This window comes from Lepisma saccharinum, chromosome 1 (genome assembly GCF_977018435.1).
Source record: "Lepisma saccharinum chromosome 1, izLepSacc3.1, whole genome shotgun sequence".
Lineage (NCBI taxonomy): Eukaryota > Metazoa > Arthropoda > Insecta > Zygentoma > Lepismatidae > Lepisma > Lepisma saccharinum.
Genome location: NC_139229.1, coordinates 204,062,326 through 204,206,504, shown reverse-complemented (window position 1 = coordinate 204,206,504; position 144,179 = coordinate 204,062,326). Strand labels below are relative to the sequence as shown.

Here is a 144,179-nt window from a genome sequence, read left to right as displayed (position 1 = left end):
CATAATTGAACTACTGGAGACAGTTGGGAATCTGTATACAGTCGTGAAGTTAACCCTAGATTACTCGTGGGGAACTGTCAGGCCAACCACCTCTACTTTTTCGATTTTCAACTGCGCATATTTTTATAATAAATTGAAAATAAATTACATTGTTCCCTAGAGTGTTCCCAATATTTCTGTATTAATTTTGTTCATAAGAACACAAATGTAACGTACTGTACACAGGAGGCAAAATTCACTTGGTGGGCTAATAAGGCTTTCCCTTTGGATGCGTGTTATTCGAGACACTCATTCCAGTGAAAGTGTACAATTTGTTGGTAATGATGGTAGTTGTTAAAATTTAACATATAACTCCACCTATGTAAACACAACATTATTGATGGAAAATTATTATAATTCTTTGCAAGGTTTAGTGATTGATGAGATATGTGTGTGACACTCATACAACAATTAGTTACTATTTTTTATTAATGATTGTAATTTTTGTAATTACTATAATTAATAAATAACTGCACCTACATAAACAACAAAGGAAGCAGTGATTCAATAACAAGATGTTTTCTTGAATTTTAGTGATAAATGAAGGCGTGAGCCTGTGAGCCCCCCCCCCCCCGCTTTCCCTCATAAAGTAAGTTTCTCGTACGGCACGAGTAAGCTAGTATTAGAGCAATGATCTGTTCACTGAGCGACCAGCATAATCAACAGTGTGATGTTAGACGTAAAATGTTAGGTTATGTACAGAAGTTAATCGTTTGTGTTACTAAAAGGTAAGAGTATCCTCAATGAGAAATTACAAAGCTGAAAAGCCTTTGAACTTCACTAAAGCGTTGTTTACATTTTCTCTGAAGCGGGAAATGAATATATCGTATTTCACGTCTGTAGGTTGTTTGATATAAGTTAGACAACATGTACACCCGTATATGTAGACAACAGTTAATTAATTTACTCACCCGTAGGCTCTTCTCTCTTCTTCAAATTAATATTACTACGAGGTTTCACGTAATAAAGATTTGATATACTGTATAATTTACCTATTTCAATATGTCTCAACTTACATTTTCATATATAAACAACTTTACAAACAATTGAAGTTGATAATAATTATGACATAACACAATTCAAACATTTCGTCACAGTTAACATAAACCAATGTTTAAAATTTCATATTTGTAATTTTTAATGCCTGTGGCATTTAAAATGTTGAGTTCAAATTAATATTCCTTACCTACATCCTCTCATTCATTGTTGATCAGTGATCAATAGTTCCAATAGCATGCTTCTTTACGATTTTACCAAGCGTTATCTTTTCCTTAAAAATGTTAAAAATTATACAAGGAAAAGAGTCAAATGTTGCAATGATTACTTGGTGTATTTGCGTTGCAAATACAGTATTTGCCTGCGTGATTAACCAGCGCCACTGGCGGGTTTTACCGCGAAATATAGATCGAATCAAAAGTCTGACTTTCCCATGAAAGAAAGAATACAATCACAACGTGGCTGCCATATTGAAATCCACCATCTTGGATTCAGATCAAGCTTTTCAAATTGGAAGTGCATCGTAGGATATATCCACCTTTTCACAATATAAAAATAATATCTCTTTTCAGTACCAACGTGAAATTCGCGGACAGACAGGCGGTATTAAAGTGAACTGTACTGTACATTTGAGACAGTAACAGTATCTCCTGCTCTGGACATTGGATCGTAAAATAATGAAGTAAATGTGTTAGTGTGGGTGATTTGCTCGTGGTTGTACAAGCCCTCAAGAAGCGGAAGGGGTGCGTTTAGAGTACAATCAAACTCCAATGAGAACCTACCCCTTTCTGAGGAAAGCACGATATGCTAAATAAATGATAAACCCAACATATCACGCAACTTAGAAAACAGGAACTTCTTAATAAGTAAGTAGGGAGTAAGAATCCAAATTGGATGATGGTTTCTCTAATTCTTTTCCTATTTTATGTCCACATGCCATCGGAAGCTGTATTAGTTATTTAATAGTAGATCATGCAAGAAGATGACTATACTCCAGTTGGAAAATGGTTAGTTTTTGTCTTGTAGAGCAACGTCTGCGAGGATACTATTATGGTACGGATTCAGTCGCGATTAGCTAATCCAGGCCTATTCAACCTGCTGTGTTTGAGGAAGAACGCTTTGGTATGACGGAAAGTGCAGAGCGAGCAGCGATACTGTAGCGTTGTAAGAAGGGCGAAAATGAGCGCGTGAGCGAAGCAGGAGGCTTCGACGGTCACGTTCGTTCACTTCACGTCATCTGATTCGTGTGCAGCAGTGCAGTGTGGCATTGTAATCATGACAGATGAGACAGGAGGTGGTTCCATGAAAAGGACGGCGCCTCCCCCCCCCACAGTATATTTTCCTCTCAACTTTCCTAAGAAAGAATCCAAGCTAAAAGATCAACTTCGACCACTGATTAGTGTCTGAGGTTCATGCCTTGATGCAGTGGTAAATTCCTGATTGTTCTTCGTGCTGTTGTCCCTGCGTCTGTAACGTAAGGAGACCCTCAAACAAGGTGTGCGGTGAATCAGCCCATGTAAATACGCAGGTAGGTCTTCAATCACCCCCTTCTCTTCGAGTTCTGCAGAGCTCTGCAACCTATCAGAGGATGAGACAACACCTTCCACAAATAAAATAATTACGTCTGTAACCACAAAGTCTTCTTCAAGTTCGACGAAAAAAGAAGCCCAAGTCAAGGAGGATCTTTCTTTTCCACCGTAACTCATTTTCCTTTTGTCGGCTTTTACAAGAGCTTGTTTACGTTTTACAAATGCATAACACTCCGAGAAATACCTGCATGGCACATCAAGACCAATGTTTGGAGTCGCGGAGGCGATTACAGATGGCTCTGCATTACTCTATGTTCCTCATTCAGTATGTACTGATGCATTGTGCCTGCCGCCTACCTAGCGGGGTATTTGCTGTTTTCGGTTTTGGAAGCGGAATTTCTCCACCGCCCTGACAACGCGACATAGACAAGACGGATTGCGTTGGCTACGAAGTGGTAAACACACGGGGACCTGCATATGTTCTCCGGTGACGTGGTTCCTCTGTAGGGGAAGGAGGCGTGGCGCAGAATCTCAACAATTGACAGTGATGGATGATGGGGGTAACGGGAGACGAACTTGTTTGCTTTTGGCCCAACTAAAAAGTACTGATTGTCTTGAGGAGAACGCAAGGTCCCAGACTCATTTGCCACGGAGGAACATCCGCTTATTTGCTTCCTTTGTTCTCCCTGGTTCCTCGGGACATGGCAAGAACGTGTGCCAGATTCGAACCAGAGATTCTGAAGCCAAGTACCTGCTTTAAACACCCACAAAAGACAGTGAAGAAACGTCTTCAACGAATGTAAAGATTGTTGCTAGATGGTGGACATTCCTAGCCCACAAATATTGGCAAAATCTCAAAAATATGCTCAGGAGATATTAAAGTACTATGCCTCATATATACCTGTATGTAGAAATCCCAACGAGAAAATGCAGGTTCGTAAGCTGAAAATAAACGAATGAAATTAATTCCCCTACCCCCTTTTTTCAACTCTGAGTCCAATTTTACTGTTTTCTTTTTATGGCATAATATAGGCAATTATTGATGTAGTGAACTCGATTGCAATGAACATCCGGTTGTAGTGAACCTAAATCACCATTCTCGACCAAAAAGTTGTACAAATTTTGTTTATAGTGAACCCTCGACTTCGGTTTTAGTGAACAAAAATTGAAATGTCATGAAAAAATATTGTTTCTAGTATAAGTACCATATAGTACTTCAAAATTTACCTTCTTGTTACATATGAACTTGAAGACTTGAAGAATCGGATTTGCTGTAAGGTGACTGAAATAGAGACCCAGAGTGTGGGCGTGTAGGTGTGGTCGAGACATATTTTTCTTTTATTAATAGAGTCGGTGTCCATCAAGAAAAAACTGACTTACGTCTTTTATTTCCTTCGTCACTACTAACCTCAATTCTAGTTAAGGGAAGCCATTTCGGTTTTAGTGAACTTCGGATAAATTGAACCAATTTTCTGGATCCCTAGGGTTTCTTTAAGTATGCACCAGGGTTGTTAAAGTTCCAGCAACCCATAAATTCTAATGGGTTCTATTTGGTTCCGCTGTAGGACCGGAACCTTTTTCCTCGTACAATTTAAATTCGGTTCAAGTTGCGTATTGTTTCATTGAAAAAGGTTCCTGGACCGTATTTAAATTGACCCGGAAAAGGTTCCTGGACCGATTTTAAATTTTTCCTGGAAAAAAATGTCCCTGGACCGTATATAACCTGATTTGAAAAAAGTTTCCTGGACCGAATTGAAATACTTTACAGATAAAACGGTACTTTACGGTCCAGAACACATTTACACTTGCCGGTTTTCTCTCCTGGACCGGAAATGAATATATTTGAAATCTCTAAATCTTTAACAACGATGGTTGACTATTGTCCAGCATATGTTGTTTTCCAACCTGCCCCAAGATTCCTCTGCATTCCAGCATAGTTCTGCCATGTTTGAATCAGCACAGAAACTATTTCAATAAGCAGATATTATGTCTTTAATAACAATAATAATAAAAATGATAAAATTTGCTGTGATGCAGTAATATGTCAATTTTCAGATTCAGCAAGCTAAAGGAAAACCGTGTGTGCCTTCAGCCCATCCCTCTGTCCAGAGACAGTAAGCTTTCCTTGCCATCGAAGATTATGCATTCGACACAATAGCGCCATTACTTCAAGACCAAAGATTCAGAAATGTTGGTGGATTAGTAAAGAAGTCGGAGAGACTCTGGTGAAATATTTGAAACAAGAGAGAAATGAAAATGTATCTGCTTTTTAATTACTAAAAGTAATTAATTCGTGTAAAGAACACCCAACACAGGAATAAAATATGAGAAATGGGAAATAGGAAATTAATAATAGAAGACGCGATCGTGACGAGATATCTGGGATGTGTCCAAGGGCGTCACGTGGAATGGAAAAGCAAAGAAACAAACAAAATCAATCAATCAATCAAATTAGAAAAGATAAAAGCTTATTATTACTTTCATGGGTGGTAACAGACATGTTCAGTTAAATACTGATAAAATGCAGGAAGGCTAATCATTTTACAAAGTACTTTTCTTGTGCAAAAAACTTCGTTGTTTTATGAGAATTTGTGGTGAATTGTTGAGTAGGAAAATAGGATGCATGTTTATTCCCGTAATGTTTGTAATTTTTATAGAGATAGAAAGCGCATCTATTTAAACCGTCTGGCAACGTCTATTCGCACTAACACTTTGAAAGCGAGATTTTCATCTCTAATGTCTCTTGGAGACTCTCAGGGGCTTTTGGGATTTTGCACTTCTGGTAGTGTTCTAACAGCTGACCAAAATTCGGTTTGGTTTGATTTGATTTTGTGTTTTAAGTCCACTTTATGCACAGTAAGGCTAATCGGGACTAGACCTACAGTTTAAAGTGGGATCCGAACCACTATGTGCCTCCACCGGGTATCGAACCCGGGACCCCTTGATTACAAGGCAACGACGCTACCACTGCGCCATCGGGGAGGCCCTACCAAAAATCGTATTTTATGAAATTATTTTCTGACATTCGACGTTTTTTCCCCTTCATTGACTGAGCTATAATTGAATGTGGCATACATACATGTACTGTCATGTTTTCTTTTATTCCTGTTCCTAAAGTCATCCCAATATGGAACTTACACCAAACAATTTAACTCTATAACATACCTTACTCCACCAAAACTGAATATACTTTTTTTAGATATCAAATCTAAAAGGTCATATTATGTGATCTTGAAATGAAAATTTAAATATTTTCATATAACACTATTTTTTAATGAAAACTATGCTCCCTTAGATTAAAAACAAGGCTAAGATGAAAGTTATGCCTTAATTAGAAGCAAAGGTATGAATTGTTTTACTTGACTTGATAATGTTGGCAGCCCTATTGTATGAATACCATGTATCACAGGCTAAAATTTTTACTTGTGTTCTACCATTCTACCAAATTTCGTAAAAATCTGATATGGTCGGGTTGAAAGTTTCGATTTTTTTGTGATGATTTCACATGCAATGACCCTTTAAAAAAAAGATGAGAAAATAAATGGGAGATGGGTATCTTGACAGCCACGTTAAACTGTCTTGTCCATGCACTTCACGTCATGCGTGCACCAAAAGGACATTTAAACGCTCTTGTACACAGTAAAACGTTCTGGTGGTAAGATCGTTCAATGATATATGAATGAAGTTCAATTACTTTAAGTTCCAATTAATCACTCGAAGGGGGAAAACACTGGAAATATCTGTCGTGACAGAGGCCGCAACACGAGCAATCTTGTCGGGAATCTGCGAGTGCGGTGATAACTTCTATTTTTAGAAATGACGTTTGGTTTCGCGCAAAAGCCAGTTTTACTTGCTTCCACCTCGCTGCACTGCGGGAAATTGACAGAAGTGATTCTCTTACTGCACCAAACAGATTCTAGGTTCATTCTTCAATTTTTTTTTCACACAAGGAAAAATTTCCCTTTTCAAAAAATTCCCTCCGGATTCAGAACCTTTTAAACTCGTGTGTTTGCTTGTGTGTGTATATACACATACATACACACACACACACACATATACAGGGTGTCACCGACAAACTTTCACAATGTGCATAGAGCAGTGGTTAAATAACAATTTTGTTTTTTTAAAAGTCGATGCTCCGATCCCAACAATTTTATTCCTATATAGCTTTCTATTTCTTTTAACTTTATACTTTAATTCATACGAGACACTTGGAATTTAATATTAATAAATAAGTTATGCCATAATCATAGAGAGTATTAGTGGCCGAGCGGTTAGCACATCGCGCTGCGACGCCAAGGGTCCCGGGTTCGAATCCCGGTCGGGCTTGGTTGTTTGTGAATGTCCATTCATCAATTTCATCCTTTCATCACTCATCCTCATCTTCGCAAATTAGCCAAGGGGCACAAAACGCGAAGTAAAATAAACTAAATCAATCAATCAATAGAGAGTATTAGGAGTTCGATTAATATCTAGGCTTGTTTACAAAAATAAAATTTGGTTTAAATTAGTTGACAACGACTGAATCTAACAGAATATTTTAGATTCCTTTGGCCAATATCAAAATATTAATTTGGTAACAAGGACATATTTAGGGGGTCCAAGGGGTCCGGTCCCCATCGAAAGACTTACTAATTACAAAAATTACAAAACTTAAATAATGAAAATAATGAAATAATAAAATAACAAAAATCAAATAATGATAATATAATTGTTGTTTAATCAATGTTTATTTATTTCCGCAAAACTTATTGGAAGGTAAGGATTATATTGTAATCATACTACTTTGAATGATAGTGGCAAAGTAGATTTATGCAAGATTTATTACTACTTATAACTACCATTCATAAAATATCACCAGGAACTTTACTTTTCGTAAACGGATCTAACAACCTTTTTTATATTTAATAAATATTCAATTCTTTATCTAATTGACATTAATTTCCTTGCCAGACCAGTTTTCTTTGTACAAATTTTGCCGACCTTAACTACGCGTAAATATGATTTTACTAAATTTGAATATTTTAATTAATACTATTTAAATTAATGTAATATAATAATTATTTTTGTTTAAAATAATAATAATAATTATTATTATTATTTTGAGACACTTGGTTCGGACACCCCCCCTCTCCCGTAACACATTTCTAGATACGTGCCTGTTTGGTAAGTGCTTGGCATGTTCCATTTCGGACACCGAAAAATTCTAATTAATCACAATATTTCCACTTCAGTATATTTGTTAATGAAAATGGCTGCGCAAAATAAATTGACCGTTGTGGCCGTCCGTCAACCTCCAAATTTGAAGGCGGGAAGCTAGGCACCCCCCCCCCCCCGGGATAGATCGTTTGATCGCTCACCGCCACTGTTGCGAGACCATTTTCTGTTATCGCAGTAGAACTCAAACTCGACAAAGACTAAACCGTTAACATTTGAATTTGAAGCCTACAGGGGTGACAGTCCCTTCTCAACGGCCTTGATTTCTCACCATCACTGGTGAGAAACGATTTAATCTTATCGCCGGATAGCAAGGAAAGGTCATCTTTCAAGGGGTTGCCAGCTTGGGCTGCAAGTTGCGAAGTTCAGGAGAACCTCTCGCGGGTTCAAGAACACTGGTACAGAAGACCTCAACTTTTCTTTATACCCTTTGTTCGTTGAGACCTCGTTTCGACGCTACGAGATCAAGAAAAACCTTATTTTCTATCCTGTATGAACGCAATGTTGCGGTACAGATTCATTGTTGCCACTGGCATAGGTTTCTTTCTCCCACACTGAAATTTCAGGATAAATTATTTTTAGAAGAAAGTCTTGAAGCTTTCTTGGCGACATGTGATGAATAGGGCTATCAACCAGGTGCATTTCTGAATGGTTTCCAAGCTTTCGAGACCTAACGTCACTCGACACTCATATGGTCATTTTTTACCCTGCAGATTAGAGTGACGTTAGCTCTCGAAAGTTGGAAACCCTTTCAGAACTCATCTGGTTGTTAGCTCGACAAGATGTATTCATGAAACCATTGTTAATTTTCTCCAAGTCATGTTTGACAAAAGTTAAAAGTGACCTTATTCATCATTCCTTTCCAGCAAAGGCGATTGGGTACCAAAACTTGGGGGGCAAGGACAGTTTACTCTCTTGGTAGACAATCCGTTGCTATAGTTCAACGTTCAAGTGCAAAACATTTCAAATATTGGGGTGAGGGGCAACTTCCCCCCTTGTCCCCCCCTAATCGCCGTCACTGTTTCTTTTTTGAACTGTTTCTTAAAAGTAAATTATGGGTAAACCTGAGCATTTTAAATTTCTCCTTCAGAAAAATTCCCTGTATTGAGGGATATTTCTTACCGGCACACTTACAGCGTATTAAATCGAGGCGTTACCCTTTCCACATGCTTTCCTAGCGGGGAAAACCTCCTCATCCTGGAGAAAACAAACATAAAATCTTCCAGGCTATTAAAGATGCCCACTGGGTACCATCAACCAATTAATAACGAATATAGTGCGGGAAAAAAATATTCAATTCGCGTTTGCTGCTTGGGAGAAGTGACGTCACCGTAAATCCTTTCCCACGGCATTACGTATGCAGGGACCATTGAAGAGAAATCGCCTCATTACGATGATGGATGAATGGAGTGAAGCAGTCACACTGGAGTTTCATGCGCCGCAAGACATCTGCAAGCCAAAATGAATCAATTTGGAAGCGCCGTGCGCCACGGGTAGTCGGGAAGGGTAATTATAAGCGTCGTAAAATAAAGACTTTTTTCCAGAGGTTTTTCCGAAGGCAATAAAATTCTAACAGCGTTTACAAATAGTTTTCGGCTGTTCGGTATTAAATAATGTCCGTAAATCAACCTCCTCTCCTTGGTAAGCATCTCACGGAGTCATTAATTGAGATGGCTTCATGGTTGCACGTTTACTTAGTCGCAAAACTGCACTGCACGATGCTTGGGTCATCCGCGAAGAAAGTTTTTTGCCTCTCTAAATCGGCGAGCCGCATAAAAGGTAATGCAGAATGCCGCTGGGAGCCACAATATAGGCCTAGTTGCGATGAAGTTCAAGCAGTGTGTGGGTAAGAAACTTTTATCTTCGGGTGGGAATATAATAAATTTTATTAACTGATACTGTCACGGTTAAAAAATGATTTAAAACTTTAATATTCAATCATCATTTCATCATATGTTTCTCACATATTCTTTAGTCCAATGATCATTCGCTATATTCATCACCAGGAATTTTTGTGAGAGAGAAAACACAGGTCTTAATATAATATGTATTATTGTATGTATGTATGCATGTATTATTATTACTATTATTATTATGTCTTCGTTGCAAACTCGCAAATATGTGGTACAACTGTTATTTATTTTTGTAACGTTTTAAACTATTAATACAGTGAAGTATAATCAATCACATACAACGTATTTCGTTATAACTTTTAACCGATCCTAATCGAGGAAATCCTTGAAAGTCAGGGAGGGGTCATTTTGTATTGTCGCATCTTGTCACACGTGAAAGAAAAATAAGAACGTTGTGCAAGAGATAAGAAAAATAATACATATATACTAATCAGCTTCCGGACACAATACACTAACTGACTTGGCAAGTACAAAAGTTTTACAACTCATACACATAAAAAAACAACCATGATCATATCAATAACACAGTGATAATTACACTCTTGCTCGGAAATCTGTGGAGCAAGGCCGCGCATAACGGCAGAGAAGGGGAGATAGTCAGTGGGCGGAGAGAGAGAGAGTGGACGGAGAAAGACAGTGCGCGTTGCTGCAAACTGCTCATAGCTTTTCCCTCCATGCACTTACTTCCCCTCTCACGCGTTTATTGGTCTTGTCGTCCTCTCGAGTCATTACTTGCGCAGAGACTCGTTTTCGTTCACCTGCCTCATAATCTCTGGAGAGAGTGAAGATGTTTGACGCCTGGCGCAAAATGTTTGTCTGTATATGACATAAGACACTTCGTGCTGGCTAATTTTGTCCCTTCTCTCATTCTATCACTTGGATTTCAATATACAGGGTGTATCATAAGTAATAGCGCAAACTGACACAGTTGAAAGTACACGATAATAGAAGGAAAAAAAGTCTCAGTAAACATGGGTCCGCAAAGGAGCCGTTTTTGAGATAATTGCGAAAGTGTGGTTACAAGCCGCCACTGACTTCATTGTTTGTAAACGTCGTCCCAGTTGGTAAAATGATAATAATGTGTGCGAAGGTGTGGTTAGAAGCCGTCACTGATTGCATTTTGTAAACACCGATTGCTTTACTCCTTGTGAATTCCGAGGTTTGCTCTTTTTATCCATCCTGTTTGATTCCAACGCCACCTCTCGGAAATGTTCTGTTTTGTAAACAAATAGCAAAACTCTGAACGCGTGAGGAGTAAAGCACTCGGTGTTAACAAAATGCAATCAGTGACGGCTTCTAACCACACATTCGCACACATTATTAGCATTTTACGAACTAGGACGACGTTTACAAACAATGAAGTCAGTGGCGGCTTGTAACCACACTTTCGCAATTATCTCGAAAACGGCTCCTTTGCGGACCCATGTTACTGATACTTTTTTGCTTCTATTATCGCGTACTTTCAACTGTGTCAGTTTGCGCTATTACTTATAATACACCCTGTATATGTTAAAAAAAAAACATGAAATTTATTTTGTATCGAAATGAAAGCGTTAGTGATCGTAACAAACAATCCGCACCATCAAGTGCAACCCGTTAATTTGCTTGAATTGCTTAACTGAAATGTATTTCTTTTATCCACAATCATGAATATAAGTTTTTTACCTCCAACTAAATGCTGAATACCAAATTCGAAGGGGAGGGAAGGAGTTGTTTGTTCCCTTTCACGATGCTACTAATACTCCATATTCAATATTTTATATTTATCCTGTAATTGCATTTTGCTTCACTTCTGTTGGTGTGGATACTACATCAAAGTAATATGCTTTCATTCAACTTGTCTGTCAACACATAATTGCATTCCATATATTTGTCTTGATGTGTGTTACTTACTATATTTAATTAATATGTTGAAAGTTATTTACTTGAATCTCGGAGAACAGTTCCTCGACTTAACTACAATAATTAAAAATATATAGGTGTATGATACTGTAAGTTGACATGAGATTCGTACATGCATTGTTAGTAATGCAAATCAAAAGGTAAAACTACCTCCTGCATATTAGTTCGAGTTTTTGTTTTAAGTTTACTTTTTGCGGGGTTAGCCTAATTGAGACTGGACCTACAGTTTAAAGTGGAATCCGAACCATTACGTGCCTCCACCATGTATCGAGCCTGGAGCTTGATCCTGCATATTGCAACATGCCTTGAAGCATATGAGCGCATATGAAGGTAAGGGTCTCATACATTCACAATCTTGGCCATTTGAAAAGACGATGTGATCATCACAATGCTCCGGTGGCCTTTACTCCCTTCTCCCAGGGTTTCCCTCAGATATGTACAAATTCATTAGGGCTGGGTGAACCTGAGAACCGTTACTTGCAAGGACAATGCAGGACAATGTCTCATCTGAAGTTGCCCAACTCAAGAATCGAACCCAGGTCTCCCGCGTGGCAGTAATCCAAATAATCTTCTTAACATTACATAACATTGAATCTAACATGCAATTACTTTAAAGGGGCCGCAAGTCACACAAGAATGAGTCGCTGAAGAATTTAAGTGCATTAGTTTAATGAATAATTTTTAATCAGATGCGTGCATATTTTAAAGTTTACAAAAATTATTAATAATGAGCATGCAAGTAGTGGAAGTAAAGTACTACCATGATAACAAAACTGTTAATAATAATAATGGTGAAGATGATGATGTTGTCGGCAAGCCCCAAAACAAAGGATAACCTAAGGGCCCAAATTTTAAAACCCACCTTCCTGTGTAATATTCATGTAGCTTTGTAGTTATTCAGAGGAAAGATTTCCGAAAGTGGAATAATGCTTAAAAATCTCAGCTTGTTAAAACGTTGCGATGGAAACGTCGAAGCGAACGCAGAGGGCGAGAAAATGAAAGAGAGAGCATTCCGCCAGAAATAAATAATACATGGTAATGACTTCTCGTCGTACGACAGCCTCAATTAAAGTGTCGCCAAAGGTTTCCGACAGGTTCCAGCCATTTGTCTTTGACGATTGACTCGGTTGCTTTGCTAACGCGTGTCACTTGAATTATTTCTCGAGTTCCTGCGTGGATTGTAAAGGTTACCCCGTCCCTTTCAAGGCATTTTCTTTTCTCCATGGAATGCAGAGAATATGCAGAAGGAGACGGACGCCGGGAAGAAATATTCAAGTAGATTATACGGTTCAGTTCAAGGAATGGCATTGAGTGAATCGTTGCGAGTTTACCATGCTATTATGGAAAGTGTGCGTTTTTTGAATCAGCATTATTCATAAGGTAACAAGCTAATGACGATTCTCTGTCATTGTAAATGGATCATTCGTTACCATCTTTTATTTTTAGACGACAGTGCCCCATCAGAATCCAAAATGTGTAAATCGTCAAAATAGACTCCAGTATAGGATTGCTATATTTCAGAAGTGAAAACCCAGGACACGTCAGGAGGCCTTTTTTTTGGGGGGGGGGGGGTTGGACCCTAAGAAGTAGTATGTATTTGGGACATTCCACGAAAAGCGGTCCTACCTCCATGTAAATAATAAAATGAATCAATCCGAAAACTGTTAGGGTTTTTAATTGCTTTAATGTTTAAGTGTTTGTGAATGCACATAATATGCATATTTCACCAACAAAAATTATTCGTATTGGTAGACTACACGCTTCACAGACAGTGCCACACACGTAACACGTTTTCTTTAATGCTTTTCATGCATTCAGGCTATGTCACCATACTCATGTTTTTTTTATTTTGTTTTTATTTTGTTAGCAGACACCACAAAGTAATTCATATTTATATGAAATCAGTTCATTATGAATATTTTAATCCAATCTCGTATCTAGAACCTTACATTTTGTGTTCGAAATGTCACACACACGTAAAGTTGAAATGCCCTATATACACAAAATTTATTATGGACGGTACACTGAAACTGCTGTAATGTTCCAAAGATGGTAAGGGTTTTCAGAAACAATTTTCAAGGACGCAGAGGAAAATGAAAATATCACCTTCTAGCGTAATTTTTGAAGACACCCTTTTGTAACATAATTCATTCAAGACTTAAAAAGAATTTAGAAAACTATTTTGTACCTTACGTAATAGATTCATGTACAGGAATGTGATTAATAAATACTTACGGACTTCTTCGGATCTTTCATCCTGTTTTCCTGCATAACTATATTTCTCGTTTGTGTGAATTTTTCAAGTTAATTTCTGTTCTTGGAAATCCATTTATGAAACTGGACATAATCAACAATATGACGAGTTCTATGACATGTGGTTACATGAAAAGTGGGTTAATATTAAAATTACATTCACGTATTTAAACAGAAATAATGTTAATGAAATAATTATTTCTGCAGGACATTAGTGTGTCCCGAAGAATCTTTTCGGGACACCGGGACAAATGATACCATTCCAGTATTCAGGTGAAATAGAAAAAAATGCGTGTATTTACATACATTCATTTCATGACATTATTAGTCTTACCTAAAATGAGAGAGTTCCTGCATTTCTTATAGCTACGTATATCTGGCATCCGCAGAATCTCCTCTTGAAACTCCAACAGCAATTAGAAATAATTCTTGCAGCTCACTTTCCTTGATTCCTCATTTTCCGTTGCTTTACGTGCCTTGGTGGGAACGCTCTTCATGTTCGTCACTGACGTCACACGGTTATCAAATAATAAATATATCCAGGTGGGAGTTCTGATTGACACATTCCACCCCGTAAAATTGAATGGTTGTAATAGTTCGCATACAATCTCACTGTAGTTCTAGGATTTATGATTTCCCAATAAATTTTGAGTAACACGTCTGAAAGACCTCCAGTCTGATTATTCAGCTTGGTTTAAACGATTTTCACATTTTCAATTCCGAGCAAAGCTGCTATTTGAGGAGACCTAAAATTCATTTTCCTTCAAACATTAAACCCAGCAACATTGAAAGGCCCTAACTTTATAAAAGTGGACATAGAAGAATCACAGGGTTGTCTAGCGAAGAGTGATTCACAGGCCCGTAGCTAGAATTGATTTCTAGGGGGGTCACGGGTTATCAGGGGTAGGTCTTTGTAAACCAAGTCCATTTTTTTAAAAATTGCACAGTATTAACTTACTTGCTTAATCCGTCCTCTTCTACCTTGCGGTGTAGAGGTTTTCCAAAATACCGTGTCTACAAAAGCACTCCTCGATTTTATTTGGTTATAAAATGAAAACTTTTTGCAATATGTTTGTAAGTATGGTGTCAGAAGGTGTAGTAACTGAAAATATTTTTGTTTATTCCCTACAGGTTGTGAAATTGACCCATTTTTCTGCTAGAGGGCAGTAAATTCAAGATGGCGCTTTCAAAACAGCAACGAAGTTGGTGTGTGTTAGAATTACACACAACAAGGAGTGTCGTGTCTGTTCAACGTTCGTTCAGGCGTAAATTTGGTGTGGAACCACCTTCGAACAAGTCCATTTTGAAGTGGTACAAGTATTTCGTCGAAGAAGGGTGCATCTGTGACAAGCGGAAAGGGCACTCTGGCCGACCGACAGTCCCACAGCAAGTTGTTGAGAGTGTGAGGGAAACCTTTGTTCGGAGCCCCAAAAAGTCAGTGCGCAGAGCGAGTATTGAACTACAAATCCCAAAAAGTACGATTAGCAAGGTGTTACGAAAACGCTTGCACTTTCAGCCATATAAACTGCAACTGGTGCAGAAGTTAGAAACCTGAAGACCGTCCAAAGCGACAGCAGTTCTGTTCGGATCTCCAGCAGTTAATGGAAAATGATGACAATCTTCTGTCGAAGATCATTTTCAGTGATGTAGCAACCTTCCACCTGCATGGTAAGGTAAACAGACACAATGTGCGGATATGGGGATTGGAGAATCCCCACGCCACGCTGGAGATACAACGTGATTCTTCTAAGTGTAATGTGTTTTGTGCCATATCTGAACAGAGAGTTTATGGTCCTTTTTTCTTTGAAGGCGAAACTGTGTCCGGCGACAGTTACTTGGATGTGTTTCAAAACTGGTTGATGCCTCAACTTACTGATGTACTAGGTGACTACCTTTTCCAACAAGATGGCGCACCACCGCACTGGCATCGTAACGTCCGTAACTTTCTCAATGAGGTCCTGCCAAACACATGGATAGGTCGTGCTGGACGCCATGATCAGGTGTTTCTTCCCTGGCCTCCTAGGTCACCGGACCTTAGTGTTTGCGATTTTTTCTTGTGGGGGGTATATCAAAGACATAGTGTTCGTACCTCCCCTATCTGCATCCATTGAAATTCTGCAGGACAGAATCACAGAAGCTGTAAACACAATCACGCCCGATATGCTTTCCAGAGTCTGGAATGAGCTCGATTATCGCCTAGATGTTTGCCGTGTGACAGGTGGGGCACACATTGAGTGTCTGTAATGAAATTCAATCACATGAAACTTTATGAGTTTTTACACGTTTACTCAAAAAATGAACACAATATTCCTCAAAGTTTTCATTTTATAACCAAATAAAATCGAGGAGTGTTTTTGTGAACACGCTGTATTATAAATATCATACAAATACTACGTTCTTCTACATCTGAAATCACCCCATACACACTCCATACTATGTTAGATGACACAGATATTTATATCACACAAAAAATGCCCAATATTCAATCTCAGTACCTACAGTACATTCCACCCCTGGCAGAAGCAATGAAACTCTACTTCGTTCCCAAACTTGAGAGCTGTGAGTTGATCTTTGATGCAGATGTGAAGGTAACTTGCATGATGACATCAAAGTCACAGATTTCTGTCTAAACGGGAGTTCGCAACAGGGACAGTGAAGGTACAGATATAGAAGCTCCCCTATGAAAGAACAAAGTCTAGATAATCTTCTAAATACTTGCAGCTATTTAGACTTCTGCTCATAAAGAAGATGAGCGAATATAATAGCTGCTGTTCATGTTCTGTCGATTTATCATTAAAGTTGTGAGTGGTTCACCTTTTCACTCTTCACTGTAAACAAATTACACAAAATGGTTTTACCTGATTTCAAGGGGGCTGATGGCAGTGCTAGGGGAGGCTGATGACAGTCAAGGTCGGACTAAGGTGAGTGCTATTGATGCTGCAGCATTAGGCCCATTCCTGAAATAGGCCCAGATGAAAAAATGCGAGAATTTTCCGAAAGCTGAACAGTCTTCTTTTGCTATATTAACCTGAAAATAAATCTTGGAATGGAATTTGGATCCCCAATTTCGGACGCCTAGACACAGCGTTACTTATTATACAGTTACTATTATTCTTTGCGCTGTGACGTAATTATAACGTAGTTGTGTTTATTGTTCACCGAAGATTTCAAGCATCAGGCCCAATTTCGTCTTAATCCGGCCCTGATGGCACTGCCTGGCTACGGGCCTGGTGATTCATGCTTTGCCTTCCTAATTGATGTGATGATTTTTCTTGGACCTGATGTCGCATTCACACAAGAAACAACAAAATTGAGTATATCCGAGTTTCTAATCCGTTAACAACGCAACTAAGTTTAAGTTGTAATGTGCTTGTCTGACTGTTTGTTTTCCGACAGAATTTTCTTAGTTGCATAAGCTAACGACATGGAACAAATGCTATTGAAACCCATTTTAGAAGAGTCAACGAACAGTCTCCACTCTATTGTTTTATATTCGTGACCAAGATTGTCCATCACAGTGCAAATATTGTTAATAGAGTAAATCATCTGCAGAATGCAAATCTTGAGACTCTTCCTGCCGGTTATGAATTACATACTTTAATAGTGCAGTATCTTTTGAGTCTAGAAACCAGATGTTACGTTTAATTTTTTAACACTTTCAAATCACGAACAATATCCTCTAAATCCCTTGACATACAATGTTCACCGAAATTCCTATCTCGCCTGAAATCAAGTCACATGATTTTGAGTTAAAAAGGAACTAATAGAATAAACGGACTTGGGCGAAACCCGATCAACAGACAGCAACTATGGACGATGAGACAAATTCCAATTGCATATTTGAAGGCTAAGATTTCTATTCTGTGTGAAAAAATCTAGTTGATAGAGTGAATTACTTAGTATTCCACAATCGTGGGTGTGTTTATTTAATATGTCAGTGCATTTCAATATTAATTACACAACTATAACACACACACCCCTCATGCGAAACTGTACCTCTTCAGCTCCTCATATAAGAACTTCAAAGACTTTTTGACCAGACTAGTGTCGAGGTGCTCATAGTCCGGTGCAGCCGGTATGCCTGCTCGGCTCGAATCGTGGATGTAAAGCAGTCTGCGTTTGATCGTTAGTTCATTTAAACAGTTCACCATTATCTCGTCAACGTAAATGAACCAAAATGCTTTAACCGACCTTAATTGCGTAGTGATTAGCACAACACGCTACGGCGCCAGGGTCCCGGGTTCGAATCCTGGCGTGGGCATCAATTTCATCATGTCACCACTCACCCTCGTCTTCGCGATTAGCCAAAAGTGACAGAAAAGCGAAAATAAACCTAGTCAATCAATCATCCCAAATGCTTATTAATTTTCTGTCCTTCTACTGTATATATATAAAAATGGATATATGTGTGTATGTGTTTATGTGTGTATATGTGTATATGTGTGTGTTTGTTTGTTCCGGCATAACTCTCGAACGCCTGGAGCGATTTCAACCAAACTTGGTACACGTATGAATTACCCCCCTGGGGGGGGGGGTAGGAGGGTGTGACATGTAAAAATAATCGAAAATGACCGATATTAGTGTGGAATGAATAGTTTTCGGGGTCGCTAAGATGAATAGCGACACTCCCAATACCGTTCAACTCCAAGTTCATCACCTATCGGAATGGGGGGTGAGAGGCGGCGAAAATTAAAATGTCAAAATTGACCTACATTAGTGTCGAATCCATAGTTTTCGGAGTCTCTAAGGTAATTGGTGACATTCAGGATGACCAAACTTGATACACATATGACTTACAATCTGGAAAGAAATACTGTGCGGGTAGAAACCCTTGCACCCCCAGGGGTTGGGGTGGGAAGAGGGTGTCACCACATGTAAAAATAATCGAAAACGACTGATATTAATGTGGAATCCATAGTTGACCGGGTCGCTAAGATGAATCAGCTAGTAGCCTATTTTATAAATCATATTTCAGTCATAAAGCCAATACAAAACTGTAGTATACTTTTATTTGGTTTTTTTGTTATTTTGCTTCGTTTTTCTTTTCTTTAGCTTTATTGTCATGATGGTCATGCACGATGATTGGATGAGATTGACGAAAATCCATAGACATAGAAACTCCCATGACTAGACCGGGACTTAAATCGGGAACTTTAGATAGATTGTGAATCGACCGACCACTCAACGCACTTTAACACTGGGGCTGCTACAATTGCGGTATACTGCAGCCAATTACCTATGGAAATCGATAGAATTACGGGCAGTTTCATCGATACATCGACTTGAAAGTTCTTATTTATCGACCAATCGACAAGTATCGATCGATAAATTTGTCCCATCCCTGAGCCAGCAATGGTTTACTTGTAAGCTGAAATTGTGTAGTTTGAAAAAGCAAAATTGTTGTAAAGTGCAGTTGTTCATCAGCATCTTATATCCGCAGAATAGACCCTCAGACCACCGCAGTCATGAACACATCATTATTCCAGCGCTGGGGACCAGACAGCAACGGCAATAAACCCTCTGAAAACACGGTTCCAGCATTTACGGACGCTTGCCTTTCCTCCACCTCCTGGAAATGGAACGTTTGCCTTTTTGTCTAATCTGTTGAAAGTTTTAAAACAAGCTTTTCAAATTCCTACCGCACGGCGGTCCGTTCCTCGACCTGCATCTGCGTCTCTGTCGGGGGATCGGAGGGGGCGGTCAGCTCCTGTCCCGGGCGGGGTCGGGCTGTCGGCGGATGCAAGAGGCGCCGCGATAGCTATCACAGGAGGTCAGCACGTCTTTTAGCAGTCCAAGGGGGAGAAAAAAAAGAAGGGGAAAAAGCTGCTGGGTCGAGGAACAAACCACCTGTGTGACAAGTAGGGAGGTTCCACTAGACGTTGCCAAATTTTCTTCAGTTCAGAGCCTTTTCCTTTTTTTAAAGCATTAACAAAAATACTGAAATTTTGATGCTACTGTAACAGAAATTACTCCATAAAACCTCGAACATGAAATTTAGACATTTTGAAACTTAGAATACAGTTTTATGAACATTTTGTATGTAATTACGTAATTATCAATCATTCTAGCCAATGGTGCACCCAAAAATGACACTTGGGAGAAGTACAGAACCCAAAACGTGTCAATTGACACATATATTTTAATTTCAATACCACGTTAACGTGCATAAACTGCAAATGACGCACCGTTTAGTGTGTCAAAATACACATAGGAATGTATTAAAGGGTACTTTTATGAGATGAAGTCCCGTGTGATGCACTAAAATGCATCAATTTGGAAGATCAAACAAGATCATTTCGAAGATAACAAACTTTCACTTTTAATGCATCAATTGACACAGCTAAATGTGTAATTTTATTATCTTCGAAACGATCTTGTCTCATCTTCCAAATTGATGCATTTTAGTGCATCACACGGGACTTCATCTCACAAATATACCCTTTAATACATTCCTATGTGTATTTTGACACACTAAAAGGTGCATCATTTGCAGTTTATGCACGTTAATGTGTTATTGAAATCAAAATATATGTGTCAATTGACACGTTTTGGGTTCTGTGTGATAGATTAATTCTTTGAGTCGAGAATCTATTCCAAAATGCCTTTGCATTATTTCCTATAAAAATATATAGACGCATACAGAAAGCAGGCTAGTTTCCACAGTGAAAATAGAACCCTAGGCCTGAATCCTGTGTAAGGTATATTTGGGCTAAAACAGCATTTGGCTATTATTTTTACTTGTTTGTTAGTTGGGGGCGGATTATTTAACGAATTAACTTCCGTCGCTCACCGCCTCTTACGCCGTCACTGTACTCAGGCCAGGATTCAAAGCTGAAATCTTAAACAAAGAGAGGATGGGTTGAAACTCTGCTATATCGGTACTCATCCAATGGAATTAACTTTCAAACTCTAATAGAAGTGGAAGTTTTCATCTATTTCTGAAGTATTTCAATTAAATTAACAAAATGGAATATGGAGTTCAAATCATATCCCTCGATGGTGTTGTAGTAATGTCGTTTTTTTTGTATTCAAGGGGTCCCGGGTTCGATACCCGGTGGAGGCACATTGCACAGCGTTTCGGATTCCACTTTAAACTGTAGGTCCCGTCCCGATTAGCTTATCTGTGTATAAAGCAGACTTAAAACAACAGATCAATCAATTAATCAATCACAACAAACTACAAATATAGTCTACCCCCCCCCCAACACACACGTTGGAAGCAATTAAAATGGTAAGTAATTTAATTATATTGGGTTACTCATGGATTATTAAAACAAAAAGAGAGCATACGTGAATATATGCAGACGCCTCCCCGATGGCAAAGTAGTATCGTCATCACCTTATAATCAAGGGGTCCCGTTTTCGATACCCGGATTTTACTTTAAAGTAAAGTTCCGATTAGCCTTTTAGTGCATAAAGTGAGTGTGTGTGCAGAAAAGTCGGGGTATTACCACGTCCTGGCTGAAGCCAGAAAATTGTCGGGACAGGGATTAAAAAGATAGAACTGTCGCGACTAAATGATGACGTCTTGTAGCAATAACCAGGACTCCATTTGGCTGCAAAAATGCAATATCTAGCATGTACAGTGGGATCCATGAGTATTACTGTGCAAATTGTCCATCACCATGTTCGTGCACTTTATTTGACCCAATAAGAGCTTCAAGAATTAAAAGATAACCCAAGACAATGTGTTGACAACTTCTGCACCAGCATACTTAAAAATCCATCGCTTAAAAACACACAGGATGTAAGAAAAAAGTTAATGAAAATAGTCATGGACAATTTGAACGGTAATACTCATGGATACCACTGTACCATGGAAGATAGGTCAGCATTTGAGTACCTTTCGAAAATGTCTTGTCTCACAACCCCACATTTCCAGTAAAGTCGAAGTTTCACAGTGTACATATTTACAAAATCCAACGTTAACATTTTCAGTTCAGTAATTGGCGTCCTGTCTTAATTTAAAAAGAAGAAGAAGAAGATAGTTGGAGGGGGAATGGAAATGAGTATGGAATGAAGGAAGGAAAGTGTTTGGAATACCCCCTCCTCGACTCCAGCCGTAAGAATCATTCACTCGTGATCCTACACCTCTGCTTAATTGCGAGAGCGACCGCAGTTCCACCTGTTCCTTCGGGATGCTCTCTACTCCGATGTAACGATCCTCCTGGGCGCTGTGGCAAGATGTTTCTCGGAACCAATTACAGCTTTTATCTCTGGCCGGGAATGAACGCAGCGAGTGACGTGAATTGCAGATCCGGCCGTTATGCACCTGCTGCCTTCCTGCGATTTCTGCTCACCCTCTCCGGGATGACGATGGAAAGCTGCTCCTAAAGGCAGAGCAGATCCAAGCGAAAGCAAAACATGTTTCAAACAAGTCAATCTGTGGTAGTGGCGCAGTGCGCATGCGCCAGCTGGACGAATCCAATGGCAAAATATGGGTGACAGTTGGAACTGGAACGCAGATGGGATCGCCTTTGTTTCGGTTCGAAATGGCTTGTTACGACTTGTAAGACTTTGCAATCAAATAATTCTGGTGGAGGTGCGGTCGTCGGCACTAATAATGGGACACCTAGATCCTAAAATACTGGCTTCCCAGGAAGACGTTATGTGTGTTGCCCAAGTCTACGGCGATAAGTGGATTTTAATAGCAAATTTTCAATGGCAACTTCTATCAACGCTGTATTGATTGATTGATTGAGTTGGTAGAAGCGAAATGCTGGCCGGAAATTATCAACGAAGTTCAATTTTGTTACTACCTACTGTACTTTCCTATGTGCATTTGCTTATATCCACTCAAACTTGGGTCATCTTCTTCAGTCAAAAAGTAATTTAACTCTTTATCTTAATATCCCTTTGGATGTTGACTTGTAGGAGCATATAGATTTTGACAATTTCTCTCATTTCGAAAAACCATTACATTATTCAAGAATTTAACAACTTCTAGAGTATTTGTCCTAGATTCGCTCTTTTCTAGATATCTGAGAATCATAATAAGTTTACGGCACCAAGAGACTACTTCAAATAGCTTGATTAATTGATCTTACTTGGTTAATTTTACTTCGCTTTTCTGGCACTTGTGGCCAATCGCAAAGATGAGAATGAGTGATGATGATATGATGAAATATATGAAAGGAGACTCACAAAGAACACCCATGACCAGGTCGGGATTCGAACACGGCGCACCTGGTATCGTAACGCTCTGTGCTAACCACTCCACTACGGAGGCTGGCTCAAATATCTAACCAACAGAGAAAGAAAGCTAATTACATTATTATCCTCTTGAATAGTCTAGCAGGAATTCTAAACCAATGTTTTTTCTTCTTCAGAACTTAGAATATGTCTCATTGCTATTTTTTTTTAAAAAATGAGGAGTTTTGAAATGGATGATGATGAAATGGATGCCTGAGACTCGAACCAAAAAAGTAGACTCTGCTTTGTATTTCTGCCTTTACCGCTTATTTGATCATCATTCTCTATAATCGTCGGGATTTACCCAAGACTCCGGAAATTAGGAAAGATACAAACAGGAACATTTTCAACGCGTCCCGACGTGGCTAGTGTCGAGCCATACGAAGACTGAAGTCCTAGGTTCGAACACCGAGAAAAGAATGGACGTTTCATCTATTTGATCAAATGATCACTAACTCTCACTGTCACGATTAACCTAGTAATGCAGAAATGCGACTTAAAATAATCGAAGATGCAAATAAATTTAACCTTGGCATCTAAGTCAATTATGCTAACCAGTACATCAAGAAGCCTGGCAACAGTAAACAAAATAGTACATACAATTGTATAAAACTGATTTAGCTCATTAGATGAACAAGATCACCCTTAAACTACACCTAATTCCAGTTACACTGAAAATATAACATATTAGACGCAGACTAATGAATGACACAAGAAAAGCAAATAATTGAAGGAAAGCTCTTCTTGACATTACGATAATCGTCTCAACAACAGAGTGGGATTCGAACCTCCCTCCACTGGGTACCGAACCTGGAACCCCCTGGATTTATACTATATACGAATGTTTTCTGATACTAGATCATGAAAAGCTGTTCTGTTAATGCCGGATGTAATAGGATAACGACAATGACTGAAATAAAAGTATTCTACACAATTTCGAATATAAGCATGCATCTAAATATTATATAAGAATGATACAGAAGAATTACCGAGAGAGAAGGCGAAGTAACTAGTCGTGATAAGTTGTATCTCATATTTTCTCCACCTCAAATAGCATCTTTCCATGAACTGTAAGTTTTGTAAGGGGTGAACATTTCTCTCCACTCTCTACAAAGTTCACCCTGCTTGTAATGTAATGAACAGGTTTCATGAACCATTACCAGTGGGAGTACCATTTCAGTGGTTCTTACCTAGTATTAAACTATATGTATGGTCCCTAGGGTTCTATCTCTGTATGCAGTGAATTTGAACCTTACAATCGACTTCGGGGTTTATGCAATACGTTGTAATCTACCTTTTACAGAGCCCATCGGAGGTTTTAATGTATTGGAATAGGAGGTTTTGATACTCATGAATCAACTAAATATTTTCACTAAAATTGCATATTTATTTAAGAGAAATTCAGTGATAATTTTACGATCATCATAAAATAAAAGTTAAATGACAATACATACAGTGAACATAGGCAGTTTACTTAAAATTTGTCATGTATGAATGAAAGGCATATGAGAGAAAGGATTGGATTGAGTTGGTGTTTTAAGTTCACTTTATGCACAGTAAGGCTAATTGGGACTGAACCTACAGTTTAAAGTGGGATCCGAAACACCATGTGCCTCCACCGAGTATCGAACCCGGGACCCCTTGTTTACAAGGCGATGACGCTACCACTGCACCATCGGAGAGAAAGGGGATCCCCTTGTATTATTTTAACTCAGAGAATGAAAACAAATTGAATAACCCTTGTTTTAGTCAAAGAATAAAATAATAGATAACCAAATTATTGCTTCATTTACACATTAGAGTTTACCTATAATTCCTGCAAAAAATAACTATTCACAAAACTAACCTAACTCGTTCAAAGTAATTCAAGATCAGGAATTTATAATTACACTAAATAGGTAAATCTAATGCCATCCACAACAATAAAGTTACCTAAAATAGAATATTGTGATTAATTAAACTTAACTTTCTTTCTGTTCTCATGACTGCCAATAGACAAAGCCAAATTCTCAGCTGCACATGCACGGCGTTTTGTCAACCAATCAGGAGCCCTGGTGACGTCGTACACCAGCAAATTCTTTTCTTTTAAAAAAAATCAGAAACGTAACAAATATTTTAAGAATATGATCAGAAGGTTATAATGCCTGTTATCGCGTACAATCCTTTAATTTGCATGACCCTGTGGTTACTAAATTTCAGACTTATTTTATCTTTATTATATCAGCGACACCACAACACAGATTTCATAAGCGGTTTCCTGAAAGGAGGAGAAATAATCTTAGAAGAATCTAAAGAAACCGAAATGTTCTCAGGTGGCGAAAATTAATGTCGTCCCAATTTCATCCTTCCGAACATCTTCGAGGCAGTTACACCCAGAAGATCCTACTTGTGGGCGAATCCTCAATTGAAAGTTCCCTGCAAATCGGCTCGTTCCGACGGAGTTACGAGGCAATAAATAAGGCTTAGATCCAAAACCAGAAACGAAACGGATCGCATGAAAGGCTTCTCTCATCGATATCTTCCTGCAGGATGTTTCTTCCTATCCCGCGATCCGTGCGTTATTTGCAAATCCCTTGTATATTACATAAATTGCACAATTTGTATTGCTAATTGTATCGGGTAAAAGAGGTGTACCATCGAAAAAGTGTATTTCATACATGAGTTTAGTTGCCTCAACAATACGTTTTTCTTTCGAGTCCCACTTCTTCCCCTCTTTCTTTCTTTAGCAGTATCACTCGTGTGTAACTCCTTCGCCTTGTAATCAAGGGGTCCGGGGTTCGATATCTGGTGGAGTCGCATAGTGGTTCAGATCCCACTTTAAATTGTAGGCCCAGTCAGGGTGCGAAATCATTTAAGACTGGTGGGGGGAGAAAGATCTTAAACTACAAACCTCCCTCCCCCAACAAACATACACATAAATTATAAGATATACATATTTATAACGTTATTAAAAGTAAAAATTAATTAGTAAATTAAAATATATATTATTATTATTATTATTACTATTAATTACAAAAGAAAATATATAAATTTGTTACTTTTATATAGATCGAATATTATAAAGGAGCAAACTATTTCCTTTACTAACTGGTTAAAGATGTTAATAAATTATGAAATAGTTGAAGTGGTTTTATTGTGTGTAAGTTTTTATTTAGATTTTGCTTTATGTTAATAGCCTAGAAATCAATTAGATTTCATAGTTATTATTGTTTTGCATTCTTGTTTAACTTATATTGTGCGTATTGATGTAGATTTGTTAATGATATTTTGAGAGAAAAAGCATTGAACACTCACAACTACACTAATTTATGTATGTTTTCGATATTATTCTTAGCACAGTATATCGTAACAGCTTCCCCTGATTAGAGAAAAGTAGCAAGCCTAAAGCAATAACCTCCTTCGTCGGCCGTTACTCTCTGAAGCATTCAAAGAATGCTAGGTGAGTATTAAATCAATCCTCCTGGTTGATTGGAATTAAGTTGCTGATCAACTGGTATTAGGGAGCAATAACCAGGTGGTGGAAGAAATGATAAGTTAGAGTTTAACGGGTGACGTGGGGTATTTTGCTTTGGATCGAGGAACGAGAAACATCGGGGAGTTTGAGCGAGCCTGCATAGCGCAATTCTAAGAGTCTTCGCCGAGGAACTCTTCATCATCGAATAGACAGGTAACATCCTTCTCTAACCATGTTGATCTAAACTAGAAGATATAAACCCAAATTCTTGTGTTGTGCCATTTCATGTGTAAAAGTAACCTCTCGCCCATTACCATGAAGTTATCTGCCAAGGGCGAGTGCTCACCAGTGAGGATGAATGAATGACAAAGCTACATCACCCAAGCATAATGGTTAAGATTCTTGGTAAGATCCCACGAACCTTGCAGTTCGTTACGTGGTGGAGTGCTTCGGGCCTTTTCATTTTTTTTCGGAAATGAAAAGAGTTGCAGTTAATTGTTAGCTTTGAAATTTCCCTCTATCTCCGTTTTGATACGTGATGGAGATGCTTAGGGCTTTCATCCATTTTTTCGGAAATGAGATGGAAAATTGTTAACCAGTTTTAAATTTAACCCCACCCCAAAAAATGTTGCTAACTTGTTTAGTTTTCTTTAGTATGTTATTGCCAAGCGTTAACTCGTCATGCCAATGACGAGTGCTCTCATCCGAGGATGAATGATGAATAGCTTACATCACCCAGCAATTAATTGCAAAGTGACTGGTTCTGATCCCATCATTCTTTAGAATGATTAAAAGTAATTGCTTATCTTTTGTTTGTTGTAACAAAAACTCTCCACCCCGGAATTTTGGCAAGATTGTTGGTGGGGTGGAAATCCTCCTCCCCCCAGGATTTCGCACCCTGGGCCTAGTCCTGATTAGCACATCTGTGCATAAGATGGACTTGAAACAAAAACTCACATATCCTACCACAACTGCATTGCACTAATCTGATAACTGAATTGGGTTCGCCTTGGCAACCGTTTGCCAAAGTTTTAATAAACTTGATGCCCAGTAGGGATTTATGAATAATCCAAGCTATGAATATGTAAAATATTTTTTTTAATAAATTTTGTTTCATTTGAAAGGTCATTTTTTGTCATTTAGACCGGACTCTAGTCACATTCTTACTTAAAATTCAGGAACAAATATTCAAATATGATTAAAAAAAATCGATGACTTTTATCGAATTGTGGTAGGCTTGTCACATTACTTTCAGCTAATCTTGTTTTACGCCATGCAAGTCACACACCAGAAATCAAATTACGTGTGTAATTTCTTCTTCAGTTGCGCTATATTTCGCATCAACTGTTCAGGTAGTGTCCCTGATGGAATTTCTGATAAATACCTAAAATATAGCACAGAAATGAAGAAAGTGACCAATTGTTACACGTTTTCTGCATATTTCAGTGATTTTTCTACATATTTATGCATGTATTTCACGTGTTTTGACTACATAAAAATTCGGACCTCAGTAATCATTTACCAGGTTTCGAGAGCAGCTCCATTCCCCTTTCCGGACAACTATTTTGAAGCCAGTGATCGACAAGGGATTAAAATATGCAGCGCTGAACATTACAAACAGATTAAAAGAAACCAGAAAGGGTTGACTTTCAAACTTCATTTTATATCCACCCCCAAAGTGGTAAAAACCGTTCAGAAATCGCTTGCTGGCAAAGCACCCCCCACTGTCCTTCCTCGCTACCATAATTTTCAATCGTTGTCCCGGTGCTGATGTCCACTGCACAGCCTCCCTCGATTCCCTGCTGGCTGAAAAAGATAAAAAGAAAAAAAAAGACAAACGCACGCCCGATAATTGGTAATTTATGCGGGGCTACTTGTCACAGGGTCCCTCTGCTACGGCCCAACCTTTCCATTATGATCTCATACGTTCTGCTTATGACTAACGAGGTCTGACGTACGATTACTGCTCATTTGCTGGGCACGCTGGAGCAAGTGCATACACTCTTCTGGATCGTACGTGTGTACTGCATGGAATAAATGCATCCCAGGGTGCATACAGATGTTGTAAACACAATGTTTTCTCCCCATGCAGGAACTCTACACACTCAAACAGGCGAATAGATTTTTTCTTCTCTAATCTGCCAGTTTATCGACATTGAAGAGAACCAGTGTGACGTACCCGTGGTATTAGGTCTGTGCGGGTTATAATTCCCTTTTGGTCTAACCTCTTTAAAAAAAATGAAAGTCAGATGCAGGAAATTTGGTTAAAAATAACACCGCCTGTTAAAACAACAAATAAACTGTAAACACTGTTTGCAGTCATAACTCTCCTACGAAATTTCAAGCATCGACTATGTTCTCCTGGTTATGTCGCCATCATGAGTTGTGTGTATATGGTGGTCACGTGAAATTCGATATAACAAGGAGAACATAATTGATTGTGATTATTTCGGAGGTGCTGGGTACCTTGTGTGGGCTGGCATTATGATGGGCTCTCGTACACCTATCCACGTCTTTGCGAGGGGTTCCGTCACTGGCCAGATATATCAGGATGTGATTGTCCAACAATACGTCCGTCTATTCAGGGGTGAAATGGGACTTGCTTTCCTGTTTATGGACGATAATGCACTTACCCATAAAGCGGGCCTTGTCAGTGAGCCCCTGGAATCAGACGATATCTAGTTCATAGATTGGCCGGCGAGTTCCCCCGATATGAACCCAATAGAACATACATGGGATATGCTCATGTGACGCATTGCAGGACGGAATACCCCTGTTCATCCCCCTCCACAGCTGCGTACAGCATGTTGCAGGGGTGGGACGCTTTTCTCAGGAAAAACTCAATACTCTTATCCGCAATATGCCACATCGTTGTAATGTTAATTGCGAATAGCGTCCCCTGACACCAGTTCTGTGGAGCTTTCAAATTTGCCTTTGTGGGAAGACGTAGCAATCACCATGTGGCTTTACATTTGCTTTTTTTCCATTTTTACAACTGGTGTCCTCTTTGATTGTGGGTTTCTTGTGTTTTCTTATTGCTTTCGGGTTGTATCTCACAGATGAAAACCGAATTGGCGAACATTAGATAGCTGTATGTGTCTGATATGCCATGACCTTAATTTATGGACGTGAGTGTACATTTGGAATAGACAGGTCTACAGGAAAAAAGATCGGATATGAAACTCTATTGAAAATATTGTTTCATTTTTATGTAGAAAAGGGCTCGCAATTTTCTTTGATACCCTTGCACCTCAGCCTCCTATAACCAAACCGAAACAGCGTTAAAGCATACATTTTGTAACGAAACGAAAACTTTTGTTCTTCTATTGCCATCGAAACGATAAAGTGGTCTCAAGGTTGTCGCACACTGAGACGCCGGAAGAGCGGCAACAGAACGGAACTGTTTCGCTTCCGGTGTCTCAGTGGGCGATAACTTCTAGCCGGAAATTCCGTGCTTCGGTTCCGGGCGTTTCCCTGTAGTGGGCGTTACACGATTTCATTTCAACAGAAACAGACAACAGAAGTTCTGTTGCAGGATTTTTCCGTGTTTCCCGGCCTCTCAGTGTGCGGGGTCCTTGATTCATTTCCACACTTTTGCGAGAAGATTTTTTTTTCTCTTTCACGCATAAAATGTTTGAGCCTCTCAATGTGTCCGTCCTCAGCATGTGGGTAGTGCGGCTGGATTATGAAACCCAATGCCGCAGCACATTCCAACCCTTTGATCCAGGAGAAACTTAAACCCGCATCTTTTCTCTCCTTCGCCCTCTCACATTATATCCACCGTCGGTCTGCTAACAATTCATCACGATCCTGTGCTGTGAAGTTTGCCATGTTCATATGTACGCGTATGTGCAAGATTCATTCCTGTTAATACCTACATAATCGTACCAGAGCTTTGCTATTATTACCATTATCAGGGAACTGATTTATTATGCAGCATCATATTTTCATATGATGCTGAAGTCAATGTCATTTGCGAATATGTTAAGCTCGAAACTACGAGTATTATTTTTAATTTTCTATATTTTTTTCATATAGCTTTGAGCGCATATTTTAGTTAATTTTAAATATAATTTTGATATTTTCAAAACATTTTCGACATTTTCTTTTTTGTGTTAAATCCCAAAGGTTTTCCGTTCAATTGTATTCTGTTCGTTTTTTAACCTCCGTTTATTTTAAATCTTGATATGGACAATGCATCTGTTATTCTAACAATCTTGACAACAATAGGAAATGCAAGCTCAAGCTTTCGCGCTGAAATCAATTCTTAATTCTAAATTGCCTGTACTCCCATTACATCTTGCAATACTGAACAGTTTCAGTCAATATAAATTTGTTTTCAGAGACAAGAGGAGGAGATTCAAGTTTCAGTACTTAAAATAAAGTTTTGTATTCCATTGAAGAAGGGAAACTTATGCGCCAGTCATGTCTGTCAACTATTGATTGATTGCTCGATTAGTGTAGTTTTTTTACTCTTCTGCCACTTTTGCGTTATCGCGAAGATGATGATGATGGTGATGAGATGGTTGAATGATCAATCACAAAGGTATATGGACGACACAACACGAGCTCCGAGCTCCACTTGGGATTATACTAGCTGTGAGAGCAGACAACAGAGCCTCGCTATGCAGTCCGGGGTGTACGTACTACATAGGGAGGTTGACATATATGGGTGTCCGTACACCCCGACTGTCAATTGTTAAGCTTTCCTGATGGCGTAATGGTAACGTTGTAATCAAAAGGTCCCGGATTAGATTCTCGATGGAAACACAGTGCTTCGAATCTCACAACCAAACTTTTTCCTATCAGAAAAAAGAAAGAAATACTTGTCGTGTCAACTATGGATATTTCCGTAACTACCAGTGCTCTAAAGATAAATCCTGCTTGACTGATAGACTTATCAAGTGGCAGCTCAAGGCAATATAAGTTAACTCGACCAACATGCCTAGTCGTGAGAGACAACACGTGTTTTATTGCGCCGTCCGTTCGCACCTATCAATTGCGTCAAGTGTATTTTACAATGTTTTGTTACGTTATGTTATAAATCCGCCATATTTAATAATCCTGACCGATTTTCGAAGTTTTGACTGCTATGAAAATTTAACATCAAAGATCTAAGTTTAGAGCAGTTGACGCAGTTAAAATATTCGTGATTCACCACCCCACTTTGGCTGTCCGACTCTCTCTTAAAAAAACATTGAAAGTTTTCATTACCGAAGTAATGATTAGGTTGTGCCATAAAAATTGATGCGACAGACATTTCATTAACCTCTGTAAATGTAGCCTAGAGAAAGATTTGGAAGGATCGGAAGAATTCGGAATGCCTGAACCTAGAAACACACATACACATACACACACATATACACATATTTACATTCATACTGTATATATAGCTGTCGTCATGTATTTTCGTTTTTTATAGCGAGATTAAATTGATGCTAACGTCCCACGTTTCGAACGCTTACATTGTTCTCATCTTCAGGGAATTATCACTTCATATATATATATATATATATATATATATATATATATATATATATATATATATAAAATCCAATATTCGTGTTCTACGACTTGGCATTCACACTGTGGGTCAAAAGTCACGATCGGATACTTCGTATTTGTATTATCCCCAAGTGAAATTGACGTAAAGTAGTTGTAGTTTGAGATAAATGTTTATCCTCGTCACATACGTTGTGTCGTAATAATACGTCTGTTTTTTGATAGAGGTCAGTCAATCCCAATACTGTGATTTCGAGTCAGATTTTCCGATAGATGTCCATCGACCTCCGAGGCTGAGTGGTTGGCGCAGCCTGCTATGACGCCAGAGATCTTGATTTCGAATCCGGGTCTGGTCATCGGTTTTCTTTTCTAATTGTCTCTTCATCAATTTCATCATATCATCACTTATCTTCATCGTCGCGATTAGCCAAAAAGGGTTACAAAAGCGAAGCTAAATAGCAAAAATCAAATTCCGATAGAGGTCCATCCGAATAAACACTGCACTGACGTTAATCTTACAGATATTCTTGTCCTATTTCACCCTTTAATGTATCTTGTTCAGTTCAGTACACTTTCTGCATTTATTTCCGCATTTTCTTTCACAATAATATTCGACCGTGACTTTTGACCCACCCAGTACATCGCTCTTTTCCTAATTATATAAACATTGCATTAAGCTCGGCACCCCATACGCACCAGAGCTTGGCGCCTACAATGGACCAATATGTCATTGCCTTTATTGATTCAGAATTTCAATTCAAGTAATATTTCATAAGGGGAAACAATCGTAAACGAAACAATAAATCTAATTTAACGATCCAGACGAATCCGAAACGGTGAGAAATTAAATGAAAGTTGGCAACACTTACTGCTGCTACCGGTCCACTCCCTTTCAAGAACCAACGCACCAAGTTCCAACTAATTTATAACCTTCCAGGAACAACCAGGGCGATTCATTGGCTTTCGGTGGCTATTTATCATCCCCGCTTGGTTGTTTCCGCTCAAGATAATGTTACGCGGGATGCTTTATAATATTCTTTGGCTTCCTCGATTCTTTTGTATTCGACAAGTTAATATCTTAAGGGTGATTTATATGCAGTACAGGTAACGCCAGGAAGTGGGTGTTTGCCTTCCGATTACGTTGATATTGGTGGCAATTAGCCACTGTTTGAGAACGGAAAAATCTGCATTTCCCTACTTCCTCTGACGGTCAATGAAAACAAACAAGTTTTTTTTTTTTTTTCCGGTGATTCCTTTCCCACACTTCTGGAGGTCGATTACAATAAGGTCTGTTGTTCTAGAAAATAATTCTTATCTTTCTTTCTTAGTCCTTGCGACTAATTTCCTTTTCATTATTTTATCCTTTCCTTTCTTTGAATATTTTTTTCTTTCTTCCCCTTGCGTTTCAGGTTCCCGCGTAACCAATTGGTTAGTATTCCCTCCTTTGGCGCGGTCCTGGGTTCGATTTCCGATGGGAGCTCCAAAATTCCGGTGTTGACCAACACTCGAGAGGACAATTGCAAAGCAATAGTAGCGGACTCCGGTCTCGAAAGCCAGAAAAAACGGTTGCGATGGGACACGATGCAGTGCCCTGACATCAGTCAACAAACACTTCAACCTGCCACGGAGCTCTTTTTTCATGTATTTAATTGGGTCTTCTGTTATTTTCCATCTTTTTTCATCACAATCTTTTCAAAGCGAAAGAAAAAATCTAACTTTTAGTCTAATAAGTATTCCAAAAGCAATTGTGGATTAAAAATTCAGTTGTTAGCATTGTAACAGCAAATATCCGGGCGAATCATTAGTGTAAATAAATCATTGGTAAGAACAATTATCATATTACTACTACTAATTAAGAATAAGGATGATAATGAAAATATGCATTTCTTTGTTTCCAAAATGAGTGGATTTTTAGCATACCCCAAATTCTGAAAAATTACATTTACTTAGAATTCCTTCTGGAGTATTCACGTGAATTTTCGTGTGGTTACCTTTGTCTGTGATGGAAAATATACTTAACCACGAAACCAATGAGAATTAGGAAACAGCAAAACCAAGCCACACGAAGATCCACGTGAATTCTATGAAAATAATTAATTCTAAGCAGACGTAATTTTTCAAACTTTGGAATATCATGGATGTTTTTCGAAAAGGAGGAATTTTCAAAAATAGCTGGGCTGGCGTCGGCCAAAGGTCAAGAGGTACCTTAATTCCTACGCAGTTTTTAAAGAGACCACCGTGTATCGTGATCTATTCATCTTAAGTACCTGAAGAGATGTCTCTTCTGTATGAATAATTATTACCTTGTCGTAAATACATGCAGCGGTACAAACAGTTCTTTTACAAGAAAATTGTCTCCTGTAATCCCTTCCTTGGCTTGGCGCCAGCATATGAAAGTGACCCAGCAAGAATAAATCACACATGGTCGGACGGATATTATTTCAGCAAGTGATATATATGGAGGACGCATTTTTGCTTCTTTCTTTATCCTCTATCCTCAACCCACAACGAGTAGAGAGAAAAAAAAAGGTCAACAGGACCGTTCATCACATGACAACGCACGGCGCAAAATATTGCATTTAATAAGTTTCGTGTACAACTGGGGAAAAATTGGAAAAGAGTCGCATTTGCTACCGTTCAGTTGGTGAAAAACCTTCCTAATTGCTTCTACACGGTGGTGTCTGTTGAAGAAATAGCCGCCGATTATATCGCCTTGGACTATCTGGCGGAAGAACCTTCCGGTGAGTTACGCTCCTCCTTCAAAGCATATATAACGTCTATTTGTTACCAATGGCTGCTACCCTGGGTCGAGCAAGAATGAGAATGAGTCTGTTATGCGCGTTGTAATGTCGTCTGATGAGCACGATTGCACACTGCGGGAATTTATTAACTGGAAAAACCTCTTTCGGTGACCACAAGCTTTGAACTCGCATGACTTCACTGTGGAAGAATGTTTCTTTGGCGCAGGTCAGCTCGTACTCATGCTACTCCCATGCAGGGAACGGTGTCTCTAGTATTCTTCTGGTGGTCTTGTCACCTGTTCCCGCAATGCATATGTAATATCTAGAGCTGCATCTCTGCTAATATATTATGAGTAGAGCCCGGAAGTTTGACTATGCCTTTTATTTTATAATCTTTATTCTTGATATACATGTTTTATGTTTTTGCTAATGTTTTAGAAGCTTTTTCATTTGGCCTATTTTGTACCCTACTGACTATTTTAAATTGTAAAGCTTTTTCAATGAAATTTTCAAATCGTTTCTTTTTTAATGTAAATAACTTATTTGTCTTTCAAAACCGTTATTTATTAGTACATTATGGTGTTGCCAGAGACAGTTACAAAACTGGAGCAAAGGGGTGAAACTCTCATAGCATCCATGAAAGTATTCGCAGCAGCTGATGGAAGTGCAGGGGAAAAGAGGTTAGCTGTTGCAGAAACGTGCAAACGTGTAATTGGCACAAATGTGTACTGGGAAAAGTTGAAAAGAATTTGTGATATCTCTTTTCTTGACGATATGAATTCTGTTAGGATAGCCTGTTTCATGTATGGTCCAATTACTTCTGTCGAAGTAGAGAGATCATTTTCTGCTATGAAATAGCATTCTTTCTAAAAAAAAAAAAACTAAATAAAAACAACTTGCGGTTATGTGTAATCAAGGCAACAAAGGAAATTAAAAATGTTATTTCCATGTAAATTTTAACTTTTTGAATGACTGGGAATTTGCAACTTTTTTTGGTTTATTGTGCCTATTGTTTTTGCTTTTGGTGTCTATTTTACACATTATAAATGCCTTTGCCTGCCTATTTAAACAAAAATAAATACCTGAACATCCGGGCTCTAATTATGTGCTTACAAGAAGCAGTCTAAATGGTGACTTTTCACATAAAGCCACGCCCACACGGCGCTGAATGTTATTCCTGCACATGCGTAGTAAAATATATTTGGATCAGTATAGGTTCGCTGACTAACTTCAGAATTAAAATCACAACTGGTTAAACTCAACCATTGCGTGAGGGTGAATATCCACGTAATATTCGCCGAGCCACGTGGCGGACTTATAAGCACAGTGGTCCAGAGCCTGGGCATGGGTGGTCATTGTGAATGGCCCTTAATTAATTTCATCATATCATCACCCATACTCATCTGCGTGACTAGCCAGAAGTGGAAGAAAAGCGAAGTAAAATGAATCAAATCAACTGTAAGAGATTATCAGTCTGTCACTATTCATGTCAATTTATTATTGGTGATGGTGACTGACATGGTCGCATTTTTATTTTTAAAAGAATTATTATAAATGGTTACTGTAAATACTGGCTTTCGTGATTATCTTAATTCGCTGCGAATCCAAAGGTCGCAGGTTCGAACCTAGGGTTATTGTGTTATAACTATAATTGTGTTATTCCCATCAACGAATTCATCAGTTCATCATTGTCCATCCTCACCGCTGCGTTCAAACCAAATGATAGAAATGCGACGTAAAATAACTGAAATCGAAAGTAACGTATGCAGGGCGTTTCGAAAGTTTCAATAATTTTGAAAAAAGGAAATAGGTACAATTACGAAAAACAGATTTAAGATATGAAAAATTTCCAAAGTACATGCCGCGAGGACTTGGTATTCCACGTAGCGACCATATGGGTCGCAATCCCTTTCAAGAAAATTTGTTGGTTTCTCGTCTGCCCAAATGTGACAATTATGTCGATTATCCTTTCCACATGTGCTGAAGGTTGTTTCATCACTTAACAGAATTTTGTTTATGAAATCGGCACTTCTTCCACGTTCATCATCAGTGGCATGGATCTGAAATGGAAAATTTAACAATAACACAAAATTCGACACAAACCAATTAACGTTTCGTAAATACACAAATTTGAACTAAGATACATATCTTTATGACAACATATCATTGAAAAAAATGTAATGTCACAGAAATAGATAGTGACTGTTGAGACACCCTTTATATATATGCTGATTGTATTTTTTTCCCAGAAGAAACTCTTAATTACTCCGTGGTCAGTCATGCTGATGAGGTTTTATACCCTAGTTTTCAACTCAAATACAGACGAATGCTATGGCGACTAGGTGATAGGGCAAGCAAGGCATTTCCCCTCAAATACTGCGGACGCCCATACTTCTCACTGCACAGTCAGGTTATCCTAGTAATGGTACACGTTAGTAACTCTAGTGGCACATCATTTATAAAATTATCTCTACTCATGGAATGATCCTACCAAAACATGAGCCTATTGACCATTTGATAAAATCTGAATTACAAAGAACTCGCTTTCATTTATTGTCACGAATTGAAACGCTAAGGTCTGATATCACCTGTTCGTATATTTCATTCTGTAAGAGGCAGGAAAGACTTCAGAGCAGATTGAGAATGATTGCTCATCTCCTCTTTCGCATTAGGTGTTTGACAACGACAGATGTCTTGCATTGGAATGCCGTGGTTGTATGGTTTTCTTGGAACACATTGTTAACGGCTGTTAGTGAAGCAATAATAGGAATTAGGCTAATGGCCACGTCGTCAATTAACTTAATTTTCTCCTTGCTTCATCTCACGTGATGAATATTTAACCTACTTTTTACATCCACGAATGCTTTGTAAGGAGAAAGGAAAACGGTTCAACATAATGATCCAGCACATAACAAGTTGTAACTTCTTAATGACTTCTTTGTTCTGTCTAATGGTATGACGAAGCTGATGTAGGGGGCAGGAGGGCAATTTCCGCTATTCACTTTCTTTCTACGTGTAGGGGTGTAAGGGGTACCTTCCACGTAGGCGCCCAAAAGTCAACCTCACTTCCACGTAGTGCACCCTGGACTCAAGACTAACGAGGCTCTGGCGACTGGCACTATGGCCAGTATAATTTTGTTTGTATTGTCCTGTTCTTTTGTCCTTGTGTGTGCTGAGTGCCCGTTTACGGCCTCAGCTTTTAACAGAAGTCAGAACATTTTAACATTTTAAGTTATGCAACGCTAGAGTTGTTATTTGTAATGATAAGGGGCTGGCCCCCGTATAATGTGACGGGAGCAAAATAGCCTAAGTGCTGACGCTCCCAAAATTTTAAATTCAAAATTAAATCAAATCAAATTTCTACGTGTAGTTACGTTATTTTCCGTCACTTTTCTACCTCTTGGATTAATAGTGAGGACGATTATGAATTATGTGGCCGCGGTGGCTCAGTCGGTAACGCATCTGACTACCATTCTCAAGGTCCCGGGTTCGATCCTCGGCCGGTTCAACTTTTCTAACGATGGAAGCGGCCCCGGCGCCCACCCAGCGTCGAATAACATAGGTACCTGGGGGAAACCCTGGGGGGTAAAGGCGGTAAGGGGCGTGATGCTGATCACATCACCCCCACTAACGAACGGGATCAAGAAAGTGTGGGGCGTTACCCCACACACCCTATACGCCTTCATGGCGTGGTGCTATGCACAGGGGAGCACTTTACCTTTTTTTTTTACCTTTTGATTATGAATTATGATGGGACAAGCACAATGATACATCCATGCCTTGCCTAGGATTCGAAGATGCGACTTTTGTACTCGTAGTGCGTTACGCTGACCGCTCCACAATGGAGGTGGTTCCGCTATTGAACACATTTGCGATTTCATATTTTGAAGTAACTAACTCACATCCCCAACAATGCTCTTTCTTGCTGTTGGTGAACTACATATTGGGAAGGGGAATATGCTAGCATTACACAGACGGACAAACAGACGGAAAGGACCAGCCACTAAGGATAAATTTCTACTTTCTGTCTCGCTACAGTTTCGCCAGCTAGGAAGCTGGTGTAGACTTCTGTCCTAGGATTGGAGAATATCGCCAAATCTACAGTCGCAGGATTCTATCGTCTGCCAAATGCTGCTATCATTAGGCTTCATGGTTTTGAACGCAAGCGAAGAATAAGATTGGCGTGTTTTGGTTACTCTCCCCTCCCCAACGACGAGGGTGAAGAATGGGTGATATTCAGTGGACAACTAACGCCCTTCCCCCGTCGCCATATTTTCAGCAAAGAGATCAGATCCTGCATTGAAAAGATGCCGAGTTATCATTGGGTGTATGGTCTTTGTTGAAGTGATTCATGGTATGATTATAAGAATAGAATAGAATAGAATAGAATAGAATATAGGTTTATTTCAGTCTTTATGCCCTCACATGTTCAACTTTACCTTTCATACTAATTGTGGCTTCTTCTTTCACAACAACCTGTTTCATTGTTTCCATAATTTTACACTTATTGCACTAGTTATTATATTGCCAAAAAGAAGCTTTCTGCACACCGCTCTCAGGCACTTTCACTCCCGCCCTCAACTTATTCGCTCTCTTTGACCAGACGTAATGTACGAAGGTTCCCAGGTCCCTTATTTGAGTTTCGCCCCTTCCAGACATTTCCCTCCCTGTAATGGCCCTCATTAGCTCCTCCATTTTTGATTCGTTCATATCCCTTATGTATTTCCGTCTAGCCTCTGCTGTTTCTTTGCACTGGAGGAGAATGTGGAATTTCGTCTCGTCCTCCCCACACATTGGGCATTCCGCACTTCCGTCCTCTCTCGCGCGCTTGAATTGTGCCCACCCCTCTAGCCTGAACCATGCCAAACCCGTCCTGTTACTCTCTCCACACACGTCTACGTATTTTAGCCTTCTCCATTGCCTATCCCCATCCACGATTTGTGCCGTAGTTAAAGATACTTTCCCCGCACATTATGCCAAAATGTTTTGTTTGCTGATGTCCTCCAATCTGTCCCGTATGATCCCCATTTCCTGCATGCCTGACCTCCCCTGGACTCCTTCTTCCCAAATCCACCCCAGCCCTATGGCGTACAGTTCCTTCTTTATCATTGTTACCCAGTGGCGTTCCTTTAGGTCAATGTTCTGTGCTTGTATCGCGAGTTTTTTTTTTAGAATTCCATCCCTCATATTTAGCAGTTTTGCCCAATATTTGAAGCCTCTCATTTTTGCATCCACTTTCTCTCTATACTTTCCCATTTCCCTAAGAACCCCGCACGTTGCCGTACCCCTTCCCAACCCAGAACTTGTTTTAGAAAGTTTGCTTGTACGCAGTTTACCATTTCTGTTGCCCCCCAGACCCACAGTTCGACACCATACAATAATGTGGCCTTGACTGTAGCTTCGTATAATCCCTCGAGTGTTCTGGTTGGTATATTAGGAACTTTGTACTTTAATTTTTTAGTTTTACCCAGCGCGTACGGCCTCCCCGATGGCGCAGTGGTAGCGTCGTCGCCTTGTAATCAAGGGGTCCCGGGTTCGATACCCGGTGGAGGCACAAGTGGTTCGGATCCCACTTTAAACTGTAGGTCCAGTCCCGATTAGCCTTACTGTGCATAAAGTGGACTTAAAACAACAAAACAATCAATCAACCCAGCGCGTACATAGCTTTTGCTTTGCTTCTTTGTGCCTATCTCGTCCACTTTCCCGACATTGTCATGACCATACGCAAGTAATCGTACTGTTTTACCCTAGTTGTGCCCTCCCCCCATATTTCCATTGTTCGTCCCTACCCATTCTTAAACACCATGACTTTCGTTTTCGTAATATTAACTCGGAGAGCCCATTTCTCGCAGTACATATGTAACCCATCTAACCCTTCCTGTAGCCCTTTTATTGTGCTGGAAATTACCACAGGTCGTCCGCGTACAGTAACAGTGGCATTTTTGTGTCTGCGATCGACGGGGGTTGCGTGTCCTTCTGTGATAGTTCTTCTACCATATCATTAATAAACAGAATGAATAAAAGTGGGGAGTATAATGGTCACAGGTATGAGGAATGTGTACGTATAAAATATAGCAAAAAATCTCTCGCTGTAAAAAGGCTTTTGATACGCTTTCTTAACACCCGCAAATCAGTTTGCCGGGCTTCATGCGTATTCAACGATTTCTTCCAAAAAATGCATGTCATGTGCATGACGTCATGATGACGTCAAGTTGAATATCATCAGTTGGCAACAGGGTCTGATTACTATTGGATTCTTTTTATAGCAAATTTTCAGTTAAACGCCTTCCTAGTTGACAGAGGGTCCAGTAGAGTAAAAATGCAGCCCAGCTAGGTGCCTCAATCGGCCAATTATCATTGTGACATATTTAAATCGTCTCTGTTATAAATTTTCCCCTGAAATGATATGGAACATGTGGGTAGGATTTTCATCTAAAACTGTGACCTATTGTTATGCAAATGGATATGGATAGGGTTAATTAGTTTGTTAATTATTACTGATCATCTGAATTTTCACCGGAATAAGTTATTAATTTGAATCAGACTTGAGACATATTCATCATCATAGGTGTTCTTAGTGAGTTGCCCTTCATTAGTTTCATCTTATCATCATCATCCACCCTCGTCTTCGCGATAGCCGAAAGTGGCAGAAATGTGACGTTAAATAACGAAAATACAAATACGAATGTAAACTAAAATAAAATTAATCAGCGAGTGCTATCGATTCATGATCTTTCCACCGAAGGTTCTGCTTTTGAGTTACTGACTGTGTATGGATATAAATCTTTGTGAGTGATCTTTCATCAATTTCATCTAACCATCATTCATGCTCATCGTAACGATTAGTAGGTAAGCAACGTAATATAAGCAAATATAATGAATTCATACCGTTTTCGCAACTCTAGGAAGTGTCTTCTTGTTATATCCATCTGTCCGTTTTTTCTGTTTCCTAAAGAGAACCCAGCATACTTTCTTCGTCATTAAAGCGAAAAATAAAACCCTGAAGTAATTACACTGATATTAGGTGACAGTCTTGGAACTATGCATATCAAATTACCGACAGGCTCGAAGAAAAAACAACGAAGTTTAATTTGCGCTCCGAAGTGATTAATGAACGTTGAAACAAAAACCAACAGAGCGTGCACCGCAAAAATACGGTGCACTTCACAATCTCTGCAAACGATCTCGGAAGTTTACAACACTTTCTGTCCTCATTGTAGGCTCCAAACAAGGTCTTACGGCGACGCGAGGCTATTCGGTTACTTCCTAACACGGTTATTCTTCGATGTAGTTTCAGTACGTCAAAGCCTTTTGATGGGGAAGGCATTGAAAAAAAAGGATAAGAGAAGAACAAGAAAGTTACATGGAAAAACTTGCTACGTAGCATCGGGTTCGCAGTCACGTATAAACTTCCATCGTAAATCACCGCCAGCAGGCAACAGACTTGGAAATCCTTCTCCCGATCCCCGTGTATAGGATTGAATCTTCGGAGGTCATTAATCTGATGAGAGGAGAAAGGGCCTCGCCACTCTGGAGCGTGAGTCGATTCCTTCTTTACAGAAATCTTCTGTGTTGCGGTAAGGGCTTCGGAGACCCAATACAAGTCAGGCATTGAAGATCTCAAGTTCTCTGTTTCGTGAGTCACCGATTGGTTTCCTTGTCTTGCGAAGATGATTGTCCACCACATCCTTCACTATGGATTTTACGATACCAATCAGCTGAAAGAATGGACATGATGTTGGCGATGAGATGGATTAGAATTACTTGGCTATTTCAATGTGATCGATTCCTCAGCTGTATGGTACCATCTCGTTTCGTGCGTGAAGAGGTCCATTTCCTACTCTGTCTTGTCTCGATTTACAAACATACGTCTCGTTCCTGTCTGTGTCTCGAGGAGCGAGTGTCGATCTCAAATTATGGTATAAACAACATACGTATGTACACATCATGTTACTGCAGAAACTTATACAACGTGTATAGGTGACGCCTCGTTTTGACGTTGGTAACCATATGAAAACGTAGCTTTCGTCTAAATATATATGCAACCACGCAGCACAATTGTCACTAACAGATTGACTTTTAACATACTATAAAGAAAATACATACGTACGTGTAATTTATATATAAATAATCAGGTAGACATCTGCTTGGAATATCAGACAAAATTCCATCCATACTAACGTAAATTTGGTTCAGTTAATTAATTTCTCAATATCATATGGAAGTCTCGAACAGGAACGAGATTTTTGTCTCTAAGTCTGTTCTCGATTTCTCTTGTTCTCGGTTTTGTCTCGAGAAGTCTCGAAAGGAATGATCTAATCCTCGTCTCGGTTTTTACAATGCCATCCCCGTATCTGAGACTATCGAGGCCTCTGGACCAGGCTCCTAGCCAGGAATTCTTTGTAGGGGCGAAGTCAATCCTAGAGGGGCCAAATTTTTAATATATTGTGTCGCCTTGGCAGATATAGCAGGGTACACAGAGGCAATTGTCCCCTCCCCCAAAAGAGATAAGTAACAGAAAAGGGATGATATCTTGAAACTCCAACGAACAAAAGCAACTTCGAGCAACATCAAATAACAATATTTCGATAATGACCTTTCCGGATTGCCAAAGAATATAACGATAAAGTTTAACATAAATAGGCTAATCGGGACTGTATCTACTTGATATTTACAGGTCGAAAATGTTAATAGACGATTAATATGTACCAACAGCTTTGGGCCTCTCTGTAGAACTTACTAATGGAGCCCTTCATAAGGTTTGCCTCTAGTTTCCAGTATGCAAGATTTTTACGCACAAAGGAATCTAACGAGAATCCATCAACACCATTGTGTTGTGTTATGCAAGAAAAGTCAAATATATTAAATAATAATGGTTACATATTATCTACAATTTGATGAATTGTGTAAAAATTTGTAATACATTTTTTAGTACTTGCTAAAACATTAAATCATGGGTCCCTTAGTTCACCACGAACTCTATTTCCTTCAAAGGGGAGACTCTTGCATCACTACAGACAATGTTTGCCTACTGGTTACGTTAACCAGTTTGCAAAATATTGTGTGAATTGTATTATATTTGACACCTGAGAAACAAATAGGAATCCCTTGATTGATCAATGACTTCTTGGATTACAGTGTCATCATTAATATTTCATATCAAGTTTGATAGAGATAAATTGATTTAATAGGGCGCAAATAATTTTACGGGGCGCCATGGCATTCTCTTTAACATTTTTTTTTTCATATAGATCCTTTGGCTCTCAGGGCAGACTCCCGCCGCCCCATAGCTATGGCTCTGGACTTGGACTGTAAAAATAGCAGAAACTGCGAGCGAAGCGAGCAAGAAAATTTTAGGAAATGTATTTATATTTGTATTAAATTTGAAATCGAGGGGGGCAATTTCCCCTCTGTGCCCCCTGCAAGTGCCCTTGGCCGTCTGGAAGAAAAATGCAAGGAGCACGTGAAAAGTAAATCCTTCTTGAGTATCCATTTGTCCTGCTATTCTTAGATTCTCCTAGTCCTGTTTTTCTTTTACTTCAATTTTTGCTTCCCCTAGAATGGACTTCCGTCCAAGGTCGGGGGAGAGGGCGAAAATGCCCCCTGTAGTTGCGGCACTGTTTGTGAGTGTCTCTTCATCAATTTCACGTCATCACCCATTGCTGCGATTAGCTATAAGTGGCAGAAAAGCAACACTAAGTAACAAAAATTAAATATCCACCCCGTCTCTCTACCACATGAATTACTATTACCAAAAGGCAGACTTGGGAAACATAAGATTAAGCAGTTCAAACTTCATAGCAACACATCCAAGAAAAACATCTGAACACATTCGGCACCTATAATACAAGACTACTCAAAATGTCACAACTGTTCTAGATACTGAACATTGCGAAATCATTTCCCGAAACCTGAATCTGGAAGGGAATTCCCCCCCCCCCTCCTGATAGGACATTATACGGAATAATAAATAATAAATACGGAATAAATCATAATATCAATAAGTGTCTTTGTTATGTTGCTAGAGTAACGCAGGATATAATTGCATAGATTAGTGAGAATTCCATTTAGGAATGTGTTCTGTATATGTCACGGGGGTGGGGGGCAAAGCAGGGTCTCAGGGGGCCAGTTGCCCACCTGCCCCCTCTAGCTACGGGCCTGGTCTGGACTCTGGCGTCTGGACTCACAGCCACAGTCCTCTGTGGGGCTTATGTTGTGTTTGTGAGTGCATTTTCATCAACCCCATCGTTGCGATTAGCCAAAGTGTCAGAAAAGCGAAGCAAAATAAAGCAAATCAATTTGTTAAAAAGTAAGTAAGATTTATATTTTTAATTCGACTTCTGACGCTTAACAATTAGGTTTGCAGCGTGCAAAGAAAGTACTTGGTGTAGTATTCGATTTGGGTACAGACATTTTGGATGTCGGATTTTCCTTGATTGTTATTGTAAAAGTTGGTTAGTGCTATAAATAATAATGAAGGATGCCTTTAGGTACATCCCACTCCAGAAATAGAATGTATACACATGAAGATTTTCTACCTGGAAATTATATATACAGGGTGTTTCTAAAGGTCGTTTACAACGCTTGGGAGGTGATTCCTCACACGAAAACAAGCAAAAAGTCTAAGTTCCATTTTTACGACAGAGGCTTCGTTTTCGAGATAGGAGCCTCGCAAAAGGTGACAAAGTGAACGTCACACTTAACTGGGACGAATACTATCACAGATAGAGAGGCGGTTCCAAGGGAATCATAAAGGAATCGTATGTGCTCAGTCCGGAAGTCACTATGAAAAGTTCACTGCACGCATGCGCAATGGAGTCCTCAAAGGAATTGGGGATTTCCAGCAACAACAATGCATGGAAAAGGTATGTAACGCAGCAAGAAGGACCGTGACAATGAGAAATGCGTTCAAGACAACACATCCCGACCTCAAACATCAAAACATGACCACCGAACACAAAATCCGAAAAGTTGAGCACGGTTGCATACCCCAGTTACACGCGAGAAATGAACGAATCATGTCATGTGGCATACGAGAGACAGGAGGAGGGAAAGAAAAACACAATATCAGATGATTGCGACAACGTGTATTTTTACACGCGACAACTGCGTAATATCCCCCCCCCCCACACACACAACAAACAACAAATGCTACAATATCTTACGCACAGACAGTCCGTGTCACTGTACACCAACTGAAGATGTCACTTTCACCACACAAAGGGGGTGGGGAGCAATACCAAAAGTGTTCTCACTGGTATTTGCCGAGGGCAATAATCACAGACGGTTTTCAAAATGTCTGCCGTTTACTTCTACGCAGAGATGACAGCGACGAATCAAGGATTGTCGAGTACGAGCAAACAAGCCAGGTGTATCTGCTACCGTCGCGGCGGCGACGTTGATGCGAGCAACGAGGTCCTCAGCTGATGTGACAGGTGTGTCGTATACGAGGGTTTTCATTTCTCCCCAGAAGAAAAAATCGAGAGGGTTGAGATCTGGCGACCTCGGTGGCCAAGGCACAGGCTCATCCCTACCAATGAACCTATTGCGAAACACGTCATGCAGGAAATGTCGTACATTACGATCGAAATGAGCTGGTGCACCATCGTGTTGGTACCATATTTCTTGCCGCAGTGCCAAAGGTACGGTCTCCAACAGTTCAGGCAGAACCTCACTAAGAAATGCATGATACGTGCGACCATTCAGGCGAACAGGGAGAATGTATGGTCCAATTAAATGATCATGTACTATCCCGCACCACACATTCACTGAAAACCTGTGCTGGTGATGGGCCACAAAAAGTGCATGTGGGTTGTCAAAGTCCCATACATGACTGTTTCTACTATTGAAGACATCCATCCTGGTGAAAATGGCTTCATCTGTCCACAATACGTTTGCCCCGAAGTGAGGGTTTGTGTCCAGCTGATGCAACAACCATTGGCAAAACTCCATACGAGGGCGAAAGTCACGAGGTAACAGTTCTTGTACTTTCTGCAGTTTAAAAGGGTGCATTCCTTCATCTGACAACACTCGCCAAACATTCACATGAGACGTGTTTCGTGCCCGAGCGAGCACTCGCGTACTGGTGCCAGGATGTTCTGCGACCGCTGTTAACACATCTTCTGCAAACTGATGTGTGCGTACACTTCGGGGTCTTCCAACTTCTTGTCGCAGTGGTAACACTGACCCTGTTTCACGCAGTCGACTGTCCACTACCTGAAAGAAGGTGTGAGACGGTAAACGTCTATGTGGCAAGCGTTCTCCATAAAGACGCCTTGCCTCACGGCTATTACCACGTGCCTCCCCATACATGAGATGCATGTCTGCTAGCTGCTGGGTCGTATACGCAGCCATCTGTGTAATAGGGAGCTGGAACTGCAAAGTATTGTTTTTGTTTAACACTGGCACACTGCACAAATTGGCCGTATCACCGTACGAACACCACAGACCAATTGTTGCGATACTTGACTTGCCCACTCCACCACGTCAACTTCTTTCAATGCAACATACTAGTACTCTTCAATGCGTATGACAACCTAGAGCGAACTGCTGATCATATCCCAGCACCTGCAACACGATTGGGACGACTGCCGGAGAGAACCAACCCTTCGAGCTCCTCTCGCGGGAACAGCAGTCATGAAGGTCAAACGTAGACTACGAGAGCCAGACTTGCCTGTGCAGCGCTTCCAAAACTGGTCTCTTTTACGTCACAATGATCGCGTGCGAACACTTTTGGTATTGCTCCCCACCCCCTTTGTGTGGTGAAAGTGACATCTTCAGTTGGTGTACAGTGCCACGGACTGTCTGTGCGTAAGATATTGTAGCATTTGTTGTTTGTTGTGTGTGTGTGTGGGGGGGGGGTATTACGTAGTTGTCGCGTGTAAAAATACACGTTGTCGCAATCATCTGATATTGTGTTTTTCTTTCCCTCCTCCTGTCTCTCGTATGCCACATGACATGATTCGTTCATTCCTCGCGTGTAACTGGGGTATGCAACCGTGCTCAACTTTTCGGATTTTGTGTTCGGTGGTCATGTTTTGATGTTTGAGGTCGGGATGTGTTGTCTTGAACGCATTTCTCATTGTCACGGTCCTTCTTGCTGCGTTACATACCTTTTCCATGCATTGTTGTTGCTGGAAATCCCCAATTCCTTTGAGGACTCCATTGCGCATGCGTGCAGTGAACTTTTCATAGTGACTTCCGGACTGAGCACATACGATTCCTTTATGATTCCCTTGGAACCGCCTCTCTATCTGTGATAGTATTCGTCCCAGTTAGGTGTGATGTTCACTTTGTCACCTTTTGCGAGGCTCCTATCTCGGAAACGAAGCCTCAGTCGTAAAAATGGAACTTAGACTTTTTGCTTGTTTTTGTGTGAGGAATCACCTCCCAAGCGTTGTAAACGACCTTTAGAAACACCCTGTATATTTTTTTAGACTTTCCTCTTGAAGTTGGGACGCTGAAGCATATTTGTATTTCGTGAATGAATGATTTTCTTCCAGTCGATATCCCTCTCTATCGCTGCATTTTCTCCCCATTGTTCCGGAGGACATTCTTTCTCAACTTTTCTATTTTTCCCACTGCCACCCATAGAACTGGGAAACTTCCACTGAAGTTTCGCTTCTAAGAAGACTCTCCTTTTCTATATCTCTCTCTTTCTCCCTCTGTGTGTGTGAAAAATGATGTATTTTCATGATATTTGATATGGACGATACAAAATAGGTCTAGGGGGACACCTTTTGGAGTATGTCACGGGGACGGCCGCCATCTTGGCTCCGCCATCTTAAATTCAACTTTTTTTATTTAAAATGATAGATGGGTCATGTGATACATAAACATAGGCTAGAATGTCGTCAGGATGTCAAATCTGAAATCAGATTTCATGTAACTTTATTTGGTGAAAAGTTATTGGCAACTGAAAGTGATGTTTACCTGTTACAGAATGTGCTCCACATGTTGGCCGTGCTGGGCAATGCACGTGTGCAGACGCTTCTCCCAATGTCTGTGAACACCGAGCAAGGTATCTGGTGAAATTTGCTCAAAGGAAGCCATGATACGTTGTTCCAGATGACGAAGATCACGAATTTTCACACCATACACAATAGCCTTAACGTGTCCCCAAAGGTAGAAGTCCATTGAAGTTAGGTCTGGTGATCGGGCAGGCCATTCAACTGGCCCACTCGACCAATCCATGCCCCAGGAAATTGTTCATCCAGGTACTGACGCACCTGCAACATCCAGGTAAACATCACTTTCAGTTGCCAATAACTTTTCACCAAATGAAGTTACATGAAATCGGATTTCAGATTTGACATCCTGACGAAATTCTAGCCTATGGTCATGTATCAGATGACCCACCTATCATTTTAAATAAAAAAAAGTTGAATTCAAGATGGCGGAACCAAGATGGTGGCCGTCCCCGTGACATACTTCAAAAGGTGTCCCCCTAGGCCTATTTTGTATCGCCCATATCAAATTCCATGAAAATACATCACTGCGGATTTTACAAGGGGTGGTAAGGAACTTCTGATACACTCTGTAGATTTAGGATACATGTGGTTATTTTAATGATGTATGTGCTTAAAGAGAGGAAACAAGAACTTTGTACATATGCTGTGTTTCTACAATAAACCTCTTCCGAATATTCAAATAGGTTATTCCATTCAACATCTTTACTTCAGAAGGTTCAGTGTACGATGTGTCATCGCTTTCTGCTAAAGTCAGGTCCTGAGAACGGAATATCTGCTTGAAACTTCCATAGGTTTTTTCTTTTCTTTCTCAGGTGAGGAAGGCAGTGGGACAACTCTCGCACGATCCATTAACCTCTTAAGTGTAGAATTTTTTGAACAAGTGACTACTGTATAATGTTTTTTTTTTTTAATTTTTAAGCGGAATTCCGTTGAACAAAATAAATGAACTGAAATGAAACACCAGTTTTTGCCTGCTTTCTTTTATGCAGTATTTTTTATTACTTTCATATTCCCCGACAAATGTCAATAACACAATAAATCACAAATTCAATTATACAATAATACAAAAATACAGAAGAAAGTAACTGGGATCATCTCATCTCTGATACAAGACAAAGAAGAAGATACCAGGTCCCAGCTCCAGTTCCAATTCTGCGGTAAAAAGAAGAAACTAAGTTACATCCATTTTTCGGATGTCCTGCTCTTAAGAAGATCCCCCTTTTATTTTGGGAACAACTGGTCTAAGGACTGTCTCACTAAAAAAATCTCGCTTCTTCTAAAAGCGATTCTCACATAAATACTTTTTACTCAATGTACATTGTGAAATTCATATCTACATCAATAATTGTATTGTACGCAAGTTAATCTGCTGGTTTCAGAAAATTCGTGGTCTAAGGACCTTAAAACATATATTATATCTTATTCTTATTTTTATAATTATTATTTTATGTTATTCTTGTATTTTATAATTTTAAATTCTATATCACGTATATCGTTTATTATTATGAAGGATATCTCCTCAAGTTCTCATATCTGAATAGAAACACACCTTGGGTTTAATATTAGGAACCAAGGTTACTGAACCTCTCTTCAATCCTCAGTACATCCTTATCCTCTCGAGGGGCACGACCGCTCCCAGCTAAAATACAAAAATACAATAATATATAGCATGTTGGCTTGTACGTATGTACTTCAGGTTTATGCAGAATAAATATTTCTGGTGTGGAAGTCTTTGAAACAAGTGCAACTTGTGGAACTTATCGGAAATTGTTAGTTTTTGTACCAGAAATACAAAAAGAATCACTTAACCTGAAAATGACATGTAGAATTCGAGATTTCCAGAGCTTCGGGAAATTTCGAACATATCCCGTCTCGAAAATTTTCCGACTTTGTCGGAAAATTATTTCCCGTCCCGACCCCAAAAAATTCTGTCCTGCACACACCTAAAGTTCTCACACAAACTTCAAGTAAGATAACTGGAGGTCTATCCTGAAGTCAGGACTGAGCTGAGTATAGCGTGAGAGTAAAATCCTGTAATGCAGAAAGGGAAGGTTACAGTATGAGTTGTCAACTACCACCAACCATCTGAGCCTTGTCTCCAAGGCAAGACGCCAACGGATCGCGTTGCTTCCAATCCGCTCCGAAAAATCCGTGCCTCGATTCGTTGCCACGTTCGTCCTCATTAACCAACCTCCCCCTTTCCGTCCATGCTGCGGCCATTAGTCATCTGGCTTCCCTCGTTCCTTATAATCGCAAACTCTTCCGCGGAGGAGCCCTGTTATTTCGCAAGAGACGCCTCTCATCCGACGGAGGGAACTTTGGGGAAAAAATAAAGGAAAAGGAGTCACAGCAGGGAGAAGAGGAGAAGAAAGTTAAAAGAAAAAAATACGGCTTCCATTTCTTTTCATTCTCCTTAACGCCTTTTTCAACACCCTTCCTTCGTGTATAATCCCCTACGTCAACCCGTAGCCTTAATGAATTACGTTATTATGTATATTTCCTTCGATGTTGCTCATCCGTTTCACTCCAACCAGTTCTTGTCCCATCTTTCTCCCCTCTGCAACATAATTTCTCTTTCAAACATTCTCACCAACATCTCCTGCGGTGATTTATCTTCATTCATTTTCCTTGTCGGTTCCTTTCTCTTTGCATCTCTTTCTTACTCATAACGTATGGGTTTCTGTTTTTCCCATTTTTGTGTTTCTTTGCTTCTCGTTTACAATTTACTCGCACTTGTCTTAGATGCTGCATCTTGTATTTCTCTACGTACATATGAAGGAGGAGAGTATACTTCCTACGCTACTCTGCTTCTCTTCAATCACTATTGCTTTCGTTAAAGAATGTGTTCCTATATCTGGCTCTAATGCTGTTAAATCTTACATTCTTAACCCTTAAACACTAAGATGGTTGAAAATTCACCAAGTGGTATTTTGGAACATTTGCCACGAGATAACAGCATTTCACACAGGTTTGTACTTCTGGCTATTCTCAAGAGGTTCAGTAAAGAGTAATATTACTGGATGGGAGGGAGTGTTTAGTGTTTTAGTTTTGACTGCGCTGGTTCTGCGTGGGTGGTTCTACTAATAGTGTAATACTTCCTCGGCACCAAATTTCCCAATATTTATAGATTTAGTTAATGATAATGTCATATTATAAGAAAGAACAGCCTGATTTGAAATGTGCAAGATTTTGGAAGATGTGTTGCATTTAGATGATGAAAACGTGGATGAGGAGGAATGTCAAAATTTATTCTGAAGACGACTATATAGAAAAAGGCAATGCATATAATGTATGTGAAATTATTTATGGGACTTAGCACTTTTATTTAAACTTTTCCATTTCAAGAGTGTAAATGTAATTACACAAAACGAAATTAAATTTTCTTTCTACTTCTAACAAAATCGTTAAACATTTTAATACTGTAATACATGTATGTTACAAAAAAATAATATTTTGATTACAAACTATCATTCTTTTTGCTCTTGAGGGCAAAATGTATTTTTAAAACTGTTTATCGCATGCCTACAACTTTTTACAGAAGATTTAGAGTTCACGTACACTACAAAATTTAAAAATGATATGAGTGAAAATTCACACATCATAGTAATAATAGGCAAGGAAAACATCCTATAGTGTTTAAGGGTTAAATACTACTTTTTTCCTCCTCTACTTTCCCATCAATATACGTGGACTGTAATGGGTAGCACTTGCGTAAGGCACCCAAAGGCCAACCTCACTTCCACGTAATACACGTCGGTAACTTTAGTCATGTAGGCCAAGAAGGCTCTGGAGTCTGGACCTACGGCCAGTGTAAGGTTGTGTGTTTTGTTTTGTCCTCATAATATACTAAGTGCCCCTATAGAGTCTCAGTTTTTAATCTGTTTAAGGAGACTTTAGCCCTCAGAGCAGGGGTGCCCACAGGGGGTGGGGAGGATTATGGCGCCGACTGCGCTAACGAGATTTTTGGGGGAGATTTTTCCCTTCAAATAATATAAAATTCAACATTTATATATTTTTTCCAAAATATATGTAAAAACTTTACACGGGGGACAGTATCCAACTCTAGGTCTTATATTATGGCGGTATTTTAGTTAGAGGGGATTGAGCATTAAATTGTGGGGGCATCCAATTCTTGTTTATTACTATTGCGGAAATTCTAGTGTGAAGACTGAGAATTAATTTTTTGGACGACGCAATATCCACTCTTCAATATCAACAGTAAGTGAGTTTGGCATGGAAATGTAGGTGGTAGGATTGAGTATTAAATTTAAAGGGGGAGATTGGAAGCTCTTGATGAAGTGTTAAATCTTAGATTGTCAAGGGATTTCTGTAGTGGAGAGTGAGTTCGAACATTAAATTTTGGAGACTGTATTTAGCGATATGGTATCCACACGATTTCAACCCCGAACGTGCGAAAAGAGAATCTGGAAAATAACTAAATATCTCTGGATCCTAAGAATGTATTGACACCCCCATTAAATTAATATTCTTGAAAGCCTGCAAAGAAATGGATGTAAAAATTGTCTTGCTCGCTTCGCTCGCAATAATGTGTTTGGCGCTTTACTGAGGTGAATGTGAAGTTTTATACTATAGCTGTATTACAAAACATAAGCAATATTCTCGATATTCATTGATAAAATCAATTCTTAAAATATAATGCATTCGTAGTGTTGGTATACTGCTTAATTTAAAGCAGGTGCATAATTTGGACGTAAAATATATCGAATACACATTTCTAACTTCTTGTTGCAGAAAAATTTTACTTTAAGAAGTTAAATTTGTACTGAAGATAAAATCCACGTAGTTATTGTTATGGGTTACTAAAATAATTATATTTACCCCAAGAAAACGTTTTTTTTTTTTGTTTTTTTTAATGAGGAACGGTATTATATTATCGCCCTGAGCTTAAGAATTTCTAGCTAAGGTTCTGTAATGTCTGGTGAAACAAAAATTGAATCGGTCACACGGCTTTAGCATGTTATTTGGTTTGCCAAGGTCGAATATTCTATCTTTATCTTAAGTTGTGTAACAATTTCTGTTAAATACTCAAATTGCGAGTTCTATAAACCCAGTCACAAACACTATTTATAGCTATGTATATCTACATAATTTAATTTACTACATTTAACTAATCAATGTGCAAGCATTAATTTTTTTAGAAAATTGAATAATTAAAAAAATATGAACAGTTTAACATGGTATTTCATTCAAATACGCATCAGTTATTACGTATTTATCCAAACTATTTTGTGGGGAATATGATGAACGCTTTTAGGGGTGGTCTTGAGTGATGGGCACCCCTGTCTAGGGAGGAGGGAAGCTAATAAAAAAGTTACTTTCGGTAGACACGCTGTAGTAATTAAATACTTTGTGGGGATTACGATATGATTTGAGGGCGCGAATGATATGATTTGGTGGGGAGGACGCATGACATGATTTTGGGGGGATGCACCATTGGCCTTGGAGGGGGTTGGACACCCCTGCCTTAAAGGCACTGTATTTTAGCTTGGCCCCGTATATTTTGACGGGGAAAATACCCTCAGTACTGACACACCCACAATTTTAATTTCAATATATCAATCAACAATCATTATACATACGCACTTACGGAATTAACAAGATAGACGAATGACTTTGAAACTTTTCCTGAATGTGAGCTACTAGATAAATGACCCAATCACGAACATGCCACATGTCACCGAAAGTGATGAGGAAAAGTAAATCACGGGAATGCGAGCTTTGTAATCAAGGGGGGCTGGGTTCTATACCCGGTGACGGCGCATAGTGGTTCGGATCTCACTTCAAACTGTAGGCTATATCCAGTCCCGATTAGCCTATCTGTGCATAAAGTGGACTTGGAACAAATACTCATACAAACTCACATCTTGTATATGCAGAGAACATTTGTGTGCGTTCAAAGTATGAAATGCAGAGAGCAAATCGTTTAATGGCCTGGTAGAACGCTGTAACAGAGATATTTCATTGCCCTCTCTAAGCACAAATCATAGACTTGTAAAACCAAACGGATATTAAAGCACATGAATGAAAAGTACAAAGTTTGTGGAATTAATCTGCCGTCCAAAAAATATGTTGTGCAAGTTTGAGTATTTATCCATAACGAAAAGTTCCAACACAGATATTCTGTCTACAAATTAGAGAAACCCACTGAGTACCAGAAATAATTTATTCATTTAATTTTTCAGTCTAATTTTCTAACCTCGTCGACAACGCTCTTTAGTCTGGAAGAACCACACTGATATTATTAACGCTGATGAATTGGATCACATCAGACTTTCTCCTAGGGTGGTCAGGATAATCTTTCCATGTGCTGTTTGCTCTGTTGCGTAGATATTTGTAATATTTAATAGGCTTACAGTGTCACGCCAGATATGTAGACAGCAGCTAAAGTAAGCTTGTATTGATTTTTTGAAGCGAAATAAATTTTTAAAAAAGAAAACGTTTTGTTGGGAGAAGCCTATGGTCGAGCGTCTTCAATGACTGATCGCTTCGTGTTGTCGACTCACGTGCCGACAAAGGCTTCGGGTTTGAGTTCCGGTCTGGACGAAACTCATCATCTCAATTAGGCAAAACGGACACAAAAGCTGCATAAAAAAAGAGAACTTTTGCTTCAGTGGAACGAATTACATTATCCAAAACGCATTTCATCAATAATCACCAATCTTTCCCTTCACCCTATTTTTGTCAGCTTCTTCCTTCCATCTCCAGGAGTCCAGGATCATCCAGGATTGACTGATGGACTTCTGGGAGCGTACAAATCACGTCACATCCGATTACGCACCAGAGATGAACATGCCCGAACGCGCGTCCCTCGACGAACATGCATAACATATGACACGCAACCAACGACACACGTGTAACGTGTTACAGGTTCGTCATCTTTGGAAACACTCTTCCCCCTCTTCTTTTTCGTCAACGTTGATTAACGAACAGAAATTTTACCTGGGACGTATCCCAGAGGGTCGTCAGACTGGAATTGGATCGGTCGTGCTCTATTTTTGTTGCATCGATTCCCAACGGGACGGGACCCGGTATTGGAACAGCCAAATTAAACTGAACACGCTGAAAGGTTTCTCTCGACGTCTATGACGCCTTTCCTTCCTCCGCCGAACCCCCTCAACCCCCCTCTATACCCCCTTCCCCGTTCCCCATGCTCATTGCCTTCCCTTCTTCCGGACGCGGATCTCTTAGGAGCACCTGGAGCAAATTTAAACTTCCTGATTTCCGGTCAGTTACAGACGGCTGGGAGCTTGTTCTGGAGTCCTAATCGATATCCATTGGTTGTGGAAGCCGGAGCTGTAAGTTGATTACGAAGCTTGTTCCTATACTCCCATTGTTCTCACAGTCCTTCGGAGACAATTGAACCTATGCCAGAAAAACATTTTCCCCCCTTCAGAAAACAAAGAGTTTTCATTTTGAGAGAAAATTTCCATGATACCTAGCTCTAGACAATTAAATGACCCCTGTGAAATTTGCACAGTTCACTTTGTGCATACATAAAATACACCCAAATCAGTTTTGACTAACATTTCCTCAGTTTCTCATATTACTCACAAATAAATCGATTTGCCAATTTCAAACTGTCCCAGCTTATTTTCAGCTGTAACAGAAAGCATCCAAAGTCAATGGCGTAATTTTGATGTGCTCAGAAATCCCCCCATGATTATACAAAACTTTTTTTTAAGTTCACTTTATGTTCAGATAGACTAGTCGCAAATGAACCTAGAGTTTAAAGGGCTCTGAACCATTATGCAACGTGTCCGCCCCGGGAAAGGAAATCAGTGATCGGTTAGTTCCTATGAACTTTCCAGCCTGATCATTACCAGTGCGTAATTAGAGGTCGGTTAGTTCATTGAACTCTCCAGCCTAACTATTGCCTATTTTTGTTGGAGCAGGAAAAGGTTTATTATCCATTTCAGGCTTATGCACAGAAGGCACTGAGTTAGGACTAGGAATGTTCCGCTGGCTGCTCATATGTGCCTAAGCCTTCGTCTTGTAAAAGAGTTTGTATCAGTTGTACCTGTGTCTTCGACAATAAATTTGTTGTTATATTCTATCAACGTTGCTCATTGAAGTATTACGCGTTTGGCAGTGCTCAGCCCGTTGGAATTCTCCGATTTGCGGCCATTAGAGATATTTTTGATAAACCAATACATTATTATTTTACGCCCTGAGATTAAGAACTCTACAAGAGTGAGTCTCGAGCCGAACCCAGCTGACCATCCAAGAAGGAAGAGCCTAGCAGATCCCCCGAGAAGTAAGAGCCTAGCTCAGGCGACGACCAGACGAAATCAATTACACCTAGTAAGCAGACTGTGTGCAGCATGAACAAACTACAACGTGGGTTGTAGAATTAAATGACCTACAACGTGGAACCACATGTAGCATTAAAACGCTTACAACGTGGGGCAGTAGGCTGTAGCAATGTACAGTTTTTCCTTTCATTATGAAAGCAAACACTTTCCACTGAAACAGGAACGAGCTTTTTTTTGACAGTGCAACAATTTTGCAACGCACGAGCAGGCACAGCTGACTGACTGATCGGTGTCCCGAAAGTTTCGCTCAGCGAAATATCCGCTCACACTTCCAAGAACCATTAATGACCCTCCCCCACCCTAAAAAAATCAAATATTCATGTATTATATTTATTTAATATTTGATTTCCATCACACTTTTTCCAGGTTGTGAAATATCTTTCAACTATTTAGGCGTATTTAAAATATGTTTATAAAGACTTCGTCATTATTTTCTTGCTAGAAAGCTTTGTCATATCATCGGTTTATCGAGTTTAATGCAGCTTTTGTAAGAATGATATCACTCAGAGACAGGATCTAATGTTGCCTGTTTCTTTGTACCTCTTTACTGTGTTTAAACTCTTCTCTACTTCGAGGCGCGCTTCATCCGGGGCTTCACATGAATGTTCAGTGACACTTAACACTTCACTGTCCCTAATTTTCATTGCCCCGTGACACTTCTTCGATTGTTCCCGGAGACATCGCCAAGTGGTAAGGCCGTTTGCTGTACTCCTGTACGCCGTAACCTTCATAGTTCACGCGAGGCTTGCCCTTAGAAGTTGTCAGAATCTCCATAGTGCACCACACAAAAGTCACACCTGAAATGAAATAAATAGTTGGTGGCGAAGGGGAGCATTGCTCTCAGCGGTGAGTCGTACGCAGGTGCGCTTCTTTCCTCTAGGAAGATGAGCGCAAATTTCGCAACATTCCATTTGAGCGCAATTTTCACTGAGCGCATTTTTCACACAATCGACTGATCCACGGTTCATGCGCGGGTTGATAATTCGACTACAGCGCCACAAGGGCAGTTTATTTTGACCAAGATGCACTAAGCAAAGGCAATGCAAGACATTTTTGCTTTCAATTGCTCTCACCCCCACCCCTTCCGTCCTCCCTTCTTTCTTGGCCTGTCATGCTCGGAAGAGTGGAGCGAAGATATCACAGAATTTCCCTTTTCCAAAAAAATCCCTCGATTTACGACGATGGGTGGGTTGTCTCTACTCCTCTACACGATCTCGAATGGAACGGGATTGCAACACTGCTGTATCGCGAACACAACGCTATAGCTCTTTTCAGTTCTTACGGCGGGCGCTCTAGAAGCTGGCACGGGAAGTGGGGAGCGGGGATTACGCAAGAGACCAACCAGACAACAGCAGTGGCGCCGAGAGACACGACGCGGCTGGAAAAAGTACTACGTGAAACTCGTTCTACTGGCCGCTACGTTTCTTATCGTGCTGGATTGGTCGCTTCCCCGCTCCCCACTTCCCCTGCCAGCTTCTAGAGCGCCCGCCGTAAGAACTGAAAAAGAGCTATAGCAGTGTACGTGGAGCCCATAATACCGCAATCTAGAAGAGCGAGTCCCTTTTCTTTTCTTGCGTGCTGCAAACAGCGGCCAACGAGCAACCGGCGACTTGTGTTCCCAGTGAACGTATCTCAGCGGCACGCACTGGTAATGCGAACTCGACGGGGCGATTGGGCGTCGGAACCTTTGATGTTTTGAAAAAGATAGTGTCCAGTGAATAAGTATAATAAAATTAATTGCATTGCAGATTTATTTGGGTGTGCACGTGCGAATGTGCGAATAGGCAGAAGCCGCTATACTAGGGGTCGCTAAGATGAATTGTGATACTCCCAATGCCATTCAACTCCAAGACACCCCTGTCACCCCTAGGGGTGGGGTTGGGAAGGTGGTGACATGTAAAACGACCGATATTAGTGTGGAATCCATAGTTTTCAGGGCTGCTGAGACGAATAGTGAGACTCCCTAATGCCGTTCAACTACAAGTTCATTTTACACTATAGTTAGAATTCATTATATTCCTGTCTAATAGAAGATTTGGATAAATAAATGCCCGGGGAAACTCCGGGAAATCAGCTAGTACTATATAAGCTTCATGGTGATACCATCTTATGCGGATCCGAATATCAGGTCATGTCTTTTCTCTTTTTTTCTTCCAGACACTACAGCTATAGCAACTAGAACACCTAGAATGCAAAGCGATCGTTTCCGATAGTTCACGGAGACTGATGATAGTGGCAGTGCAATCGGTATGTGGGCTATATTTATTTTAAGAGTAATGCACCTTTGTTTTCTGGATTTATTACTTCAGTTTTTATATTGAAATGCGATAAGTGAAATGCTGAAAAAAATTCTGTTTTTACCTAGGTAGATTGATTTGCAGTTCGAATCTCTATCAATTTATTCTGATCATAACCTCTCTTCATCGTCACGTATCCTAAAGAGGCAAAAAAGCGACGCAAAATAAAACACAAATACACACACTGTTATTAAAACTTTCATTTTTACTGAAGAATATTACAATTCGGAATAAACACACAGTAAACAGAACTGCGGAAGAGATTAAACGTAAACGGCGATAGATACACAAGTGTAAACAAAACGTCGGTCTGCATTAGATATGTACTTCAGATGAAAATGTAATTTCACTTCTTTGTAGTAATAATAATAAGGATTTGAATAGCAATGTTAGTATGATCTCGCTTCATATTAAATTACAACATTAATTTGCGTGCACGTTCTACATTTTCAAAACTGACCAATTATTATTTTTTTGCCAATGACGCTTAAAATAAATAAATAAATAAAAGAAAAATGTTACGTGATGGAGAAAAGGGGATTCTGCATATTTAGTCATCAACCCACAACGATGCCAAAATCACCTGTTATATTTCAACCTTCATGCAAAAATCTGAAGGCTGGTGTTATCAAGACAAATTTGTTTATCCCGGGAAGAGTAATTCGAAGGGGATTAATTACCGAGCCTCGGATTGGAGAATTACGACCATTTGTCAGAACATGCTGTCATTTTTCAGCATATCGAAATTTGGTTTACAATGAATTTGGTGTCATTGCGCCTCGGTCCCTGAGTGCATTTAATGGTTGATTTGTGGAAATGCCTGGGTTTGAATTCCAGGCAGAGTGTTCCATTGCGTTTATTCTTTTATCATGTAATCTTTTTTCCTATTCTTGATATTAATCTAAAGACGCAGAAGAACCTAAGTTGTATTAGCAATGCAATAATATAGTTTATAAACGAGACAAGTACTGGATGAGTCTCTTAGAAGAGGCACCGTGGAAAATGTGCTCCTTGCATGTAGGCAACCCTGGTTCACCGAAGAGAAGAGCGGGGTAGAGAACATTTCAGGATATCGGTGCCAAGCAGTTTAGACAACTTGACATAAACGTAAATTAATGAATCATTTCTTCTGTAAATACAGTACAGTGTGACAACAACCTACCTAGAGGAGGTGCTGGAAATGTCCTCCGTTGACCTCGAGGCACGTGTGCAGACGATACCACATGTTCTGAAAAGCACGGGCGAGGACATCCTGCGGGATGGCTTGGATAGCTGTGATAATGTTGTTCTGGAGTTCTTTGAGTGTGTGAGAGTTGTTGCTATACATATGTTCCTTTAGAGCTCCCCACAAGAATAAATTACAGGGTGATAAATATGAAGAACGAAGTGGCCAAGGTTGGTTCGTGCCAAGGATGATGACGCGATCAGGCGGGAACACTGATTCAATGTTCGTGATCGTATGCGCCGTCGCTCCATCCTGCTGAAAGTAAGCGTTTCTTCCCTCATCCTCAGTCAGTTACTGGTGTAACTAGCCGAGTTCACATTCTCATGGAGGAACACGTGGATGATGCGGCGTGACGTCGCGGCACACCAGACACCGAGTTTCTGGGTTTGCAGTGGAACCTCCATGAACACGTGTGAATTGTCACCTGACCAGTGTCGCGTGTTCTGGGAGTTTATGTAGCCTGACAGATGGAACCATGCTTCATCGGAAATGAACAAGTAACCATCCCGCAGCATCTCCGGAGCAATATTGGACAGAAACCACTCACAAAGCTCCACATTCCGCACCTGATGTATCACGGTAACTTTGAATGCGTGCCAGTTCAAATCCTGCTTCAGGATCCACATAGCGGTTGACTGGAACACCTGCAACTGTTGTGCCAAACGCCGAAATGATTTTCGTGGACTGCGTATCATTAGCTGGCTGCGTCCCCCACCTTTGCCTCGGTGCGGACAGTCTTTGGACACACTTTTGGCCTATTCAGTACGGATCCGGTTTTTCGCCATTTTGCAAACAGTTTTTGCATTACTGATTTGGTTGAGGCCTTTACTGGAACTCCATTCACCACGAACTCCGTCGTAAACAAATCTGCACACTGTTTTCAATAACCGAGGCGTGCATACGTCTCTACAACAAAGATACGCTGCTGCACCATTAACACCATGCTGACCCACGGAACCACACTCACAACTTTCCTCGCCGCTCAACTGCACTCAACTGACCTGCACGCTGCCTGCCTCAAGGTCACTACTGGACATTTTCTTTTCAATCCCCCTCTATGTGAAGTTGTCTAAACTGCTTGGCACCGATATCCTGGACTGTTCTCTACCCCGCTCTTCTCTTCGGTGTACCAGGATTGCCTACATGCAAGGAGCACATTTTCCACAGTGCCTCTTTTAACAGACTCACGAGTATATGTTGTATGTCTGCTGTTTAGCGAACTGAAAATTAAAAGCAGCATGGGTCTGTGTAATACAGGACAAAGGTCCAGTATAAAGCATTTTGTCCTCCTCCGTAGCCGTGCGGTCTAAGGCACCTTGCTTTGGACGGTGGCTGCGGGACGGCAGGGGTTCGATCCCGGGTTCAGTCTCCGGGAATTTTCAGCCTGTGTATAGGGCTGGTGGCAACACACCATCGGGAGGAAATTGGGGAGCTCCGAGTGAGTGAGCGTAATCCGGTCGCGACGTCCTACAGTGGCTGGAGGTTGGTCGGGCCGACCACCCGTCCCTCTAGTCTGGCTGCAGATCTCCACGCTGCCCTGGTGGCCCGCGTGGGAGGGAGGCCAGCAGTCAGTAGGCAAGCCAGGGACCAATATTGGGCTCTAGCGCTATAGGATTACTATAAAGCATTTTGCAAAATTATCTGTAACGTATTCATTCCGTAAACTATGTCATAGGCTGCTAAAATTAAAAAGCTGTACATAAATATTATGTACATAAGATTTATCGTACACTCTGACTGTATTACTTGCCCATGGTGGTTTATCGCACCCACAACTACTTTGTACATCTTACTTTTAAAACTTTAAAGCCAGTGTGTTAGGTATTCCACCATTCAAATACATTAGTTGCTAAAGAGCTTCGAATTGTCACGGTATCCAGTAACATGTAAAAAAAAACACCGTTCGATATTAATAATTTTTGTTTATTGATTCATATTATGTTTAAACGTAAAGTGTGAGGTTTGGTTTATTATGTGGCAAAATTGGTATACGAGCCAAACATCGGGAGTTGGGAGACGGGTTTTTCTGAGTGACAGCCGAACTGTCAATACAGCAAAGTACATGGCATATTTCCACCCAAGCGGGTCGTCACGGAGAAAGGATGGACTTATTTTCGTCAGGACCGATGGAGGACTCGCCGCGGGAGGCCAAAACTACTTTTCACGGATGACCAGGATAATCAGCTGGAGCCCAAACCAGAAAGAACCGAGGACATGCCTTGTGACCGCATTTCGAGACAATGGACCGAGGTTATTTCCATCTCTTCGGAAACCCAAGCCAAGCCACTCTAATGTGTTTTCAACGGACAATTTAGAATGTGATATAAATCTGCAGGACTTCGAGTTCACCACACAGTTTTATCCAGATTTTGTAGAGAGAGCATCTCAGCGCTACACTCTCGCGTGACTACTGTTTTGTCTCCGTGGACTTTGAGAACATACAGCCGACGCTTGTGAGAAGAGAGACACGCGACGTTCTATGAAAGTGAAAGTGCCCAATATCGCCGCAATCATCCTTCGCCTCGTTCGACCTCGAAGAACATTTTCGCTTCAAAGGAACCTTGTGCAAATCCCCGCATCCAGGAAAGATGAACGATCTTCACGATGTAGCAGAGTCCGGTAGAGTATTCTTCAGATGGTCTATGTCCATGTAAGCATGTATTGTTTGTATCAACGCCGTACCGTAAAAGCCGAAGTCTCACTGATTTGCAAAGTGAGTCAGGTACCCCGAACCTAACTTCTGTGTCTGATTTTTTAAAGTAATTTTATATAAAAGGTCATTTCATGTTCATCTGTAATAATTTGATTGTCTGCATTCAGAGTGAGAAACTCCATTCCATCAATTAGCTTGTCAATAGTTGACCGATTAGTCTTTTTGATTTGTGGAAAGCGTATTTTATATTGCAAGGTCGTAAGAGTGTAGTATTCTTTATTGCATAGTGATTTTTGTTGTAATTTTTACTCGCGCCGATGATTGATTTGTGTATTCCGGCAGCTGGAGCCGATTAAGTTTCGTATCACAATGTAATGGTGTATTTGTTCTTAATGGACGAGAGAGGTTTGTGTGTATTATCCCCCGTCCGAGAAACTTGGCAAATGTCGTGCTTACGACTTGATGCGTAAGTTCATTGGAACGAAAGGTTTAACTACGCCGACCCAATTGTTTTAGATAACTGCTTTCCGAGGGCTGGCGCGTATTCGATTTAAAAGAGCACAGGAGCTGGCAGACTAATGACCTAAATTCACGTAAAGATTCAAACAAAAAGGAAATTGTATGTTGATTATATGCATGATATTGTATGTACGTATATTGGTGTTGGGAAAAATGCGCCCGGGAAAATTGCGCTCTCGCAATAAAAGTGGGAAAAATGCGCCCTCTCAAGAGTAACCACAATGAAAAGTGGGAAAAATGCCCCCAGCACACACAACCTTCACCAATATGATAATATGTTGATTAAAACTACCTTTACGCAGCTTCCGCTCACACTTAACACAGGCTTGGAACTGTCAGGAAAGATAATTTTGTTTTTAAAGTACAGTAAAAATATTCATTTTTCTGGCGTGTTTAGAAGCTGGAGATGATGTCCGTTGTCATATATTTTTTTTTTAATTTTACTTTTGTAATTTTTATTTAATATGTTGTAATTTTTATTTTATTTCATTAAAGTTTTTATTTACATTTGTATTTCCATTTCTTGTGACCTCCGTTGACGATCTTTTACTGCATTCTTTGGATGTACGCCAGACTTCTCAGGCACTTGGTAAGGTCCTTGGGTGTGCTTGTTTTGTAAGTATGTAAAATTTTGCTAATCTGTTCATCCAGTTTTATGTACGTTCGTTTCCTCTTCGTTCCTTCCAAACCGATGCTAGCCCTGTCATATTTGTATCCGCTGTATTCCGCTGAACATTAGTTGCTAAAGAGCTTCGAATTGTCACGGTATCCAGTGACATGTGAAAAAAAACACCGTTCGATATTAATAATTTTTGTTTATTGATTCATATTATGTTTAAACGTAAAGTGTGAGGTTTGAGGAGCTTCAGCGTCTTCAGAAGGGTGTAGAAGTTGGGATGAAGTCGAACTTTCTCCTGCAGCTTATTGTTTCGCCCTTCGACAGCATTGTTCGTGCGGTGCTTTGCATCTCCACAGTGCCACACATCAACTGGTAGATTTGGATTTTGCAGCCATTGTTGCACAAAGTAGTCAAGAAACGCTGTCAGTTTCTCTCCTGCTGACTGATCATGTGTGCTGGGCGCATTTTTCCCACTTTCTAATGTGGTTACTCTTGGGAGGGCGCATTTTTCCCGCTTTTATTGCGAGAGCGCATTTTTCCCGGGCGCATTTTTCCCTGATTCCGTATATTCACATGAGAAGTTCCTCAGAAGTGAGAATGAGAGAGAATGAGTGAGGGGGCGATGTAAACAGTTTGTTATTTTCAATTTTTTTTTGTTGATACAATAGGCTATATTCATATTTTTACCGTTTGTCAGTGTTATCATTTGATGTTTTTCAGGTATCTGGTATAATGCTATTAGTGTGTTATTATTGTTCAAGTCTACATATTTAAAGTAAACTAAAAAGTGTAACATTTCAAGGTATTTATCCCCGCCTGGCACTAGTACGACAATAAACGACCGTCTCAGTACAGAACTTAAAAAACCTGGACCGTAAGTAAAAGTCACGACCGGTTTCTCGTACCCATAATGACGTCTGGCCCCGTGCCGGGGTAGGAAAGATACGTCATTTCGGGGACCGGGAGTGGACCTATTACAGAATGTCATTCGGAAATGCTAGTAAATAAAATAAGGGTAAACCACACGTCATTGCAAAGCTCCATGTTGCACATGAAATGTAAAGTTGGCCTTGTTTTTTCTGTATATTTCCAGTTACTTAACGGCAAATTTATATGTTTTCCACTTACCTCGTAATCTTCTGTCCAAATTTGAAAAAAAAAAAAAATACCCAGATTCCCTTGTTCTTTTCAGGACTCCGCCCTCCCTTGGAATATAGATGGCCGTGATTTACGTCTACTGCTGTTGTGTCGGGAATGCAACAAACTGATATCTCTTACCAAGTGATTTAACACTCCCTTCGAAAGAGATATAGTGGGAGATCTACAAAGCACCCATCCACCCCTTTCAAGTATACATGTGGCCTCCCGATGGCGTAGTGGTAGCGCCATCGCCTTGAAATCAAGGAGCCCCTATTGGATACCCGGTGGAGACATATAGTGGTTCGGATTCCACTTTGAACTATAGGTCCAGTCCCAATTAGCCTTACAATGCATAAAGTGGACTTAAAACAGCAATTCAACCCAACACTAGTATATATGTATGCAGTATTGGCGATTAGGGGGTCGAGAGGGGGCAGTTGCCCCCTACTTTTTGTCACTTTTGCCCCGAACTATGCTAAACTTTATCTAACAAGGGAAAGTGAATTATCCTTGCCCCCCCCTTAGTTTTGGCACCTTGCCCCCAGTTTTTGTACCCAATTACCGCCACTGTATGCATGGTGTTTTATCTTTCACTCACAGACACTTTGTTGACACCATGGGTTTATGGAGTGTTCGCGACTGTTCTTACCCTATACACAGTCTGGGAAATGTTACAGTATCCCACCTTCCATTCATTGCCTAATGCTACGATAGAAACGGATCCATTGTTCCGATGTGTACGAGCTGAATGCGACGACCTTCCTTCCTGCCTTCAATAGTACAAATTACAACCAATCGGATATGTGTGATTTTTCTCTGTTGGAAGTGGTCAACAATGCGACAACAATCGTCCACTACTTACCTCCAGGAAGCAGGCTGAAATGCAGGCGTAATAACAGTTTTATAGAACCGCTAACGAGGTGCGCCCCACTTCATTACGTAACGCCTGCAACCTCTGCGGTTTTTGTTCTCTTCTGCGGTCGTGTTGCGAGGGGTGAGGGGGCTGGGGACGGGCATTGCTGGCACCCTTTTTCACGGAGTAACAACTCTGTATTGTCGAAGCGCCGTTGAAAAGTGCGGATGAATTGTTTCGGAACTCTGCAGCCGTTTTCGTGTTATTAGTTTTTTTTTAGATATCCACGGAATAGCACTGAAAGAGCTGGTCTCATTACTTCCACCGCGGTTAACCTGATGGTGGAATTACTTGATGTCGCAAAAGCGTAACAAATTTAACCACCTTGTCAATATTGTTGAAATATTTTGATGAAAAAAGTATAAAATTAGTGAGGATGTATTTAAAATTTTCTTTTCAGAGATTAATTGCCAACCTTAGATTTCCAGCATTATTTTGTGACTTGAAAATTTGTACTATATTTTTTGGTGTTTTGAATTTGTATTTTTCTTACTTCTTCCCAGCAATGTTGAGGATGATTGTATGAAACTGATTAAATAAAACTCTCACAAAGGAACATCCAATCCAGGGCTCGGAATTGAGCCCGGAACCTTCAGTGACGAGCTTGTTAGTCGATTACTCAATGTGTTCGGTAAACAACAGGCGAGGCGCCAATAGTGAGCGGGGGGGGGGGGTCTGAATTCAGGTTGGGACAGCTCCTGACAGGCCTTTAGCGTGGGGTAGGCAAGGGCGGTTGAAGTAAGGCGTCATCCGCATTCAAAGATTGATTTAAATAAATGAATGAACGAAGTCAGAAGATCTGACGGAGAAATTTACGCTTGGCAGAGGTATATTCTCTTAACACTGCTGGAATTTTGTTTCGGAAAGTAGTACTAATAGTTCAGTTCAGTTCAAGAGAGTAGAGTTTAAAGTACCGTCCCGTAGGACTTGCCATTTCTTTTCAAGTGGGGATACTTGGTGCATGTAGGGTTGGTTTTGGACATGGTGTTCTGTTGTTGTTCTCACAGCAAGTGCTATGGAGAACAGGGGTTGATATGTGCATGAAGAGGATATACCCTTTTTCTTGGCCAGGACGAAGGAAGTTTGATCACGTAATAACAAAGTGAATGTGTATATTTTTAAAATTTTAAGATGTGGCCCACCCAAATCTCCGACACTCAGCCACACCAAAAAGACCGCCACTGGAGATCAAGGCGGCCGAGAGAAAAATTTTATATTTGTTTCTAGACGGAGCACAGAATATTCTATGAAAGAAGCCTCATATCCATTATAACCATATGCAGTGGTCATACTATATACACAATGCACAAGAACCCTACACAATTACAAGGATGAAACAAACAGTTCTTAGATCAACTATTACGTCTGGCCAGTTTTTAGTGGTGTAAATTCGGCAAAGTTTCATATAAGTCCACTCTGTGACCAGATAAGCTAATCAGAATTGAATCTTCAGTTTAATAGTGAATCCGAACCACTGTGCAAAGTACTTCCATCTGAAATAAAACCCACAGCCTCATGATTGCAAGCCAATAGTGTTATACTGCTTTCATTTCCAAACTGCGCTTCAAGGTCAAGGCATCGTCTCCCAACGGAGTCGCCTGTTCCCCTCCTAACACAACCAACACACGCGTTCTGCCTGTTCATCGGGCGCTGCACAGGGAATGCATAGGAGTGGGAGTGAGGAAGAGGGAAGCGCGGAGCTGGGTGGATGTCCTTGAACTGCACATTCGAACTGGAAAGAAAATTATAACAGTATGTTTGTGAAGAAGTTCTGCATTATTTTTCTGTGGAGTCGAAGGTGTATGTTCTGGTTAACCCCACTCATCACACTCAAGTAATCGGGAACGTGATGTTGAGAACGGCCAGCAGTTGATCAGTTTCACCCTCAGAATTATGTGAATATATGGTTGGAGAACTTATGCTGCAAATTACAATTACAATAATTCAAGAGTTTGTTCAAAACGTTCTAGTGACAAGTGTGGTGTATCAAAAGATGGATTTTGGAGTGTTTTCAAGTAGAGAGATAGAAATAGGTGCAGAAGAAAACTTTATTGTTCAGTGTAAATTGTGCAATGTTCAAAGTGTTTATTTAAAATTTTTAGTGTTATTAGCAGTATACAACGGACAATTCACCACATTTTGTACTGCAGCTTTACGTTTAAATGCCATTATGGTACGCGTTTCATTTTACTTAATTTAAAAATGCCCACTCTATTGTAATGTGCCATTTTTATCCCAATAATGGGTAACGTCAAACGGGGTATCTTCGTACAGATTTTGGCATATTGTAATGTGGCTTGCAAAATCCGTGGCGAGTAACAACACGAAAATTATACGCGAGGAACACTTTGTCCTTTACAAATGTACTGAATGAATACCTCTAAAATATTAGGGGGGGGCAAAAACATCAGCATTTTCGGGACGAAGTTACCCAAGAAAATGGGGTAAATTTGTCATCTCTGCTTACGTTCCTAGCAGGTCAAAATTACCCCCATGAAGAGTTAAGATCGTCACGCAAAATGGTGACGTTTGTGTGTCTTTTATTCTTATTTTATTTGTAGCAAACCTGGATGTCAAATTATGACGTTTCACAAACGATTTCAGGAAGTTCACTCCCTGCATGATGTTGCGAAATTTCTTCACGGTGAAACAGAGCTTGTCTAGGTAGGTTTCTATCAGGAGAGCAACATCGGCCTGGGTAAAAGGAATGTTCCATGTCGTCAGCTCTTTTAGCGTTTCTACGATTGCTCATTCTTCTGTCCCGTCTAGTGTCCGAGGGCAACCGACCTGTCCCGAGTGACGTTTGCGAGCTTTGTCCTGCAGCGTTGTTCGGGGAACTCTTGTGATGTGTGAATCTTCCGGGACCGTTTTTTCCTTTCCGATCAGTCGTGAAGCCTCCTGCACCTGATCAGAGTTATAGTTCTGATATTTCCGACCACCAACTACCTTCTTATATGTTCTTGGCATCGTGCACGAGAAAATGCTGCAAACAGCGCCAAAGCACAATGCACTTGCACGCAACTCCTCCCTTGAAGTCCGCTCCACAACTGCACGTATGTGACTTCACACTCCCTTTGTTCCACCAGCATGTGACTCCTACCTACATCTATCGGTCTCATGACGAAGTTACCCTCAAAGACGAAATTACCCTGTTTGACGGTATTTCATCATCATCGTCATCAAGATTCTACCATCAGTGGCATTTGTTTTTCGTAGAAATTGAAGGATTTCATCCATATATTTAATAGAAACGTGGTCTCTAATAGCGTATAGCTATGAAAATATTTTTACTGCAGCACTGGATATGTGGTGACTACACAGCTGTCAACACCTCGTTAAGATCGTGAGGAAAATAAAGTCCAAGGTTCGTTTAGTTTGTCCAGAGCTTTACTTGTATTTGTTTCGATTGAGGAAAGAAAGAAAGAATTCCCTTCCTCGGACGAAACCACGAAATGATAACAAACATCGGAAACATTTGATCTAAAATTGACGTCCTGGAGGAGATACTGAATTCGATGTCATGGGGCGCCAAATTCTATTCTCGGTTCGGCCGCAGAAATCTCTAGCTATGGCTCTGGTTCCTTTGCACTGTTGTTATCCGACACGTTTAGGGACTCTTTCATCTTCTTAGGATATCATTTGGAACCCTCGTATAGATTGCAAGCGTTATCGGAACGGTTTCTGAATTCCAGTGCGTGTATTCTACGGAAACCTAGACTTGTCAGAAGTCCAAAATGCAAAACAAACCTTTTAAAGCTATGCATTTTTTAAAGTCAGAAAGGAAGGACCGGTTGTAAGAAATTTGCCATATATTTTACAAATTAACAAGAGCAGTGTGCAGAATCAGCTTCACCGTATCAACGCGTAGAATCAACTCTTACCATATTTTTCATCTCCACATATAAAGGGATATTCAATTCCGGCAGAGTGGTACATTTTAATGATTGAAAAAATAAAGTTAGGCAAGGTTCCAGCACGCATATTTTATTCCCAGTCATGGCTAAGTGTCCATGCTGAAAAAAAAGGGAGGTAATATTTTGTACCGGAACTTTGGGGGCAAATGGCCGAAGCCATTATGAACATAATTGACGGACGCATAGAGTGGAATGCGGATAAAAGTCACAGATAGCACAGACGGAATGGAACATGCCCGCGAGCAGATGCCAATCGGCCCGTTGGTCGAACCGCCTGGACAATTGCCCACTCGCCCATTGACAAGCGGATAATTTCATTTTGTCCAAACCCATTTCCAGCAACTTTGCCAGTTTTCAACCCTGGATGGAATCGACATTGCTCATCCTGCCACAACGATCATTATTTTCTGGGTTTGTACTAACTCGCTCTCCCGGGAGTAGAAGGGGGGACGGGGGACGCAGGCCAGCCGAGCTCCTCGTACTTCATGTCCTTTTACGAAGAGTCCATATCAGCGAACTAAAATCTCCACGTTTAGATAAACGGAACATTTTTCAAAGTGAGAAATGAAACTTTTAACTTAATTGGTCTAAAAAAAACTAGAGGTAAAGTTATGGAACAAGACTTACACAGTCAGTGGCATAACTTGTTCCGTACAAAAAATGTCAATGAGATAGGAAGATTCGGCGAAAATATCGAGGAAATCATTTCCAAAATCAATTTGCATATGAGCTCGTTTATCATCTTTAAGCTATCCGGTCTCTGAGTGGTTAGCATAGCACGCTAGATTCGCATCCTGGGTTACACATCTGTGCATCTAAAACCTTCCGAGAGATGCAAACTTTCAACGCCAGATCTTCACTCACCCTAGGATGGGAACGAGAAACTCACTCCAAAAGGTGAGAATTCCGAGTACATTGACTTTCGAAACCTCAGAAGAGCGAACATCGCCCCAAACACAGCTATTTTTTTCAGTGTAAGGGGGAAAACTTCGAATATTGCTACGAAATAGCATGAGAACATGAAAGAAGTGCAGAGACGATGGCGGGCAGAATTTGATACTGCGCCACCGTCATGTGTAACAATTACGAAATTATGCGACAAGTTTGAGAGGGAAGGAACTGTGTGTGATCTGAAGAAAGGACCGTGTGACAGGAAGAAATCAGTATCGGACGAAAGAGGGATGGAAGCAGTGGTACAAACTTTCACAAGATCCCCCACGAAGTCCATACATCAAATTCTGCCCGTCATCGACTCTGCACTTCTTTCATGTTCTCACATTTCCAAAAACACTTTAAAATTCACTTCCGTTGCTCCATGGAAAGGTTCCTAGCCATCTTGTCAATTACTTGTCACTATTGGCAACTGAACTGAAATTAAAGAAAAAACAAATGAATGGCAACAAGCACTAATCATGACAGATCCAGATACAACAAGTTCCATCAGGTTATCTGTAATACTTTCTCTGTTATTAACATTTAAATAGTGTAAACCCCTTTATGGGACACTCTGTATTCCAGAATTACATCAGAATATTAGATTACATGTAATATTATCCCAAATTCAGCTTTTTCGCACAAAACTGGTTCAAAATAAAAAGGAAAGTTCAAATTTTGCATACTTTCCAGGATAAATAGACCCGCGAAAGTGTCACACTGTATTTTTGCAAAGCCCGTGAAAGTTCAAAACGCCGGACAAGTAACAAGAGGATTTGGTAAATAAATTCTAACCGATATTTTCCGATATTGATACCACTGGTATCGGCCGATACCGAGACATCGCCATCAGCTCAACCCTAATACATAACTTATTACACTGAAGCAATAGACTATAAACAGTTACGATCTTCTACATTAACTTTCCATAATAGAGAACTAACCAGCAAGCCTGAAAAAAATCCCTTCTGTCTGTCTTTCCGACCGTCAACTATCGGCTGCATTACAACAACTATGAGAGCTGTGGAAGCGAAAGTACCAGATTGATAGACCTATCAAATACTGCCCATTACAGCATAAATTAACTCGATGTTGTCGTGAAGTACCAAACCGACATCACTTACCTACCTACCTATTAAAATAACGTGTGAAGCTCTAAAAATTATAGCAAATGCTACTTTAACACTACAAAGAATTTTGCTTTACCCAGTGGTAATAAAGGAATTGAATAGTAAAAGATAACTACAGACACACTAGTAGTTTACTTAGTAACATGAAGGGCCTCCACGATGGCGCAGTGGCAGCATCGTTGCCTTGTAATGAAAGGGTCACTGGGTCGATACCTGGTGTAGGCTCGGATCTCACTTTAAACTGTAGGTCTAGTCCCTTACTGTGCATACAGTGGACTGAAAAAAACAAATCAAAACAAACTTAGTAACATGTAGTGAACTAGAGTTATCATTGGAGAAACGTGTGCTTTGATTTAAACAGGTTGTTTCCTATTCATAACCTTTCTCCGTGTCTCCTGCCTGTCTTGTTCTTCCTTGCAACCGATTTGGATGGATGTTTCCTGCTTGTCTCGCCGGCAAACCAATTTGACATGAAATGGAGCGAGACTGTTATGAAAGTCACATGTGGGGAACATCTGACTCGTCGCACTTCTGACATGCTTTGTTTGATATCAACCTTTGCGAAGAAAGAGCAAGAAAAAGGGCGCATGCGTATGGAGTGGCTGTGTGCCGAGTGCAAGCAAAGGAAAAAGGGTTGGTTGGCCAAAAAAAAAAAGGGAACAAAGGGAAGCTTTATGCGGTTGCTTGTGCTCCAAGCGTAAGGAAGAGTCGCAAGAAGAGTAGGCGGCGGTGCCAGCGGGGTGCGAAGGGGTGCCTGCGCACCCCTTAATTTTCTTCCGCGCCCCCTTCAGTACCCCTTTTTTTAAAAATTTGCTCAACCGAAAACACTACGTCTTACAGTGTCATATTATATCATGTCGTATATAGAGCGCCGAATACTAGGTACTAAAGTGAAACCGCTGTAATTGCATACAACAGGCAAGCGGCAAGCCGCATATACGGTGTACTTTTCTATTCCGACGGCTTGTCTTTCTTCCGTCAGTATTGTTGTTAAGAATTGTTTCTTCGTTTGTTTCAAGTGGTCTTTTACGTTTTTCGATAATTGCCTATAGTTCAGTGTGCGTTGTTTCTTTCTTTGATGATAAATTCTTATCTTGTCCGCCTACTTGTTCTTCCTCTTTTTCCACTCGCACTGGAAGAAAAATTTCAGTTGCATTTAAGATATCATCAATGTTTGCTCCCCGCTTGTCGCTGCGCCACTTGCCTACAGGGTAAGTCTATCAGTCCACTAATTGTTGTCTTTATTTATCTGGCAGATTCTGAGACACCGATAGTTTACACTGTTGAACACGATCGAGGTATAAAGGGGAAAAAATGCTTGTAAATACCGGAAACTAAATGTTAAAGGGAGTGAAATAAACAGCGAATGCGGAACATTTCGGACGTTGCAAGAACTCTGCCTGCCGAATGGTTGCAATTCATTGGTATGTATGGACACTTCTGGGTTGCAGAGACCCCACGGACTTTCAATGGGATCATTACAGTTCTACCAAGATAAGAATGCCCCTGTGACGCTGCAGTCAGATTTCCAACCGTAAGCAAGAGAAGGGAGCGTGGGCAATGCAATCAGCTGCTTGCATTGTTCTCGTTTGACAAATTGTGCAACGCTGTCAAACGGCACGAGAGAATGTGAAGCGAAAGGAGAAAACAAATGACTGTATATTTTAGTTCGCTAGGACATTCTTATCCTGGTTAAGCTGTACAACGTACAAGTATCTGTGACTGTCAACTCAATTTTGGAGTTCCTACTAGGAATCGAATCTGATGGAAACTTTCTCTCTCTCTTTCTTTCACATACAAACACACGTACAGGGATTTTTTGGTAAATCCTCTGACAGTGTGATGATAATACATCCCCAGTAAATAAAGATCCACGAATAAAAGCGAAAAAACTTGTAATGTTTCATCGCCAAATCCAACCGATGCTATGCTGGATTAACCAGCGACAACAACATATCATTTTGTGTACGAGCGATGCAAGATAACGTGAGAGAAATAAAATAGAATGAATTAGAACACTAGCATGTAATGCGGATGTGCATCCGGTGTTATGAGTTAAGCAAGGTTTTATGAGCGGTGTCATGTACATGAATCTTGATTCCTTGATCCTTACAAAAAACCTTCTCAGATTTATGTTGACGGTCGAGGCTGGTGTAATCCTCTTCAAACCATGTTTAAGTCCAGACAGATTACATCATTCTTACCTTTACTTTCTTGGAAGACGAAGGAAAATGGGGCGTTAAAACTCTCTTGACAAGCCACTGTGTAAGTCTCGGTTTCGTCTCCAATTTCGAGACAAGACGGAGACCGAGATGGCCCTTTTAAAACCGAGACGGGAACGAGACCAGCCCCCTCGAGGCTTCTTAAGTCGAGACAAGACCGAGATTTATTCAGAGAATCTAGCCATTTGATTGACCAAAGCATGTAATTTTATTGTGCACTAGCTGATTATCCGGTGTTGCCCGGGTATTTATTTATCCCAATCTCCCATTAGACAGGAAAATAATGAATTCTAACTATAGCGTAAAATGTAACTAATTTTATTTACAGGTATTTAAAAGTACAAGTACAGTATACAAATTATAAAGTAAAATCTTTTACAAATTCACTATAATATTAATTTAACTCAAAACTTGATTATAAACAACATTTTTAGTTTCACCTCCAGGAGTAAGAATAAATAAATTGAATGGCATTGGGAGTGTCACTATTCATCTTAGCGACCCCGAAAGCTATGGATTCCACACTAATATCGGTCATTTTCGATTATTTTTACATGTCATCCCCTTCCCACCCTTTAGCATACACTTCCTGTCAACTGTGACAATGGGGGCTCTTATTCTGCCCTCCAAATCAACAAGATCAATGACAGGAGTGCTGTACACTGTGTCATTGAGATAGCCACAAAAAGAAGTCCAGGAGTCTAATGTCAGGGGATCTAGGAGGCCAGGCAATTGATCCATCTTTTCGAATCCAACGTGCTGGAAATGTCCTGTCCAGCACATCTCCCACGTCTAAGGCCCAGTGTGGTTGTGCATCATCTTATTCAATACCTGAGGATAAAACTTAGGCAATGGTGAATCACCTGCAACACAGTATATTTCTCTATGTCAATTACAAGTTGTGGTGTATGACTTCGAATTTGTAAAGTACCTTTTGGGACACGGTGTGTATTTTTGTTTATCATAATTGCAAATTTTATTCATTAATAAGAACTGTAAGCCTGTGCATCATTTTTGCATAAATATTTGTACTTCACTGGTTCGTAATGTTGAAACGAGACGAGACGGAGAGTTACACTTCGAGACGAAACGAGACTGGCCCAAGACACTGCCTAAAGATTTCTACACCTGAGGCGAGATTAAAATTCTGTGTTTCCTGTAATAAATTTTCCAACCCACTTCTTGATGTATGCAAATGACATTATTTTCGTTATTTACTCCCCTTTTTTAATATTCGTGCGTCAATAGCAACTCCCTGATCCAGTAAGAAATACTTAACAGGTAAAAAAAGGTAAAGTGTTCCCCTGTGCATAGCACCACGCCATGAAGGCGTATAGGGGGTGTGGGGGTAACGCCCCACACTTTCTTGATCCGGTCGTGAGTGGGAGTGATGTGATCAGCATCACGCCCCTGACCGCCTTTACCCCCCAGGGTTTCCCCCAGGTACCCATGTTATTCGACGCTGGGTAGGCGCCGGGGCCGTTTCCACCGTTAGAAAAGTTCCCGGATTTGAACCGACCGGGACCTTGAACATGGTAGTCAGACGCGTTACCGACTGAGCCACCGCGGTACTTAACAAAAATGGCATTAACTTTTTCTAAAATTTTTGCACTCTCTACATCAAAACTAGTTTCTTCACCAAGTGCAGCAAACAAATTGAAGTTCATATTTCATATTATTTTCCTACCTTTTGTGTAATTCACAACTGTTATTGTGCACTGTATTGAGTGGAAAAATACAACACACAGAGAACGATGGTCTTTCCTAGATCAATATTGTAAAAATGATACATTTTATAACCTCACGACAAAGGTTTACTTCCAGATGTATTAAAAAAAACACCTTTACTCCCTCTCTCTGCACCTCCTGCTACAATATTCCTAAATTATTTCATCTTGACAAAAATTGGACTTTCGGTTTTTGACAGTTCCGGATTTCCAAACGCATCTGAAACACATTAATACCCATCACTTGAAACTTTGAATTTTTATCACAGATATACAACTGTAGCGGCAAATATTCTTCGTTACAAATTATTTGGATCATACACCCATTAGGAAATTTCGAATCAATTCTTAATATTTTCAACAAGTACTATAATTTAAAATGTATATATAAAAAATTAAAAAGAGAGGTACAATTTATTACATAAAATGGAATATGCAGTAAAACCTCATTCATTCGGACCCCGATAAGCCGGACTTTGCTTAATCCGGACAGGCAAAAGGCAAAAGTCCCCCCCCTCCAAAAGCAGAATGCAAGGTTTTAAATGTGGCTATAATTCAACAAGAGAACATCCCAAAGAAATGGCAGTCAACCACTGATGAAATTCTGTTTCCCGTAGACTTTGTACTGTACTGAATAGTGTATTTAGACCTATCCCCTTTAAATACACCATAATAAACGTGTTTTGTTGCTATAAACGGAGTTTTAATGCACTTTCTACTGTTATTTAGGTTATTTCAGTTAATCCGGACTTTCGTTAAACCGGTCAACTTATCCCCCCCATTAGTCCGGATTAACGAGGTTTTACTGTATTAAACTAAATTATAATTAGAAACAATATCACCGAAATTTCTCCCTTCCCACACAATGGGTGCGGGTTCTGGGGCATATAATATACGCGAGGCGTATTACACGTAACTTATTGGGAGTAAAAAATAGTTTTTTTACGTTACGTCTGCGTAAAAAAATGTTTTTCTTAATTTTCTCAAAAATTCTCTGACATTCTTTCGCTATATAGCTACACATATGATATATTTAGTTGTGCATAATATGCAATTGTTCACTGTATTAACTCTTGCTTAAACAACCAAAGATGTCCATTCTTTTCAGTATGTATAAATCATGTTTTATTTTTTTTCCGTTTTTTTTTGTGTGTTCGTGTTAGGTATCATAACACTTGTACGATTAATTTAACCAAGGAATTATTTATTCGTTACTAGTATTGCGTGATTCACTTTAGTCAAGTGAAGTTGTATATGGGGGATATCGGGTTTGAATGTATATATAGCACACGTAAGGGAGGGGGGGGGGTTCAACTTTTGGTTCAATTAGGGTTCCTATATTTCATAAGTGAAAATCCGCTACACTACTGACCAGTAGCTTGTTAGGGAGCGGGGGGACTGGACCCGAAAATGTTGTATGTATATACAACATAATTGTCATTTACATCACACATTGTGTGGGAACTTTATTTGAAAACTGTGAACTGAACACATAGGCACCCAAACACTGACTCTTATAGTAAGCATGTTACTATACAATGGAAGAGTATTGTAACTGAAATTCAGCACTGCTAGCAGACGGTGGCGCCATCGTGAAGTCAAAGATGCTGGCAGTACCATGTGTACCTCGTTAACTCTTGTAGAGGTAAAAAGGTAAAAAAAAAGGTAAAGTGCTCCCCTGTGCATAGCACCACGCCATGAAGGCGTATAGGGGGTGTGGGAGTAACGCCCCACACTTTCTTGATCCGGTCGTGAGTGGGGGTGATGTGATCAGCATCACGCCCCTGACCGCCTTTACCCCCCAGGGTTTCCCCCAGGTACCCATGTTATTCGACGCTGGGTGGGCGCCGGGGCCGCTTCTACCGTTAGAAAAGTTTCCGGATTTGAACCGGCCGGGGATCGAACCCGGGACCTTTAGCATGTTAGTCAGACGCGTTACCGACTGAGCCACCGCGGCCAACCTAACTCTTGTAGAGTTAGATTATTTTGTAAAATGAGCATTTTAAAATTACATCCATTACGTCCATTTAATTATAAAAGAAAAAGTTCAGGAAAGTACGAGTCTTAATCATTTCTTCTCTCCCACCCGATTCCAGGACATTTGTGAATGCCGAAGAAACTATTCGGAACACGGACTGAGGTTAAATTTACGCGACAAATGATTCCATTCCGGGATTGTCACTGATAAACCGACGTATAACGTATAGCGTCCCTAGGTATGATCTGGCTATCAAAATCCACTCTGCCACCACATGAAAGGTCACACATTTATTAAATTAAGTCCATCTACGAACTTCTAACATTTCTACATAAAATGAGCAGAAAATGCTTTTGAAAAAGCTAATCCTAGCTTCTCTTTAAAAAAGAATTACAATGCTAGAATTAGTCTTTTCCTCCTTGCTACAAAATTGAAAGTAACAACAACGGTGTTGTGTTATTATAATATTCGAATGTATGTACACTTAACAGTGCAGGGTCTATTAGTCGAGGATCTCCCTTTGAATTGCGAGGACATTATTTCAACCTCCATAATGTTAAACACATCCTCTAGGGTGATGAAGGTGAAACTGGCAGTGTAGCCAAGATCACCAACAATTTGTGCATATTTGAGTACAAGAACTTTTCACAATTTTCTACTACCTACAATGCAGACCCTGGACATGTCTTTTCAATTACTGTTTGCCACATTTTTCATTCAGATTTGAAAATGTAAAAAATAGCAACCAGGCCATCCAACATTTTGACACACTGTTCCAATGAATGAAGAATAGGCATTTCATATTGGAATAAGTTGTTGCAATTTTTTAATGTGTTGACTGTGTTCAGAGAAACTTGGGTTCATTTCTACTACAAATGGTCCAAAAATGGACAACAGTAAAGTTTCTACTATTAGTGTATACGATTTCACAAGTCACCCTACTGAGTATTGATACTTTTCTGTCCATCTTGTGTCCAACAACTTGAGAACCTTACAGTACTTCCCTAGCTATCTTACACTGCATTTTTTACAACCAAATTACTTCGAGAAGATTGATTGATTTATGTGCATTATTTTACTTCGCTTTTTGTGCCACTTTTGGCTAATTTCCGAAGATCGGGACGAGCGATGACATGATGAAATTGATGAATGGACACCCACAAATGCCCATGCCCATTTCGGGTTTCGAACCCGGGACCCACAATGTGCTAACCATGTTGGGCTGCTCCCAATAGAAAACTCGATGTGAAAAAAATATAACTGATTTGACAGTCTCAATATCGCAGAAATTCCACAGAAGTGGGCAATAGCCAGGGTTAAAATGTACAAAAATTGGACACTTCTCTGAAATTATCAATCTATTTCACCCCCTTAATTCTACCATCTATTACATCAGCACCATCACATTCTTCACCAACTATTTTGTTTTCTAAATCCCCACCCACTCAACCCAGAGAGAGTAGAAGTACTAATAGCTGAAGCTAACCCAGATACAGTTATAATCTCCAATAGGGACAAGTTTCCCATTCTGATCTAGAGTTTGGAAAATGGTTTATCGACTTTCGACAGTTGGGAAATTTCAAATTATCAAAAAATTAGAACCTGAGGAATACTTAAATCTTGAATGGTAACAAACCATATCGGGAACTTCTAATGAAATTATAATGTTCGCGGTATAAGTTCACAAGCAGCTACTTCGGGCAGAAATTACATGTGGCATTATAGAATTTGTGAAATGTCAGGAGTTTTCTGAGTATTTTCCAGACAAATTCCGAAACTATCAGGAAATTGCAGACATTTGCTTTGCAGTCTCATCTGGTGTGTGGAATTATTTTCTCTCTCATCCGTATCCCGTTCTATACGCTTGTAATTTATGTCTGAAGACATTTTTACGATGAAGTCTCTGCGCATAGCTAATAGAACAGATAATCTGGTAATTTTACTGAACCTAAAGGGGGGGGGGAGGTTTGGACCCGAAAGTAACCCCACTCTTAAATACGCCCATGTCTTAGTCCCTTAGTTATCAGTTATTCACTGTAAACCTTTTATCCAGAAATTTTAAAATTGATGCATTTATTGTGTTTCAGATTAATATTAGATGCAACTATTTATGTAAGTGACATGAAGGAGTTACCTCGGTGGCCATATGTTCAGAAGAATTTTGAGCATAAATGTGTAGTTTACAAAATTTAACCTTTTGTTTTCTTCAGAAAAGGAATAAGTGATTTTGTAATGAAATCTATATGCTGAGAGTAAACATGGCAATAAAAACATTGAATCTACTCAGATAATCAACAAAAATCCACTTTTAATCGAGTTTTATTTTAAGAGGGTAATTATAAAAATGCTTGCAACTATTTCTTGCATATGTTCTTAAGATTTTGCTGGTGCAGGTTACAATTTGCGTGTGCGAGCATGAACAAAGGTAACAAAAACTATTATTATTTGGTCACAAAGCAGAATACAAAACACGAAATCACATAGGTTAGGACACCTTTTAATTTTTTGGTACTTTACTTCCCATGTCAATTATATACATACATACGACTTGCTTTTTTTTAGTCAATGGATGAAACTAATAAATGTGAAAAATGTTCGGCTTAGTAGAATACAATGTGAGCAATAACATCTGCAGAAGAAAATACTATGTTCCCAAATTTCCTTATTTGAAGACAACTTTGAGACATTTTCTGAGATACTTTACCAATAATTCCCCTTACTGTGTGGTGTCACGCATTCGTTGCCCTCGTTATTGCACTTTCTGCTTCCTAAATCTCATCTTTTAGCATCTATCCTAACCCTCCTGTGGCAGAGAATGCACATCTCGTACATAAAATCGAGAAGACTTAGTGCAATTCCGAAGAGATACAACCAGAAGGTGCACTGAAAATGGCGAATTGTTAGTATAGTGTTATGCCTAGTATATTTTGAATCATCTGAATTTTGCAACACCCTGAAAGACATCTCGTCCATGAGATCATTATACCACTTTTCCCTCAAACCGGATTCCAGGATAAATAGGATGTTTCTGTTAAGTTTATCTAGGTATGGGCTCCCCCTGCTGAAGAAAAAAGACAGATATTGTACAACAAGAGGTTGTTCTACGATATGGACCAAGCAGTGTCCATTTTGGTACAAGTTCAACTCCAGAATAAGAATATCCAAATACAGCTTCGGTTCAAACAACGCCACATCTCTTTTGTAGGCTACCTGTTTCAATGTCCCAACGACATCAGGTTCTGGCTCATATCTCTGGTACATTTCCTTCATTGCAATATTTGACGAGTACCTCATAACTGGTTCGTGTTCAGGGTAACTGCTAACATCTAATCCACTTCTGGCAACATCTTCCAAAGTTTCCATTTCTTGGTAGAACGTTGGGATTGTGAAAATCCTGGCTAAATGTGCCTGGTATAAAGTTGTGATTACGAAGCTGAATAACATAAAGGTTATCACCAGTAATCTCATGGAGGAAGTCCTTGGTTCGTGAACTGAAATCTGCAGGAACGAGGCGTAGACGTATATAAAAGGGTTAGACTGCATTACTTGGGATTCACGTTCCCGAATTATGTTTATGAATATGCGAAGAATCACTTCTGTCCCAAGGATGCACACCAGTATCATAAACCACACGATGGCTTCAAAGCACATAGCCATTCCTATCCAAAGGGGCACAGTCTCAGCGGTGGGGACAACGAAGGAAAGTGGAAATGTTTGGACATACACGGTGTAATCCAGCACTTCTACATCTTCCAGGTACAGAGGCATGCTGTTAAGAAAGAAATCAGAATCTCCCGTCACTAGATGATCAAACAAACCATTCCAGGTGATGTTCGCTTCGTAGGAAGGACGTCCACATTGCCTGCTGTCCAGGGTGAAGTTCATATGCTTGGCAAGAAGCATCACGAGATTCGCATCCGTTCCATCTCTCGGTATCCTCACAGATATGCTCCAATCAATTGGTTCGAACAGAACAGTGGGAAACTTCTCGAAGCCTCTAGATCGAATCTCGTAACCATGAAGGTTTGTGAGTCTATTTGGAAACAATGTGCTACTCTGGTATGAAGATGAAGGGCGAAGACACTCTCCATCTGGGAGAAGACGATACATTGTACCAGTTCGACCATCGTCAGCTGTGAGGAAAGGATTATAGCTCATTACACTCACTAACTTCTTGTCGTTCAAAATTGAGGACTCTACCGTTCCGATGACTAAAGCACCCAATATTTTGTGTTTCCAGCTCCACTCGTGGACATCTCGCAGTTGATCTTCACTCAGTGGAATGTCTGTGAGAATAATGAATACTTTACTCCTTGGATTCCAGCACGGTAAACTTTCAACACTTTCTAAGTCTACCCTGAAAGATTCCACGTCTCGCGTTATAAGCAGAGACACGTCACTCTTCCCAAGTGAAACAGTGTTTTGGAACTCCTCCGATAAAGAAATATCTGGCGTGTGAACCACAAGTGGTAGAGGAAGGTTACTTTGCATGTCCCGAACAACCGATTCACGAATTCCACTGTTAGTTGAATCGTATATAAATATGAAGTGAGTACCAGACGAAACTGGGATACTTGTCGAACTGGCGCACTTTGACAGACCGTAATACCTGTCGTCGTCATCTGGGACAGAGAGCCCTGTAGGTGTTTGTGTGGTGAAGCAAGCATGCAAGCAAAGCATTAACAAAGTGTGAAGAATTGTAAATCGCCGTTTCTTCTTCATCATTCATGAAGCATCTCTGAAATAGAAAAAGAGAAGCAATGAGTCTGCACATACGTGTATTAACAATTTACAATAGACAATTTATAAGTGTGTTATGAGATTTATTCTAAGTTTACCATTTGCACAGAATGTTTAACAATTGCATGTAATGTTTATATTCCTACAATTATTATTAAAGACGAGCGTCGTCGCTTCATCATACCAGTGTTTGGTTTCAGTAAGACGAGTAAGCCAAAAGCAGCTTGGCAAACGACAGGTAATGAGGCTTCAATAGTTCCTTTATTATATGGGATTGTAAATAAAAAAATTCTCACAATATCGATTTTCCTTGGCTTTGATGGTGCCGTCGCTTCGATTTAATTAATTCATTTGATCCCTTGGCGTCCATATTTGCCCTTAATGAACACTTTCAGCTGTTAACACAACCAAGAAAATATATTGCATAAATGAGATTTTTAATTTCTACTTGACTCATAGGGCCTATAGGGTCTAATTAAAAGTCTTAAAGTTTATTGCCACTACGAAGCCCAGAACTGCTCCATGGCACCGAGAAGAAAATGTCCGATGTCTGCTTCCTATGGAATGAAGTGCTCAGTGCGCTGCATCGAAACGAAATTTACATGCCAGAAGTCTGGAAGTTTCTTTAAGAGAATGTACTCTCGTCCTTCATCTAGTTACGGCGTCGTTTCTTCAGGCATACAGAAGACAGATGTTATAATTTCCCAAGATAAGAGAAGAGTGGCGTGAACTCTAAAGTATTGCCGCCATCAGAACCGACCTTCATTCATTTCGCAGAACGGTTAGTTCGACAAAATCCTGTTTTCCTGCTGGCTGTTTCGGAACGGGGGGAATCTAATGTTAGGCCTAATTGGCTGTTTGACCCCAAGTTTCTTTGTAGTAAACGCGACAACATTTGGTCACTGCCATAAAGACCTTCCCTGCGCCGGGATTTAGCGCGGTTTCACTGTAAGTGGGCGCGAAATATTCCACACGGCGGTTCGGAGCACCAAGTGGGCGATAAACTTATTTATTTTATTTCTTCACCATTATTCAGTAATTTCATTAAGTGATGTTTAATATTAGCATATTTTAGCCCAGAGTTGCCTATTGATACTATCATTTCAACATTGTTTGACACAAAGTAGTGAAATAATTTTCTTGTCAAGAAAATAACTACTTATTGTTTACATCAAATCTATTAAAGAGTTTAAAAAAGTTTAAATTTTACGTGGATCGACTCTACATAATTTTATTGCTTTGCATAAACTTGAGAACATTAAAGTTTCTTATGACACCAGTACATAATTATTCATCATTAAGTCAGTTTTTCTTTCAACGCAACAATGAAACTGGTGAATTTACATCTGGAATATTGTTGTGATGGGCAGCTTATTATACAACGTGAACATGAGTTTGTCGATCAGGTAACATGAAGAAAATGGATGATTGTATGATGGAGATGTCATGTCAAAGTTTGTTGTAATAGACTTTCTAATAAATAAATCGTTTTTTAAGCTGCAAGTTCTAACGAACGTTGCATTCACCGCCGCAACGCCATCCCTGCGAGGGGTCGTGGCTGGGTGAGGTACTCCCATGCATGCTCGACCTTCGGCAAACATAATTAAATCCATTAAGTGATTAATGATCCCACGTCAAACGATGTCCTAATATTTTCGAAGCGTCCTTTCTTTCTCTTTATTTTACCATGGGAGCCAGCCACACACGTTTAACTTATTCACACAAGCGTATGTACACTCGTACACCCAACGGCGAAAGAAACAGTAGGCGAATTGTCCACCACCATTTTCATTCGGTCATTATTACACAATGAGATGACAATGAATTGAAATAATGACGTCAATAAGCAGAGAGCAATGCCTGCTTCGAACCAACACAGTTTCATTCCTTAAAACAGCACAGGATGTAGAATAAAAAAATAATGAAAATAGTGGTGGACAATTTTCCTACTATTATCTTTGCCGTTGACTGTACAAGAGCGTACTCAAACTTTATTTCATGAGCTCAAGTTTTCATTAATTTTTTCAATGTTATTGGTAACCAAAGGTTAAATGTGATGGTTTCATTATTTGAAAATATGATATTAATTCCATGCCTGTAGCAATTTAAATTCCGAAATTTATACTAGAATTTCAACATAACACGTGCCGAACTGAATATTTTATGAAAACATACTTCCTAATATAAATAGAAAAAGACACACAATTGCATGTACAGAAAGATGACATAGTCAAAGTACTAACAAATAATTCCCCTGAAAAAAAAAATAGTCAGTATGAGAGACTGTCAAGTTGAGGAATGAATGGACGAATTTCGCCCCCACGGTCCATACATGATCCTAGATGACTTTGCCTGTGTAAAATTTCTGAATAATAGGGGCAAGATATAGCACGATGCTGTACGAGAATACGTAATGTTCAAGCTGGCTCGCTGGTCGATTGCGTTAAGTGGCGACTTTCAATCTGATTACCGAAGTTTCTGGGTTCAAATCCTGGTGTGTGTATGGGTGTGAGTTTCTTCGTCAATTTAATAATATCATCACTCATCCTCAGCGTCGCGATTAGACAAGAGTGATGACGCTAACTAACAAAAATACAAATAGAAATAAGGAAGCAATATATTTTAACTCCGACATTGACGATTTAATATCAAAATGAACCAACTTTGCTAAACGATTGAAGATTGTTAAAGGCAAGTCAGTCAACCTAACACATCCCTTTTCGAGGGAAAGAATGACGATTATCATGATATCGTTTTGCAAAACATCATGTAATCATCCCTTCTTACATATACATTCACACAAACTTGTATGAGAGAGAGGGCCTTTGTTAGTATTTCCCCTTCAAGAGTTAGGTCAGGTAGGATCAACCGTGTTTTAAAACTAAATTTCAATTTCAGTTCCATGTGTACTAATTTGTTTGTCTTGTCAGTATACAGAATAAAAAGATGCACAAATAAAAGCCATATGCACATTTTTTCTTTCCAAATTTGAATATTTGTTTAGCATATTATTATCATCATCATTGGATGGTTGGTTAGTGCGTAGAAATATGACGACCTCATCGCCCAGTGACTTGTTCACTGCGGTTAGTCAACCAACAGAGTGAAACGGTCAACATTTTGCTCTGTTGGGATTTACAGAGCTCTGTTGTCATGGCTCTATGAGCGTCATACATGCACCAACGGAAGATAAAGATGATAATACGAAAGATGATTTCTATGCAGAGTTAGAATAGGTCTTTGATACATTTTCTCCGCATGATATGAAAATTCTGTTAGGTGACTGTAATGCGCAGATTGGCAAAGAAGAGATATTTAAGCCCACGATTGGTAAAGAAAGTCTTCATGAATTAATTAATGATAATGGTATAAGATTGATTGCTTTTGCAACCTCAAAGAATTTATTTGTGAAAAGTACCACTTTTAAACATAAAGATATCCATAAATATACCTGGTCTTCTCCAGATGGTAAAACTCATAATCAGATAGATCATATTCTCATTGATAAGAAAAGGCATACTAATATAATTGACGTTCATACACATAGAGGTGCTGACTGTGCCAGTGACCATTATTTAGTAATTGCTAAATTAAGAGAAAGACTCGCAGTGATAAATCATAAGCAACAACATCTAAAGGCTCTAAAATTGAATACAGGAAAATTTGCTGATGAAAGAATTAATAAAGATTACCAAATTAAACTGTCAAATAGATTTGATGTTTTGCTGGATTTAAATGATGATGAAAATATAAATGAGACAGACGTAAATAAGAATTGGGAACACATATGTAATTCAATAGAATCACCAGCTAAAGAAAGTATAGGATACCATAAACCAAGAAAAAGTAAGCCATGGTTTGATAATGAATGTCATAATCTAATAGAAATAAGAAATCAGGCTAAATAACTCTGATGATACAAATCTAAGCAATTATAATAGAATAAAGCGAGAAGTTAACCGCACGTTTAGAAGTAAAAAAAGAGATTACTTGACAAGCAAAATTAACGAAATTGAAACAAACAGCAATAACAAAAATATCAGAGATTTATATAAAGGTGTAAATGAATTTAGAAAGGGGTGGCAACCTAAAGTAAACTTGATAAAAGATAAAGATGGTGATTTTCTAGCTGACCCAAGCGATATTTTAAATAGATGGGAGAAATACTTTAATGACCTTTTAAATGTTCATGTAGGAGATAAATCAGAAGTAGATGAAGTGCACACAGCAGAATCTTTAGTTCCAGAACCTAACTTGACTGAAGTTAAAGATGCTATTAAAAGGCTTAAGAATAACAAAGCACCTGGCATTGATTTAATACCAGCTGAGTTAATTAAATACGGTGGAAATTTGTTAATATGTCAAATTCATAAATTCATTTGTTTAATATGGAATAAAGAAGAAATCCCTCAACAGTGGAAAGAATCCATAATTGTTCCTGATTTATAAAAGGTGATAAAATGAACTGCAATAATTACCGTGGTATTTCTCTACTCTCAACAACATATAAAATATTATCTAACATTCATTTAACAAGACTAACCCCATATGCTAATGAAATTATAGGTGATTATCAATGTGGATAACTATAAATCAAATTTTTCACATCAGACAGACACTTGAAAAAAAGTGGGAATATAATCAAAATATCCAAAAGCTATTCATTGATTTCAAACAAGCATATGATACGGTCAAAAGAGATAAATTATATAATATATTAGTAGAGTTTGGAATACCTAAGAAGCTTGTTAGTATGATAAAAGTATGCACCAGTGAAACAGAAAGTAAAATTCGTGTGGGTATTAATGTGTCTGACAAATTTACAATTCATGATGGGTTAAAACAAGGAGATGCATTATCACCATTGCTCTTTAATTTTGCCTTAGAATATGCTGTTTGGAAGGTAAAAGAAACTAAAGAAGGACTAAAATTAAATGGTACGACTCAGTTGTTAACATATGCAGATGATGTAGACTTATTAGGGGATGATATAAATACAATTAAGAATAATACTAAATTATTTTTCAAAACTGCTAAAGAGATAGGTTTGGAAGTTAACAAAGAGAAAACTAAATATATGCTTACAGGCCGAAACCAAGTGTTAGGTAATAATCAAAATCTAATTATTGATAACAACTCGTTTGAACCAGTTTCCAAATTCAAATACTTAGGAGTAGTATTAACAAATGAAAATTATATTAAAGAGGAAATAAAAAGAAGGCTTAATTCAGGAAATGCATGTTACTTCTCTCTTCATAAATTTTTGTCTTCTCGTTTAATATCTAAGAAACTAAAAATTAAAATATACAAGACAGTAATTTTGCCTGTAGTATTATATGGGTGTGAAACTTGGTCCCTTGAATTGAAAGAGGATGATAAATTGAGAGTATTTGAAAATAAGATCCTTAGGAAAATATTTGGACCTAAAAGGGATGAAAAAGACAGGTGAATGGAGAAGGTTACATAATTTAGAACTACATAATTTGTATTAGAATAATTAAATCAAGAAGACTTAGGTGGGCAGTCCATGTGGCACGAATGGGAGAGGAAAGAGGAGTTTACAGGATTCTTGTTGGGAAACCTGATGGTAAGATACCTGTAGGAAGGCCAAGACGAAGATGGAGGGACAACGTTGAGATGGACCTAAAGGAAACTGGTAGGGATGGAAAAGAGTATATAGATCTTGCTCAAGACAGGGGCAGATGGAAGGCCTGTGTTGCTGCAGCCATGAACGTTCGGGTTTAAGAAGGCTAGAGAGTTAGTTAGTTCCATTATTATGTAACATTGAATGGAACAAACATCACATTTAACCTCTTGCTTAACAATAAAATTGAAAAAAAATAATGAAATGAAATGTACCTGGTTTGAGAGTAGGATTAAAAAATTGCACACGAGAATCTTCAGTTGGGCAATCTCCAAAGAGTTCTCGATTGACACGATGAATAATACTTACATAAACACTTCCTCGTGCATTCTTTTAGTTGAGAAATGAGTATCCACAAGAAAGACACCTGCATTGTCTTCCATCCAGTGTTTATCAGTCCAGGCTTTTCTACGAAGTAGGCTTTTGACAAAAGGACAATAATAAACATTTATCGTAATCGCCTGCAAACGACCGAGCATTATCGTGGCGTTTAAGTTGTCCAAAAGACAAATTCCCACGTTAAGATCTTGCGATTTGATTCAGGTCGAATTATCTAAATGAAGGAATGCAGGTTGTAAACAACCAATTACATGAAACTTGGATAAATGTATCATGTTTCAGAAGTGTTAATGATATGCTTTGATCATTCACATATTTATATTATGTGTATGCGATCAATCTTTATGTGAAGGCTAAGGACAGAGTAATGCTGGAAAGAAAAACATCTGAAGGATAAACGAAACAATCAGATTATCTATTCCGGTAGCGAATAAAACGCACGTGTTTATTTATAAGATAATTTACCAGGGCGATGAATTCTGCACGCAAAGGTCAAGGTGAGTGCACTAAGATAATAAACAAGCCCAAGGTCGACACCAACAAGGCAACTATATTTGTATGTCAATATTTATTTTCGAGTAAGCTGCTTGTTATTTGGTGTATTCTCACACGTGCTGTTGTAGATCAATATGTTTAATTTCCAGTGAATTTTTACTGTAAAGCTTGCTTTCGTTCAGTACATTTTATGTTGCCCTCACATTTACCCCCGTCCCTCTCCCTCCACACCCAGACACACACACATATACGTACACGTGTAACTAAGAATTACTTACAAATCAGATTTAGATACCATATAATTTCATTATTAAAATACCATAATTGTATCTATTTTGAGTATTGATTGATTGATTTCCTATATTTTACTTCGCTTTTGGTGCCACTTTTGGCTAATTTGCGGATGAGTGATGATATGATGAAACTCATGGACATTCGCAAACATCCATGCCCAGGCCAGAATTCGAACCCGGGACCCCTTTCGCCGTAGCTAACCACTCCGCCATGGGGGCCGGCTTATTTTGAGGAGCAAGATATACGTAATAAAATTTATTATTATTATTTTTTTTTGACCGACCCTGTGGCCGAGTGGTTAGCACATTGCGCTGCGACGCCAAGGGTCCCGGGTTAGAATCCCGGTCGGGCTTGGTTGTTTGTGAATGTCCATTCATCAATTTCATCATTTCATCACTCATCCCCATCTTCGCAAATTAGCCAAGAGGCACAAAACGCGAAGTAAAATAAACTAAATCAAATCAAATCAAAAGTTATTTTTGTCATAAAGTGGCAAATTAACGAATCTAAAAGGTTGACTCTTAAAAACGTACATTACATTTCGCCACTTTATTAGTGAACACTTTCATACTGATATACTACAGTAGACGCTATAGTTTTACTGCACAATTTTTTAAAACTTCGTCAAAAATAGCATTGATTGATTAATTGATTTACTTGTTTTATTTTACTTCGCTTTTTGTGCCACTTTTGGCTCATTTGCGAAGATGTGAATGATTGATGATATGATGAAATTGATGAATGAACACTCACAAAGATCCATGTCAAGGCAGGGATTCGAACCCGGGACCCCTGGCGCTGTATATCAAAAATTGCATTTCTTTTACTAATGACTGTGCAAAATGTTGTATAAGCGATGCCTAAAGTTGCAGCTATTTCAGTTTTAGTTTTACCGGGTGGCCGGAAAAGTTACCCATCTCATGGGCTGTACAAATAATCACGTCAAGTGATTTAGCTGAATTATTAATTAGAAAGACCTTTGTTAGTGGCTGGAATCTGCGAGAAAATAATCTCTCGTTTACTGCAAGATTGCAAGGTAAAGGCAAATCCATAACCAATTGGAGCAGTTATTACAACCAATCATGGAAGTACTGCGACACATTTCAACCTGGTGGCAGAAAATTGAACTTTTTTATCGCCATTTTCTTCCCCATGGTGCATAGTGGATTCACCAAATTTTAGAGTTCTTCGATGCCTCAAACAGGCTACAGAGGGCTCTGACTTAGGTAACTTTAATTCTGGCCATCCGGTATATGGATTAGCGTCCACTTCCCGTATAAATTTTACTTTCTGGTCAAGCGTGTAACTTTTCCTCTTGCTGTTCTCTATGGCCGACCACAACTGTCACTTCTGTGACATTGTTGTATCTTGTTTACGTACAAATCAACTGTATTTTATGAAAATTAGTACATATAACAGTCAATTACGTATAAATGAATTACGTACAAATAAGGTTTAATTAATACATTTTTTAATTATATTTTGCCGGCACCTGCAGTAATTTACGTGTAAAGTATAGAACAGAATTACGCAGAGCTGAGTTACACATAAAGCGGTCTCAACTGGGTATAACAAAACAACAAAACAAAACAACTTCAGCAACGCTTGGGTGCTGGTAGATATCATAAAAACAAGTAACTTTTACTTATAAACTTTACCTCGAAAGCGCTTAGTTTCTGCGCTATAAGCGCTTAAAATCTATCTTGTATGTATGCAACCTAATCAAGCAAACGACTGCTCTGACAAAACTTCCAGGGCCGCGCGGCAGGGTTGCCACTAGCGTCACTTTGCAGTCTTACCTGATCAAGATACAAAAGAATAATGATAATGTTGTAAGAAGTATTTGCAGTGCTTACAAACTTACCAAGGCAAAGAATTTCCAATAAGTGAGAACTGAAATTCAAAGACGCCCATTATAAAAAGTCTCCATCGTGTTTTGACTGTCAAGCAATATGAATTATCCCAAGAGAGGCTTGCGACAGATGTTGATAAAATCTAAGGAAGAGCTAATGCTGACCTAATGTGCTCGCCGGCTCGTTTCGAACACGCAGACACTAATAAATTATTTGGAAATTATACCTTGGCATGGAGCGTAATTTCTAGTCGAGTCCGTCACATAATACGGGAGCAAACCCGTAGGAATAACAAATTAATGATGATGGCTCTTCCAATAGAATGAATAACGTCATTTCAACATAAAATAATTCCATTCAGAATAAGACGAACAAAGAGATCAAATTTACAAAATTTAGAAAAGAATAAATATTTAGAAAAGTATTACAAACAATAAGGATGCAACAACCGAACAACAAAATTATATCAATTGCCTCGCGAAATGGTGCGAAAAGACCAAATTAATGCTTAATCTTAACAAATGGTAAAAAACTTCCTTATTCATATCGTTACACAATCTACACAATAGTAACTAACTATAAAGACTTAGGCGTCCAGTTCGAATATGATCCAAGTTTCCAAAAACACACGGACCGAATAATAACAGAAGCGCATCGAAACCTTGGCTTTATAATGAAAATGGGAAGCGAATTTAAAAAGAAAGAAACGTTCGAAATGTTATACAACGTATCTGTTATCTGGTCTCCACAAACCCAAACCGATGTAGACAAAATCGAAAGATTGCAAAACAAGTTTCTTAGGTTCCTGATACTAAAAATATCGGGCGTCTATCCCAAATAAGTTCCAAGCGAAGCATTAAGAAGTTTTCTCAATATAGATTCCCTTCGCAGCCGAAGACAGATCCATGGATTACTTTTTCTGCACAAATTACTCACAAATAAAACAGATTCCGAACTTGTTCTTTCGAAAATTCATTTCTACGTCCCGTACAGCAAAGTAAGACAGCGTAAAGACATATTACAAATTTCCAGAGCCTGAACGAAATCTGCAGATGCAGCTCCAATTTGAAGAATGTGTAAATCATTTAACGAAGTAACCAAATCAAGGTACACAGTGGACATCTTTCTAAGCACTCTAAAATTTAAATCCGAACTACAGACGTACTTTAGACAAGCGCAAAATACAATGCTGTAATAGTACACGTAATAATTCCTTTATCACGAGTAGAACAAACAGGATAACATTATATAGTTTTAAGTCAACTTTTTGTATTTTTATCTTATTTTTAATGTATTTTTCTTCATATTTTAAATACAATGTAAATCTGTGTAATCCTCAGGTTGTTTAGGCAACATTATATACTTAGTGACAATGATACATGTATGTAAGTCTGTGTATATAGCTTTTAATTATGTAATCACAGAGTTATGTATCCACCTTAATACAATTTTATATACATATTCACGTAATGAGAGAGTCATGTATCAATTACATGTTTGCGTCAATTATTATGGTATGTACAACACTATAAATGTACATTTGCCTGTAGTGTGAAGTTTGTTAAAATAATAAGTAAATAAATAAACTCTTTATTAAGAACTAATTCCATACTTATGTCAAGCCCTGAGCTGTATAAGATAATAGTATTTAAAGAAAACTAAATTTATATCATTCTGTTGAACGAGACATCGTATTCACACGCAGGTAAAGTATTATGCGTACATTCAGATAAATAGGTTTCAGCGAAACATGAGTAATTGAAATCGTACTAAGAAACTTGGGGATTTGTATCTACAGCGCCCGCGTAAGAAACACAGAGCAATCTAAAACTGAGAACATGTCATAAATTGCGCATATATTTCTTTATACATTGTAGTGAAAGGTTGACATTTTCCGAAGGCCTCCAATTGTTAACCTTTAAAGTCGCCTTTTGCAGAAGACGAGCTTCTGACACGGGGATCAGTTTCTAGGGTAATCCTCGTGCATTTCTACTTTTCTCGTTTTACTTAACCTTTCTGCCTTTGTAGGCAAATACGACGAATGACACACTGACACCTTTGTCCTGGCAGGAACTAGAATCCAAAACCTTTGGTCAGTGGCGCAGGAACGGGGAGGTACAGGGGTACATTGTACCCCCCTAAATTTTTGAAGGGGGGTACTGTACCCCCTAAATCCGTAAAAGAGTTGTACCCCCTGTACCCCCTTGGTAATTTGACAGCAGACGCAAGGTGCTACTGTTAAAAGAACCTATTTTCAGTTCGCCCAATAAAAAAGTGTATATTGTTTATAACTTATAGACATTATCTTCCTTACCACAGAAATTCAAACCATTCTAAACTTATTCTACTATTGAGAGACCACAAGGAAAAAAAACCTTGGGACGAAAAGTCCCCGCACAGCTTTCCCTTCTTCCGCTCAGCTCGGGCCATAAGGAAGCATGGTCAACTCTTCCCCTCCCCTCCTCGCGGGAGTCGCTGGTGTGCTCAGGTTGTATTGCTTGTAGTTCCATTATACATTGTGGTCGCTACTAGTTAGTTCATTGACCTAAGTTCTTGGAAACCTCTTTAAGGAGATGAAAATTGTTTAAAATGTGTGTGGAACGATGGAATCAGATTTGCTCTCAGAAAATCACGCTGCAGACGAATACTCCTTTGCGTAAGGGGGGGGGGGGTACACTTTTCTAAAGAAATGGTCGCGTCGATTCGAAGGGTATATGACTGATCCCATTTTCTTTTGAATATTTAAAATGGAATTTTCCAAAACGAAATACTTACACGATCGAGACGAGATACTACAGACCAACTGGGGGTGGGGGGGGGGTACAATGTACTGCTGTACCTCACCCATATTTTTCATAACTTTGTAAGGGGGTGTTCGGAAAACTATACATAAACCTATATATTAAGATATTTTGAAAATAGAGTCCCGATTAGCCTATCTGAGCATGAAGTGAATCTAGAATAAGTTTTAATGACTTTCGAGTGGAAACCGAAACAAAAATTAACACAAACAAGAACGAGAAGGACCTCGCCACACAGGAGACGAGATGAGGCCGTGACAATTTTCGACTCATTTCATCGCGATATCATTCCTAGGTGAAATGAAATTTTTCCTAGACATTTAAACAAGGTGCAATTTGCAATATTATCAGGGGGGGGGATTATTTTTACCTGTGTATTAGAATGCAACACAAACACAATGCCATTTTAAGTTAAACAATAAAGTCAATCTGTAAGAAAATTACATTAGTCAGATGAATGCACGAGATAAATGAAACTCACTGCAGGTTCTATTGGTATATTTTGGATTGGATTCGCAAGGTTTTTGAATGAGATGAGAATGTTTGATTGATTTATTTGGTTTATTTTACTTCGCATTTCTGCCACTTTTGGTTAATCGCAAAGATGAGGATGGGCGATGATATCATGAAATTGATGAACACTCACATGCCCAACCTGGTACCTCTGGCGTCAAAGCGCCCTATGCCAACTCCTCCGCCACGGAGGCCGCCGAGGTGGGAATGTGTTTTGGATTTTATTTGTAGATGCGAAAATCTTTAACTGTGACATTAAAGTTAACCTTTTCACATAAACGAGAAATTGACATGTCACCCTAAAACACACGCATGTATCTGCATTTAATACTACTACATACGAAAGGAAACCTTGGGCGGTTTTTCATGTTGTCCACCAAAGATTGAAACGAAAAAAAACAAAACATTTTAAGCGTATGCCTTTCCTTGCTCCCTCTGACATCTAAAGTATTTCGGTTTTGTTTATGTAATGATAGTACTTTCAGTGCTTGAAGAGTGTCATCAGGTACAGCTAATTATATAACAAATAAATGCTTTGTCAAATCTTTCACAAATATTTCAAAGTTAGACTTCTTTACGAGTTGATCGGGAATACAATGCCTTACAGATGTCTGCCATAAATTGTTTAAATATATTTTTATGCGTAGTTATTGGAATTTAAAAGTAGAATGAACTGAACTGAAGTGGAACTCTATAAGTATGATATATTCATAATGTGGTTTCTATAGTCAGTGGGTGGGAGATGATTATTCCTGGTTGGGGTGGCTCAAGATCTTCCTCACCCCCTTTAATCTCAACCTGCATTAAAATGAATAAATGTATCTTTGTTCGCAATTTTCACATTTCGAACTCCTGATTTTCCGTTCCGTTAAATTCAAATAAGGCCAGAACGAAGTCCAGAGCTTTATATGTTCCAGAATTGTTATCTGGTTTTAAAATCTGTTTAAAAAAAATTCTAAGAAAAACAAAGAAAAAATAGTTTGCAAATTTTGCATTAAATAACAGGACATTCGTGTGTGCTGTTCTAAAATATAATATTTCTCATGCCTTCACATTATACCTAACTATCAAGGACGTATTTAGGAGGCGGTCCGGACACTCCCCCATAAGATTTACCAAGAAATAAAAAAATAATCAAAATATAATTGTTTAGCATTTGTTATATAATCGATGGTTATTTTTGCTGAACTTTTTGGAAGGCAAGGAATTTGGCTCATACGGCTTTGAAGGGTTCCAAAAGATTTATGCACACAACTAATGATAATATCCGTAAAATATTAATCAGAAACTTTCCTTTTCGTTACTTGGATCTAACTCCTTGTTTGTTATTCAATAAATATTCAATTATTTTTCTATTTGACATTAAATTCCTTGCCAGGGCAGTTGTTTATATGCAAATCTTGGCGATCTTAACCACACGTAAGCTAGATAATAAATATATGCTTTTATATCTATTGTTTTACTATCTTTTACCTATTCATGTAAAAACAACAATACAATATTAATTAACTTATTTAATTAATATTTTAATTTAATTAAATATAATTATTATAATTATATTTATTATTATTATTATTGCAACACTTGGTTGGACCCCCGAAATGCATTTCTAGGTGCAGTAGTATTTGTGTTTATATATATATATGGGAGGAGGCTGGATTTTAGTATTTGTGTTTATATATATATGGGAGGCTGAATTTTGTACCCCGTCAAATGAAAAACGTTCCTGCGCCAGTGCGTTTGGTAGTAAGAACGTGTTCCGATATCTAAACATAAACGTTCCCTGAGGCGGCTCGAGAATATTCCTTTGCGTGGTTTTATGTTGCCATTTTTTTTTATCATTGTGCATTCCAAACGCCCTATACAGCTCGACATTTGACATAAATATGGATAATTTTGGTTAGGTTACGTTAGGAAGGATTGATTGATTGATCGATCGATTGATTGATTGATTGATTAATTTGGTTTACTTTACTTTGCATTTCTGCTACTTTTCGCTATTCCCGAAAATGAGGACGAATGGTGATATGATGAATTTGATGAAGGAACACTCACATGCGTAGGTCGAGAACTCCCCGACGGCGCAGTGGTAGAGTCGTTGCCTTGTAATCAAGGGGTCCCGGGTTCGATACCCGGTGGAGGCACATAGTGGTTCGGATCCCACTGTAAACTGTAGGTCCAGTCCCTTACCTTAACCTTACTGTGGACTTAAAACACCAAATCAAACCAAACCAAACATGCGCAGGTCGACTTTTAATAAGCAGTTGATCCCTTTATTATGTTTTCTGAATTAATGCATGTTTAAATGATTTTTTTCATTTTATTACAAAATACATTAATATTATTTTGTTTTCTGGGTGGGGCTTGCTTCCATATTATGTGACGGATCCGATTAGAAATTATGCTACATGCCAAGGTATAATTTCCAATAATTTGTTAAAGTCTATGTGTTCGAAACGAGGCAACGAGCACATTATGTTAGCATTTGCTCGTTCGTCGATTTCATCAACACCTGACGAAACCTGTCTTGGGATTATTCATATTGTATGACAGTTGAAACACGATGCAGATTTCATGTAATGAACATTCTTGAATTCCAGTCCTCACTTATTGGAAATTCTTTGCCTTGGTAAGTTTGTAAGCACTGCAAGTACTTATTACAAGTAGTTAAAAATGGAGCACGAGCAAACACCCTCCAAAATCTAACAATTTCATAGTGAGCTCCCTTAGTGTAATTTTACTGAAAATCATGATTTTAGCTGATTTTCCAAGTGTAAAAAACTGAAAATTTGTTTTACGCATGAGCTTAAATTTCAATTTTATTGTATAAAAATTCTAAGATTTAGATAATTTCCCCTATGACACCCAATTTTTACGTAACACCCACACCCACACCCACCCACACCTACACCTACACCTACACCCACGCACACCCACGCACACCAATTGCAACTTTGTGATTTTTACCTCATACTTGGTACGAGGCCTATTGTTTTTATTAATTTAACCACAATGGCAAACCTATTTTGACGATGTTTTTGTTGATTTTATACTATTGCAACTCTGTGATTTTTTCATCTCGTACTTGGTACGAGTGTCATAATTTCTTACGAGTTAAAGTACGTAACATTACATAATATTGTGATGCCCCATATTAAGCTCCTTTTATTGTATTTTATAAGGGTAAACTATTACATCATGCTTATGCAACAGGTTATTACATAACATTCCGCAATATTACAATGGTACAGACGGTAACTTGTTGCATCATGTTTATGCAACAGGTTATTACGTAATATTATGATAACTTGTATCTGACGTGGTGTCTTTTGTTTTTCAACAGGGTTCTGCGCTTAGGCTACTTAAAGAGTTTTCGCATTACAGATCAGTCAGTATCGTGAGAGTGGTTAAAGAGTACGGAGGTGTTGTAGCAGTGCTCGTCATTTTTTGATAAAAGCTAAGTTTTTAAACTTAAAGCTACATACTATTTATTATTTTAAGTTTAAAAAGTGTATCAAGTGATTTCATAGTAATCATAGTAATTTCGATCAGATTGAGTTTTGATGTGATCAGATGTTACTTGTTGTCTCCGCAAATTCTGTATAAATAACATAGCTGAAAAGTTTTTCGTAATAGCTACAATTATTTATTTTGAAGGTGGTTCAAGTCGTTTTTCACACAGATTGAATTTTGACTTGATTGTGCGTTTTGTATTTTTCCCCGAGAAAATTAGTAGTCATAGAGGGGGTACGAGCAAATACCCCCCCGCAAAATCTAACAATTTCATAGTGAGCTCTCTTAGTGTAATTTAATTCCAAAAAATATATAGTTCTGTATACTAACATAAAAAAACAAATATTTATTACAGTGTATAGTGTATTTTTATATTTTTTGTTTTTTAAATAACATATTTTTTAATTATTTTAATTAAAAATATGTCATCTTAAAAAATGTTTTTTGTATATATAAAACCAGTCTCAAATTTTATAATTTTTTAAAATTAATTTGAGAAATCAGAAATAATAATTTTTGTATATTTAAATCTAATTCCAGAAACTTAATTATAAAAAATGAATAATCAACATTTTTTAGATCATATTATATATGATACAACTGATATAAATAATGAAGCATTAGATATTCCCCATTTTCTAACTAAACTTAAACCCCAAATTGTAAATACAACCTTAGTGACAATGAAGTTCGACCAGTCACAAATATAGGAGTGCGTTGTGAAAGAAGGAGAACACATGCATATGCTGAACATATTTTATTCAGCAGGCTACATGGAACAAAGGAAAACATAAATTTCCGATGCAACGCAGCAATGTATGGTGTCCACACAAATTAAAACATTTTCGTCCATCTACACGTGACATTGAAGTTCGACCACTGTTAGAGGGGATCCTGTTTACCATGGTGTGACGCCGCCCCGTGGCAATGCGTCGGGCCATGCTGCGGACGAGTCGTTCAAGGTATTCCACATCGATGCGGTGCCATTCCTCCTGCAGGCAGGCGATAAGAGCAGCCACTGTCGTGGATCCCCTCTGTTGCACACGTCGCTTAAGAACACGCCACACATTCTCAATGGGCGAGAGGTCGGGACTCGATGGTGGCCATGGCAGAGTTCGCACGTGATGGCGAGTCAACCATTCTCTTGTCAGCCGCGCTGTATGAGGCCTGGCATTGTCGTGTTGAAAGATGAGATGCCGCCTGTGGAACAGGTGCCTTCGCACTGTGGGAAGATGCCGCTCCAGCATGCGTGTATAGGCGTGTGCATTCACAATGCCCTCACAGACGTGTAGTGGGCCAACCCCAGATGCCGTCATGCATCCCCATACCATCACTGACGCAGGTTTCTGTACCCGACGTGCATAACATTTTGCTTCATTCTGTTCCTCCTTCCGACAAACGACTGTTTTCCGTATTTTCCCGTACACAACATTGAAAATGGATTCGTCCGTCCACAAAACCCTGTTCCACTGCCGAAATGTCCATCCCCGGTACATTCGTGCCCACCGTAGTCGATTGCCTTTTTTCAACATGGAAAGGAAGGGTTTACGTTTCGCCTTGTACACTCGGTAACCGCATCGCTGTAGGTACCGGCGAATGGTTCTGGTTGACACTTCAATGTGAAAGCGTTCTCGAGTCCACAGTCGTAATTCGGCCACAGAAACATGATTGTTGGTCTGGATATAGCGCCTAAGTATCCGTAGGTCACGCACGCTCAGCAGGTGTTTTCGACCGGGGGCCTTACCTGGCTCTGTAGTACCCGTATTTTGGTGGTGTTTGATGATGCAGTGGACGGTTGACTTGGGTAAGTTCAGTTGGCGCCCTATTTCCCGTTCACTGAGTCCATCCCGTTGCAACTCGACCACTCTTCTCCTCACGGTGTTGTCAATAGGTTTGCCCCTGGCCATGGTGACGATGCACTGCGGTTCCTCGGTGCACAGCACACGCTTATATACGGCGGACTTCCTTATCGTGTCCGTGATGTCATGCTTCCGTCGAATGCGCCACTATCTGGAATTTTTCCGTATGGGTCTGGTGCCTGGTCGAAGTTCAATGTGACGCGTATTGTTCCCCGTTTTCGTTCTTTACGTGACCTTGGGTACAACATGCTGGGATCACGATTCTTGCCTGCTCACACGCCTCCTCTTACACACATGCGTCACTTCTGCGGGTCACCCATTCCACCGCCTATGCCTCTGTTCATTTAATCACGTATTCCTTTCTGGTCGAACTTCATTGTCACCAAGGTTGTAAAATGAATAGTCAACTTACAATATGTTCTCTCAAAATAAATTTTGTTTTATCATCAAACTATAGAAATTCTTCTAATAATCAAGAAGACATTTTTATCATTATACTCTTAAAAAAATTCTACAGTATAGTAACAAACATCAATTAGATGATATTTATGATAGCTTTTGTGAATAACTTAAGTTAAAACATGAAAATTTTGAAAAAAGAAATTCAGGATGGTCACTTTGTGATACAGACCATAAGCTTGAATTGAAAATAGCAAAATATCACCCTCTTGGAGGGGGAAGTGGATCGAGTTATTTTAGATTACCAGAACAGACCAGAAACAAAAAAGGTGTATTGAATATTCAAAATGATGACAATAAATGTTTTCTTTGGTGTATCATAGCACATTTTCATCCAGCTAAAGATAATAAATATCGTGTTTCTCAATATAAGAAATATGAAATAGAATTTAAAAAAGCTATGAAAGGAATAAAATATACAGTAGACATCTTAGCTATCGAGTAATTTGAAAAACAATACAAAGAACACAATAATCGATCGATAGCTGTTCATGTTTATGGTTATAATGAAAAAAATGATGATATTTATGTACTCAAACAGAATCATTCATTACCACATGATATACACACTATAAATTTATTATATGTTAAAATAAATTACAAAAAACACTACTGTCTCATACAGGATCTCCAAAAATTGACAAAAAGTCAAGTAACACCACATCATGGTAAAATTACTATATGCGATAGATGTCTGAAAACATTTTATGGAAGAGGTAAAATATCAAGCGAACAACAATTAGAGCAACATATTAGAAATTGTAATACTCATCCTCATGTAACTTACAAATTTCCAAAGAAACGTATAACATTTTCTATGTTTAAGACACTGCTAAAACATCCATTTATAATCTCTGCTGATTTGGAAACAATACAAAAGCTAATAGCAAACAACTTTAACCAAGATTGAAGTACATCATATACAAGATATATAGCTAAGCATGAAGCTTGTAGTTTTGGACTAAAATTAATAAATACTTATGGGATCCAGATACCAGATAACTTAAGAGAACCGTTTATATATCGAGGTGAAGATGCAGCCAAAAAAATTATTGAAACACTTCGAGAGTGGGTAACAATTCTTGCTCCATTCTTACATACAGAAAAACCAATGAAGGATCTTACACCAGAACAACAACGGGAATATAATAATGCCATACAATGTGTGTACTGTAAAAGTAATTTTGATTTAGATAATGAAAAAATTCTACACCACAACCATTTTAATGGAGAATATATCTATATGATTTGTAATTCATGTAACTTGAAAATACAAAAAAAACATTTTTTTTCCAGTAATTATTCACAATTCAAAAAAAATTGATACATATTTATTTATTAAAGAATTAGATGAGAATATTTATATTATATCATAGACTAAAGAAAAATATATTATTGTAGAGAAAACTATCAAATTAGAAAATAAAAGAAGAGTTGTTCTTAAATTTTTGGGTTCATATCAGTTTCTTTCCAGCAGTTTAGCTACTCTGGTCAAACAATTAACCGAAGACAAATTTATTTATACGAAAAAAGAATTTGGGCAATATGATATATATTTGCTAATGAGGAAAGGAGTCTACCCCTATCAATACATGGATGATTTTGAAAAATTTGAAGAGAGAAGCATTTTATAACCATCTTCAAGATAAAGAATGTAGCGATTAGGATTATCAACTTGCACACACAATTTGGTACATGCTAGGTTGCGAAACAATGGGAGATTATCTTGATTATTATTTGAAATTAGATGTTCTCTTGTTGGCTGATGTGTTCGATACTTTTCGAAAAATTTGTTTTGGAAAATATAATTTGGATCCTGTTTTTATGTGTACAACACCTTGTTTATCTTGGTAAGCTATGCTTTTAAATACTGGAGTTGAAATTGGTCTTCTCGAAGATATTAAACAGTTTACATTTGTTGAATCTGCTATACGTGGTGGTATAGTACAGTGTCCTTTGAGATATATATGAAAGCAAACAATAAATATTTATGTGGTTATCATGCTAATAAAAAAATCTAAATATATTCACTATATTGATATGAACAATTTTTATGGGTATGTTATGACTCAATCACTCCCCATTGGTAATTACGAATGGATGACTCGGGAAGAACTTGAAAACAGGGATTTTTAAAATGGCCTGAAGATCATCCAAAAGGTTGTCTATTTGAAGTTGATATGCTATACCCACCATGGTGTCATGAGAAACACCATGGATTAGCTATTGCACCACAATCTCAAAAGCTTCCAGGTACAGAAGAAACAAAATTAATGTTAACATTCGAAAACAAAAATAATTATGTACTTCATTATCGACTGTTAGAATATTACGAAAAGCAAGGTATAATATTTACAAAAGTCCATAGGGGTTTAAAATTTGATCAAACAAAATGGTTAGCTCAATATATTGTGAATAATACAAATAATCGAATACAAACAAATTCTAAAGTTTTGAAAGATCTTTATAAATTAATAATTAATGCCATATATGGAAAATTTTTAGAGAACAAAAAAAATTGATTGAGGTGTAGATTGGTGACAATTGGAAAAAACTTTTGAAACTTATTGCTGATCCTACATACAAAAGTTTTATAGAAATTACTGAAAATATGACTCTTATTGAAAGAGGTAACATCGATGTAGTGTGTGATGTGCCAATAGCTGTGGGTGTTACAATTCTTGAATTATCTAATTTAGAAATGTATAAATTTCATTATGATGTGATGCAAGCTAGATACTACGAAAACATAAAAGTAGCATACATGGATACTGTTAGTTTTATATATGAAATAGAAACAGAGGATTTGTACAGACATTTACTAGATATGAAAGAACATTTTGATTTTAGTAACTATCCATTATATAATTTATTATACAGTGTTGATAACAAGATGATCCCTAGGAAAATGAAAGATGAAGCAGCAGGATCTATAATATCAGAATTTGCTGGACTCAGATCAAAAATGTATTGTATCAAAATAAATAAAAAAGAAGAAGAAATTAAAAAAGCTAAGGGTATAAAACGACCAAATATAATAAGACTGACAATGGATGATTTACCAACAAAAATCATACTATTTATACTACAATAAAAAATAAAATAGCCCTCGATGGCCATGACAATAAATTAGAAATATTAGATTGTAACATCCATACTAGAGAATATGGACACTATGAAAATGTTAAGACGAAAATTGTAATAAATGTAAATTAAAAAAAATATTTATATATATTTTTTTTAATGTTATATACTGGGTAAGTCTTTTAAAAAAGGCCCCGTGGAAAATGCGCTCCTTGCATGTAGGCAACCTTGGTACACCGAACAGAAGAGCGGGTTAGAGAACAGTCCAGGTTATCTGTGCCAAGCATATTCGACAACATGACATGGCATGACATATCCTGGACTGTTCTCTGCCCCGCTCTTCTCTTCGGTGAACCAGGGTTGCCTACAAGGAAGGAGCACATTTTCCACGGGGCCTCTTTTAAAAGACTCACCCAGTATAATTATTCATATATTTTTATCGAGCCTAAGGCTCTGAAGTAAATAATAAAATAATAAAATTCTACATTCTATTCTATTCTATTTAAAATTGTTCTATCACTCTCTCATTCTTTACATCATATACATATGACTTCTCTACTATTAATATAGCACTACATGTAGTATTTACTGGTAGAGTTTCATGAAATTCACATATCAATTTTATATTAGTTCGATCATATATAACTACCAATTTTCTTTTTGACGCATTTATTAAAAACATTGGTCGGTGAATTATGAACTCATCTGGATTATAATACATGTCTATGTTACCTTCAGTTACTCGTTTAAAAGCACTATACGCTTCATATAATTTTAAATAATCTTGTTCTGGAATGTATAAATTGTAATTTTCACGAGGGAACATCTCATTTCGGCCATTCTTCAGATACACATTTTTAATTTTACAATTATCAAACTGGCTGCTATCCTTTTCCTGATTGTCATCTCTCCCTGTTTGAAACAGCACAGCTACAAACACTGGCATATCATATTGTAAAGATTGAAACTGATTAGTAAGGTCAAATTCAAACAATTTACCTTCCACAGGCTTCTGAATGCATTGATAAGTATAAAATTGAATCGGAATTTGGGGATTTTTCAATATATTGGCTTTGTATTTGAGAGCATAATTCGATTCATATTCAACTATAGGCATTCGCAACTCCATAGACTGGATCACACATTTCGCAGCTTCGGGTAAACTAGCCTCATTAGCTGTTCCATCTGCATTCAAAGTTTTGTATCTCATGATAGCATTATGATCATTGGGTGCTTTACGAAATATGACACTCAAACCACCTTTCCACATAATTTCTTTATAATCAGAGAAAAATCCAAATAGCAATCTCATGGGAACAGTACTGTGTGACTTTTTACTTGAATTTTTGTTCCAGCTTCGAACCCACCAATTTTATAATATACACCCTCTGATTTGGACAGTTTCAATGTTTCAATCACTGTACCATGCTTCCTGACTTCAATGTGAGAAAATAAGAATGGAACAAAATTATCTATAAGCTTTACATTAGCAGTAGCTGGATATTCTTCACCATTACTTTGTTTTACAATATCAAATTTTATATACAGATCAGAGCTATGTGGACGAATGAATCCATCCCCCACCGTGATGTCATACTGTATCTCTTTATTGGGGTGATTCAAATTTGCAAATGTCCTCCTATTTGGAGGGAAGGACTGTAATTCATAACTTTCACTATTTTCCATCTTGGTATTTATTAATATTTTTTAAATATTAATTTCTATTATTGCAGTGCTATTAGCAGCAGCAAAATCGATGATTTCATTTTTCTCATTCGTAATTGCTATTTCTATGTAATTAACTTTATCAATAGAAACAGGGAAATAGACTGGTGGGATTGGGGAATAGAAGATAGGTTCCATAAATTCCGAATTCGGTTTAAATGTAGCAATGATACCTGTCTCCTTGTGACTGCCAATCGAATTTTCTTCTGCTTTGATAATCATACCTTTGGCAATGTTACAGTGAATATTCAATGTCTCAATAGCTAAGAATTTTGGTATAAATTTACCTACGTGCCTAACACCTGGTCCTAATTTGCTGTTGTTCTCGAATCCTAAAAGTTCTCCCATGGTAGATAAGTCCACTGTTTCATTGGTAGTTACAATCTCTACTCTGTGTGTTACAGAATTTTGAGAAAGCAAGACAGTGGTTGGAAGTTCAAATTGTAAAGTGGATAAGTTATACTGTCCAGGAGGAATACTTATTTTTTCATTACCTACTAATATAGTATTGTTGTAGGTAGTTACATTCGGAATCAGATACATGCTGTAGAATGCTCTTAGAGCAATGGATTTTGGATAGATAATATCATCGTCAAGATGTAGTTTCAACACCGAAGTCTCGCTGGAGAGATGGAAAATTCCCATATTTAATATACAAGTATAATACAGCTTTTTAAAAATCTTTTAATTTGATGTTTGGTATTTTATTTAAAATTCTGAGCATCGTAATGCAAACATGGCCACATATAATTTGATCGAAATCTTGAATACGATCGTTGTTGTAATAAATTTTAACATGTTTCAAGTAACGAATTAATTCTGTAAGGGGGTATCCCTCCCAAAGAATCGAAAATAAAAGCATTGTCATTTTGTTTATAATAGCATATCCAGTGGGTACCAACGTTTTCGGACTTGTCCAAATTCACCACGCCATATTCTCGAGAGTGAGGACTACCTTTAGGAACAGAATCAGACATGAAAACCTCCCTGAAGTGTTTAATTTTAAATATTTTAATTAAAGATTCAATGTCTTGTGTGGTAAGAGCTTCTTTCTTTTTAATTTTCTGAGTGCTCTAGACTTCACACCACTGCCTATTTTTTTTCTCCATGGCAAGATTATGACGCTTTTGCTCTTCTAGTTCTGGCTTTATTTTTTTCGAATCAATCACAGTTTTGGCAATAGCAGCACTACCCCCAGCTAAGCTCCCAACTGCCCCCAATGCAGCCAGGATAGCTGGAATGCTGAATATAAATCCTCCACTGTGTGTTTTCTTTCTTGTATTTTGCAATCGTTTTAATTTTTGAGTACTGAGTAATAATTCCTTTCCATTTCCTTTGGCTATACATTGCCTCTCTTTTTCTTGTTGTTTTATAGTTAAAATCGAATTAAGTTTTAAATTTTTAAGATCATGATATGGTATTTGGTATACAACTCCTTTTGGTTTCATGTTGTTGTTGTTGTTTTTATTATTATTATTATTATTATTATTATTATTATTCAGGGTATTTATATTACCAACCCCACCCTAATTTTTGTTTTGTATTCATAGCAATAGTTGTACCAATGTTGTTACCTACTCACCCAATGATGTATCTCTGCTTGTAAATCTTCTAAAATCTGCCTCTTCCAGTTTTGATCAGCCACATGACAATCATTCAGATCTTTGTGTGGGTTGTATGCAATATCATGTTCTTCACAAGCTGCATCCAGAGGATTAATACCCCTGTTCCCTCTTTCTATTCGTTTCTCAAGTTTTGTACCAGGACCACAATATTGGTAACCAGGTACGTGTAACTCGAACGGACGTTTATTAATAATATCATTTATTAAACCTCGACTCTCTGATATATTCCAGAATTTAGGAGGTAAAGTATTGATAATTGTAATTAGGTATCCTATGCCTTTAGGATCGTTTACAATAAAATTAGCTAATTGCCACTAATCATGTTTACAATACCCATTTTCTCATTATGGAAATTATTGTTCCCAGCATTTTCCCACCTGCTATAACCAGCAACCTATCTATAAGTTTTCTCACATCGTTTACCCATACAAATTCCTTAGGTAGAATATTGTATTGTTTTATAAAACTACCGGTTTTTAGTTGATTCCAAATAGGTTTAATCAGATTTTTGTTTATATCCCCGCTGCTCGATTTCACACGCTTTTGTCTGGCATCGTTATTTTGGTACAAAGCATCAGAGAGTGTCAAAATTTCAGAGTAACTTTGATAATCATCTTCTGTAAAATTTTTTGGTTGTTTTTTGGTAATGAGCTCTCATAGCCCTACAGTACCAGGATATCTGGGACAGCTATTTCTCCCACCCATATTCATTTTTATGTTGTCCCCTTCGAATGTATAACTTTAGATTTGCCAATTTTCCATACTACAAACCAATAACTTCATCTTTTTCGAATTTTCCAGGAGTCAGGTAATCCCTTGCCAGGAGACTCAACTCCATTTTCTATGATTCTTCTATAGCTGCTTTAGCAGGTGGTTCCTTAAGTACCAGAGGAGTGTGGATACTAGATAATGGCGTAGGTGGAAAATCTGCATAATTTTTAGCAGTAAGAGGTACCAATTCATTGATGAGGTTTTTATTTTGTTCTGTCACACCCTTAATCTCTTTACCAAGACCACTGATTGCATAGATAATAGGTTGGTCTTGACTCTTGTGTTGTTCGTAAAAACCTCGATTATCTGATTTCCAACCTTTGAAACGTTTGGACAAGTACTCTCGTAATTTTGAATTGTCTTCTATTTTATGTTTCGTCATATTTTTTTTGATTAATGGTTATTTTATATCGTTTCAACATTTAAAAAGTCGTTGATTTTATTTCTAAACTTACCATTGTTAGGTTTCCGAGTCATGTCGATAGTAACAAATCCAAAATCGTCTCTGTTCCAACAAGATGAACAGAATTTTGAAAATTGGTTGTAATTTAAGTCTCCTCTCACATAATCATTGTATACATGTTTCAAATTAGTATGATCTTGACGAAACAAACATATTATGTTTGTATTATCTCGTAGTAATTGTTTAAGAATTTTGGAATAAGTTTGAGCTAAATAAAAGCAGTCTATTTCTTTGTGTCGACCCTGTGTAAGAAAATTTTTAATTTCATTCTGATTTTCCAGAATAACATCATCGAACGCCACAACAGAATTTTTCAAACATTGGTCCAGAGGTTTAATTGTTGATGGAAATGTAGCTATGCCCAGTCCCTCGTACAGCTTCATGAGTTGTTGGTATTTCGGTTGTTCTAAACTTTTAGAAAACACATACAAGTGTCTATTTTTCCAATCTAGCCAATTGGGGGCAAGCAAGAAATTATCAACCAGCAAAGTGGTTTCTCCACAACCGGATGGGCCTGCAATGAGGCATCTTATGTTATCAGGTAAAAACTCTCCATTTTCTTTATTAGTTTCCACTACATCTAGTAAACGCTGTACCACATTCCTTGTTGGTGTCAAAGAATCACCTGGTTTGCTTCTATCCAACTTTTGTCTGGCAGACCTAACCATTTCACATACAATTTATTATTTTTCTTCTTCAATATTTTCTCGATTAGATATGTATCTCGATATTTTGTTTTACTGAGTTCCTCTTCATAGAAGCTCCCTTTCAATATTTTGTTATGATTATCTTTTATGATATATGTATTTCTATTCCCTGGTAAAACTTGAACCACTTAGAATAACTCCGTACTCCAATTTTTAGTGAATCCCTTCTCGAATAATTGTTTATATTTACTGACCCTTACCTGATCCCCTATTTTAAACTTTGGCTTCTTGCTAGTGTATGTATATTTTTGACAATAAACAGTAGAAATCAATCGTTGCTCATCAGATTTGGTTTCCTCAGCAGGTTTCGTGTGAATAGTACTGTGTACTGTATTGTTGTAATCATGAACTAGCTCGGATAAAATTTGCACCCACTTTAATTGCCCTGTAGAGTGAATTGTCTCCACATGCGATTTTTTAATGTCCTGTTGAATCTTTCCACTATACTAGCTTTCAGATCACTGTATGTAGAATAATGTTTAATTTTATGATGTTGCATTAACTTAGCAAATGTAGAATTGTAAAATTCTTTCCCTCTATCTGTCTGTAAATATGTTGGTATCCTTCCCTCACTAAATATCGACTTAAAAGCCTCGGTAACACAAGTACCAGTCTTGGATTTTAAGGGAACAGCCCATGCATATTTGCTAAAAGTATCAATAACTGTAAGCATATATTTGTAACCAGGATTTATCTTATCCAAATTTTTTAAAATCCCCCTTGGATGGGCCATCTCAATCAGATCAGCCTGGAAGAATTCATTTATACCTTTTGTTACTACACTTAATCGCTTGTAATTGCGACGGGCTGGTTTGTGTAATTCATGAACTATATCTTGTCTTGACATCGAGTTCGAAGTGAGAAATATCGCATGAAATGAATTGTTCTCAGGGTATAACCGCTTTGTCAAATACTAGCTTGTCACCAATTTCAATAACAAAAACTGATAATTGTTCGTCGTCATGTACTTTATATTTATTGGTAGACTCATCCCAGTATGCAATAGGTATTTGAACTGCCTTGTGTATACCATCTTTTTGCACTATAGTTAACTGAGGAACTTCAATATGTTTTCCATGTTTTAGAAAACTAAACTTCAGAAATCGTAAACTACCATCAACAAAAAAATCATGTACCTGAGTGTACGGATATAATTTGTAAACATTGCCAGCATTGGCGTACGTCCAGTGCCCTCGAGCATTTGGAACACTTTGTAACCTAACAATTTCAATAGAATAAAATTGACGAGTATCTACGTCGTCTAGTCTGCTTAACAAGTCAACAGATACAGGGTCATCATAATATTGCGTAATAACTTATTGCGCAACATGATGCAATACTTTACCCTTACAAGCCATCGGAAATATAGCGTAATAACTAGTTGTGCAATATAATGCAATAAAAGTAGACCGAAAGTAGACCAGAAGTAAATTTACGTGGGTGGGAGTGTGTGTGCGTAGGTGTGCGTAGGTGTGCGTGGGTGGGTGTGGGTGTACGTGGGGGGTGTAGGTGTGCGTGTTACGTACTTTAACTCGAGAAAAATTATGACATTCGTACGAAGTGTGAGATGAAAAAACACAGATTTGCAATAGTATAAAATCGACAAAAACATCGTCAAAATAGGTCTACCATTGTGCTTAAATTAATAAAAATAATAGGCCTCGTACCAAGTGTGACTTTGAACATATCAACTACCTCTACTGTTATTATTACCATCATCATCATTATTATTACTATTATTAAAGAAATATAATTGATTTGTGAGTATTACCAGGTAAATCATACGAGTATGAAAATGTGAAAGGAGTTCTGAAGTTCTTCAATTAATATACATCAATGGCAGTGAACATAATTTTCAAAGTTGATAGTCAAATATTGTAAGTGGTGATGTGATGATATTTGCCTCTTCAGTGGCTTCAGTGCAATGCATCTGGTGTTTTGGGGAGAGGGTGTTAGAAAGACTTATGAAGAGCTGATTCCCTTTGAGTACCATAAGGAAACAATTCTACTATTATCAAATGGTTAATTAATAAAGGCAAGCTACTCATAGTAAGAAAATGATGCAACAAATGGTACTGTTTGTTTTATGTATTGACCAGATAAAGTGGAAACCTCGGTGACCGAGTACTTCGAGCTACGGACTCAGTCTCACCACCGACAGCCCCAGGTTCTTTGTGAGTTCCCTGTCATCAACTAGATTTGATTTCCATTCATAGTCATGGTCGTGGTTAGCCTAAAGAAGCAGTCATGTAAAATGTATCGCATACTCACGTCTTCTATGACAAAGCACAAAAATAGCTGCTCTCATTCGAAAACTAAATAAATGTCTTGCTTAGTTGCTTTATTGCAAATCATTTGTTGTGAAGTTTGTTTGTGAAACTTTTAAAAAATATTTAAATCACTATAATATTAAACATAAATTAATTACATAATTCTGCACCACAAAATTGAATGTAAACAAGAATTTATAAAATCCGTCGGTTTAATATTTGTCAAATGATATTTGGTTACAATAACATAACTTCCATTAAATTGCTTGGTACTATTGCTTTATACTAATTGGATATTATATTTGCTTCCATTTCATGTTCCTGCTTCCGTAAAAACCAAAAAACTTTGAAATTGGTGGAAATATAATGCATCATTTGTAGTTTCGATGCAATTTGTTACGATACCCAAACGTAGCATTTTTGGTGCATTATCACGGGATCTCACGAGTGCTTCATACGACGGATTGGATATTCTGTTCTGTACGCTTTCTTGACTTGGCATGAGGCTAAATGTCGTCCATATCTAACATACAAATCATGCTTGATTCTGTTACTAAATAAGGCAGAAACATAATTGAAATAATAATCGTTATTTATGTATTTTTGCTAATCCAAGATATATCAAGCAACCTTTGACTATGTTCTGTTGTTCTGGATGTTTGCAGGGACTGTTACAATATCAGTTTGACTGTCCATTATTTGAGGAACGTAGAAGTCTCTTTTGAATTTGGATGTGCCTTTAGGAGTTTCTTCTCATAAAAACCAGTCCCACCGTCGTATTTGATATCTCTACGATCGATCTAATGCAATGTGACCCGCTAGGCATGTTTCATTATCATTTTTCAATATTAATAATAACAATTAATAGGCGTTTCCGTACACAAAAATTTCATTTTGTTGCATTTTTGATGAGACTATCTGCACCAAAAAACAAACGAATCGTACAACAGCTGCACTGAAAGTTAACGTACAAGGATGGAACTTTGCATAATTTGTTTAACCTTTTTAATGAGTACGGGTACGTATTATATGTTTGTTTTAATTATACGTTCAATTATGTGTAATTATGTGTATTACGTACTTCATTTTGATTGATTGATTTGATTTCTTTTACTTCGCTTTTCTGCCACTTTTGGCTAACCACGAAGATGAGTATCGATGAAATTGAAGAAGAAACACTCACAGACAACACCCATGCCTGATGTCCAGCGCGCTTTCATAACCACTCTGCCAAGAAGTTTGACGTGTACTTCATTTTGTTATTAATTGCAAATAAAAGTTTTTATATGACTTTAGGCCAACTTCTTCACATTATTCAATTTACACAACACCAGCCTTCAATAATGGTTATGTTATTACGTAAGAATGCTTTTGCTGCATTCTTATTTGTTTTTCGTAATAAAGTGGGTGTATCTTCAATTTTGTGAGCTATTATAAATCGCTAGTTTGTATCGCAGTGTAACAACTTCTGAATAAAATAAATGAAGTCGTATTATTGAAATATATGAAATTTCATTGTGGATTTACTTAGTATTTATTTAATTGAACAGTAGGAAAGCACTTACAAAATAAGGAAATGAGACTTAACTTGTATTTATAAAATGGCTCGGATAATTGGGGCTAGGAACGCCTTTAGGAAACGCAAGAGAGACCTCATAAGATTAGCACAATTTTGAATAGTAAAAATATGGACAACATCCGTAATTCACCTTGAAGCAAAGCAATTAATACAATCAAAATTGATTACGAAAGGGTTATTATTTTTAGTAAATTATTATTGCATGCCTTTGCCTAGTTCCTTTTACTGGTGGTGATGTGCCCGACAGGATCATCTAAAAATTATTCCTAGATTCGAATGTTTTGAATGAATGAACACATTTATACGTGATTTATTTGATAGCATTATTCCTCATTTTGCTTTGGTTCAATCCATTTCTTCATTTTGCTGTTTCTCACTGTGTTAATCTTGCTTCTTACTCAAGTTTATTATCTTGAAATACATGTTGAATATTTATCATTGTCACTTCACATTCCCTTTCCTTTGGTTATATTACACTGGAAAGTTTATCTAATATACGCTTGATCGGCTACAAGATTTGGACTAACAAGGATTGAGACAATGAATTCTCGTTCTGAATCTGATAATGCTAATGATGATTCTTGAGGATGATTGCAAAACGTAAAACTGTCACGTTTCCCATCAAGTTGCACTTGTAAGCGGACTTTTAAGCTGTTTGAAAATACCTATAATAGATATGTCTCGACTCTCATGAATTTCCGCCCTTCAACTTACGTAGTACTTCTTCCCGCCGCTGTTGTCTGGTTGGTCTGAGGCGAAATCCCCGCTCCTTACTTACCTTGCCAGAACTAGGACCTGTCGCTGTAAGAATGGAAAATACCTATAGCATATTTAAAAAGTTTACACTCCAATGCAAAATTCTAACATATCCCTCATGCTCGGCCACTTGCTCTAGACGAAGGAAACTACCACTCCTTATTATTAGGGGAAGAACAAATTGTCTAGAATTGTCATTTTTGCAAATTTGTGAGGGCATCCAATGCATACACATGAAGATTTCCTGACATACACATACACAAATAAGCCTCCCGATGGCCCAGTGGTACCATCCTCGCCTTGTAATCAAGGGGTCCCGGGTTCGATACCCGGTGGAGACACATAGTGGTTCGGACCCCACTTTAAACTGTAGGTCCAGTCCCTACTGTGCACAAAGTGGACTTAAAACATCAACTCAATCCAATCCAATCCAACATACACAAATAACAGCGTCATACCTCCAGGCTTGCTCGTCAATTAACTATCTCCATCAGGTGTACTTTTAATTTAATAACTTGTGAATGTAGTCCACTAATATATTGATCAGCAGGGCCCAGATAGTTATATGCATTTTGCACATTGTATATGGAAATGCCTATTTTAACAGTTTCTTGAAAAATGCATGTTTCATATGCAAAAGCATACATATAAACATGTGCATATTTTGGAGTCAACAACCACTAGTAAAATTGTATTTCTAATTGTAATTGTCTTCTTAATAAAGGAACTTCCTATTTCCTTCCGTCGCTTCTGTTTATTCTCCACTTTCTACAAAGCAAGGAGGTATGACTTCTTTTGTCATCCTCGTGGGAATACTAAACAACTCTTCTATTTGAGAGAGAAATGGCAACAGCCTATAGATCATCTTGAACGTGGCATGTCAAATACTGTTGCCTTAAAATATTGACCAATTATATCCTGTAAAGTAGAGCGAGTTTTTTTTTTTTTTTTTTTTTTTTGTAGGATGAAAGCCACACTTGCTGAAAACAGAAGGAACGTCAATGTTGAATATTTGAGATATCATGTTCCAATCAAGTGCAATCATGATCTGTAAGGAGTGTAATATTTCTTTCATTTTTATAACAGCAGTGTAAAGAAAACAAGAGTGTGTGGAAGAATTTACAACCGCAAATTTAACATTTTTCACACGCTAAATCGTAAGAAAGACCTAATATCTGTTTGCATGTAGTGTTTTTGCAGAAACTGAAAGAAAAGATTACAAGATTACAAGGCGTTTTTCTAAAGTGCATGTTTATTTGCATATTTTTCACCTTTTGAGTGCTTGTGTGCATGCATATTTTAGGTATTTTAAGTACAGTCACGGACACTTCTGGATTGTAACATCTCCGTTGACTTTTAATGGAACTACTGCAACCCAGAAGTGTCCATGACTGTACATAACTATCCGGTCCCTATTGATTGATTGATTGATTTGCTTCATTTTACTTCGCCTTTTGTGGCACTTTTGGCTAATTTGCGAATATGGGGATGAGTGATGATGTGATGAAATCGATGAATGGACACTCACGAACATCCATGCCTAGGTCGCGAACCGAATCTAGGACCTCTGGATATACTCTTTTTTATTTAACAATTTCTTTGGAATAGTTCTCTGTTTACTAAGGCTAGTCAACTTCCGGACACAACAATCATTTAAGAGATAAGGCCTGTAAGGCAACTTTTCATTGTGATTAGAGCATCGAGTCCCATTGTCATTATCTGATGTTCTGCACCAGAGGCTGCCATTATTTCTTTCAAGAAATTTCCCAATTGTCTCCGACTGAGAATTGAATGTAAGGTTATTTTCAGTAAATGGTGGAGTAAGTGGCATACAAAAGGCGTGTGATTTCTTGAACCATAACTCCCTTCGGGTCACATTTCTTTGGAAAAATAGAATTCACCTCGTAAATAAAAAAGTACACCATGATTCTTTTTTTGGCCGTGTTCCACTTTACTAAATAAGATCTTTATCCCCTTTATTATTTCGAAGCTAAGGAATGAGACGAGACTATCTCGAGAAGACTAGTCTGCACAGGAAGGGAAAGCAGCTAGGGGAAAGGCGAGAAACAACGTTGTATTTTGTTTGTATGAGTTCGGTTGGTTTATTCATTATCGTTCGTTTTGTTGTGTTTGTCATTTTCAATGGCTGTTACTGCTGTTTCAGTAGTAAACGATTTTCATACAATCTGATTCCCTTGTCAGTTCCACTTAGAGCCATCACCTGTATGTATGCTGGAAAAAATGGAGGAACGGAGAAAATGGAAGAATGTAAATACAGAAGAGGGAAGAATTAATTACAGGATACTAAATAACCAGCTAAGAAGAGAAACTGACAGGGCAAAAGAACAATGGATGAAACAAAAATGTGAAGAAATTGAAGAACTGGAAAAAAGAGGAAGGTATGACTTTATGTATCGTGAAGTAAACTGCTTAGGCTTCCAAAAGAAGAAATGGAAAACAATGTGGATGATAGAAGACGAGGGAGGATGTTAAATCACAGACAAAAAAGGAATATAGAATGTGTGGGGAAAGTACGTTGTAGAGCTCTACCAGAAAGAGAATCGCCCAGACAGTCTGAATGTAGAAAATGAAGACAACGTGCTTGATGATGAGAAAGGATACTATATCCTGAATGAAGAATTTGAGCAAGCACTCAAAGAAATGAGGAATGGGAAAGCAACGGGCACTGATGAAATTCCTGTTGAACTTATCAAATGCCTGGGAGATGGAAAAATAGAAATACTGCACTTATGCAATGAAATCTATGAGAAAGGGGATTGGCCACAAGATTTCACGGAGACTGTTTTGGTACCTCTGCAGAAGGAAAGCAATGCCAGAAAATGTTCTGAGTACAGGACAATCAGCTTGATATCTCACTCGGCGAAAATTCTTCTAAGAATTCTGAACAGACGCCTATACTCGAAGGTCAGTGGCGAGTTAGAGGAAGAACAGTTTGGTTTCAGGAAAGGAAGAGGTACAAGGGATGCAATTGGTTTACTGAGGACCATTGGGGAAAGATATTTAGATAAAGGAAAGGAGTTGTTTGTAGTATTTAGTGAATTGGGTTAAACTTTTAGAAATTCTGAAGAAAATTTGGTGTAAATTGGAAAGAGAGAAGACTTCTAAGCAACTTATACATGAATCAACGAGTTAAAGTGAGAACAGGAGGAGAAATCACAGAAGGCTGTGAAATTGGAAGAGGAGTATGACAAGGATGCTGCCTATCGCCTACTTTGTTTAATATCTATTTAGAAGATATAGTGAAAACTTGTTTCCAGGGCACAGGAGGTGTCAAATTGGGAGGAAGAAGAATAAACTGCATAAGATTTGCTGATGACATGGCATTATTCGCTGAGGATGAAATAACCATAAATAGTATGTTAGAAGAGTTAAACAGCAGCTGTGAGCAGTATGGGATGAAGATTAATGTAAACAAGACAAAGGCAATGGTTATAGGACGAAAACCAAGGAATATTAATGTGAGAGCAAACAGTGAAAGAATCCAGCAAGTGGATAGCTTCAAGTACCTCGGATGCACTATAAGCAGTGACATGAGCTGCAAACAAGTAGTGAAAATGAGAATCGCAATAGCAAAAGAAGCTTTCAATAGAAGAAAAGGTTTTTTGTGGACCCATGGACATGGGTCTAAGAACGAGATTAGTGAAATGTTTTGTGTGGAGTGTAGCACTATATGGTGCAGAAACCTGGACGTTGAGAAGAAATGAAGATAAAGGACTCGAAGCTTTTGAAATGTGGACATGGCGAAGAATGAAGCGTGTAAAATGGACGGACAAGGTAAGAAACGAAGTCGCACTAAAAAGAGTTGGTGAAAAAATATCTATACTGGAGACCATCAAGAAGAGGAAAATAAACTGGTTAGGACACTGTCTAAGAAGGAACTGCCTGCTAAGGGATGCCTTGGAGGGAATGGTTGAAGGAAGAAAAGTCCGTGGAAGAAAGATATATCAGCTTATGGATGATATTAAATTAACTGGGTCGTATGCTATTACGAAGCGTAAGGCAGAGAATAGGGAAAGCTGGAGATTGCAGTAAAAAACCTGCCAATTAGGCAGAAAACAATGAATGAATGAATGAATGAATGAATTATTGCTGGCATTTTTTGTTATGAAAATACATTTTTTATGTGCATTCCAATCTTGCCATAGTTGGAAGAAGTGCACAACTCATGGATTAAAACCACAATACATAATGCAATACCAGACAGCCATAACCAAAAACTACATTGGAAATGAGAAATATTTATAACCACTTTAACTTTAGTATCATGCGAAGACTTTGGATTTTGAAGTACCTTGTTTTTCAGTTTCAACTCATACACAATATCATTATTCCACTTTTCCCTCAAACCAGCTTCCAAGACTATCAGGATGTTTTTGTTTATTTTGTGAAGGTAAGGGGTTCCCCTAGTGAAGTAAAACGACAAGTATTGAACAAGTACGGGTTGTTCGACTACATGAAGCAAGCAACGCCCATCCTTGTACAAATTCAAACTCACTATGATATGTTCCAGGTATAGTTTTGGTTCAAAGAATGCCACGTTTCTGTCATGCGCCATCTGTCTCAGAAGTCCTTGAACGTTGAATTCTGGAGCATACCGATGGTACATTTTCGTCATAGCACGATTTGTCGAATTCCTTATAACTGGTTCGTGTTCTGGAAAGCTTCTTACTGGCAGTCCACTCTTTTCAACATCCTCCAAAGTCTTCATCTCTGGGTAGTATATAGGAGCTGTGAAAATCCGTGCTAGGTGCGCTTGGTAGATGTTGGTGATTACGAGACTAAAGTACACGAAAGCTACAACCAATATCCTCAATGCAGATGTTTTCGGATCCTTTACTGCAATTTGCATAAATGTGGCGTACACGTAAATGGTTAAGTCAGTACGCAACAAAACGTTCTCCTGTTCACTTAGAAGTTTTCTGAAGAAACGAAGAAGTCCTTGTACGAGCAACACGCACGCTAGAATCATGAACCACACAACTCCTTTGAAGCCCGTGCTCATTGCTATCCAAATGGGTACTGTTTGAGCTGTGGGGACGACAAAACTGAGAGGAAAAGTTTGAACACAGACGGTGTAGTCCAGGACCTCCACCTCATCCATATATAGTGGCATGCTGTTGAGGAAGAATTCGGAATCACCAGTAACGACGTCATCAACTATGCCATTCCAAGTAATGTTTGCTACGTAAGAGGGGCGTCTGTGTTCAAGGATCCGCAACGTGAAGTTCATGTACTTCGCTATTGAAGTCATGAGATTAGCGTCCGTACCGTCAACTACTACCCTTTTATCCGATTGTGGGTCGTATGGTCAGAAGAAGACGGTGGGGAACTTATCGAAGGCTCTGGCACGAATGACGTCACCATGAAGGTTTCTGAGCTTATCTGGAAAGAACATACTACTCTGATAAAGAGCTGAGGGTTGTACACACGCACCTTCGGTGAGAACCTGATACATTCTTCCCTTCTCGCCATTTTTGTTCGCGACGAATGGATTAAAGGAAACAACATTCACACTCATTTCTTTCTTCTCAATAAACATGGAAGAATTCACCACTGCAAAGAACAAAACGTTCAAGATTTTATTACTCCAGCTTGTCTGCATAATAACATGTAATTGATCTTGACTTAGTGGAATGTCTGTAAGAACGACAAACATCTTGCTCCGCGCATTCCAGTATGGTAAAAGCTTGACGTTTTGCAGATCAACCAAGAAAGATTCCTCATTGTTGGTTATAAGTATAGACACTCCACTTTTACCAATTGGACAAGTCTCCTCGTAGTCTTTTGAAGGCAACGAATCAGGCGTTCGAACTACAACAGGAACTGGAAGATTACTTTGAATGTAGCGAACAGCTGACTCACGAATTCCGCTGTTCGTGGAATCGAAGATGAAAAAGAAGTGACTATCAGAAATTACTGAGAGGAATATTGAACTGATGCACATAGATAGACCATAATACTTGTTCTCGGCACGTAAGACAGATGAAGTTAGCGACGCATCTATATATACCGCGATGATGAAAATAAAGAGTATGTGTACGAGGAACATGCTTGTTTTGTCCTCCGTGACCAACGAAGAATCTGCGAAAAATAATCAGAGGAATAATTAGCATATTAAATATTGCCTATTGGGAATTTATCAAATTAATCGAATCTGGATTCCGCTTGGCGAAATATTCCTAGCAGTGTACGTATTTTATACCTTTCAGAAAATAGTTCAATTTAATGGTACAGCAATTGTGCTACTATAATTTATTGTGGACCACAAATTGAACATTGAGTGCTAGTCTAACAGAAATAAAGGGACCAAAATACAAATATAAATCTGGCAATTGAAGGATTTTTTTGTGGGGGGAAACACATTGAACTAGATGTTTCCTGTAATATACTGTATATTGACACCCATCTCTCTCAAATATCTATTGCATGGGAATATTGGTTACACGCTATTCCTAAAATATAGTATAGTTATCATTATACGAAAAATATTCTGTAAAGTTAATGCGGGAATTCCATATGTTAATGTCATTTGGCACTGTCATCTATGGCCTCCCCGATGGCGCAGTGGTAGCGTCGCAGCCTTGTAATCAAGGGGTCCCGGGTTCGATACTCGGTGGAGGTACATAGTGGTTCGGATCCCACTTTAAACTGTAGGTACAGTCCCAATTAGCCTTAGTGTGCATAAAGTGGACTTTAAAACACCAAATCAAACCAAACCAAACAAACTCAATCAATAAATAAATGCACTGCCATCTAGGTCTTTTCCGGTGCAACCTGTTAGCCTACTCGGTGAAACGTGCTAAGACACGTTCACATTAGCTGCATTGTACTGTAGTTTAAATTGTGATCCCCAAATCAAACCCAATGAAAAAGTTTTGAAAATTTCTGTTTTAAGTCCACTTTATTCACAGAGAGACTAATCTGGAATGACATACCAGTTTAAAGTGGAATCCGAACTACTATGTGCCTCCACTGGATATCTAAACAGGAACACATTCGATACAAGGCGACACAACGTTACCACTACGCCATCGGGGAAGCTCTGATAGCAAAATAAAGCAGTACAAACTACTTGTGGGTATTTACACTGCCTACAATTTTAAATTTTGATTTCTAACAAAAATCTGATAGCAAAAGAAAACAGTACAAACTATTATACTTCTCTGTATTAATACTGTCCAATATATCAAATTGTGATTTCGAAAGCAAATTTGATCTTGTGTGTATTTACACTGCAATTTATAGATTTCTGTTTGAACTAGTGTTCTATAGACCAATAAACCTACCTTGGATACAAAGGCGCTTTACGATAAAATGCTTCTACACCTATCCCTTTCGTATACAAGAGTCGATTATTGCCACAAAACTTGTTTCAGGAGTATTTTTGAACAGTTAAACCGAAAAACATACACACATCTAGGAGATAAACAATCAAGAAGATCTTGTGATCTCCGTAATCCATTGGTCAAAACAAAATGACTGTTACTTTTATGTCTTAGACAAATTGTCTGGTAGATCTAGCGATTTCGTATAATTGTGCAAACAACTGAAAGCAATGATGAATGTTGAAAATACCCTAGCATTGACAGAACTAAGGGAAATCAATCTATTTGCGAAAATACCAAGCACATTTATTGATAATCATATTATCTCTCTTATTATTGTGCTATTAATCTTGGAACAAATGGCATGAACGTGAGAGATAAGAATTGTTAGACGAATGAAATACATCTAATCTTAACACTAAATATTGAAATATCTCTATTCTCTTTTGTCTGCAATACTCTGTAAATATTTGCACTTAGCTTCATTATCTGTGAAAGATATTTGCAACAATAGTTCAAATAGAAAACTGAAGTCAAAAGGCCAACAAGATACTTATTAAAAAGGAATAAGTTGGTCATTCAATGATTACAAAAGTCATTGTGTATTCTATTTATAGTACTTATACTTCGAATAAACATATATGCATATATATAATATTGAAGGTAATATGCCATTCGACTTGGCTACAACTAGCAAAGCTGGGGGTATCCCAATGTACTATGAAACACATTGCGGTTACATAGTAACTACAGTCCCAACTGTTTCATTTTTACTGGAACGTGGTAGTTGGGGAAGGGGTCTCTGTTTCCTCTCTGACGTCATCATCACTGTTGCTTCCAATTGTATACTCATTTAAAATTCAAGGTGGAATGGTTGAAGTTTATACAACACATAAATCAATTAAAGTTAATCAAAAATCATTTTTGGAATATTACATTGTTTTTAAAAATATTTTTGGATGAACAACTTCATCGTAAGTTAAAGGTACGCAGTGATTGGGTAAACATAAATTCATTTCTTCCACTGATTTCTTACCAATTAAAAACTCCTCTGTTATGAACCTCATAATGAATACGAACATATGCGCCCCCTCCACCGATGGAGTAGTGCTAAACGTCGAAGCCTTGTATTAAAGGGCTCCCTGGCTCGATACCAGGTGGAGGCACATAGTGGTTCGAATATCACTTTGAACTGTAGGTGCAGTCCCGATTAGTCTACCTGTACATACATTGGGCATAGAATTCAAAACGTAGAAGCAAACTGACGAGTTACGAACACACAGTCCGCATCATACAAGTACATGAAAACTGGAACTTCCCATATGTAGAAGACTTAATGTTAGAATCCGCTTCCAAGATATGAAGAAGACTTGTCGTCCAAGCTAACCCACTTATCCACAAGATAGGCCAGGAAGATCCACGATGGAAAGTGGCCACCCTGACCAGCAGCTCAATTTCAGACGGACTGCTCGTCCGATTTTATCCAAGGCTTGCTCCATTCACCACACTGAGATATCTTGATTTTTCTGTTCTGCAAGTCAGCAATAGTTGTCATTTGTCACCTTAGCAAAAGATGGACTCATTACATATGTACTCAAGTATCATCTGGTACAGCTGCATCAGCGGGTTCAGCGCTTGAAGAAAATAGCACATTACCTGAGGATCAGAAGCTTTAATCATAGCTCATTTCTTACCATAGTCCCATTATTACTATTAGCTGTACATTTATTAAAAGGAGACTAATATAGCTTTGATTACACGCTGATTATACAGTTCTATGGGAATGCGTTGGGTGTTCAGTCGTATTCAAAATAACAATATACTTATGTACTATTTATTTTAAAGGAAATATCAATATCTTGGTCTTGATACAATCGGATTTCATCATTACGTTGCATAATTCCACACTAATTTCTTCCGCACAATAATCTACAAAATACATCAAACATCCAATGAGCTAAAAAGCTCGAGATGTTGTAACTAGTGCCGAATTACTGACAAGCAAACTAACAACTTAAAGCACAACGTAAGTATAGGGACCGGGGCCGAGAATTGTTATATTTGAAGGGAATGAATGATGGCGAACCTTCCTTTAATTGGTGTGTCTTTGGAAATTAATATAATATGTACAATGACAACTAAGCCAGCCAATTAGAAATATTCAATTACATTAGCTGCTGGTGTTGTAAATCTCTTTTTAAGAAACCTCCCACCAGCAGAGCCGTAGCCAGAATATTGTTTGCGGATGAATAGAAAGGGAGAAAGTACGATGGACCTTGGTTGGGTAAATAGTACTGAAATAGCAACTGTATGCATAAAATACCAATTTTGAACTAACCATTAATACAACTGGGAACATTTTGAATTGAAATTTTTTGATCGTTCACGGTTATGCCCCCTACGATGATATGTATCTCGGCTTCATACAACCACATTTAACACTATCTTCCTTGCCGCAACCTTAATCGACGAGGGGGTAAAGAACGATCATTTTGGTTGTGGAGAGGAAAAGTAGCAACAATCCGTAGATATTTGGACAAAAATGGTTTCCCTTCTTATGGTTCAAATAGTGAAAATATGATTTTCAAGTCAGCGCTGTTTGTATCAATCTTTCTATAACATTTGGAAAAATTTCATAAGGGACGAATCCAGTGATGTCATGCCTGGCTACGCCGTTGCCCAGAAGACTAGATGAGATACAAGAAATGCAAGAAGGCACAAGCTAATTCCTGATAAAAGTATTAAAAAGGCAAAACGGAGGTGGGACATTTTCAAGATAGTAGGGTGATGATTTTGTGTTGAAGAATCTTCTTTTACTCTATCTTCCAGTTTCCTGTCGTACATCAGGTCACTCATCCACTTGTCTCTAAGTCCGGCTTCAAGTGTTCTCTGCACGAGGACGTTCATTCGAGGGAGGAATGGTGAACCTTTTGTGACAAAGAAAGAGATGTATTGCATCAACACTGGTTGATCAATCATATGCACCAAGCTTTTACCATTTTCTTGCAAATTCATATCGACTAAGAGAAGTCTCAGATAAGTCTCCGGTTCGAAGAGAGCCACGTCTCTGTTGTAAAAAACCTGTCTGAGGGTTTCATTTACATTGTCAGTGATTGTATATCTGGGAGCCATTTTCATCAAAGCTTTGTTTAAGGAATACGTCATCACGCTTTCGTGATCTCTATGGCTAACAACCTTTAGTGAACTTTCTGCAATCTCTTCCAAAGAGGCCATTTCTGCGTAATACACGGGGATCGTCAGCAAGTGCACTAAGTGTCCTTGAAAAATTGAAATCACGATAAGACTGAAATAAACGAAATTTATGTAAAACATTCTTAGAGACTTCGTTATAGGTTGAAGAATCGACATTTGTAGAAACACTGATAGGACATACAGGCAGACATTGTTGTCTTTCACTGACTTTTCACGGTCACTAAGGATTTGAGTCGTGAGACGTACCATGACAGTTGTGATGATTACTACTGCCAGAATTAGCAACCATATATTCGCCTCGAATGAGAAAAGCAGGCAAATCCAAATTGGAATTTTAAGAGCTTTGGGTACAACCATCCTCAGTGGAAAAGTCGCAACTGGAACAGTAAAATCTAACACGCTGGTTTCGTTAATGTACAATGGAAGAGCATTCATGAGCATATCGCTTTCTTCACGAACCAAATCATCTAACACTAGATTCCATGTAACATCAGCTGTCTTATCTGGCCATCTGCTTTGCATGCTTTTCAAGCTAACGTTCATGTACTCCGAAAGTATCAGCACTAAATTACCATCAGTTCCTCCTCTTATGGTTACTGGATCATGATTCTCGTCGAAGTTCTCAAAAAATATATCTGGGAATTTCTTAAAGCCTCTTGCTCTCATGGTACATTTCTGGAAATTTTTCAAGTCTGAGAAAATATATTTCTCAACCAGAGACGCATTGCAAATTGCATCTAGTGAAAGAGAAGGTACGTGCGCACCTGGAAAAGGACTGTCGAAAACAGTCTGTACATTTCCAAAAGGATCCATTGACATGACCAACACTTTGAAAATCTTTCTCAACCGACACTGGTGTAGTATGTATTTCATATGATACTGCAGCACGCCTCTTTCGGTTAGCACAATTATAATTCTGCTCCTTCGATTCCAGTGAGGCAATCGCCTTACATCGTCTAAGAGGGCGTGGAAGTTCTGCCAGTTGTCGGAAAAAACAAAAGACAAGCCACTCTCCCCGAAGAATCGGCAAGCGTTACTCTCTAGGACTGAAGCTTGAGATGGCAATTTTTGAAGAATCACAGGGAATTGTTGTTGTATAAGGCGAGATATAGTTGAACCAATTGTACATGTTAAACTTCTATCATACACTGCAACATATTGTTCGGTTATGAAATATGAACTAGCTATGGACATCATGCATTTTGTTAGGGAACTTTGTTCATGATTCTCTTGTTCCAAATTACGAAGAGAATTCTCGGTGAGAACGAAATGTACGAGTAAAATTCCAATAAGAGCCAATTGAGGAACACTCTTTCTCGTGAGCTTATCCATAACGAATATATGAAGGTTCCTGCAAAGAGAAGATAAAATATAAATCAAATAACTTGAAGACAAAATGGTGACATTAGACTATTGGAATATTATTATAGTAGAGAAAGAATCACACAGAGGGGTACAGAGAGAGAAAGACAGAGAAATAGAGGCAATGCGGTAGAAAGAGGAAACAGAGCAAGAAAGAAACAGAAATAAGCACAGGTCCACACGGGCGGAAAGAATGCTTAAAGAGTGCTTAGCGTTTCAGCACTCTTTAAGCATTGGTTGTCATGGCTGAAGGAAGTAATAGGATCGGCCACACGGACTGACTAGCCTTCAGATGCTGAACGTCTGCCGCATTCCGTAAGCATCGCCCATAGCGGACAAAGTGCGGAACGAAGACTGGGCTGAAGGATCACGCCACGCGCTTTGTGCATTGTTTCACACCACGTGGTGCTGAGTTCTAGCGTTGTGTTTCTGATAAACATTGTTTTTGCAAGTGAAGATGGGTGATCTAGATATAGATAAATTAGACACAGAAGTATTTATTATGGAAGTGGAAAAGAGGCAATGTATTTGGGATATTCGGTGTGAGGAATATAGACAGAAACAGAAAAGATTCGGCGTGGAATGAAATTTGCTGTGCTTTGTTACCAAACTTCGCAGAGCTTTCAGTAGTTGTAGTACAACAAACCACTCATCTTTGTTTTTTTCACACGTACATGCTTCCCGTCTATTGCTCCTATGCAGTGTGGAAAATTAGTATGATTTTCGAAGCCGTTTGCAATATTCTTCCTCCTCTCTTCCGTTGGTTGAGGTGAGGAAAGCACTGGCTCTGTAGAGTGTCCCATATTGCACGAAAAACTGTTCTGACAACCTCACTGGCCATAGTTTTTTTTCTATCGATATAGTGCAGCTCAATAAGGTAGCAACCAGTTTCGGTCCAGGTGTAATAAGTGCACTCCCGGTCCCCGAAATGACGTATCTTTCCTACCCCGGCACGGGGCCAGACGTCATTATGGGTACGGGAAACCGGTCGTGACTTTTACTTACGGTCCAGGTTTTTTAGTTCGTTACTGAGACGGTCGTTTATTGTCGTACTAGTGCGAGGCGGGGATAAATACCTTGAAATGTTACACTTTTTGGTTTACCTTAGATATGTAGACTATAACAATAATAATACACTAATAGCATTATACCAGATACCTGAAAAACATCAAATGATAACACTGACGTACGGTAAAAATATGAATATATTGTATCAACAAAAAAAATATTGGAATCAACAAACTGTTTACATGGCCTCCTCACTCACTCTCTCTCTCATTCTCTCTCTCATTCATTACTTCTGAGGAATATCATATGTGAATATACATACAAATCATGGATCTAATCAACATACCATTTCCCTTTTTGTTTGAACCTTTACGTGAATTTAGATCATTAGTCTGCCCGCTCCTGTGCTCTTTTAAATCAAATATGCGACAGCCCTCGGAAAGCAATTATCTAAAACAATTGGGTCGGCGTAGTTAAACCTTTCGTTCGAATGAACGTACGCATCAAGTCGTAAGCACGACATTTACCAAGTTTCTTGGGCGGGAGTAATACACACAAGCCTCTCTCGTCCATTAAGAACAAATACACCATTACATAGTGATGCAAAAGTTAATCGGCTCCAGCTGCCGGAATACACAAATCAATAAAAAGACTAATCGGTCAACTATTGTCAAGCTAATTGAAGCGACAGGGCAGTCGGCTACACAAAAATGTAGCACACTTTGACAATTTACATGAAAAATTAACGTTATGGAATGGAGCTTCTAACTCTGAATGCAGACAATCAAATTATTACTATGAACATGAAATGACCTTTTATATATATATAACATTACTCAAAAATATCAGACACGGAATTTAGGTTCGGGGTTCCGGAGTCATTTTGCAAAGTAGTGAGACTTCGGCGTTTACGGTACGGCGTTGATACAAACAATACATGCTTACATGGACATAGACCATCTGAAGAATACTCTACCGGACTCTGCTACATCGTGTGATTTTTCATCTTTCCTGGATGCGGGGGTTTGCACAAGGTTCCTTTGCAGCGAAAATGTTCTTCGAGGTTGAACGCGGCGAAGGTTGATTGCGACGATATTGGGCACTTTTACTTTTATAGAACATCGCGTGTCTCTCTTCTCACAAGCGTCGGCTGTACGTTCTCACGCGCGGTCCGGAATCTCTCTTGTGTGTCGGGCATCAATCAAACGTCGTCCTGGAATCATCTCTCTCAATCTATCTCTCTTGGGCTTCTGTCGGGCGTTGATCTGGAGTCATCCTTCTCTTTCTCTCTCTGGTAACGGGCTTCTGTTGGACGTCGAACTTGGAAACGTCGTTCTGGGCGTGGGGCAATGTTTGGCTTCGCGGTGCTTCGTGTCGGTCGCGTCGGTTTTTGCGTTGGCTTTGGTGTCGGCTGTTTTCACCGGATGGTGGCGGATCATCGTTGCAGGCGTCGGGGAAGGCCTCCTTTCTATATAATTTCAGTCGGCCATCTTTATGGTAGTACACGCTTGGTAAAAAAAAAAAAAAAACACCGCGAAATGCTTCACAGAATAATGCGCACATTGGTAAACTCCCTATCGGTAACTCGCTCACGGCACACAAGAAAAACAAAGTCCACGGAGACAAAACAGTAGTCATACGAGAGTGTAGCGCGGAGGTGCTCTCTCTACAAAATACGGGTAAAACTGTCTGGTGAACTCGAAGTCCTGCAGATTTATACCAGATTAAAAATTGTCCGTTGAAAACACGTTAGAGTGGCTTGGCTTGGGTTTCCGAAGAGATGGAAATGACCTCGGTCCATTGTCTCGAAATGCGGTCACAAGGCGTGTCCTCGGTTCTTACTGGCTTGGGCTCCAGCTGATTATCTTGGTCATCCGTGAAAAGTAGTTTTGGCCTCCCGCAGCGAATTCTCCGTTGGTCCTGACGAAAATAAGTCCATCCTTTCTCCGTGACGACCAGCTTTGGTGCAAATATGCCATGTACTTTGCCGTATTGACAGTTCGGCTGTCACTCAGAAAAACCCGTCTCCCATCTCCCGATGTCTGGCTCGGATACCAATTTTGTCACATAATAAACCAAACCTCACACTTTACATTTAAACATAATATGAATCAATAAACAAAAATGATTACTATCGAACGGTGTTTTTTCACATGTCACTGGATACCGTGACACAGGAACCCTTTTTCCCCGCATCAATTTTAATACGGTCCAGGAACCTTTTTTCAGATTTCAGATGCAGAGAGGAAATCTGTCTGTTGGTAAGTCATGACTCATGTACGAGAGCTTATTCATAACACACGGCATGCAAACACATTAATCCGGATGAGTAATTTTAAAAAAAGGTTACTAGTAAATATCTCAAAATACACTGACATAAAAGCCATCCCCATCTTCCAAAAAGGGAAGGGTCTCAACTTTTTTGTTTTGGTGAAAATATCATTTTTTAAATGTTAACCTTCCTCACGAAAATATAATTGGCTGTCACTTGAATAAAAGTTACTTATTTTCAGTTTTCGCTCAGTGTCAGCATTTTCTCTGCATTACCTTATGGACACAATGCGGAATGAATGCTTAGACGTTAAGCACTTTTTAAGCATTCTTTCCGCCCGTGTGGACCGGGTGTAAATGGTCAAGAAATCAAGAAATCTAGATAGGGAAACAAGGGGAGAGAGAGAGAGAGAGAGAGAGAGAGAGAGAGAGAGAGAGAGAGAGAGAGAGAGAGAGAAGAGGGGTAAGAGAGAGAGAGAGGGGTGGAGAAAGATAGTGCGAGACAGAGTGAGAGAGTGAGTGAGTGTGTGAGAGAGAGAAGGAGAGAGAAATGAAAAAAAAACAACGTGACAGAAAAAGTAAGCAAAACAGGCAAAAAAAAAGAAAGAGAAGTAGACCCTGAAAGAAAGAAAGGTAGTCTATAAAGAGAGGAAGAGTGTGAGCGAGAGAAAAGAGATAAATAAACAGAGGAAGGAAGAGACAAGAGAAAGAGTGAGGTAAAAATAAAATCTTAGTAACGAATATATGAAAATCGCGCCCAGTGAAAATCGCGCCCATACAAAAATCTGTGTAAATCGCGACTAGTTTAAGTATTCATTCCTAGCGACTACCTGGTCACCATGAGTCACGGCACACCTGCTCCCCATGAGCAGTAGCGTAATCAGGATTTCGTCAAGGGGGGGGGGGTTATTTCTAAAACTTTCTCCAAATTCACATTACCTTTGATTTATTATACTTTAATTAAATAATAATAATCACAATTAATTAATAATACTTATAATTAATTAATTAGGTGAATTACTACTAATAATACTACTAATACCACTAGTACTATTATGTAGTAGAGATCTACATAAATATACCATTTATGAAAACAATAGAAAGAAATTACTTTCTAATCATTCAATTTTTATCAAATCCTGGGAGCATTTTTTTGTTTTTGTTTTTGTCTGGTCAACGAGGTGAGACATTTTAAGGGTGAAGAAAATCCATAAAACAAGAAAATATATTAAAATAAATTGAAATAATTAAAGTATGGAACTCATCCAAGAAGCTGCGGTGGTCTGGTCGGTAGAGCATCTGACAATCGCGGGAGATCCGGATTCGATTCCCGAAATTGGTTGGAATTTTTCCGGCTTCTTCCCCGCATAAATGTCCCCGATAATTCACATCTGGATTGTCTCACTGTTCTTACCAACAAAACATTTTCCAATAGTTAAGCTTATTGTCGTTTGAATAATTGTCTAGTCAACAAGGTGAGACATTTTAAAGAGAGACATTCAAACGTGCTGCGGTAAATAATACAATGGGAAGGCAGATTGGTGACTGTATTCTTGTCCGCCTAGCCTTTGTCTATACATTAGCCTCTAACAACGAACCAAGAACTTTCTTTAGTTAATTCTCATTGTTCACACAAAAAAAATACATGTTCGTTGAACACTGGCGTACGTAGAGGCATGGCCGATGGTTAGAGGCACATACTTTTGGTAAATAAAAAAGCAAAATTTCAGTATAAAAACAGAGTCAATTTCGGGTTCAAAAGCTGTAAATGAAATGAAATTTCGCTGTTAAAGCGGTGAAAACGCGGTACATAAAATTGCATTTTGGTTTTAAAAATGTGAATATAATCGCACTATTACACAAAATAAACATATCCCTTCTAATAGCACATTAAATCATTACCAGAATATTAAGTTTATTCCTGTATAGAGGAGTCCATTTTTGCTTTTCAAATATTTACAGCAAAATTAATCAATTTTCCTTGAATTGCATAACACATAGGATACTTCAGACTTCAGAAAGTGTCGCGTCGGTATATAAACGGTAAATTTCGTGTTTAAGAGTCTATTTCGCATTTTGCAGTTCATTTCGCATCATTTCGTGACAAAACAGGGTATGAAAATGCACCTCACACCTTTCAGAAACCTTAAAAATTAACATTGCAATGTGTTATTTCAATTTCGTTATCTTTTTGTCAAAAACGAAATATGCATGCCTCTACCGATGATGCTACAGCCCCTACCAAAATTTTGAGAAAATCAGAATTTTCAAGTAAAAATCCGTTAAGAACTTTAAAAAATCAAAATGTGTAAATACGAAACCTCTTTTAAAGTGAGTCCCCATTACCATTTTTGTCTTTGAATACAATTTTAATAGACTGAAAAGCTCCAAAAATACGAAATATTTTATTATGCATCCTGCCCTCCAAAACGAAGCCATGTGTTATCCACATTTACAATTCCGGCCCCTCCCCCCCAAAAAAACTGCGTACGCCAGAGTATTGAACATTGTTGCAACTGAAATACAAAACATTTTATTTATCTTTTAAATCATAGTTACCCTCATATTTCACTTTCAAGAACTTGTGCTTATTTTCAAGGCATCACTCTGAAAGACGCGTGTGCTTGGAATGCTGTGCTTTTGTCCATGCTACATGGAAATAATTATTCAAATTATTATTATTATTATTATTAGTGTAGTAGTAGTAGTAGATGTAGTAATAGTAATAGTATTGTCCCAGATCTTTGACTGTGGTAAATTGGCCATTTAAATTTTTTTCCACAGCATTTTTCATTATATTTCACAAGCTCAAGGGGGGTTTTAACCCCGTAACACCCCCTTGCGTACGCCACTGCCCATGAGTCACATTCCACCGCGGTATACAATACTTTTTTTTATGAATGGGACCTTTAAAATCTGTAGCAAGCAATTTTCTCAAATATACACGATCCATGCAGACTTTGGAAGTTCAAAGAGTGAAACAAACATTTATCCAGTGGCCTTTGCATTCTTACCAAACAAAATAAAAGAGACATACATACGTCTTTTTCGTAATGTACTTGAACATATTAAAGAATGGAATCCTAAAAATATGACCGCTGATGTTGAACCAGCAGCGATTTCTGCGCTAAAAGTTGCGTTCCCATCCATTGAAGTGAATGGATGCCATTTCCACATGAAAAAATGTCTGTGGAGAAAAGTGCAAGAATTGGGACTTACTCGCGAATACAGGGAAAATTAAGAAGTAAGATTGCATATCCGCATGTGCGCTGCGCTGGCGTTCCTTCGGCCTGAAGATGTATTTGATGGCTGGCTCGAGATACATTCCCAAGCACCAACGGTCGCCAAGCTTTCTGAGATTTGTGGAAAGCTGCTTAGAAAATTGTGAAGTCCCGGTCAGTGTTTGGAGTTGCTACAGACAGCGCCATCGAACCACCTAAAAAATTAAATACATGATCGAATGTATGAAGAGAGAAGCAGAAAATTCAGTGTGTGCGTTAATAAGGACAGAGTTAAGTATGGAAGGCAAAGGAAGGAAAGTGTGGATAAAGTGTGATGGGAGTCAGTTTTAGTTGAAATATATGATTAATTGACAGATAGGGACCGTACTGGGCGCTATTTTCGCTGGGCGCAATTTTCACTGGGCGCGTTTTACAGGACACCGTTAGTAACATCCCCAAGTATCAAATGTTCAAACAATTTTAGGAAACCAGGAATTTGATATTAAAAGGAATACGTCATTATAATGGAATAAATAATACATTTATGAAGGGGCAAGCAACTATGTATCCTTCACTTTTTCTGACAGCTTGAAATATTTTTAAAAATTATATGTTGAAGCAGAAGCACTGTTTCAAAATTATGCATTATGTAATTTGTATTTGTAGAAAACACTAAATGATAGTTCCAGTTTATGAAGTGCATATAACATATTTTTTACATTATGGTGCTTTAATTAATTTTTTACATATTTTGATGACTTTAGAACTGAAAGTCAAACCTTTATAATTTATTTTTTGAGAAAATATTATATTACAATATTAGTGATAGTTAATGGCATTAAGTGCCAAGTATTTCTCTTAATGGTACCTAAACTATAAAGTCTGCTATCTTGAAACACGTTGACCGATTTTGCTCTAATGAAACACAACAAATCCTCCCCACCACTACTTCAAGTTATGTAGCAAGTGCACGAGTTTCAACTTAAAAGCTAGAATTTTACAGCAGTTTTCTTTCTCACAAAATTAACACTTAGGAAATTAAGTTATTGAAATTAAATCCATACTCAGCGTTACTCTTCTAGAGCTGATTGATTCTAGTTTCCATGTTTAGAATTTGTGACACAATTAGGTCATATCCAAAAGATTGATTGGCTGGTTTGGTTATTTCACGTCACTTTTCTACTAATTTTGGCTAATCGCAACGATGAGGATGAATGGTGATTATACTGGATGTGAGTGCAGACGCCAGAGCCTTGTTAGTCTGCAAGTCCAAGGTGTATTACAGTACGTGGAGGTGAGGTTGACACTTGGAAAGGTTACTCCTGACACCCCATTTAGGGTTAGAATTTGAATGCAAATAAGTGAAATTAAGTCATATTCAAATGCACATATTTGCGTAAAAAGTCGAACCCTAAAAGAGTACCAGTTGATAAATTCTATAGCTACATTGGTGATCTTAAGTACGATCGATTGAACCGAAAAAAAAATCAACATACTCACCCTTTAAGATTAGTGAGTTGCTCTGTTCGATGGTATCCTTACAAGCGGCTTCCTCCATATCCCTCCGGGCTGTTGTTGTAGAATGTTGCTTGCACCTTTGGAGAAGTACGAATATAGATTTATAAACAAAGAAGAACGTTCGTTATGTGGGCGTAAATGTTTATTCCACAGTCCCCCTTCCCTCTTTCCCATCTCTTCTCGGAACAGTAATTTATGTCAAAATTATACCTTGTCTACCTTTGCACTGTTTCGATTCTATACAAATAATGAACAAAATACCAGAAATAAGACTTGTGTTGAGTACGTAAACATGTCACTAGGAAGGGACATGTTCAATGTTGATGTAAGAGATTTCTTTTAAAGGAACGAGTCGATCATCCGATGCAACATTGCAAAATATCCCGATATGGATCGAACCTGTCCATCATTGCAGAAATGATAACTGATGGTATTTGCAGGTGCTTGTGTTTTCTTTGCAGAAAAGAAGTTATGTAGTAAGGGAAATGTTAAGTAAAGCCCTTAGTGACATTTTCTTATGTCCACATTGACATATTGATTTGGCAACACTATATTTTGTGTTTACCATTGATTATAACATAAATGAACTAACTAATGATCATGTTATTTATGGTAAATTGTAGCAGTAATTGAGTCATTTGTCTATAATATATTCCAGAAGAGCAAATACTAAACATAACCACTGTAAATGGAATCCAGCAAAGTTTGATGTTGCCGTAGGGATCGTTTAAATTATTTTATAAAATTCATTTAATATGCTATTATTATTTACCTGTAAAAAGTAACCCAATTATTCGTGAAGAATTATTATATATATAATTATATCTGTAATTACAACTGGTGCTGAAGTGGGTGGATGCTACAATGTGCCTGCACCAACGCTGTGAAAAAAATAAGAAGTGACACATGTTAGATAAGTTCATTCTGTGTGTGGAGTAAGCTGCATTGTTTCTTTTCAGAAATCGAAAACATATAGGAGATAAAAGTTGCATCTTAGTCGTTAATGTTCACAGAAGAGAAAAACACGACTTTTTATGCAATTTCTCACCTAGCCTAATCATGTTCGAAGTTTCTTGTAACAAAATCTGAAAAATTGAACTAGTTGTATTACAAGTTATGAAAGCAATTAAACTCATGAGGAAACATCACAAATCAGATTTATAATATATTGATTGCATACGCGTATATACAATTGAATACTATATTGAAATTAAAATAGTGTATGCTTCAGCACTTTGGATATTTGCGGCCGTCACATTATACAGGGTCTGGCCCCTTACCGTAATCAAAATCAATCTGTCTCTGACGACTAAAATCTCCTTACCTATTTAAAAGCCGAGGATGTTAAAGATCACGGAGCACATATGTCGACAAAACACAGCATATCACTTAACCCTACAGATTATTATACTGGCATTGGGTGCAGGCGCCAAAGCCTCGTTGGCTGCAGCTACCTGGGCGTACTACATGGAAGTGGGGGTGACAGTTGGGTGCCTTCTCAAAAGGTTATGCCACAGAATTTATAAAGTAAGTGTGAGTGTGTGTGCGGGGGATGTGTGTATAGAGGTGGTTGCTTTGGAAGAGATCGGATTTTGAGAATTGCTAGAAGATAGCCACCGATGTGATTTAAACGCTTGTAATGTACTGAATGACAGTTCGATATCAGATTCTTACAATTCAATATTGTTTCTGTCGAGTATTAATAACGCGCGGAATTGATAGGGGTCTAGATACTCTATGTGATCAAAAGTATCCGGACACACCGCGAAACGTGTGTTTATCATAGAGGGCGACACAGTACTGCCATCTATCGTGTGGAACACATAATCAGCGAACTCAGTAGTCTGCAGACAGTGTGAGACAGCAGTATGGGATGGTCTGAGGAACTCACAGACTTTCAACGTGGTCAGTTGGTTGGGTGCCACTTGTGTAGGAAGTCTGTGTGTGAGATTTCCACCCTCCTAAACATCCCTCTGTCCACTGTTTCCAATATTATAGTGAAGAGATGTGTACAACCCAAAAGCGTGGAGGCGAACCTCCCATGTTGACCTCCATAGACCATCGAGTGTTGAAGAGGGTCATACAGCATTATCGTCAATCATCCATCGCCACCATCAGACAGGAATTCCGAGCTGCATCAGGATCTACTCCAAGCACCATTACTGTTTGGCGCAAGGTGCGGCAACTTGGTTTCCATAGCCGAGCAGCTGCCCATAAGTCAAACATCACACAGACAAATGCCAAACGCCGCCTCGTATGGTGCAAGGAGCGTCGAAACTGGACCATAGAACAGTTGAAAAACGTTGTGGGGAGTGATGAATCACAGTATACAATGTGGCGATCCGATGGTAGGGTGTGGATGTGGCGAATGCCTGGTGAACGACATCTACCAGCCTGTATAGTGCCGACAGTAAAATTCTGAGGTGGCGGGGTTACAGTGTGGTCATGTTTCCCCTGGAGGGGGCTTGGCCCCCTTGTTGCTTTACATGGCAATGTCACGGCACAAGCTTACATTTACATTTTAACAGCTTTCATGCTGCCCACCGTAGAAGACCATTTCGGGGATGACCATTGTGTCTTTCAACACGACCGAGCATCCGTCCATACTGCAGGGCTTGTGGGGGAGTGGTTTGACGACAACAACGTCCCACTAATGGACTGGCCTGTGCAGAGTCCTGATTTGAAACTCATACAACATCTCTGGGATGTTTTGGAATGCAGACTTCGTGCTAGTCCACACCGATCCACATCAATACCTCTTCTCATTTTTCCGCTCTGCGAGAAATGGGCTGCCATTCCTCAGGAAACCTTCCGGCACCTGATTGAAAGTATGCCTGTGAGAGTGAACGCTGTCATCAAGGCTAAGGGTGGGCCAACACCGTATTGACTGCCAGTGTTCCCGATGGAGGGCTGCGCAAACTTGTACTTTATTTTCAGGTGGGTGTCCGGATACTTCTGATCACATAGAGTACATCTAAATTAGCCAAATGTTTGTTACAAAAAAGAACATGAATACATGAAACTATAGTATAACACAACACTGAGTTTCAAAAGAAGTCTTATCCACTCTGCTTTCAATACTCGTGTACTCTCTACAGCAAGGAGGGAGTTAATTTTGTGACCATGAAGTCCGAATACAAGTAAGGCCGAATGCAAGTCCGACGTATTCTTTGGATTTATCGTACTTGACATTTATACACAAAAACAAACAGAGTAACTTAGTACATCTGCTGATCATGAGGTAATCATATTTCTCTTCACAATGAATTTGAATCCAATATGGCTGACTTCAAAATGTCATTTTGGTAATACACCCTAAGATTCTTCCTCCCTGTACTTTATAGAAACAATATTACTACCCAATTTTGCAGTGAAAACTGAGATGCAATGTCCTCAGGAGCAAGGGGATGCAATTGAACCTTTTTCTATATTGTAATCAAATGCATAAAAAGAAGACCCCTTGTGAGACATGAGTAGAATATCTTCAAAGTGACTAAAATATTTTGCTGAAAGTCTTGCTATGAAACATTTGTGTATTACATGTTTCGAAAAATGAGAAAAAAATATATGGGTCCTTTTTCGTTACGAAATGAAGAACTTTGAAAATTCTGTCTTTTTAAAAATTGATCCTAACTTAGGTAGTATCAAGCCCAGTGACGGCGTCAGGGAAAAGTGACTGGGGGAGCGGAAGGGGGCGACAAAATATTGTTGTGGAGCAGTCACATTAAAAAACACTATATATATACTCGTAAATATAATATATATATGTATATATATATAATACTTATAATAATAATAATTATTATTATTATTATTATTATATTCATGTATGGTGATTTGTGTTTGTTCTTTATTCGGAGTGGACGTTTACTGCCTAAATTTACTTCTTGATTACGAGTTTATCTCCATACGATTCGTTTTAATAAAAGCATAAATTCTTTTTTTTTTTTTTTTGTGGGAACTCCCGCAAGTTGCGTTGCTTCTAGTGGCCTATTTCAGTATTGGAAGACATGCCGGGTGGTCCAAAAGTCGCGGAACGGTCAAATATCGTGAGAAATACACATCGAATCGGAAAACGAAAAAAATACGTGTTTAATATGTGAAAGAAAGCTATTTAATGATATCACACTTGAAGAGTGAGACCACTTGGCATCAGAGAAAGTGTGCAGCAGGGGTCTTCTGTCACAAAAGAAGTGATGTGAGTGAAGGGACAAAAATAAATTTTTGTAAGACAGAATCAGGAAAATATGCACGAAAGAAGAAGAAAAATAGAGCAAAATAGAGGGCCTATGGGAGCAGCTAGAAAAGAATGGGTACAAAAAGGAAGACAGACTTGACGTAAACAGAAGAAGAAGAAGGACTAAAGAAGATAAAGAAACAGGAGAGGGGGAAGAGAAGGAAAAAGAGAGGTGGTTTGGTATAAGGAGTAAGGGGAAAGCCACAGAAACGGTAAGCAATGTGCTTAGAAAGGCGGGCATAAAAACATACAGAAAGGGAGGCCGCAACATTTTAAGGATTACGAACAAGAAGATTTAAGAAAGGAGAGAGGAGGAAGCGGATGGGATTATATATGAGGTTCAGTGCAAGGAATGTGATAGTGTGTACATAGGGGAAACAAAAAAGAGACTGAAATATAGGTTACGGCAACATAAGCATGATGTAAGATTAAAGAGGGAGGAAAATGCTATATTCAAGCACACAAAAGAAACAGGACACGACATAGAATGGGAAAAGGCTAGGAAGGGAGAAGAAAGGAATAGTGAAAAAGTGGAAAGAGACAAAGGAAATAGAGAAAATAGGAGAAGAAGAAATAATGAACTGGAAATGGGGGCTGAAAACCAACAATTAATTGAGAGGAGTGTTAGATAGAGTGGAAAGGATGAGAGAAAGGAAGGAGGAAAGAAGAAGGAAGAATAACGAAGAAACAAGAGAGGGGGGAAGGAGTCCAGGAGATAAGCAATCTGTCTAAGTCCATTAGTGAAGCAATTGATAACTCTCACCAGGTACCTGTCAATTGCCTGTCAGGAGATTCCACACTCAGGAATTCCTGACAGGAAATGTCTAAGATAAAGACTGGTGCCTTCATCTTGTTTTGTGTATTGACCCTGTCTGGGAGGTGTATATATAAGATGATGTTAGAGATCGGTTAGTTCATTGAACTCTCCAGCCTAATTATTGCCTATTTTGTGGGAGGAGGAAAAGGTTTATTATCCATTTTGCCTTGACTCATCTCACTCAACAGGTCGGTAGGTGCCGTGGCTTGCCGCGAGTTGATAGCTTCCTGGAGATGATACCTTGCTCGAAGAAAAGGTTTATTATCCATTTTCATCATCCTAGTGTGAATATTCGTCTGAAGAAGACCCTGTTAGAGGGTGGTTAGGTTACCTTTTTAGTGTATACATTTCCTATACAATAAATTCTGCCTTGGTCAGTATTTTAATGTTTTATGAAATAATTGCTTCTGGAAGTATGGCTCTAGGTACAGTGATCAGCAACACATTCACGAGTCTCTTCTTCCAGCTGTGATGAAGAATATTTAGCACATCCTTTGTTGCTGACTCCTCTGGAACGACAATGATAGTTTTCGCTCTTGAGTTCCAATCCTGCATCCCACGACCAGAGTTTAAAGTTATGTCGAAAGTTTTGGCATCATTGCAAACTATTACGAACACGTCGCATTTCACACTTTGATATTCCTGTTCTGTGGAGCTTCCATGTCTTCCCGCGCTCTTATCAATATCAAAGCTAATACTTTTAACCCTGAATGAAACGTCTACAGTTTTACCTGATGTCGAGATATTATAAAATTTCTGTAACCTGTTGTGAAAAAAAACACGATTTGTTAAATGTTTCATGAATTTTCATTCAAATAGCATGTTACTACAGAATTGAGGGACTGTTTGCAACAAAATTTTATTTGTTATTAATTTTTACTGGAATTGATAACACATTAACACCATTTAGTATGACTTATATAACCCCTTACAGCAAAGTGAAACACTGCATTTCCCGTAAACAAATTTTAGGTTACAGTTTGCTTCTCTTTAAAAGTCAAGCTGGGCTGTTTCGATGTTGATATTAACCCTGTGCAAACTGTCGTACTAGGACATCAATGCACGTGCCACATTCATATGGCAATCAATCAAAATGAGGATATGCGTATATCCAGGGTTCTGCGAAGGAGTCAGTGAGCTCAATTAATGCGATATCACTCCCAGACGCAGTAAACAAGGTCACTATGGTTGACATTAGACGTAGGCACGAATCGAAAACAACTCTTAAGGCAGGTCGGCCGATTGTTGTGGCATTGTCGCGAAATTACGCTGGTGTTTTCATAGCATTTGCTTTCGATATTGATTTATTAAATATATCCGTAACACATAGTCATGCCATCGCGTGTATTTTGCAGGGAACTAGAATATTTCAGTACTAGCCGATTGCCCGGCGTTGCCCAGCTATTTATTTGTCCCAATCTTCTACTAGAAAGGAAAATAATGAATTCTAACTATAGTGTACACGTAAAATGAACTTGGAGTTGAACGGCATTGGGAGTATCACTATTCATCTTAGCGGCCTCGGAAACTATGGAATCCACACTAATATCGGTCGTTTTACATGTCACCCCCTTCCCACCCCACCCCCAGCGGTGCTTGAAGTTGAATGCCATTGGGAGTGTCACTATTCTTCTTAGCGACCCCGAAAACTATCGAATCCACACTAATGTCGGTCGTTTTACATGACACGCCCTTCCCAACCCCTAGGGGTGACAGTCTTGTCTTGGAGTTTAAGGGTATTGGGAGTGCCACTATTCATCTTAGCGACCCAGAAAAGTAAGGATTCCACACTAATATCGGTCGTTTTCGATTATTTTTACATGTCACCCACCCCCACCCCTAGGGGTGCCAATGTAACTAATATTATTTACAGGTAAATGTCATCGTGAATGTTAACAATTAGCTTAGCGACTCCGAAAAGTATGGATTCGACACTAATGTAGGTCATTTTTTACATTTTATTTTGGACATTTTATTTTTAACCCCTTCTCATCCCCATGCCGATAGGTGATGAACTTGGAGTCGAACGGCATTGGGAGTGTCACTATTCATCTTAGCAACCCCGAAAACTATTTATTCCACACTAATATCGGTCGTTTTCTATTATTTTTACATGTCACCAACTTCCCACCCCCTCTCCTAGGGGTGCCAGGGGTGTCTTACCTCCACAATATTTCATGCCAGGTTGCAAGTGATAAGTGTACCAAAGTTGGTTGAAATTGCTCCAGGCGTTCGAGTAATCCTTTTCGATTTAAACGATAATTTCCAAATTTCTTCATGACGTGTGCTTCTTTCTGTGGGTATGGGAATTTTGGGCATGAATTTTTTCCCCACTAGTCACTCATTCGTCAACTGTTAGCAACGTGTCGATTAAGTGTACAGGGTGTAGTAGTTTTCTCACAATTAGTAGTTTTTTGGTCGCAAGTCGGAATATGTCACGAAAATCTACAAACTGCAATAACTCGAAACCCATTGATTTCCGACCTCCGGTGCATAGGGTCAAATTTGTTGCAAATGTGCTCTAGTATTACCCCTTTCCAGGAATAGGTAAAATTAACAATCATCCTGTATATACGAGTAGAAGATAGATTACGTCAAATGCGTGATAACTAATGGAAAATACATCGTACAGCAATTAGGTCGAAACTCAGGATAGGATTAGTACACATTAATCACCAACATCCCTGCAACGTCAGGGATGAAGTGTATTGAATGGAAGTATGTATGAAAGTTGTAAATATTTCCATTTCTTTCCGGATGCACCCGTTCGAATGTCTCTGATGACGTACTAATAACGTTGTCGCCATGTAATACGGCGGTCAACGGTTCGATCTCGATGAAAGTACACTGCAAAGTTTCTCAGGTCCTACTTTAAACTGCAGATCCAGTCCCGATTTATTTTTCTGAGAATTAATTGGGCTTGAACAACATCCACACGCTGTCGAAAGATCCAATTATGTCTGAGGAAATGTAATCAATCTATTAATCGAGTAAACAAATTATGCCACATCTAGTAGAAATATGTCAGTACAGTGTGTGCCCGCAAAGGAAATTGTTGGGATTGCTAAAAAAATAAACCATAACCTCGCCCTTACGAAATTCTCCGACACACCACCAACTCAGAAGATATTAAAGCTCCGGTGTCTCTCAATAATTTAGTAACCATGTGAAATTTGAGGTACATTAACACTCATTATTTTGAAGCGCTGATGTTTCCTTCCATACCATCAACCAGATGTCGACTATATTTTTAGGTGCCACTTTTGTGGATACCAATTAATATCTGTTTTATGTTTAACATCGTTAATTAATAATACAAAGGGAACTCGGAAAATGGTAAGATAAAAAAGGGTAGGTTGGAAAGACACAAGCATATGGAATAAAGCCGCCGAAATCCTCATTGAAGGTTTCACTAGAAAGCACTTGAAAGCTTCAGTAAGGATTGCTATTGAATATAGGTTCAAGTTACTGCCGTATTCACACATAAGCTCAACCATCGAGAAATCATGCCAATTTACATTGCTCTAGATTGAAGTTGCTACAGAAACGCAGCCCTTCTCTAGATTTTTGGGGATGTTGAATTCAATACATTGGCTTTTGTTTTCATGATGAGCAAAGAAATGTGACTGATACAATCTCTAGATGTTGTATCGTATACCTACCAGGTAAGATAACTTCAGGCAAGTTATTTTTCACAGTGTTCACACCGAAAAATGATTAATCGTTGCTCTAAGATGGTTGAAAATGGGTAAAATGACATGTTAAACACAGTTTGCAAGCACAATAGGGAAATAATTCAGATTTAATACAGGGAGGTTATTGCAGCATGCCACCGCAAGAGCGTCTGCCGCTTGCCGGCCCAGTCATGCAACAGGTGCCGGCAAATTGCGTAACAGATAGCCCGTTACACAAACCGCTTGTTTTGTAATGTTTCCACTTTTCACAATTATAGTTACAATTACAACTTAAATAAGCACGTACCTTGTCGTAAGGATGCTGGAAAAGGTGTCCTCTAAAATACAAATATTTCTGGCACTTTATTTTTGACATGTAATCTTTCTTAGACACCGCGAGAGCGTCGGCCGCTTACCGGCCTTGTCATGCATCAGGTGCCGCCAAATTGCGTAACAGATAGTCCGTAACAGAAACCGCTTGTTTTGTAATGTTTCCACTTTTCACAATTACAGTTACAATTACAACCTTATTTCAGACATCTAATCTTTCTTAGACATCTCTACTTTATCCTCGGTTGACAGAAAGGGAAGACAGCATCGCGGCGCATAAAGCAAACCGAAAGTGTAAAATTATATTTAAAACTAATAATAATGATGATCACTAACCTTCTGTGTTATAAATGATGTTGAAAATGACCTCCTTCAACACCAATACATTTCCGGCATCTGCGTATGAAATTCCTCTGAACATCCATAAGCTCCTCAGGTGTGATTCTGGCAATTTCTCTTCTTATATTTTCTTTTAAATCCTCTATTGTACGCGGGTTATTCTGATACACTTTGTTTTTTAATGTTCCCCATAAATAATAATCACAAGGAGTAAGATCGGGGCTACGAGAGGGCCACAACTCAGTACTGATAATTCTGTCCTCAAAAATCTCGGCAAGAAAATTAAGTGATTCATAAGCAGTGTGAGCAGTAGCAGAGTCCTGCTGAAAAAATGACTGCTGGCATTCAATGTCCGTTAATTGTTCAAAAAAAGGTTGTAGTATGTCTCTTCGATACCTTTCACCATTGATAGTACCTTCATAAAAAATAGGCCCTATTATTCTGTGCGCATTCAACCCACACCACACACCAATTTTTGCAGGATGGAGCGGAACTTCATGCACAAGGTCAGGTTTTTCTGCGCTCCAATAGCGATTGTTTTGTGAAATAACTCGGCCATTCAATTCGAACCAAGCTTCGTCTGAAAATATGATTAATTCTGGATTTACTCTGCCAGCAACAATATTATCCAGCATCCAGTTACAGAATCGAACTCTAGTCGCGTGATCGCGCGGTTGCAATTCATGAACCACTGTAATTTTGTAGGGTTTTAATCTAAGTAATTTAGTGGCATTTCGTGCTGAGGATTTTGAAATGCCTGTTTCCTGAGCAAGCCGACGGAGGGATTTTTTTGGAGTATGTTCAAGTCGTTCACCAATTTCGTCTAGCTTTTCTTCCGTAAGAACACGTCGTCTGGAAACACGTTTCTTAGGTTCAAGAGATCCTGTCTCTCGTAATCTTTTAACGAGGTTGTAAACAGTATGTCTGTCCGGAACAGGATTGCCAGGAAATTTTCTTGCGAATCGCCTGACTACTTTTCTGCAAGAGTTCGTTTTCACGTAAGTATCGTACATAAAAACTCTTTGTTCAAGGCTATATTTGT

The 144,179-nt window shown here is 38.7% G+C and overlaps 1 protein-coding gene across 1 annotated transcript; it reads right to left on the bottom strand.

Moving 5' to 3' along the window:
- Nucleotides 1–81,086: 81,086 nt before the first annotated feature.
- Nucleotides 81,087–82,802, bottom strand: LOC145988491 (ionotropic receptor 21a-like). Its single transcript, XM_083123354.1, has one exon. The coding sequence runs from the start codon at nt 82,800–82,802 to the stop codon at nt 81,087–81,089; it is 1,716 nt and encodes a 571-aa protein (XP_082979480.1).
- Between the last annotated feature and the right edge of the window lie 61,377 nt (nt 82,803–144,179).

What these genes read in the sequence shown, in the direction of transcription:
- LOC145988491 (XM_083123354.1), bottom strand. Translation starts at nt 82,802, where the DNA reads ATGCAAAGTAACCTTCCTCTACCACTTGTGGTTCACACGCCAGATATT.